Consider the following 144179-nt stretch of genomic DNA (forward strand, 5'->3'; position numbering starts at 1 on the left):
ACCAAAAGAGTGAATCAATCAGACATCAAATCGTTTGGTGACTATTATGACTTTTTTTAAAATTTGTTTGATCCAGTAACTGAAAAATTCAAAGATTTCTTTCAATTTTATCCCTTTTGGAAAATGAAATAACAAAAAAATCAGCATCTAAGTAGTTAAAATTGAAATCATAAATTTTATTTGTTTAACAATTAATTAATTATTTTTATTTAATATTATTAACTAAATATATGATATAAAAAAAATGTTACAACAATAACAACAACAACAATAACAACAAATCAAGTTTTAAGACCCACGCCAAGTTGCATGAATCTTTTCTTGTCAATTTACATAATCACGAGAAATTTTTTTTTCACAAATTTAGGACTATAAGACAAAAAATATTAATTATATTAAATTAAAAATTTTAATTTGCATAATTACTTCTTAATTTTATCATATATTTATATTCTTTAAGAGTAAGAGAATGTTGAAATTGAAAAACAGTACATTCAAATTTAACTATCATAATTCAACATTTTGATTTACTAATTAGTTTAAATTCAATTCAAACACGTTTAAGCCCAATTTAGATTCGAAGTTCAGCTCTTGGGGTGGGTGTTTTTGTTTGCATTTAGTAGGCTCCGAATGGAACTGTTGACTCCAAATTAGGAGGCCACGTTTGTTTCCATCTCGACACCTCTCATTCGGTCAGCAACAAAATTGTTGCTGGATGCATTTCTAAAGAGAGAGATTGCGCTCGTCCCTCTCCCTTCCCGCTCTTCCCGGCTCTAGCAAGAACGAGCTCCAAATCGAGGTTCTCTTTTTGCTGTCGCGCGCCATCCCAGCTTGGGTCCCTAATTCATTGCAAGCATGGATTGCTGGCGTGGCAATCGCAAATGGAATTTGGGATTTTAAAGTTAGGGCACCATTTGGAATGAAGACGATGAAATCCCAGTGAAAAGCTGCGGCTTCTGTTCTTTAAGGTATTATACCTTTAGTTGATATTTCTGAAGGGAAATTGAAGGATTTGCACAGAAGATTCGCTGATTTGTCATTGTTAGTCAACTACCCGATAATAGGTGAGCTTTATTTCACTTCCCTGCTTCAATTTTGCTCAAACTCGTCAAATTTGTCATCAATTTCAAAGAACATTGACGAACAAAACTGAACAATTGAAGTTCTTTAGAATTTTATTTCCCTTTGTTGAATTAGGTGTTTTATTGTAGATCTGGAGTTGGACTATTCCTGTCCAGAACTTGGTGCTTTTCTGTTCATTGTGTGAATAATTTACTTGATTTTGAGCTGAAATTTGTGTTCAGCTTGAGAATGAAGATGACGCTACCACATCCATGACCTAAGAGTTGATGAATTTAATTGTTGTTTGTGTTCAGATTTGTTTTTTTGTTGAACTTTTTCTTCAACTTGAAGAATGCAAGTAATTTTTTAGTACGATTGGGTAATTTCATTTCCGTTTCTTTTTTTTTTTTTTAAAAATAATAAATTATATATATATTTAAAAATAAAAATTCAGATGTTTTGGATTTACCAAACAATTTTTGTTTTCCAGCATTTTGAGAAACATTACGTATTGCCAAACTATAAATGTTAAGGTGGATGAGTGGTATAACATTGAAAGATAAATTAAAGAACGAACATATACATAATAAACTAGGCATAGTACCAATTGAAGACAAGATAAGGGAGGGGCGGCTTAGATGGTTTGGGTATTTGAAATGTAGGCCTAGTAGTGTACCTGTGAGGAGGAGTGAGTTAACTAATTATTGTTTCCGGCATGAAAAGGAATAGAGATAGGTAGTAAGGATTTAATAGCTCTTAATTTAGTAGAGGAAAATGCTCTCAATCCGGTGAATTGGCAGAAAAGTATTCATTTAGCCGACTCCACCTAGTGGGACTTAAGGGTTCTTGTTATTGTATTCAACTCTAAATTAGTTCACAAAATTCAAAGACTAATTTAGTGTTTAGCACTTGATGCTTAATTTTTTCAAACGCCCCCTTAATTTTACTGCACAACTGTTAACAAAAGTTATGCTTCAAACTTATTTTTTATGTTAATTTTTTTTTTAGAAGTAAATTGGTTTGACTGACAATTCAACCGGTCCAACCAGAAAAATCGAAAACTGGATAGCCTTCTGGGCCTTTGCCTCGTAGTCTAGTCCGCTTTTAAAAACATTGATTCTAGTTTCTATATCTTCTCTGTCTTCTCTCTTTAACCTCGACTCAACAAAAATACTAGATCTAAGCTTATAGCCATAGTTGCTCCAATCCGGACTCCACCACCACCATCCATCACGAACTACCATTGACTTTAGTGCTTTGGCAATGCAACGAGTTGCCGTTGTAACTCACGACTATCCTATTTATCTTAAATCTAACCCTCCGCAACTGGTGGCTGCTACCCAAGTTGTGAGTTCCTCAACCATGGACCACCTTGGTTCACCTACACCACTAGGTACTCGATGGCTCCACCTCCCCTCCCGCCCACGGTGGTGTTGCTCTCACTATAGTTGTAAATAAGTTTAGGATGTTGCTTAGATTATATGATTCTTGGGAATTCCAATATGATTACACGCTCTGGTTGTGCTTCTTAGGGATTCTAGGGGTCTTAGGTTTTGAAAAGGGGAATTAGGTTGAAGATTTGAAATTAGGGGTTTCCTAGGGTTTTTAATTCTTAGGGTTTAGATGGGGTTCTAGCTTGGGATTTAGGGTTTGGTTGGATTTGTGCATCACTCCCTGGATAAGCATCCATGTTGGCCCTTCGTTTACTCTCAGGTGGTGCCATCTATTACCTTGGACTATTAAGAGATGCAGATGGTTAGTAGGGAGGTACACTCATATGAGGATTGTGGGGATGAGAGCTAGCCTGACTCTGTGGAATCTGAGTTCAACATGGTTACTGTTCGAGTCATGATTATTTGGTGATTGTCTCAATTTGGGCAAGAGCTGTTGTGCCATGAGACTTGTCCACTAAATTGGATCCATGAATGTTTCCATGTATTGGGAAGAGCAGGACTTAATGTAATCTCCTCGACTCTATTGCATGTTGGGTAGATAAGGCAAGGTGATTCTTTAAGCCTTGGGATTCCACTGCCCTCACCCTTTGTGATCCTTGTACTCACAAAAAGAAAGATATGAATATGGCATGAATGAGGAAATATACAGAGTCACTGTCACACTAAATTCATAATAATGTATGAAAAACTGCTCCATTTGGTTATTTTCTAGTAGCAGGAAATGAAAATAAAAAATAATGAAATGGTGTGTTCAACAAAACCTTCTCAATTTTGAGCTTAATAGTTAATACAACTATTCAGCTTAGTCTAGGTTATTTTTAATTTTTTTATAAAAACCAACAATAATAATAATAATAAGAATAATAATTAAACAAAAGATTCAAACTTTTCTTACCTTTTCGTTTACAAGAATGATGGAAATTTGGTACCCTTTTGTTTACAGGAATGATACAAATCTAGTTCTAACAACTCAGATAATTTTAGGCATTTATATGGGAAAAACATTATATAACTTTAAAAGAGAAAAAATTTGAAAACTATAAACCCTAGATATGAGATCTATCTCTCTTTCATCTCAATCTAAGATCTAAGACAAGAAATTCAAACTAAATGTAATACAATTTCAGACCAAGCAAGCCCATGAACATGTGATCACAATAAGTACATCAAAATCTGCTTCAATTCACGGAGCATGAAGCAATAAATTGTAGTGGAAACAACTAGACGTACCTTTGGCAATCCCGAAATGAGATTGGAAGCATGAGAGAGAGAGAGAGAGAGATTGGGGGGGGGGGGGAGGGAGGGAAGCTTGATGTTTTCAGAGATGAGAAGGGTACAAAATTGAGCTTCTGTACTCAATGTCTATTGAAAATCCAATCAAACAAGCCATAAGATGAGGCTTGCCATTTCTTCGAGATTTTATTGAAACATTTCTGCCTCCCTCTAAGTGTGATGAGATTGTTGGTTGAAGTCAGAGCAACAAGAGAAAGGGGTTCTCTTGTAAGATGAGCCTCGCAATTCGTTAGAAGGGGAGACTTGGCATAACGCCGACAACAGTAGAGTTCCTATCGTGTGACTTGCATGTCATGGGTTCAAGGTGTGGAAACAACCTTTGGCAAAAATGCAAGGTAAGGTTGCGTACTATAGACCCATTATGGTTTGACCCTTCGCCGGACCCCACATATGTTGGAGCTTTGTGTTCCGAGCTGCCTTTTAGCTTGGCAGTTCATTGCATTTCTAAAATAAGCCCCTCTTTGAGGGGATCATTTTGTAATTCCCTTCCAGTTCTTTAGGTGCGGATAGCATTCCCTAATCCACACATAATTTGAAGTGATTGTAAATTGATTTTCCTTATTCGTTTATCGGAGTTGAGATGATTCATTGTTTTGATGTCTATTTTGGCTTTTTAAAAAATACTATCGAATTCTCTTGTGGAGGAACAATTCCCAAATTTATTCTCTTGAGTTTTATTACACAAATTATGGTACTATCAAATAGTTTTATAGATTATTTTAATTAATGTTATGTTTCTTTATTAATTTGATATTATATACATAAAAAATCACTATAAAACTCCTCTTTTTGTGAAGTCTAAATTAATTTGATGTTAATTTGTTCTCGGTTTTAGTAAATGGTGAGTCTAAGTCTTGGTTTAAGGCTGCAAGAGGGATTGAGCAAGGTGACTCTCTTTCTCCGTTTTTGTTTGTTTTAGTGGCTGATTCTTTGAGTAGGATGGTCGATAGGGCAGTGGATAGAGGTTTACTGAAATACTTGGAAGTGGGGAGAGAGGGGGTCAAAGTTTCGCTCCTTCAGTTTGCTGATGATGCTATCTTTTTTTAGAGGATAATAAACTATCCTTTAAGAATTGTTTGGGTATCCTTCATGTTTTCGAGAAGGTTTTTGGGCATAAGGTTAATATGGGTAAGAGAGGTATCGCAGCTATCAATATGGTTGTTTTGAATGTTAGGGAGCTATTTGTGGAGATGGGATGTAGTGTTTTGGATTGGCTGCTGTCCTATCTTGGGGTTCATTTGGGGTGTAATCCTAAATCTTCTAGCTTTTGGGATTCTGTTGTGGAATGGGTTTCTAAGAGACTGGATGGGTGGGAAGGTACTCTTTTTTCTCTTGGTGGTAGAATTACTATTGTCCAAACCTTCTTTCTAGTATCATTTTATATTTTATTTCATTTTCTAAGATTCTGGTGGGGGTTGCTAATAAGATTGAGAAGATTATGAGGGATTTTTGTTGCCAGGGGTAGGGGCTAGTAGGGATCACCAAGTTTGTTTGGGAGTGGTGGGTAGGTCTAAATAGGAGGGTGGTTAAGATATTGGAAATCTGGTGTCTAAAAACACAGCCATTTTGGCTAAATGGCTTTGGCGGTTTCCTCTAAAGAATTCCTCTTTGTGGCATTTGGTTGTTAAAAGTATGGATTAGATGAGAATAGGTGGGATACTAATTTGAGATTTAGATGTTCTTGGGAGAGTCTGTGGAAAGCCATATCTTGGAGTTATCCCCTCTTCATTCGCCATATTAAATTCTTGGTGGGTAGAGGTAGTAAAATCCAGTTTTGGAAAGATCCATGGTTGGGGAATGTAGTTTGTCCACCTCTTTTCCACACCTTTTTGCCCAAGCTCAGGGAAAGATGAGTCATTTTTCTTCTTTTTGTTGTTGATCTAGGTGGCCCTTTACCTTCTTGGAATTTCCACTTTTGTAGATGGTTAAATGATAGGGAGATGGGAGCTATCCTCTTTGATAGTCCTATTGAATAATTTTCGTTTTTCTTTAGAGGATAGACAGTCTTGGTCTCTGAATCCTTTAGGGGTTTATGCATGCAACTGTTTTTGTGATTTTTTTTTATTAGGTCAAAATTTTCTTTTCCTTTCTATAGTTCCATTTGGAAGGCCAAAGTTCCCTTTTAAATTGAGGCTTTTATCTGGTTGGTTGCACTTGATAGAATTAGTACCAATAACTTGCTGCGGGTTAGGAGACCTTTGACGGCTATATCTCTAGACATTTGTGTTCTTTGCTTTAATTGTTCAGAATCATCATCGCATTTGTTCATTCATTGTGACTATTCTTGGAGTGTTTGGAATAAGTTATTTGGTATTTTAGGCGAATGTTGGGTGAGTTCTAAGACAATGGAGGATTTTTTGGCAGTGACTTTTGCTGGATTTGGCAGGAGAAAGGATAGGGCAGCGCTTTGGCAAAGTGCTTTGTTTGCAGTTTTTTGGGGGTTGTGAATGGAGCGTAATGTGCGCATTTTTCTAGTGAAGAAGTCAGCTCAGTTTCTGGTTTGGGAAAAGATACATTATTTGGCTTCTCTTTGGTCTCTAGGACAAGGGAATTTTAAGGGGGTAAGCTTTTTTAATATTCAGTGCGATTTGTGTTATGTGTTGGAGTGTTAGTTTGTGATGGTTTTTTTTTCTCCTTTTGTTTTTCAGTCCTTAGGTTGTTCCTTTGTTAAGAAGATGTCTTATTCTCCTAGCTGTATTTTCTTGTTCTATTAATGAATTCTTCATTTATTATCACAATATAATTTAAAATTTATTATTATTATTATTATTATTTGTAATTATAAGCTTATCTTAACTAGTTTAAGACACGTTACTGAGTAATATTAATTATTATTAAACTTTAATGTCAATTACAGCAAGTTTAAGATAATTTTCTTCATGATATTTTAGTTACTCAAATTTCATAATCTCATGTTTAAGTTGGATTATACTAATGCTTAACCTAAGACATGTTGTTAGCATTGCATTTTGCCTAGGCTTAACCTTGGACACTCTCGCTAATAGTTGGGATAGTTTGAAACCCTATTTACTCCCTCCCCTTATCTATTTTCTTCCATCTTGTGGCATTTTCACCATTTTTACCCATTTATGGCCGTTCAAGGTAATTTTAAATGGTTTGAGTCGTCCCAAGGCTCTTTGCATGAAATCAAGAAATCCCTATTCATTTAGTATTCTCTTCTTGATTTTTTTAGCTTCTCTGGGATATTTTTGAAAATTTTGGATATTTTTCTTAGGCCCAATTTGTGATTTTCTTTGATTAATTTTTTTTTTAAATGGTAATAATAATAATAATAATTTGGCACGAGTGCGCATGTGCCTATCTATGGTCATCCATATGCATTTGTGTGCTTACATGCCCTTGATAGCCCGAAACAGCATCATTTTGGCGCGCAAGTTTTTAATTAAAAAATGGTCTGGCAAATGGATGCACGCATTCATGCATTGGCAAGTGCATGCGCCTGGCAGCTCCCAGAATAATGTCATTCACCTGCCCCCCCTTCTCCCATCATCTAGACCCCATTTTGTGCTTCCTCCTCCCTTATCTCCTACTTCTGAAGATCACCATTTTGGCAAAGATGGGACTGCCTGAGGCTGGCTTCCTGCTGGCCATGGCTGCCCCCCTTGCCTGTTGCCTCCTTAGCCCCCATCTAAAGCTTCTTAGCCCATTGAACGAAGTTGGGGAGACCTTGAAGAAAAAGAGAAGACCGTGAGGGAACCCAAGATACCCCATTTGGATCACCCACTTTCTCTCTCACCCCTCCTTTTCTCAGCCTCTCCATGTCTTATCTTCAGCCACCTTCATCCACCACCATTCCAACCATGGCAGTTAGTCCTACTGCTGAACATTGAAGATGCATATAGGTTAATGAGGATCAAGGATCACTACATTGGTTCTCCTCCCGGAATCTTAAGTGATCATTCAAAGAAAGTGCTGAATATTGCCCTACTGCTCCGGTGGATGGAAGCTTCAAATGATGCTCCTTTCTTGCTCTATCTTTTGCCTGGCTACCTGTTTTCAACTTTTCAAGCTTCATGTTTTTTTCAACGAACTTTTCCAAGTTCCATAGCTAGCATAGTGACCTCAAGATGGACTTTCAGACATAGGAAAAAGCATAACTTTAGGTTGTGGTAAATGAAGATAAGGGAAACTTAGAAATCCCAATGAATACCCCTTTTCCTTTAGCATAATTATGAATTTTTGAACAAATTAAGTGTGATGAGATTTGGACCAAACTTGTTTTGAAAAAAGCTACCTGTGCAACCTGCATAGGATCATGTCCTTCCATGGTTAAGGGCTGACATCTTATTGAAACAATGTATTTTGAATTGCCTTTCTGTAATTGGATAATAATTTCATAATTTTTCCATTCATTTTCTTTTGTCATGGGCAAATTTTGCTCTTGTCTTGCCCATACATGTTTTTTTTTCACCTTTTCGTCTCTCTCTCTCTCTCTCTCTCTCATTTTTTACTTTCTTTCCTATATAACACGACTAGGGGGCCCATACTCAAGTAATATGGAGATTCAAGATTGCTGGAAAGAAATAGATTTTAGGGGAGGTTCATATGGTTAACAAGTGATACCTCAATGAATTGGATATATTCTACGAAAAATTGGTCAACCAATTGATGCCACCTACCATTGATCACAACCCAGAGACATGGCACAATCAAAGCTTGTTCTCCGTTGTAGCTTTAAGTTTAGAATTTGCTTTTTTTTTAGTGAGGGTCTCACTCTTCACATCAACATGCTTACCTTAATGTGGGGCGGTTCTTGTCAAAGTTTTGAAAAGAAATATATATTCAAGCTCAAATTGGGACACTGAGGGAAAATTATAAATCTTGTGGATAGCAGAATGAATGTTGTTCATCATCCCAAAGGTTGACTGCACATTTTGAAAAATACTTATCTCATTTGTCTCAAAAGTGGCATTGGAATGTGGACATTTGATGGGTGAGGATGAGGTCTAAAGGTAGATGATAGTACAGAAGTGGAAATGTGACTTTCATGCATGATTGCTATCAATTCTCATGATCTAAGTTAGAATACCACTTTACGTAAAAGCTTAAGCTATTAGGTTGTGGGCCAACAATGTATATCAAGCTTTAGCATTCCCCCACACGTGCAATACGACAACATGTGTGGAGATAAACACACAATAAATAACACCCATTATAGGGAATGTAATAATTTTTTAAACACCACACAATAAATGCGGACAAAAAGCTGGACCATGGATAGACCCTTGTTGGGGATTAATGGAGAAGAATTGGACAAGCGTTGTTGTGCTTAATTAATTAGTTTATTACATTTTTAGTTTTTAGTAGTAGGAATATGTGTTTTGGAGGTTAATTTGTAATGTTTGTATATTTAGGGATTCTTTTGTAATTTCATATATCTTTAGGGATATATGTGTAACGCCTTGTAATAGGATTCTTATAAACAGTGTGTGAAAGCCATGTAAAAGATGGTTTTTGATGAATTTGAATTGAAGTGAATGTGTGATTTATCCCGTTGTATCTCCTTCCTTTCTTCTTTCTTCTGTATTCTTCTTCCCCTCTCCTCTCCTCTTATCTCTCCCAAATTATGTGTTGGTTGTGATTCCAGGATGTTGTTCTGCATCATTTAGTATCGAAGTCCAGCCATGGTCACACCATTCTTCCATTTTCAGTCTCTCCCCCCCCCCCCCCATCTTCTTCTCTTCACTCTTCTTCTCCTCTTCTTTTCTTCTCTCTCTCTCTCTCTCCTGATCTTCTGATCTCTCTCCCTGCACTTTTTCTGTTTCTCTGTTCTTCCTCCTCCCTCTTTCCTTCTTCCCTTCTCCTTCTAATAATCTAATCTTTCTCTATTTCTGACCTCTCTGTTCCGTTCTCTAGCTCCTGCTATACATTGCTGCAGCCTCTTCTCTTCTCCCTTGATGTTTCTTCTTCTTCTCTTCTGAATCTCTACTTCTCTTAATTTCTTCTCTTTTAGTCTTCTCCCATCTTCTGTCTTCTTCTTTTTTTCTTCTTCATTCTATGCTTCTTCCTCAATTCTATCTCTTCTTCTCTGTCAGTCTGTCCTTAACTCTTCTTTCTATGCTTCTCCCAACTTCTATTTCTTTCTGTTTCTCAGTTATGAACCTTCTTTTGTGTCATTATCCTGCATCATCTTTCTTTTCCCCTCTTCATATTTTCTTCACTCTTATCTTTTTCTTAATTCTCTCTCTCTCTCTCTCTCTCTCTAGTTCTGGCTTTCTATCCCTGTAATACAACAATTTCCATGTTCCAGATTTTTGGGGGGAAAAAAAAACTGTTGACTTCCAGCCAAAATTACAGTTGTGCTACTTATATTTCGAACACCACTTTTCCGGAAGAATTCCACCACACTGCCCACACCAGAAAAAACAGAAACCACCAAAGGGCCTACTAGCAAAAGTTCATCACTGCCCAACCATGCGTTTGGTCCCATGCGCTGGACGAAGACTTCCCAGCCGTGGGTCTTCCAAAATCTCTGACTTCCTGTGTTTTTTTTTATTACACCGTCACTACATTGGACTTGGCACCCTCTGATCTATCTTCATGCAAAATGTCATCGCTGGGAAGTTGCTGCTGGCGCCTCACACCTCATGCGCTGGTGATGCGCATGTGGGAAACTTTTCTCCTATTGTGCAACTTCCCAAACCTTAAATATCTGCTTCCAGCCACTTTATTTTGATATTTAAAAAAAAAATGAAAATATCTGCTTCCTTCATAACCAACTTCAAGAGGAAGTTGGTTATTTAAGTTTGGTATACATTCTGAGGAATCCACCAGTGCTGTCAGCCTCAAATCCAGACCAAATTGATGCCATTTGTACAATACTTATTGCATCATCAAGCATTGGTTTTGGAAGAGTTCAAGTTCGTTGTTTTTTATTTGTGATCAAGGCCAAATATTTTCCAATTTGGAGGATTTGATGTAGGACAAGAAGACGGACCTTGGATAGACTCTTGTTGGGGATTAAAGGAGAAGAATTGGGCAAGGGTTGTTGTGTCTAATTAATTAGTTTATTAGTAGTAGGATTATTTGTATTTGGGGGTTGGTTTGTAATATTTGTGTAATTAGGGTTTCTTTTGTAATTTCATATATCTTTAGGGGTATGTGGTGATATCTTAATCTTGTAATAGGATTTCTTATAAATAGTGTGTGAAAGCCATGGAATTTGAATCAAAGCGAACGTATGACACCCCCCCCCCCCCCCCAAAAAAAAAAAAAATCTCCTTCCTTCTCTTCATTCTTTCTTCTTCTTCTTCTTCTTCTTCTTCCCCTTTCCTCTCCTTTTATCTTTCCCAAATTATGTGTTGGTTGTAATTCCAGGATATTGTTATGCATCACACCACTAACTTGTACACCCCCTACACGCCCATCCAATAAACAGTACTTGATTAGCAATTAATCACTTCTAGATATGATCATTCCAGACTCTTGACGCTTCCATTTTTATTTAATTTGCCAGATCTTAAAATATTGAAAAATCCAACCATTATGGAGGCCATTATCACCTTGAGAGACTTGAAAGGATGCCATTGCCTCACATTTGAGTCCCATCATTGGATTGATTCAACATTTTACAAATTCAAAAGAGATAATGTAGAAATCATGCAAACAACACTATAGATTATATAATATAATCATTGAAATAACTCAAACGTCATTGATCTAGACAAACTGCTCAGAGCAATGTAGGTGAGGCCTAAATACCTTGTCCTTGGTTCTCCATCACAAGGGAAACACACTTGCTTGCAGAAGATGATAAAAAAAAAAGATAGAAGATATGAAATGACATGTAATCCGCATAATACTCAAACAAGTCTAGAGGCTTAATCCTATTTAATTTTTCTTTTACTAAAACTTTTGAGCAAATTTTAATATAATGGTGGCAAGTCACCAAAAAAATGATCTTAAGCATGAGCACAGTGACAGTACAAAACTCTAGCATGACATGATAATAGGAACGAGTTAGCACAATAAGCCTTTTGGTTTCTTGGCATATTAATAAGCAAAACAATGTTTCATCCAGACTTCAGCATTTTTGGATTTCAGCTTAACATTGACCTAGGCATACTAACATGAAAGGATAACAAACACAATTATCAACATGATAACAATAAAGAAACATTTATTGGCATTTGTATAGTAGCATCAACAACAATAACAAAACAAATGAAATGGGCCACACACATTCCACGCACACCTTAGACACACACATGCGTGCATCTAATGCATCCATAGAGAACACTTAATGTGCTCATGTAAGCATTCAAAATTTCTTACTCATTGTGAGTCCATGCATGCACATGCACAAGCATACTCGCACAAACTTCATGCACCCATGCATGCATGCACACACACGTGTGTACTTTCCCACTCATCATGCACTCATGCATGCAAGCACACATTTTCCCATACACAAGCTCACATGGCTATGCATGCATGCACAAAATTGGCTGGAAAGATAATAATAATAATAATAATAATAATTAAAAAGGAGGGGAAGTTTACAGATTCCACCCTTCTTTTGATTCCCTCAAACAGGATTCTAATCAGCTGTTGAACTTGGCGTGCTTTGGGCTCTTAAAGAGATTGTTAGCTTAAAGAAATGAAGGGGTGAGTAAGATGGGATGAGGCTAATCTTGGAGAGAGTGAGGCAAACAAACTTGTAAGGCAGAGAATAACTGAATCAAAGACACCTTTTCATCATAATCACATTTTCCTTCATAATCATTCTCTGACTAGCAGAATATCAGTGCCAACACCAGAAGCGGGCTTTCAATAAACAAAAGGAGTTGCTTTTCATCTTATTACCTTTTCCCACCAGCTGAAATCAGCCGTACCATTCAGAATCTGTCTCAACTAGCAGAACCTAATTAAAAAAACAGATTTGCAAACCCTAAACAACAACCTAATTGTTTCCATTGTCTGTCATCTTCAGAACCTTTCCTTTTAACCCATTTCACTCTGGCAACCTTCGAACACCATCAATATCTTTCTCTACACCTAGAAAACCATCATCCTATTTGTTGAAATCCTTTTCTTGTCATTCTTCTACTTTTCAATAGGTATCACCATGTAGTCTTCAGTCAAGATAGACAGATAAGTGCTCTCATTTGAATGGATCCCTTTGATGTGAGCTCTTAGAATTATGGAGCAGGTTGGGAATAAGTTTTCTGGCTGTGTTCTGCTAGATAATGAGAGTCAGTGGACCCAAGAACAATTATCGGAATCTTGGACACAAAATACTGAATTTTCTTGGATGTAGAAAAATAATTTTACAGGAGGATCGTTGATTATTAGATTTGTGTCAAGTTATTTTGGCCGGATGATTGTTGTCGAGAAATTGTTATATTCTGGGGGTAAATTTTCTTTGAGAATTCCGGAGGGTAAGCAAGCATTAGGCTAGTGGATCTTTTGTAATTCATTGAAAGGGGATGAAGGTAAAAGTCAGCTGAGAAATGAAAAATCTTTGGGTTGATTGTGCAAAAAAATGTGGTTTCGTAGGCATAGAGCAGCGAGAAGTAAATAGTTTTATGTATAATGGGCCGCCTAATGAGCCTAGTTATACAGAGATGGTGAAGAAAGGAGCTGCACTAGATCGGATATGGGAAACTCCGATGGGTCTAGTCAGAATTTTCAGAAGGGCAAACCCATGAAAATGGAAAGAATAGAGTTGTGGGAGAGAGACCCTCAGGCATTAAATAGAATTACTCATTCATACTCTAAAGAAGTCTTTCCTACTACTATTATTGGAATGAAGCCTGGGCTGAAGATAGTGGAAGTGGTCAAGAAACTGAATGTTGCTTGATTTGGGCTTGGGGACATTGTTTTGAAGCCTACTTTTTTGGTAGACCCAAGAAATTTTAATTGAGTTGGATCAATGAGTCTAGCTTGGGTGGAAAAGGAAAATTCCATTTCAAACATACCTTTAGAAATGAATGGGGGATCTAACTCGACAGATGTACTAGTTAAGGAGGATATAGAAGTGGATCTGCTAATGTTCTCTAAGGGGGAGGAAGATCCTTTGAAGATGGAAAGGTGCGATCCTTTAACCAGTTTGGGAGAGCCACAGACAACGTTGGAAGGAAGGAATGAAAAATAGACACAATAGAAAGACGATTGTTCCCATTTGAAAATTGGTTCCCAGTATTCAATAGAAATTGAAAAGACTTAAGGGGAAGAGATTAGTGAAGATGAGGCGAACTCAAATTTAGAAAATGACCTAAGTAGCTTTGCGATTTTGACGACAATTTTCTAGTTGACTACCTGAGAAGTGAGTTAGATATGGAAGAAGAAGACATATGGGTAGAAACTTCAAGAGATCTTTTGTTCATATGAAAGAGAGGGAGAAACACTATGGAGTGAGATACCCTTACATGGAAGTTAGCATATGGGAGAAGAGAATTCGCTAATGTCCTTTGAGACTGGGCAAGGGTTAGAAGATTATGCTAAGCACAACTTAGATTAGAACACAGCTTTGTTTAAAGGGGGATCTTTGTCCCTCATTCTTGAGCCTATTACTAATAAGGTGGACATTATTGCTACTCTAGATATTGGGAAGGGTAAAGGATGAAGAGACAACTATTCCTTCGGATGATCTAAATTCGGAAGCTGAAAAAAAATATTCTTCCTCTTTCTATTGGGGGCAGTGCCTCTAATTTTGGTCTAGGGAATAGTGAGAGGGTCTATAAAGATCCAAACAAACATTTGGACGACACAGGTTTGAAATTAGTGAGTCCCACTAGAGTTGAGGTTAAGTTGGGAATGAGTCTTAACATGTATGAGTGGAAAAAAAAAGAAGCAAAAAGAATTTGGTTCCTTCCATCAATTATGGGGGCGGTTAGGGTACCGAGAAAGGGGGCAAATGTGTCAGGTTATGAAAATTATAAGTTGAAATGCTAGGGGCCTAGGGGATGTTAGGATTAGGAGCAGAAGTTTGGTTAGGGAGGTTTTGCTTAGGAATTCTCAAGATATTGTGTTAATCATGGTCTTAAATTTCCATGAAATTGTCGAAATTTTTGTCGAAATTTTCGATTTCCGTCACCCTCGAAATTGAAATGGTAGTCGATTTCCATCTTGCATATTTTCCATTGAAATCTCAACGAATCATCCGAAATTTATCGAAATCTCGAAATTTTAGCGAAACCTGTTGAAATATTAACTATACAATGAAATTTCCTCGAAATTCAAATGAAAAATTTAGGAGTGAAGTGAAATTATGTCTTACATTTTTTTATTTATTTTTATTGAATCAAAAGATTATTACAAGTGCTTTTGGAATTATATGAAAAGATAAACTTACAACAATATTTTATTTAACCATTCATGTCTAAATTATTATTATTTGTATAATAAATAATATTTAAATGATTTATGAATTTCATTTGTATTAACTAAATATGTTTAATGCACATTATCTTACAAATACTTTTGATACACATACAATATTACAACTTTTCCACCTCATACACAACATAGATGAATTTAACTTGTAATATATTAGTCCTAAAACTTACATTATTATGTCTATGAACCATTTCTAAAGTTTCACAAAGAATTCCTTGCTTTACTACTAATTTTTGTTATTTTTTCAAATCGAAATTGATATAAATTTCTGTACTTTTGGAGTTTTGAAATTTGAGTCGAAATCGAAATTTAAGACCTTGCTGTTAATCTAGGAGACTAAGCTTGGCTTAGTCGATGGGAAGGTTGTTAGAGGGATCTGGGAAGGACGTAGTAAGGATTGGGTTTATGTACAGTCTCGGGAGTCTGTGGGAAGCCTACTTGTGTTATGGGATACTCGTTCTATACTAGAATCGAATCAGTGGATAGTCTACTGGGATTTTGTTTCTTGCTCTATCCTGTTAGAAGTTAGAGACAAGGGTTAATGATGGGTTTCCTTTGAATATGGCCCTTCTAGACTTGCTCTTAGGGCTTTTTTTGGGATGAACTTTATTTTGTCTTTGGCTTTTGTTCGCTTAGGTATATTATAGGTGGTGATTTTAGTGCAGTGTGGTTCCTGAGAGAGAAGAAAGGGGGTGGAAGGGTTATTGATACTATTTAGATGTTTGATTTGGTTATTAGAAAATGTGGTTTGAGGGACCTTCCATTGGGCAATGTTAATTTTACTTGGTTAGTGGGGGGAGCTAGGGAGGTGGCTAGTTGAAATGACATGTTCTTGTGTACAAACGTATCGGAGGAGGTGTTACCCGCCTTCAATCATTTTCCCATCTTATTGGAATCTAGGAAGGTGCCTTGGGGTCTCAATCCTTTTAGGTTCAAAAATATGTGTTGGATCATGGCTCATTCCAGACTTCGGTACAGAATTCTTGGTTTGAGGTTGATTTATAAAGAAGTTGAAGAGGTTGAAAGAAAAATTGAAAGAATGGAATAAGGAGGTGTGTGGAGATATTAGGATTAAAAAGGCTAGCATTTTAGGTGAATAGGATGGGATAGATAGAAAGGAAGAAAGCATTACCTCTTTCAAGGGAGGGGGAGTTTAGTAGGGTTTCTTTGAAGAATGGGTTGGAAAATCTTGTTTTCAAGGAATTGAGAAGTTGGAAGCAGAAGATGAAGTTTAAATGGGTAAAAGTGATCATTTGTAATTCTAGATTTTTTTTATAGGATAGCCAGTGAAAAAATGAGAATGAATTTAATTAGGGAGTTGTAGGTGGATAGGCGGGGTGATTATCTCAAATACTACTAGGGTTGCCTCTGAGATCACTGTTCCTAGCACAAAATGTTTTTCAAGGAGGATGAGAGTAGATCGATGGTGGAAGGGTTGGAGCGGGATCCTTTATCTATTGACAAGATAGCTTGGTTAGAGAAACCTTTTAAGGAAGAGGAAGTTAGATATGCAGCTTTTGAAATGGAGAGGGATAAAGCTCATGTCGGATGGTTTTAATTTGGCTTTTTATCAAGATTGTTCATTGGCATGGTTTTAAATAGCAGTCGCGGGTAATGTTGTGTAACGATCGTGGGTGTCGTGGGATGCGGGAGACGTGGGTGTTACATAATAGGAAGTCTACGTTACGGTTGTGAATTTTTTTCACGCATGAATAACCATGCCAAAATTGAAAAATAAGCATCTAATCCATTAATACATGATTTTTAATGAATTTTGATTACTTTTATTCAACCTACAAATGCTTTTTAATAGGCATGCTTTTTATATTAATTTTAGTGAGCTGTTTACAAAGAAAAAGTCATTTTTTTATTTTTTTTATAGTTTGCATTATTTTAATGGGTAAAAAAATGTAGAAATGTAATTAAAATGAAGAATCAATTAAGTAGAGACATAAAATTACTAAAAATGAGTTTATACTCAACATACACATACATGAATTTTAAAAATGATTGGTATCAATAGTTGAATACATGAATACAATATTACAAATTTACAACATAGCACATGTCACCACCAAAAGGAATGACGTGGTGGGTCTTCATAATTTGCATTCCTATTCTAAGGTTGGGATTGGGAATTATCTCCCCACCCTTGTGGAAATAGATAGCTGACTATGGCCATGTTCATGTTATTTAGCTGAATCTACCCATGTTCATGCTATTTTGTTGTTACTCTTGAAAATTTGCTAGTGGTGAAAATCCAACTGATATAGGAGGTGCATAATTTCCTTCTTGACCATATCCTGAATAATGTCCATAAGTTGGGGCTAGGGCTTGCTTTGGGTAGTGTGTAGAAGAAGACTCACTAGACCCTCACCCAGTAGGATAAGGATGATTCGCATGATATGGATCATAGTGTTGAGGTGGTGGATATGCTGGATGATATTTGCTATCATGAGATCCATATGATTGTGAATCTAATCCAAAGTCTCCAAAACTACGAACCATGCCATATGAATCTTCAGCAGAATCACGATCTTGGTGTCGGTGACTTCCTCTAGTTTGTGCACCATGACTCCCACTAGGGCCACCACTAGTAGCTCTTCTCCTCCTGGGTTGCGAAGATTGGTACTCTGAAGGAATACCCAAGTCATAATTTTCGGGTATATCATGTAGTCCATAACGACTATAGGAGTATATGTATCTGCTACAAATGATGTCCTTGTGTCATACACAATCATATTTTGCATTGCCACCACCACCATCACTCCCAACCCCGGCACCAACACCAGCACCACTGTCGCCGTCATCATCACTTGGTGGGTTCAAACCAAGATTGTCATCACTTTGTGTACATTTATGACTTGAACTTGAATCATGCACATTTATTGGTGGTTGATCGTCTCCTTTTATAGTACCACCACCTTTTCATCTGACCAATTTGAGTTGTCATGACCATCGAGTAATGATGCCTCTCTCTCCTCTAATCATGGACTCAAAGGATCTTCTTCTTTGAAAATATAATCCAAATTGATAGGGTTGAAACTATCTTCTTCTTTGAAAATATAATCCAAATTGATAGGGTTGAAACTATCTTTGATTTCCTATTGGCTTCTTCTCATTGTATGTCTTAACTTTAACATCATGTTGTAATGCACGAAAATAAGTTTTTGTAGTCTTATGTACTTTAGTTTATTTCTTGTTTTCATATGGATGAGGCTAAAGGTGCTCCAATTATGCTCATAGTTTGAAGCTGATGTGGTCTACTGAGAATTTTGATTGCTATTCTTTGGAGCTTAGGAGTATGCGTGCCACAATGAATCCACAATTTGGATGCATGAATAATTGAAGAAAAAAACATAAAAAATAACAAAATAGATCCGTTCATCCATTATTTAGCTATATTTACTAGGATTTGTTGTTTCACTGCCCTTTGTGCCAACAAGGTTCCAAATGTCTCTTGCCTATTCCGATATAGCAATGGCTAAAAAAGGATGATTGTGAAGTATAATTAATTAATTAGATATATTAATATATATTATAAAAAGCATTACAAAATATTAAAATAATTCATTAATCAATAGAATCAATACTTACTTGATTAATAGCCCGAATTTGAGTATCTATATCAGGTACTAGCTTGGTTATCACTTTTTTAATGTCATTCATGACTTCTCTAGCAACTTCAAGGGAGGGTGGGGCACCATAAAGGAATTGAGGGTTCAAAAAATATCCTAAAATTAAATTTACAAACATTTTAATCAATAGTAGTGTTTTAATGCAACTATGCATAATTTGAAAGTTGAAATAATAAGAAATTGTGTTTTATTTACACTTACCAACTGCGTGCAAGTCTTAGTGCAAGCTTCACTGGCTATCAATTATTTTCAAATAATCTTTTTTGAATCGACAATCTTTCTGAATGGCCAATTTCACCCTATCAATTGCCTTGTCTATGAAACCCGTGCTTGGTTTTTCATCACCATCAACCAATTTAAGAATTTTCACTAAGGGTTTTTGTACTTTAATTATATTGGAGGCTTTTTGCCGAAACTTTTTTTCTAAGATAATCTTCTTCGTATCATATGTTGGGTCTGATTTTGCTATCCCAAACCTTGAGTTTTTCCAAACATTAGATGTGAGCATTTCCATCAATGCTTTTTTATGTCTAGCAGTGGTCTCCAAGGCAATAAAGTTTGTGGCAATGATGGTAGGCGAAGCAATTTTTTATTATCTATGGATTTCTTCATGATCACTGTCCATGTGTGGTTGTAAATAAAAGAGATTATTTTTGCATCTTTTAAGACCTTCTTTACATTACTTTTCTCACCAATATCTTCAAAAATAAGGTCTATGCAATGAGTTGCACATGCTATCTAGTAGAGATTGAACCTGCATTAATAATTTTCCTCTTGCCTTCATTGTAGTTTCATTATCAGTCATTACTTGGACAACATTTTCTTCTCCAATTTCTTTAGCCACCTCGTCCATTAATCTGAAATGAAATTATAGATTTAATAATTACTACTACTAAATTAAAAAATATACAAGTCTGTAATACTATTTGTATATACAATCAAAATTATAAAATTACCTGAAATAATATTCAGCTATTCAGCTCGGCATATCAGAGGTATCAACTGACTTATGAAACACGGTGTTTCTATTGCAGTAAACTAAAAAATTTATGATGTGTTTTCATGTTGGTCTTGACCAAACATTGCACATAATGATTACACCTCTCTCCTTCCACATGCTAGCAAAATAAGATATATAATCTTTCATTTCTCGATACTCTTATTCCAAATAAATTTTAGATACCTCATAAGGTGATGGACCCTTCACCCCCTTTCCAATCTCTACAGCAACATCAAGCATAGGCTGCTTAAATGGAGAGTCGACTACATTTGCTGGAATCCGATCATAAATTTGGAATTTTTCAACTATTTTTCCTAATTTACTTCTTAAACTTTTAAGTAGTTTTGTGTTTATTTTTGGTTGTTTTGTACTCTTGCTTTTTTCTAAAATAGGATCCATTGCCCTTAGTCTAGTTTCAAGGGTATTGGGATTGATCCATTGTTGTTCACTACCTCCAACTTCTCGAATACTATAAGATTGAACTCTACTGAAACCACTGGCACCACCACTACCAGAGCCACCTCTCGCTTCATAAATATTACTGCCTCCAATTGTTCTTTCTCGAAATCTCTGCCTCCCTTCCTAGTGTTCCTGTGACCGTATGCTTTTTTGTTGAACAAATATCATTCTTTCTTCTTCTGAGTCTTCTTTATCGCTCAAATTCTCAAAAATCTCCTCTAATTTAAGCTTCCACTTTTTCTTGCCTCTTTTGTTTCTCTTTTCTTTTCAATATATTGTTATAGATATTTCATCATTTGTTCTCTTACTCGCGTGGTTACATTTGAGCATCCAATCACTTGACCTTTTTTATGTGCCAAGTGTTGTTTTAAGCGTGTAATGCCTCCTTTAATTATCTTCCCACATAGCTTACACATAATAATATGTCTATTATCGTCCACCGAAGTACAAAAATGCCATCCGATGTCCTCACTAGGTAAGTTCTCATTTCCTTTCTCACGTGGCATCTTGATAGACTTGATTTGATGATCTTTACAAAAAAGACATTGAAAATACAAAGTTATAGTCCTTATAAAAAAATGAAAATAAAATATAATATAATTAGGAAGTACTAGATAGTCCTTCTAATTTTAAATATTTATTACATAAAATATAATCTTTGGTCAAAATAATAAGTAGTATAGTCTAGTAGACTAACAGTAGTGTGGACACAATAACTCACAGTAATTTTAACTACTTTTAAAATAAAGCAACTTATTAACTAAATGTTAATATTTTTTAAGTTGCTTAAATAAAATAATGCTCAATTATTCATAGCATTTATCACCTTGTTTAAATAAAATAATGACTAAATAAAATCGATAAATTTTAAAATACCTTATAATTATAATTATTTTTTACATAACATATAAAATATACCTTCTATAGCTTTGTAATTTTAATTATTTTTTACATAAAGGAGAGGCGGGACAAATTTAAAATTTAAAATATATGCTAGTATTAATTCAAAATCTTTGAATAATTAAAATTTTAAAATATTAGATATTTCATCTATTAATAAATTTAGAGTCATAAAATAAGAAAAAATGTTAATTATTTATATACAATATATTTATTTTAAGACTATTAAATTTATTTCTCAAATATTAGCAATTAGGAATTTAGAAGTTTAGGTATTTGTTCAGTCTAATTTAATTATTAAACTGCCCAAGTCCCAAATCCTATCTCTAAACCCAACATAATATAAAAATAACTACTCAATAACTAAAGCTAAACCTAATATAATATATAAATAAATGTGTTAAATACTAGTTTAAGACTTTAAGTAAACAACAGTCAACAAAACAAACGAGAAGAAAAAAAAAACATAGAGGAAGCATAGCATATCTGACTGAAGATTCAAGAATCAAGAGAGGGTGTGGTGGAGGAGTCTTGAAGAGTCCAACTCCAAGACTTGAAGACCTGAAGGGAGGTGGGGCTAGCGGCGACTCGCAGGGCTGCTCCAGGGCTGGCCTGCAACTGCCAAACAGGCTAGGACAGGGCTTCTGGCCTTCAACTTCTTGAGGGGGGAAGATCTTAGCCTCTGAACTCAAAGAAATTGGAGAAATTTTTTGGGGGGGGGGTGTTGGTGTGGGGGGGAGTGCTGGCCGACTGCAAACGAAGGGTTCCTTCTTATTCTTCAGCTTCAAACAGCAAATCAAAGGTAAAACTTCTTGATTTCAACCTTTGGAATGGTAGATCTGCCAAGGACGAGTGGTTGGGAGAGGGAGAAAGCAGGGAATTGTGAGAGAGTTGGGTGGATTGGAAAGAGAAAAGTCGAATTGAACTGTAGGCTGCCATAACAGTTTGTAACGGTGCGTAATGGATCATAACGGCCGTTACTGACCATTATGGCTGTGAATTCCCCCCACCTCCCAACCTCCCCCAATATATGTGCATAACGGTTTCGGCGTCCCAATTTTCCGTTACGTAACAGTTGTTCTGCTAAGTAACGGCCGTTATTTAAAACCATGATAATCACCAAAGTACTAGCTACTAGGTTTAAGTGGGGTGCTTGGCAAGACTATTTTTGCAGCCCAAAGTGCTTTGTTGGGGGGGTAGACAAATTTTGGATGCCATTTTAGTTTCGATGAATCTGTTTAGGACATTAGGAGGAGGAAGAAGGGGGGCTTCATCTTTAAGCTAGATTTTGAAAGGCTTATAAGAGAGTGAGTTGGAGCTTTCTGGATAAGATTTTATAAGGAAGGGGTTTGGAGAGAGATGGCGAAGATGGATGAAAGGCTGTATGTCTCACATGTTTTACTTGGTGATAGTAAATGGCGAACATAAATGTTGGTTTAGGGCCACGAAGGGGATTAGACAAGGGGATCCTCTTTACTCATCTGTTTTTTTTTTGTTTTGGTGGTGGATGTTTTGAGTAGGTTGGTTGATAGGGCGGTGGATAGAGGTTTCATGAAAGGTTTGGAAGTGGGGAGGAGGAGATTATGGTCTCACACCTTTAGTTTTTTGACGATACCATCTTTTTCTTGGAGGATCACATGCCTTCTTTTTTGAATATTTTGGGGCTTCCCCATATTTTTGAAAAGATTTCAGGGCATAAGATTAATATGGGGAAGAGTGGTATCGTGACAATTAACGTGCCTGCAGAGCGTGTTAGAGAGTTATCTTTTGAGATAGGGTGCTTTAAGTTGAAGTGGCCATTGTCCTATCTAGCGGTTTTTTTGTGTGGTAATCCCAAGGTCGGTCAGATTTTGGGAGCCGGTAGTTGAGAGAGTGTCCAAGCATCTAGATGGGTCAAAGGGAGCTCTTTTTTCCTTGGGAGGTAGGATTACTCTGAGGCTTGTCTTTCTAGTATTCTGCTGTATTTTCTTTCTATTTTTAAAATTCCAATGGGTGTTGTTAGTAAGATTGAGAGAATTATGATTTATGAGAGATTTCTTTAGTCAAGGGTAGGGGGTTTTAGGGACCATTTGGTTAGTTGGGAGGTAGTTTGTAGGTCTAGACAGGAGGGTGGTTTGGGTCTTGGAAATTTGGTGTCTAAAAACACAGCTCGCTTGGCCAAATGGCTTTGGCATTTCCCTTTAGAGGATTCTTTTTTGTGGCATAAATTTATTAAAAGTAAGTTTGGACTTGACAGGAATGGGTGGGATACCAATTTGGGTTCTAGATGTTCTTCGGAGAGTCCCTAGAAATCTATTTCTCATATTTATGTGCTCTTTATTCTTCATACTAAATTTGTGTTGGTTAAGTGGTGTAATATTTGTTTTTGGAAAGACCTTTGGTTGGGGAATATTGTCTTGTGCACCTCTTTACCTCACCTATTTCGATTGAGCTTAGTAAAAAATGATCCCAATTCCTTTTTCCTTGTTGATTTGGATGGTCCTTTACCTTCTTGGAATTTTCATTTTAGCAAATCCTTGAACAATTGGGAAACAAATGAGTTATCTTCTTTGCTGGTCCTGTTGAATAATTGTTGGGTATCCTCAGAATCTGATAGCTGATCTTGGCTGTTGGATCCTCGGGTCTATTCTTGCAAATTATTGGTTAGCACCGACTTTTCCTTCCCACTCTACAAAACTATTTGGAAGGCCAAAATACCCCCTAAAATCAAAGCTTTTATTTGGTTGGCTGTGCTTAGGATTAATACTAATAACTTGCTGCAGATTAGGAGGCCTTTAAAGGCTCTCTTTCCAAATATGTGCTTTGTTTTAACTGCTCAGAATCTGCACTGCATCTTTTCTTGCGTTGTAGTTTTGCATGGAAGATTTGAACATGCTATTTAGTTATTTTTGAGAACCGGGAAAGTTGGGCTTCTCCAGGGACAGTGGAGCAGTTTTTTGGCAATATCTTTTGTTGGGTTTGGTGGGAAGAAGGAAGCAAAAGCACTATAGATTAGTGCTTTATTTGCAGTATTTTGGGGTTTGTGGAAGGAATGAAACTCACATATATTTTCAGGGAAGAAATTAGCAATTTTGTTGGTGTGGGAGAAGATTAATTTTCTGACTTCTCTGTGTTGTGTGGGTAATGGTAATTTCAAGGGGATCTGCTATTCAGCGGGATTGACATTCTTTGTTGACTTCTTAAGCTGTGCTGTTTTTTACACTTTCTGGTTTTGTTATTTTATTTTCCCTGGGGTTTCCCAGACTTTGTTAAGGAGATGTCTCTTGCCTGATTGTACATTCTTATTCTATAGAGAGAGAGAGAGAGCAAAGGAAAAAAAAAACCTGGACTAGATTGCTGAGGTTGGGAAGGTGGTTGGAGCTGAGAGGTGGAGTGGCTTAGAAAAAGAGAGGTGAGAGAGAGAGTGGGTGACCCAAGTGGGGTGTCTTGAGTTCACTGATGGTCCTCTCTCTCTCTCTTCTACTTTTATTTTCTTTTATTTTAATTTTTTTTCAAGGTCTGTCTACAAGATGATGACAGAAAGGGGTGGCAGGCCGGTTTTGGGGACGGCTACCAAAAACCAGGGTTGATGGGATGAGGGGGGATGTGCAGGAAGGAGGAAGAAGTCTTTTTCCCCCCTTTCCTCCGAGCTTTTAAAATGAAGAAGTTGAATGACGCCATTTTTGGGGCTGCTAGGCTTGTGCGCTAGCCAATGCATGGGCGCGTGCATCCACATGCCTCATAATTTTTTTTTAATTAAAAATCACAGATTGAGCCTAAGAAAAATATTCAACAAATTTCTGAAATATTCCATAGAAGATTAAAAAATCAAGAAAAACCCTAAATAAATAAGGGATTTCTCAATTTTTTGCTCAAAGAGCCTTGACCTCCTTATGCCATTCAGGATCACGCTAAATGCCCATAAATGGGTAAAAATTGTGAGAATGCCACAAAATGGAAGAAAAGAGATGGCAAGAGGGAGCAACTAGGGTTTTGAATTTTCCTGATTTTCAGCGGACAAAATTCAGTGCTAACGTGCCTTAGGTTAAAAATTGGTATTATCCCAAGTAAAGGTGAGATTCTAAAAATTTAATTAAAATAAAATAAAGAAATTATCTTAAATGCAATTGAGATTAAAAGTTTAATAATAATTAATATTAGAAGTAACATATCTTAAATTAAATAAGCTTATAATTACAAAAAAAAAAAGTTTTAAATTATATTGGAGTGATTTTTAATGCAATCCATCGTTTTACATGTAATATTGAATTAATAAAGACACATAATATTAATAAAAATATTCTATAAAACTATTTGATAATACTGTAATTAGTACTGTGATAAAGCTCATGTGAATAAACTTGGGAACTGTTCCTCTGCATAAGAATTCGATAGTATTTTTTAAAAAGCCAAAACAGACATCAAACAATGAATCATCTCAATCTAGATAAAATGGATTTGGAATGGATTTGTAATTACTTCAAATTAAGTGTGGATTGGGGAATGTTATCTACACCAAAAAAAAAATGGAAAGGAATTATAAAATAAATCCCCTCAAAGGAGGAGTTATAAATGTTGTCCTTACAGTGTCCCAGCAGTTTCCCACCGTGTTCATAAAGTGTCAAATACTAACACAACCCTTCTAGGAATCTGGCACGTGTCAGATACTGACACTCAAGCCTTCTAAGTAGGAGTGGTGGTGCTTCCTAGCTGCTATCTGGTGCCTATACATTTTTTGAAAATTTTACTGCTGCACATGTTATTTTACCACACTTCTGAGCTTTCTTTGGTTTTTTTTTTATTTAATTATTTTCATTAACTAATGGGTTAAATGTCTCTGTCAATTTCAGTGAAGGGTATGATCTGGCCCAGTTTCAGTGCCTTGTGTATATAGTTGCTAGCTGCAGGGTCCAAGTGTAAACTGATCCCATTACTGGGTTACATATGGGGTGCATGAATCTGCTGTCTGGAGTCAATGCATTTGATGGAGGATCCAAGGAACACACTGGTAGCCCTTCCAGTGGTGCTATAGCATGTATGATCAATTCAGAAATTGGTGCAGTTTTGGCTGTGATGAGGAGAAATGTAAGATGGGGTATTCATTATATGGCAGATGATGGTCAGCTAGAGCATTCTCTTATCCAGTCGTTCAAGGACTTGCGGAAGCAAATATTTTTATTGCAACATCAGTGGCATACTATCAACCCAACCCTGTACCTGCAGCCATTTTTGGATGTGATTCAGTCTGATGAAACTGGTGCACCAATTACTGGTGTTGCGTTATCATCAGTTTACAAAATCTTAACCCTTGATATACTTGATCTGCATACTGTCAATGTGGAGGATGCTATGCACCTGATAGTTGATGCTGTGACTAGTTGTCGTTTTGAGGTGACAGATCCTGCTTCTGAAGAAGTGGTGCTAATGAAAATACTGCAAGTTCTTTTGGCTTGCATGAAGAGCAAGGCATCAGTTAAGTTGAGTGACCAGCTTGTATGTAACATAGTAAACACATGCTTTCGTATAGTTCATCAAGCAAGTTCCAAAGGTGAGTTGTTGCAGCGAATAGCACGCCACACAATGAATGAATTGGTTAGATGTATCTTCTCACACCTGCCTGACATTGACAGCACAGAACATGCACCAGCTAATGGAGGCAGGTCACATGTCAAGAAAGAGGTAATTTGTTTGTCTTAATTGTTTATAAGATTGATCTTTTGAATAAGATGGTTCCAGCACCATGATGAATTGATGCCAGGCTCTGTAATCAGTAGGTCACCTGCTGATATCGTCAAACTAAATTTTCTGTTCTGTTAGTGAGTGTCTCAAGTGAGTTTATGCTCAGAATGGAAACTCAAGTAATTGTAATCCTAGTAAGGGAAAATTTGTCTTCCCTAAAAACAAAAAGTAGGAAAAGTTTGTTTTAGATGTAAGAGGCATTGCATGCATTGGATATGTGTAGTATTCAAATTAGTATTTTATGGTTTGCTCATAATTAAATCTTGGATGAAGAGTTTGCATTCTTGAGTGGAATGACAATGCTGATGCAGTGCTCATTTTTTTTTTTTTTCCCCAGTTCTTGCATCCAGTTTATTTTCCTGTTTATTATATGAAATACATATTCCTTTTGCAGTTTGGTATGGTTGATGAGGCTCGCATGGTTGGGAGTGAACAACTGGAAAATGGTAATGTCAGTGTTGAGTATGATGGTCAACCAACTGTTGAATTTGCATCAAATGCTTCAACAGTTACATTAATGGGCAAGGCAGGTGAAAACAGAATTGAGGTTGACGAAGGGATTGAGTCTGCTCAAAATGGTAGGCATGTTATGATGGAACCCTATGGTATCCCATGCATGGTGGAGATATTTCACTTCTTATGTTCTTTGTTAAATGTCATTGAACACATTGAGATTGGTCCTAGATCAAATCCCATTGCATATGATGAAGACGTTCCCTTATTTGCACTGAGTTTAATTAATTCGGCCATTGAAGTGGCTGGGGCTTCTATTAGACAACACCCCAAATTATTAACTTTGATACAAAATGAACTGTTTCATAATCTGATGCAGTTTGGCTTTTCGATGAGTCCGTTAATTCTTTCAATGGTATGTAGCATTGTTCTGAATCTGTATCATCATCTGCGTACTGAGCTAAAGTTACAGCTTGAAGCTTTTGTTTCCTGTGTGCTTTTGAGGCTTGCACAAGCTAAGCACGGGGCTTCATACCAGCAGCAGGAAGTTGCCATGGAGGCTCTTGTTGACCTCTGCAGGCAGCAGACATTTACAGCTGAGATGTATGCCAACTTTGATTGTGACCTATCCCGCAGTAATGTGTTTGAAGACCTTGCTAGCTTATTGTCAAAAAGTGCATTTCCAGTGAATGTCCCTTTGTCTGCAATGCATATTCTTGCTCTTAATGGTGTGATTGCCATGATTCAGGGTATGGCTGAGCGAGCTGAGATGGTTGGCAATGAATTGCCTAATGCTGAACGTTCAATTGATGTTGAGGGATATAAGCCATTCTGGACAGAGAAATGTGAGAACTATAGCAACCCTAGTTATTGGATTCCATTTGTTCGCAAGATGAGATATATCAAGAGGAAACTAATGATTGGAGCTGATCACTTCAACCGAGATCCTAAGAAAGGTCTAGAATTTCTCCAAGGAATGAATTTATTGCCTGATAAACTTGACGCCCAGAGTGTAGCATGCTTTTTCAGGTACTCAATTGGGTTAGATAAGAATCTTGTTGGTGACTTCCTGGGAAATCATGATGAATTTTGCATTCAGGTGCTTCATGAATTTGCTGGCACTTTTGATTTTCGAGACATGAATTTGGATACTGCTTTGCGTATTTTCTTGGAAACTTTCCGTTTGCCTGGGGAATCACAGAAGATACAGAGGGCGCTGGAGGCATTTGCAGAGAGATACTATGAGCAATCACCACAGATTCTAATCAACAAAGATGCAGCCCTCTTGTTGTCATATTCTCTTATCTTGCTTAACACGGATCAACACAATGTACAAGTCAAGAAGAAGATGACTGAAGATGATTTTATTCGAAACAATCGGCATATAAATGGAGGTAGCGATCTTCCTCGGGAGTTCTTGTCAGAGCTTTACCATTCCATTTGTGAGAATGAAATCCGGATGGCTCCAGGCCAGGCTGCTGGTTTTCCAGGGATGACATCAAGCCACTGGATTGGTCTACTGCATCAATCCAGAAAAAGCACTCCATACATCACCTGTGATTGTGAATCTATACCACATCTTGACTATGATATGTTTTCTATTTTGTCAGGTCCTACAATTGCTGCAATTTCCGTGGTTTTTGATCATGCAGAGCATGATGATGTTTTACAAACATGTGTAGATGGCTTCTTGGCCATTGCAAAAATTTCGACGTGTTATCATCTTTATGATGTTTTGGATGATTTGGTTGTTTCTCTCTGCAAATTGACAACCCTGTTGAGTCCCTTATCTTTTGAAGATTCCCTTCTTGCCATAGGGGATGACACTAAGGCTATGATGGCAACCACCACAGTTTTCACCATAGCAAATAGGTATGGTGATTATATCCGTTCTGGCTGGAAAAACATACTGGATTGTGTCTTAAGCTTGCACAAGCTTGGGCTGCTTCCTGCTCGTCTGGCCAGTGATGCAGCTGATGGTTTGGAGCCCTCTCCTGACCTGGAGCTTAGCAGACCTGCTACAAGTTCCCTGTCATTATCTTGGAGACCATCTATGGCCACTCCTCGGAAATCATCGGGCTTAATGGGTCGATTCAGCCAGCTCTTATCATTTGACATGGAGGAGCCAAGTTCCCAACCAACTGAAGAACAACTTGCAGTCCATCAACGGACGCTTCAGACAATTCAAAGTTGCCATATTGATAGCATATTTACAGAAAGCAAGTTTTTGCAAGCAGATTCATTATTACAGCTTTCGCGAGCGCTCATATTGGCTGCAGGACAACCCAGAAAAGGGAATAACTCTCTGGAAGATGAAGATGTTGCCGTTTTTTGTCTGGAGCTGCTGATTGCAATCACAGTGAATAACCGAGACAGGATTATGCTTCTCTGGGAGGATGTTTATGAGCATGTCTCCAATATTGTTCAGTCAATCATAATGCCTTGCACTTTGGTGGAGAAGGCCGTGTTTGGACTTCTACATATATGCCAGCGATTGCTTCCCTATAAGGAAAATCTTACTGGTGAACTCCTCAAGTCACTGCAATTGATATTGAAACTTGATGCCCGGGTTGCTGATGCATATTGTGAGCACATTACGCAGGAAGTGTTGCGCCTGGTAAAAGCCAATGCAGCGCACATCCAATCCCATATGGGTTGGCGTGCAATTATCTCTCTGCTTTCTATTACAGCTCGACATCCTGAAGCATCGGAAGCGGGATTTGAGGCATTGGCATTTATCATGTCTGATGGAGCGTATCTGTTGCCAGAAAATTATGGTCTTTGCATGGATGCAGCAAGTGAGTTTGCTGAATCTTGGGTTGGGCATGTTGATCGATCTGTTTGTGCTATGGATCTTATGGCAGGTTCTATTGATTGCCTTGTAAGATGGTCTTGTGAGACCAAGGAAGCTGTGGGAGGAGAGGCTGCTGCAAAACTGTGTCAGGACATTGGGGAGATGTGGCTGAGGCTTGTGCAGGGACTGAAGAAGGTCTGTTTGGACCGGAGAGTAGAGGTGAGGAACCATGCTCTCCTAATGCTACAGAGATGCTTAATAGTAGGGGAGGGGATCCACCTTCAAAGTGATTTAATATTGCGGTGTTTTGATCTGGTAATCTTTACCCTACTTGATGATTTATTAGAAATTGTACGAGGGAACTCTCCGAAGGATTACCGAAACATGGAGGGAACTGTTGTCCTTGCGATGAAACTTTTGTCGAAGGTGTTCTTGCAGTTCCTACAGGATCTCTCGGAGCTGCCATCCTTTTGCAAACTATGGGTAGGAGTTCTTAACAGAATTGAGGAATGTACGAAGGCAAAATTTCGAGGCAGAAAGAGTGAGAAGATACATGAATTAGTCCCTGAGCTCCTCAAGAACACTTTGCTTGTAATGAAAACAAGTGGGGTTCTATCGAAGACTGATGCTATTGGTGGGGACAGTTTTTGGCAGTTGACATGGTTGCATGTGAAAAATATTGCTCCAACATTGCAGATGGAAATCTTCCCAGATCATGAGTCGGAGCAATTGCAGATGAACATAAAAACTGGGGGAAACCCCACTCCTGATGGTACCGGGATTGTTCCATCAGGTGAGACCACAGCCTGAAGATGGTTTCTGGATTGGAATGCCCTATAATATGTTAGGGAAATTTACATGGCTTACATCTTATGCTGCTAGTCTGCCCAGAGTCAGTAGTGCCAATTAGTCAAGGTATCTGAATTGGAGTTGCCTATTTGACTGTTGTGAACCTTTCCATGAACTCATGACAATCTGTTCTGGGCAGCCTCGCTTGGTGGAGTGTCCATTTTTTCCTCACGCTGCGAACTTGTGGAAAGCTGGCACTTCCGGTATAGTGCATTGAGTTCATATGGTCTAGTTACTACCAGGGGCTTGATTGAATCCCTCCTTGAATTTTGTACTGGCTTGTTGATCTGTGTATTAGAGCATGCAAATCGCAGCAATTTCCTCTGTATATAAGTTTTATACCGACATGATCCTAAGGTGCCTCGTTTCCCTTCTGGGGTTCTGAAGCAGTAATAGGGAAAGAGGCACTCAGTTGTTGCAAACTGCAAAGCCTACTTGATTCTAGTCCATTTTTCCTGGTAGTTTCAGGCCAATCACCCTTTCCAAAATACAGTATAAATTCTAATTGCAGCAAAAAGGGCAAATAATAGGGCCAGTTGGTACCACTTGTGCAAAGTTATAAAAATAAAAATTGAAAACAAAAATAGAAACTAAAAAATGAAAATCAGCAATTTGTATTAAAACAAAATTTAAAACTTGATAAGAGAAATGTTTATTTTTGCTTTTTTAAAAATATTAGTTAAAAGTACAAAATAATGCAAATTTAAAATATTATGTTTGTTATCATAATTGAACTTAATTATTATATTTTAAAATTCATTTTAGAATAACAATATTACTATATACGATTATTGAAAAATAGTAAAAATATTTCGTGGATGACTTTTTATTATTATTTTTTAAAATTTTAAAAATTTATGGGCATTTTTAATTTTAATTGTATTTTGAAATTCGTATGATCATATTAAGTTAAAAAGTGTATGAATAAAATGAATGATTTTATCTCAAAAAATGTAATTCTAGGTATTAAAATATTCAAACAAGAAGCCGGCAAACTTATAATCTAATATGCCAAGGATTTGATGTCAAGATTTGGAGAGATCTGTAAAGATTGCTTGTATTTGATTTAACTAGGAAAAAGTTTATATTAGAAGATACAGAACGATGATGTCACGAATTACAAAAATGCAGTAGAAGATATAAACCCAAGAAAAGAGAGGAGGTGGATGATAAGAAGGTTTTTTTAGGAGATCAAAATAAAGAGTCAAATGACCACCTTTTTAAGAGTTTTTTACGAAAATATTAAAAATAAAAAAATAAAAGCATAAATATAGAGAGATTGAGCAAAAAAATACTATAATGTACCCAATTAACTTTTTAAAAATAGATTTGAGTTTTTTTTTTTTTTTAAAAAAAGAGGAGCATGGGACGGCCAACTGGCAAGGCGTTAGTCAGCGCACGCTCCAAGGGGCCAAAGCAAGTAAAGGAGGGAAAGGAGAGGGTGGGAAATATTGAAGTCTGTCTGGGAGAAGGGAAGAAAAAAAAAAAAAAAACATGCAGAATGGGACGGCTGACTGGCATGCACTAGTTAGCCCACGATTTCTGAGGGGCCAAAGCGCAAAGGAAAGAGGAGAGAGCTTGCACACACAGTAAAGAAAAAAACGTCAGGAGAAAAAACCAAAAAAAAACTATAGAAGATGGGATGGAAGCATGCGCAATGTGTAAAAAAATGGTCAAATCGACTTTTTGGTGCTGCAAATAAATCCAACCAGCCACCCCCCACCCATGCATGCATGAGTGTGTGTGTAGGTAAAATTGAACCAAAACCGACTTTCCAAAAGTTGGTTTGGTCACACCCTCACCAAACTTTGCATGCCTCATCCCCTATTTATTCGTTCATCATTCCCCTACTATCACTCATCCTTTCTCTTCCTTCATTTCATTCTTCTTTCTTGATCCTCCAACCTCCTTTCACCACCTTCTAGTGTTACGTGAAGTTGTTGAAGATTTATTCTTAAAACTATTATCTTACTAGGGTCAATAACGATAGTGCTAGCTAATTCACGGTTTAACTAATTTTTAGTATTTACTTTTATTTTGTACATTAATTTCATTTCATATTGAGGTATTGAGGTATTAACTATGTAAAATAATTGTTTATGTAAATGAAAATATATTTTTTCCATATTATCGTGATTTACTCAGAATATTTATTATTGTGATGGAAATTTCTTTATGTTGTAGATAAACTCTATTTTTGAGAAATCATAATAACGTTAAATTCATCAGCTAATAAAGTTACGGTCTTATTATACATCGACGGTGAGATTATTCATGGATCAACCGGTATTGAGTACAACACAAGACCAACAAAGGCTATTCGAGTTTGAAGGAGGATGAAGCTAATAAGTTTTATACAAAAAATATATGAAGGATTATATATTGATCTAAATGAGTACATGTTAGAATTGACATCGAGATATCCGCAACGAGGGAGTGGTGGAAATTTTTTGTACATTGATGTCCTAATAAAAAATGATGCTGATGTCCTAATTGCGTTAAACTAATAGGGTTTTTGTCCGGATGTATATGTAGTTGAGATTTTTGTTAAACGCATTCCTCGGAGCAGCAATATGGGTGGAACTCCAACTGTGCAGGGGGAAGCATTTATCCATTCTCAACCATATAATGAATATGATATTGCTGAGATGAGCAAACTATTTGATCACCTTTCACAGGTGACAACGACTTTAGATTTGAATGACTCGGTACATTATTTCAGCTTCTTGTTAACAGAGCATCGACATAAGGAGGCTATTGTGCAAGGATTCAATGTGGGAAGTAATTATTATCACAAACCACAACCATCAATTGAGTATAGCCATGATCAAAGTTCAACTAGAGTTGTGTCTATATCAGATTTCCAAACGGTTCCATCTATTGTCATGAATGAGAGGGGGGCATACACGGTCCAACCAATGCAACCTGATATGGACTGTGACCATGAATTAGAGGGAAAAGAGGATTTTCAAAAGGATTTTGAAGAGGCAGATGCATGGGTAGATGAAGCCGGTGGACTGAATGATTATGGGGTTCAACATGAAGAAGTTGTGATGCCGCCTCAAAACACACCTTTCAATCATTGGAGGGTAAGCAACATGCCACCATTAGCGTACATCATCGATGTCAAAGCCGGTCATATCAGAACTGAATTTGAAAGTTCCCTTGAGGGCACTCGATGGGATGGTGTCTCGGAATTTAGGAAAGGTATGATTTTCGACACGAAGGATGACCTCATCCACTCAATGTGCGTCCACCATGCACAAACACACCACAAATTTAAGGTGGTGCAATCCACTCCAACAACGTGGTTGGTTAGGTGCAATGCAGACGAGATTTATGCTTGGTGGTTGTGTGCAACTCAACGTAGAAAGCATGAGCTCTTTGAAATTACACAATACAAAGGGCCACATACATGCATAAATAAGAGTCTATTGCAAGACCACCCATAACTGAAGTCTAACTTAGTTGCAAATGAAATCATAGAAGTTATTAAAGTGATGTTGGTGCTTCCATTGCAGCTTTGCAAGAACACCTGAGGTCAAAGTACCAATGCCATGCCTCGTATAGAAAGGTATGTCTCGGGAAGCAAGTGGTAGTTGCAAGGGTGTTTGGAGAATGGGATTTTCATATTAAATGCTTCCAAAGTGGATGCATGCTATGTGAGAAACAAATCTCGGTGCAAAGCTGAAGTGGCTGTGAACAAAAATCCCTGATGCTAACAACACTGCTAATTTGACATGTGTATTTTGGTTATTTGTATCATCAATTGAGGGATTTCGTCATTATCCTCTAGTTCTCTATGTCAACGAAACACACTTGTACAACAAATATAAAGGTAAATTATTAATTACAACGGCCCTTGATGCAAATCAACAAATATTTCCTATAGCGTTTGCAATCATTGAGGAGGAGAGTCACATTTGTGTAGATTCGAATAATGATCATTGAGGTCGTACCCTGTCTAAGCTGCACAAGGGATTTGCTACCTCGGCCCGAACTATCACAGTACATGGTCCGACAAGTGTCACTACATAATCTGAAAGTAGATCATGGGAGTGCGAACAAGCCAAACTCGTACTCCTGTGAGTCATATAGGTGGTAGATTAACATACACATCCACTGTGTACGACATCCACATAAACTGTTAACAAACAATTTATGTAAGAAAATTATTAAGAATAGTAAACGTTATATAACCACATTTAACGATTCCAATGAACAAAAAATTGTATAACCACATTTAACGATTCCAATGAACAAAAAATTGTATTAACTAGTCCTCACGCATCATATTAATGTCATATCCATATGACCGTAGAGTATGCTGAGGGATGTGCGTGACATGTAATGAAGCTTGCCATATGTAATATCTTATATTCATATAACATTACACTTAAATATTTTAAATTTATTTAAAGTAAAGCAGATACTAACCTGATCACAAGTGGGAATGAGCCATCGCCAACAACAGCAGGAAGATGTGACAAGCCAACTCTAATTGGAGCAAGAAAGGGCATGCCCAAACATATAGGAGGAATAGCGGACCTCCAACTAATTGTGCCCCCACACGACCAACTTGGCACATCTCTATATACAACCATACAAGTGCAGTGCTGCTCCAACTATACGCTCAGCAGAGGTACGAACATCAACGTCGCATAGTATTATGACTTTTTGACAAACAATAAGCCGCAAATGAGACGTAGTATGTACGCTCGAACGTACTGAAGTATGTCCTCCTTCGATGCTTTATTAGCAAGATCGGGTATTACCTTGTCCATCCATGACATAGACAAAGACAAGCCAATTCGTCCGCTCTAGCTGGTTTTTTTTGGGGGGGGGGGTTGCATCCAAGTAATCTATGGCACAACATCTCCTAGTCCTACTATGTAATGCCCGCAACAATGTCGCCATCAACAGATAATTCTGTAATGATAGCGACATCCTACAATGTTATCACCGCCTTGCCACAAGAAAAATGAAATGTGTGCGTCTCAGGCCTCTAACGCTCCAACAATGCGCTAATTAAGTGGTTGTCCAAGTGAATGTACCGAATCTAGTACAGTGGATAGAACCCTGCTTGTTGAATCCACAGAATACTTCTGGGATGAGCATACCACTTAGTTTCTAATGTGCGCACACACTGATGCCATTTAAAGGCATCAAAATAATCCTCCTCCCATGCCCTGTAGGAAGGATGTAGGGTCCCTAATGTCTATTCAGAATAATCAATTGGACCAAACTCCATGTCTAAATATTAAATATAATAAAAATCTAAAATGAATTGCAAACTATAATTTATGGATGTAATAGGGAGTGTGTAGGAGAAAGGGTTTTAGATGGAGTTTCATGCATGACGTTGCAGTATATATAAGGGGTTGGGGGGAGAGGGGAGCATGCAAGGCCGCGTGCAGGGGGGTGGGGGGCAGTTCTGCAGGGTAGCGCAGTGGGGGCCTTTGCCTTTGCCTTTAATACAAATTTTGTTTTGACATATTAGGAAATGTTGGAAAAATGACAATACTGCCATCTTCATTTGTTGGAAGTCCACGTGATATGTTCCGAAAATTCCAAGACGCAATGATTGTAGTTAAAAAATATGGAAAGCCACATTTGTTCATTACAATGACATGTAAACCAAAATGGCCAAAAATAAAAAAATGAACTTCTTCCTGGATGAGAAATGATTGACTAGATTTTCTATCAAGAATTTTTCAACCAAAATTTTAAGAATTGAAAAATGTTGTAATTAACAAGGGGGTGCTTGGAAAAGGTTACTGCATATGTCTATGTGATTGAGTTTCAGAAACTAGGTCTTCGAATTCCTCATGCTCATATGCCCATTAGAGTATGATCAGATTGTTAGGACTGAAATCCCTAACAAAGAGGAAGAACATGAATTGTATAAATGCGTGCATGAGCACATGATACATGAAAATCATAATATGAGATCACTAAGCATAAGAAATGGAAAGTGTAAAAGAGGTTATCCAAAACCATTTCATCTGAGACCTGTCAAGTTAATGACTCATACCCTGTTTACAAAAGGAAGGGTACTTTTGATCCAATTGAGCATTCAAACATATTTTTTGACAACAGTTGAGTAGTACTATATAATCCTTGGTTTTTATTAAAGTATGACTATCACATAAGTGTTGAGATTTGCAGTAATATAAAAAGGGTTAAGTATCTATACAAGTATGTCTCAAAGTAGGACAAACTACTAATTATGATGAGATACAACACTTTCTTGATGCAAGGTGGGTTTGTGCTCCCGAGGTATTTTGGAAAATTCTCATATTTCATTTATACCATATTTATCCTTTTATAGAGCAACTTCAAATTCATCTTCCTAATAGGAATCAAGTTTGCTATAATTGGCACCAGAGAATTTCATAAGTTGTATATAATTAAATAAATTAGAAGACAATGTTTATTGAATTTTTTGCAAGGAATTGTGTTGACATACGTGCAAGGTGTTAATTATATAGAGGATTCCCATAGCATTATTATTGGGATAATATACACAAACAATGGTGTCAAAAAAATTAAAAAAAAAAAGTCATTGGAAGGATATATACAATTTCATCAACTAAAGGGGAAATATTTTACCTTTGCCAACTACTAAATCAAGTAAGGGGCCCTACAAGTCATATAGGCCTATTAAATGTCTATGACACTTTTACAAAAGCAACTGAAGCAAAAGGCCAGTTTTGTTAGCCTTAGTGGCTACATGATCCTAATTATCGTATTTTGATAATAACAACCTATTAGTGGCTCTAAGTTAAACTAATCTTTGCATACCAAGTCATGACAGGTACAAGTGGTTATTAAGCAATAGTTGAGCAAAATGCATATGCATATTAGTTCATAGAGTATATAGGATATCACCAAATCATAAGTTTCATACTTATGAATTTTCAATGACAAAACAATGAGCTTTATGAAAATATCCTATACTCAACTTTGTTTCGAGACAAAGGTTAAACGGTCTAAATATCGTATATCTTGATATACTTGGTTCTGGTTGGGTTAAAACCATTATTATGCACCTAAAGATACAAGAAAATTAATTTTTTGAAGTAACAGGGCAAACCATCGATGGTTTGACCTAGGTGCATCGTTGGTTTCAAGCAGAAACAAAATTGGATTTTGGCCTAGAGGAAATTGTCCACAATTTGAAGGGAAACCGACCACGGTTTGGGGAATCTGTTGACAGTTTGTGTCAGGATTCAAAACCCAATGACTATAAATGGCTAGTTTTCAAAATATTAAATTGTTAAACTTATCCAACGACCATAAAGTGGCTAGAACTCAAGTTGGCCTATAAATTCAAGGCTATGCATTGACCTTAGTATTTTAAATCTAGTGAATTTCATTTACAAGAACTTTGCATTTTAGTTCATCATTCAAGTGCTCACTTTCTCTCTTGCTTTTTGATCTTGTATATGATTTATTACTTGAGAGATTAGTGTGAGGTTTTCATTGTACTAGATATCAGCTCATTCAACGAGCATTGTTTGCTGCTACATCTTTGTAAATCACCTTTAACTTGTAAGGGTTATTTGCGAACCAAGTGATAAGAGATTTTTTCCCGTGCAATAAGCTCTTTGTGAGCGTTTAGGGATTTGTTCCCTTGGAAAGACACTTTGCAAGCATGAAGGGATTTGTTCCCTTGTGGTGTAAAGGCTTCTCTGTCCTTGGAGGAGATTGTGATAGTGGATTAAGAATCATTGAGTGTGTCCCAAGGCGAGGACGTAGGCAAGGAGCTGAACCACGTTAATATCATTTGTTAAGTTTTTTCCCCTATACTCTTTAATTGACATATTGTGCATGATTTACATTATATATTTAGTGATATAATCATTTGTATCTTGCCAAAATTTTATATTTTATAGATAAAAACACAAATTCTCAAAAGAGTTTATTCACCCCCTCTAAACTAGACTCTAGGGCCAACAATTGGTATCAGATCAAGGCGTTTAATTTATCGGAGTAATTTCTAGAGTGGAAAAATCAATGGCGTACATGGTGGACACTTTGTTGATTTTTTGAGTCCGATCCCTAATTCGATGTTGACAAAACACATGTTTCTTATGTGTGTATTTAGCATATGAACAAATCCATTAATTTAACACACATAAGAAAACGGAGATGGAAGCTAGCAGGACTTAAAGCCTATACGATCAAGCGCATTCCATGAAGTCAGAAGAGCAAAAAGACGACGAAAACATTTATTTCTTATTGTAGTTGCATATATTTTTATCTTTGGTCTGTAATAATGCATGCATCAGCATGATATGATTTTTTGCTTAGACAAGACCATAGATTGCCCATAGGGAGTCATAGGACCGTAGAGTGACCTTAGGGATCGGTCGACCGACGTCGGATTTTTGGGGTTAATTCTCAATGACCATAGATTGACTTTAGGTCCTTAAATATCATATGAAAAGTCTCCTATAGCTTAGAAGTTATAATTATGTAAATAGGGGTGACTTTGAATAAAAATCTGACTTAAATGCACAATTTTAATATGCTCTATTGATTGAACCTGAACCTACATAGACTTTCAGTCGACAGAACCTTCCATGGTCAACTGTTGACTATTCAGTCGACCACTTTTAAAATGACCTTGTCATGCACGGTTGACCGAACTGGCACGTGGGTAATTCCCAATGCTCTGGTCGACCGAACTCTTAGTTGAAATTTGATTTGGTCGATCGAACGTCAAAATTTGGTCAATCGAACATGCCCTGGTTGACCAAACCTCGGAGGGTTCAAAATCGCCTTGATATGGTCGACTAGAACCTTAGTTCAAAAAAGCCACGGTTGACCGAACTTGTCGTCAATCGAACCTTTAATATGGTTGACCGAAACTCTCGGGTTGGAATTTTTCAAAAGCACTAAAACGTCATTAACTTTTAATTAAATTTTTTCAAAATACCGAGCATGTCCCCAACAGTCATAATTTTGGTAAAATCTATAAATATCCCCTCATTTGCTTTGATTAGTAATTTTGATTAATTCCAAATTCTCTCTAAACCCTTTGTTAATCAAAGTTCCCCCAAACCAATTTTTATTGATAAAATCATTTCTTTGGGGTATATTTTTATCAAATCTCTTCTACTCTCTTTTCGTTTATTTATTTCAAAATTTATTTTGAAGGAGTGCATATTTATTTTTGGGCATTTACATTTACTCTCATTTGTATCTTCATTTATTAAAATCATTTTTGAGAGTAGCCTTAATATTTCTTCTCGTTATATTTCTTGATAAACATTTTTGGGAGAAATTATTTATTACACAAATATTTTTCTTGAAGTTAAACTCAAGATTCTCCAAATACTTTTATTTGCAAAAATATTTGTTAGATAACATAATAATTATTTTATATCCATATATTTTGTTGTGCAAATATTATTTGATAAACACTCTTTCTCTACTGAGCATAACTCATATCATTAGAGAGTGCATTTTGAGCTTTACTGTGTACATCTCTGATTGTATTCAGAAGCACTTTGTCATGTATAAAAATTATTTTTATTATACCGGTTGGGTTCATCCCATTAATTGAACTGAGGAGTCTCAGCCCCATAAGTGAGTTCGGTTCGGTTCAACCTAGAAATTGAACTCGGAGTCTTAGTCCCGTAAGTGAGACAAGTTGGGCTCAGCCTTGTAATTGAGTTGGGGTTTACTTCGCCTCATAAGAAGAGGTTGTAACGGTTTTTGCTCCACCCGTTTAAGTGAGCAGGTTTAGTAGAATCCTTGGGGGGGGGGGTATGCCCAAGGCGGGGACATAAGTTGATTTGGCAAAACCTCGATAACAAATATTGTTTTGCTTTCTCTCTGTCTCATTTAATTACTGTACATTGATTTCCGCATGTGTATGATTGTTTATTCATATTTCTGATTATTTGCATGCACACCTTTATTTAAATGAGATATTCTACACATGTATATTCACACTTATAGCTTATACATTTTACATACACGACCATAATTAAAATGGGATATGATATGAGGTGAATCGGCGAAACGTTTAAATTAGCCAAAAAGTTTTAAAACCCAATTCACCCCCTTCTTGGGATCAAACCAATTCCAACACACTTCTTTTTCCTAAGGACAATTCGTGGACAGACTACCGAGATTCAACGACACCAATTATCCATCATAGAAGAATCATATGACCATCTTCATTCAATAATGCGATCATGATATGTTGGAGATTATCTCTAATGGATACTTCCCCTTTAAAAATAAAAATGACAAGGATGAAGACATTCCAAAGACTAGAATGGAACTATCAATGAGTGAAAAGAGGTTAGTATAACTCAATCTTAAAAAGAAAAAGTTTTCTTTACTGTGCTTTAAGTGATGATGAATATAATCGTATTTGCAGATGTGAAACCGCAAAAGAAATATGGGATAAGCTTGAAGTCACATATGAAGGTACATCTCAAGTTAAACAGTCTAAAATATATATGTTAGTTAAAGAATATGAGATGTTCAAAATGGAAGAAGGTGAATTAATCACATCCATGTTCACTCGATTCACACACATTATAAATGGTTTAAAAGAACTCGGTAGACTTTATTCAATGGAAGATAATGTACAAAAAGTTATTCGATCTTTATCGGAGTCATGACATACGAAATCAATAGCGATTGAAAAAAATATTTGACCAAAGTCTCACTTGATTAATTAATTGGATCACTTATGACCTATGAAATTAAGAAAAACACTACTTTGGATCTTGAGAAGCCTAAGAAGGAAATAGGTGTCGCCTTAAAATCATCTCTTTCTACTCACGAAGAAATTTTAGAAGAAGGTGAAGATAGTGAGGATGATAAAGCAGTACTCACAAGGAAGTTTAAGAAATTCTTAGTAAAAAAAACGGCAGCTTGGTAAGCAAACTGAAAGAGAAGAGTCAAGAAAAAAATGATAGCATTAAATGCTTCAATTGCAATAAGACTAGGCATAAGATGACGAATTGCCCTCAAAACAAGAATAAATGGAATTTTCGACAAGGAGATTATAAAGCCACGAATGCTACTACTTGGGACGAAATCGATCGACTCTCCACCGATGATGAAATAAAGGAAGAAGCATATTTTTTCTTCATAGCTGACGAACAAGAGGAGGTAAGTTCTGATGACGATTAATTTACTCCTACCTATGATGAATTAGAGATCACATTCGCTAAATTATTCGATGAATTAGTTGTGATCAAAAGAAGGAACAAAAATCTAGAGGAAAAATTGTCAAAATACAAACCAAAGGAACCATGTCTTTATTCCAATTTGAAAGAAGAAAACATCTCCCTTAAACATAAAAATGAGGACCTTGTTTCAAATGCTCAAAAAGACCATGAAATTTTTAAAGTGAAAGCAGAAAATTTGAAAGATCAAATTGAAAATATTCTTTTGAAAAAAAAAAATAAAAATTATGGAAAAACTATTTACAAATTCATAAGAGGAAAAGAAAACTTCAATGAACTCTTCGGAGTCCAAAGAAATAGTTATTACAAAAAGTGTTTGGGTTATGGTTCCTCTTATAATTCCCATGGTCATATTAACTTTTATGCCTCACCAAATAGGAAAAATAAGATAAATCACTTACACACAAACAAAATTTGTTTGTATTGTGAGAGAAAGGATCACATCTGTTACTCTTGCCCCTTTAGAGGTGCTAGAGGCAAAGAAAGGAAGCTGAAATGGGTAGTTGAGATGAAAAACCCATTGGGACCCAAAGAAGAATGGGTACAACAAAAATACCTAATTTTAGGACTATTACTTCCTTAGAACCTAGGATTAACTAAGTAATAGTAATTAGGAAAAGATAACCTTACCTAGGTAAAAAGGGCTACTAATAATTATGTGCAAAATCAAAGAAATTTACCACACTCTGTGGACAACCCTTAAGATGTTAAATACTAGTCTGCATAGGATAATTGCTTGATTACTTAGCTGAAGACTTTAAAAAATTAGTTAAAAAGTTATTCAAACATTAACGTCACACATGGTCATCTACTATTGAATAAAGTCTCAAAAAGAATTCTCTTTCATAAGAAGCTTTACCAAATCATGATCAATTTGGTAAAGAATCATCTATTCTTAGTATCATATTCTAGCTCAAATTGTGAGCATATTTTTAGTTTAGAGATACATTCCCATTAGTGGTTAATCGAGAGAGCATGTCTCCTATCACCAAGAGCATTATTCCTAAATGCTCACTACCCAATAGTAAGGACATACTTGTCATGCTTAATCCACAAGCATGAAACTATTATGCTTATTTGGAAAATGTCCACTTATGATTACTTTGGAATTAAATATTGAATTGGCAAATAGGTCTCAAGCTATATTCAAATTTGATAAGCATCCCCTTCCAAGGATTATATAACTCATCATTTGGATGCCAATATAGAAGCCATACCAAAGTAATTCAAGGAGAGGGTATCTTGACATATGACTTATCTGCCTCTGAATCTAGGTTTAACTTTAGTTGAATACAGGGTTGCTTTGAGAATCAAAAAATTGAATCTTATATTCATAGGATAAAAAGAGATTTTCTAGATTATTATACTCATTTATGCCCAACATTGAATAAATAGGCAATTCATCCTATCAAATATCTCAAGGCAATAATAGGTTCTCTAAATGAAAATTCATGATTGACTAAGAACCTATTCACCCAAACTCAACCATGAGCATCAATGTATTTGTGCAATGCGATTAGGTTTCGAGCATTCACCAATTTATGGTTAAGCCAAAAAGAGGAAAGTTCTTCTTATACTCTTATCTTTTAGTATCCTTTGTATATGAGTATCTATTTATACTTCACTTATAAGCTTTCAACTTTTGATCAATCAATTAGAGCTTTATATTATTGGAAAATTATTATTCATTATTCATGAGTATGGAATAAATCAAGAAGCCAATCTAGTCAAAACAGATGGTTTGGTTTTGCACCAAACCATCGACAGTTTAAGGGGAAACCATCAATGGAAATCAACCTGAACCCGCCGATGATTTTTGTCAAGGAAGCCACTTAAAAACACACACAGAATCATTTTTAAAACACACCAAACCCTAATCTCTTGTACCACTGTTTTCCCCTTCATCCAAAGTCTTCCAAAAACTCTCCAGTTTCCTCCAACAACACTGATATTATGGCTTCCAAGACCAAGAGAGGTGAAGGAAGTTCCTCAAGAAGGCAACAAAAGGAACCAATTCTGGATTCCACTCCTCCTCCATCTCAAATTCATAAAAAGATCGATAAAATTTTTTAAGGAATGGTCCAGACAATTTGTGTAACGACCCAAAAAATAATGATATTTTAAATAATAAAGAGAAAGGAAAATGGAATCAGTAACAGAAGGAGGCAGCCGACTTTGTCGACGACATTGCATTTAGGAGGTAAAATTTTCAAGAAATTTTCCTAGGCCTTATCGACAAATATAGGGGTTTCGTCAACGAGGGTTCTTCAAGACCTCATCGACGAGGTCCCGTCTTCATCGACGAGAAAATACTGAGAGGAGTTTTTGGGACAGACTAAAATTCGTCGACAAAGGAGGAAGTTCGTCGACAAAATTATTGAAGAACTCGTCGACGAGGTGACATGGCACATCGATGAATCCTGCAGTATAAATAGTGCTTAAACTCATTTGACACAAGATTTCAGCGCCACTCTTCTCTCTCTCTCTCTCTCTCTCTCTCTCTCTCTCTCTCTCTCTCCTACAGCCTCTCCCTCTTCTTTCTTCCATTTTGGCCCCGTCAGTTGCCGAATCGATGATCTGAGGCCACCACGACGCTCCTGGCGGAGTTCTCTCCAAGTCTACCAGAGCAGATCATTAGTGGAACGAAGTTGGGATTCATCCCAAATCTAGGGTAAGGTCTTTTATTCGGAATTTGAGTTTCCAGCAGTTGTAAGAAATGCAATAGACGTAGAAATAGTAATATTTTGTTCTAAGATTTATGGTTTTCAGAGTGTTGAGTGGAGAACCCTGCGGGTGTTGGACCCTTTATAGTAAGGGGTTTTTAGTAGGAACAGGTAAGGGAAATATGTTATGCTAGGTTATTTGAGTATGATTTCAGTATAAAGTTATAAATGTTCTACCAGAGTAATATTCATAGAGGAGATTTTTACAGTTTATTCAAGTATGATTAATATGTTTTAAAATTACTATGTGGCTTGAGAATATAGATATAGTACAGAAATATGTTTTATAGTATTTTCCTGTATTATATTTTACAGAATATATAGATAGTGGCTATTTTTATAGTAATTATAGAATACCATGATTATATAGTTGATATAGATACAGTTTACAGTACCATGACATATAGTTTTGCAGTTCATTACAGAAATACAGTTGATATAGATACAATTTTCTACAGCGTCATGGTTTATACAGTTACTACGGAATCATGGTAAAACAGATAGTTGTATATATAGATATGTATTATATAGTATCAGACCCTGTTGGACCATACAGTTTACAGAGTATGGTACCGTAGCTACAACAGTTTATAAAGTGCAACCACCTATTCAAATAATACATGGTATAAAGGTCGATCGCATAGAGCCCATGAGTGGACAGGCTCCCCATCAGATATGGGTTGAGGAGGGCTGATTAGACTATGGAGTATAGTGATTTATTCCTGGTTGGCCGGCCAGGGTAAATCCCGCCTACGAGCCGCATAACTCTATCATGAGGGGTTTAATCATGATACGCAGTTATCCACAGAGAAGTTTACAGTTAAACTATGTTTATACAGTTTTACGGAAACATAAAATATATATATATATATATGTATATTAGCAGTATTTTGAGTAGAAACCTAAAGTACAAAAATGTTAAGCAACAGGTAAAGGATGAGATTTATATTACTGGTATTGTACTTTACAAATTCGGTGATACATGACTATATAGTGATAGATTTTTACAGTATTGTAACTCATTTGCCACACACTAACAATAACATATTTCATCTTACTGAGCGTTGGCTCATCCCTATTACTTTAACATTTTTCAGGTGATCTAGGTAGGCGAGCAGATCAGGCTCGCGGTTAGAGGGGCTTCAGTACTACCCTGTTAGTAGAGAGTGAGTATTTGTTTAGGAGTATTTTTGTATAGCCCCAGCCAGTTGAGGATATTTCTAGGAAACAATTATATATGTATATTTTGAGAAACAATTTAGCACTCTGATATTGTATATAATTATATATGGTTATGTTTATTTGATTTCTACTTTTTGTTGCTTAGGTTGACAGATGGGTTTAATCCAATATGGTATCAGAGCATTTTAAATATTATAGTATAAAAAAACCCTCATTTAAATAGCAGGACGTTACAATTTGTGTCAAAGGAAGTCTACACACGAATCAAAAAGGATATGATCAAGAGGAATATTGTAAGTAGCGAAATCATATTGATAAGATTCCTTGAGGATAACTTTCCAGTGTTCATAGACAAATTTAGGGCTATAGGCTAGGAGCTACTAATGACTCATAATGACCTTGTTTATCCTGAGTTAGTTAAGGAATTCTATGCAAACTTAGTGCCTACTACTCCTAGGGAACCTGCACATTCCATGGTTAGGGGATACATCTGGATGCCGACACGTTCAATGCAGTCATAATGTGTAGAAGATACAACATAGCAAGTCTTCCTAGCAACGTTTGGCCCGTATACAGGGATTGGTTTAATCCCCACGAAGTGCTCCAACTGATAATGGGAAACCTAAACATACCGAAAGTAGCGAAACCCAAAGCCAAGGATCTTACTATCGAATTTAGGGTTTTGCACCACATGATTACCTATAATGTATCACCGAGACATGATGGACGTGATATGCTAATGCATGGAGACATCTTCGCCATGTACTGCATATGGCACAGGCACGAGATTGACCAGCCCTTCATTATTGTGCAACTTATGTAGGACAATCTGGGAAAGAAGAACGAGTGCCTGCCATTTTCCTAACTACTTACATGCATACTCTCCCACCACAATGTAGGATTCATAGGTGCCATGGTGGAATATCCAAAATCTAATGATGAATATTCCGAGTTCACCTTATAGAGAATAAATTTTGCATAGGATGAGAGATCCTTGCTATGGATGAAGCAAGGACAATAGGCATAGGGCCCAGTAGACGAAGTAGAGGAAGCTATGGAAGAAGAAGACCTAAGAGCGGGACAGTTTGGGGATTCAGATGAGGCAATGGGAGAACTTGATGCTGGTGGTCCGCCTAATGACTATATTAGGTAGTGTCTTGATATGATAGATGCACGCATTAGTTCTTTGGAACATGGGATTGCCACATGCCTCGAAAACTTAAAACATGGAGTCACTACTTGCTTTAACAACATAGAATCTAGTCTAAATAGAATGTTCGAGCATTTTAGGCTAAAAGACTAGTACCTCTCTTTTTGATGATGATCAAAGGGGGAGAAATATGTTGTGGTGTCAAATTTTTGGGTGTATAATTTTTGACCTGTTCGTGTATTAAAAACAAATCTATAATGTTGCTTAAACTATTATAAATGGAAGTTCAGAGTTTTTAAATGAAAGTTTAGTTTGTTTGTTGTTTTAATATAGAATGAACTTTCTAGTTAATGTATTGTGTGTTATAGCTCCAATGGATATGAAATGTCTAGTTGAATAATTTAATTGTTCCTTATATGCATATGGTAGGGGGGGGGGGGAATTTATCTTATTCAACAATATGCATAAATTAAGGGGAAGCTTAAAATTATATATTGTGAGAACACTAATGGTTTGCTATCATAAAAAAGGGAGAGATTTTTAGCCTTAGTGGCTATATGATCCTAATTATCGTATTTTGACAATAACAACTCATTAGTGGTTCTAAGTTAAACTAATATTTACATACAAACCATGATAGGTACAAGTGGCGAAATCATACAGATATAGGTTTAGATGCAAAGATCGAGTGGACACTCAATAGGCAAAGATCAAGAGGACACTCACTTAGAATATCTCAAGCACATTCGATGAAGCAAATGTAAAACCATATGTAATGGGGAGTGTTTGAGGTAGTATTTTTTGTAACTCTTATAGTACTTTTTCATGCAAGTTTATTGAGGAATATTTGAGCAAAATGCATATGCATATTAGTTCATAGAGTATATAGGATATCACCAAATCATAAGTTTCATACTTATGAGTTTTCAAAGACAAAACAATGATTTTTATGAAAATATCCTATACTCAACTTTGTTTAATATGGGACAAAGGTTAAACGATCTAAGTGTCATATATCTTGATATACTTGGTCTTGGTTGTGTTAAAATCATTATTATACACCTAAACAAGAAAATCAAGTTTTTGAAGTAACAGGGCAAACTAACGATGGTTTGACCTTGGTGCATTGACGATTTAAGGCAGAAACAACCATCCACGGTTTGAGGAAACCATCCTCGATTTGAGGAATTCGTCCATAGTTTGAGGAAACCATTCATGGTTTAGGGGAAACCGTCCCTGGTTTGGGGAATCCATCGATAGTTTGTGTTGGGATTCAAAACCCAATGGCTACAAACAACTAGTTTTCAAAATATTAGATTGTTAAACTTATCAAACGACCATAAAATGGCTAGAACTCAAGTTGGCCTATAAATTTCTTTTGTAGTGTAAAGGCTTCTCTATCCCTGAAGAAGATTGTGATAGTGGATTAAGAGTCCTCGAGTGTGTCTCAAGGCGTGGATGTAGGCAAGGGATTGAACCACGTTAATATTATTTGTTAAGTTTTTTTCCCCTATACTTATTAATTTACATCTTGTACATGATTTCAATTATATATTCTCTGATATAATCATTTGAATCTTGCCAAGATTTTATATTTTGTAAAGAAAAGTACAAATTCACAAAAGAGTCTATTTACCCCCCTCTAGACTCGACTCTAGGGCCAACAAGTTTATTAGAAAATGACAATAGTATTCGTCATTGTCTTATAAAAGCATCAAACATTAGACTGCCATTAGCTTTAAGAAGATTGTTTGCAATAATATTAGTCTTCTACAATCCGTCAGGGGTAAAAGATTTATGGAATAAGTTCAACACATATATGGTTGAAGACTATATATACATTGTCCAATAATATACTTAATGCCAACCATATTAATAAACTTTTACATAACCTAAATATTTTTTTATTACAACATGGTAAGCAGGTGGTTGATTATAATCTACCTATATTGGTGGATTCTTATAATGAAAATGCAGATACACCAAGAATTATAAAAGATGAACTTTTGATTCCAATTATAGATAAAAGATCTAATGGCATTTTCATTGTTGAATAATGATAAAAAAAAAAATTGCTTATGACACAATAATGAGAGTTGTACAACGTAAAAAATCAGTTATTTTCTTTGTTGATGGACCTGGCGATACCGGCAAAACATTCCTACACTGAACTTTGTTAGCAAGTTTGAGAAAAAAAAAAGGTCATATTGTTTAAAAAGGTCATATTGTTTTAGTCATAGCTCCATTTGGTATATCAACAATATTACTACTTGGAGGAAGGACAACATATTCAAGATTTAAAATACCTCTTAGTCTCGATGTATCCTTGACTTATTCAATGAGTAAGTAATCAAATTTAGCTGAGCTAATGAGACGTGCTTCACTTATTATTTAGGGTGAAGCACCAATGGCAAATCGACGTGCATTCGAATCTTTGATTTAACAATGAAGGATATTCCTCGTTATAAAGTGTAGGTAAAGTCATTATTTGAAGCAAAATATGCGATCAATTGAGGATCAATATTTTACAAAATTTTTAATGTGTGTTGGGGATGGAACCAAAGCTACAATTAGAGATGACATGATAAAGTACCAATTGAAATGGCTATACTATGGGAGGGATACAAATTATTAGACTCACTTATTAACAATGTATTTCCAAATTTACAAAACATAAGTGATGTATGATATATGATTGAAAGAGCTTTACTAAAAACTTTGAATGATAAAGTTGATCTCATTAATGAGAAGATAATTAGTCGAATCCCAGACCTTGAATACATTTTACATTCATATGATGAAGTAGAAGAAGATGCGTACCACCTATATCAACATGAATTCCTCAATTCAATCTCTTTTGGTAGTTTGCAACCACACACTTTTTGATTTAAGAAGGTTGTGCTTGTAATGTTGTTAAGAAACATAGATCCAAAATTTGGACTCCACAATTGTATAAGTTTAATATGTCGTGGTTGTTTTAATAATGTGGTTGACACAAAAATCTTAATTGGCGAATTTGTAGGAACTAGAGATTTTTTTTGCCCAAGATTCCTTGGAAAACCACAAAAAAAGTGTTCATCTTCTATTTTTCATGATGAGGAGATAGTTTCCAATACGTTTAAGTTTACTCTAACAATAGACAAATGTTGGAAATGGTATGATCCCAAGAGGGGGGAGAGTGAATTGGGTATTAAAAAATTTCTCCTAGGTTGAACTCAATTCGTAGCCAATATTTCACAACCTAGGGTCTGTCTAAGCATTCCCAATAAATCAAGTATGTAAATATTTAAGCCAAATAAGACATTCTCAGTAAATTACAATCACCACATCATATCCCATTTAATCTTCAAAGCATGTATGTGAAAATGATTAAGCCACGAAAGTAAACATACACGTAAGACGCATATCTTAATTAAATAAAGGGCATGTATGCAAAAGTAATGATAGCGATAAATGAACAAGCATACATGTGCAAAAATTATAGTGCGCGAATTTAAACGAGATAGAGAAAGAGAAACACACGATATTTATTATCGAAGTTCGGCCAAACCAGCCTATGTCCTCGCATTGGGCATACCCCCAAGGATTCCACTATCCCTGCTTACTTAAATGGGTTGAGCAAAAGTCGTTACAACCTTTCCTTACGGGGCAAGGTAAACCCCCGCTCAATTACAAGGTTGAGCTCAACTTGTCTCCCTTATGGGACGGATACTCCCCAGTTCAATTTACCGGGATAAACCCAATTAGTCTCACTTATGGGGTTGAGACTCTCCAGTTCAATTCTAGGTTGAGCCCAACTGATGCAATAAAAACATTTTTGTACATGATAAAATGTTTCTAAATACAAGCAAAGATGTACAATGTTTAAGTTCTAAATACACGTACTCTAATATGATATGAAATATGCTCAGTAAAGAAAGAGTGTTTTCTCAAAACAATATTTTCAATCTTTGAGAAATGATGTGTACGATGAAATACTCAAAGATATGACCTTAATAAAATTTTCTCCCAAAACTATATTTCAATATAGGAGAACCTTGGGTTTTGGTCTTAATGATATTTTTGTAAAAACTAAAATGTGTGATCTTTGATGTTGAGATAAATATGCAATACACACTACAAAGATTAAAATAAAATGAATATTTCTCCAACAAAGATTAGTAATAAAAAGTATTTGGAAAAAATTAGGATTTATGCTTAAAAGTTGTTTTTGCAATAAACGTAATCGAAATGAATGCCCAAATAAAACACTCTCTTAAAAATGTTTCAAAGAAAGAATCAAAGAAAGTTTGGAGAGTTTAAAAATTTAACCCCAAAATTGTGATACCCCATGAAAGAAAGGCTTAAAAAGGATTTGATGTTACTACCCATATCAATAAGGTGCACCTTTCTCTTCAGGAGTCTTCCCAAAAGAACTACACGGTTAAGCATGCTTGGCTGGGAGTAATCTTGGGATGGGTGACCTTCTGGGAAGTTTTCTTAGGAAGTGTGTGAGTGAGGACAAAACACACTGAAAAGGATACGTGTTGGTCTGTGGGGTCAATCATTAGTCCGATAAGGCCCACCCCTATTGTCTGGTCCAGGTGGAGGAGGAGAGACGTAGTGCTTCCTGGTAGACCTAGGTCGGGGCATGACAAAATGGTATTAGGGCAATTACCTAGCCGGAAGTGTGATGAGAATCACATCGCTGAGTTTGGAAATGTGGGTTCGTAACGAGGACATTGCGTTTTGTAAGTAGGGAAGAATGTGATGCCCCGTGGAAGAAAGGCTTAAGAAGGGTTTGATGTTACTACCCATATAAACAAGGTGCACATTTCTCTTTAGGAGCCTTCGTATAAGAACTTCATGGTTAAACGTGTTTGGCTTGGAGTAATCTTGGGATGGGTGACCTTCTAGGAAGTTTTCCCAAGAAGTGTGTGAGTGAGGACAAAACATACTGAAAAGGACACGTGTTGGTCTGTGGGGTCAGTTATTAGTTTGATAAAACCCGCCCTCTATTGTCTGATCCAGGTGGAGGAGGAGAGATGCAGTGCTCCCTAGTAGACCCAGATCAGGGTGTTACAAAAATGATTTTGCAATAAAAATATAAGTGGGGGGAACTTTGATTAGGAAAATAATTTGAGAGGTTTTTGAAACTAATTGAAGTTTCTAATTTTGGCAAATGAGGGGTATATATAGACTTTTTGAAAATATGACCGTTTGGGGACACACTTGGTATTTTTCAGATTGTTTAATAAGAAAATTAAGCTTAATTGAATAACCCAACCCAAGAGACTTGGTCGACCATATTAAAGGTTAGGTCGACCACTTTAACAAGTTCGGTCGACTGTGGCAATTTTGAACTGAAGATATGGTCGATCGTCTTAAGGCGATTTTGAACCCTTCGTGGGTTCGATCGACCAAGGTAAAAGATTGGTTGACCATCTTTGAGGTTCGGTCGACCAAGGTCAACTTGAACTACATGATTTGGTTGACCAAGTAGTTAGGGTGTTAGAGGTCAATGATTTGGTCAACCGGGGACGGTGCATTCAATTCAAAACGGTCAACCGACCAAAGTCAACATGTTGACTTCTGACCTGTTAGGTCGACCGAAGCATTTATAACGCAAATCAGTCGGCCGAACGAGGCTTAGTCAAACTTTTGACTTTCTGGCCGATTTGGTTGACAAAGCCAATATGTGCAGGGTGGGTTTGGTCGACCGAGGCTTCACAGCACATGCCTCACGTGGCAGGTTTGGTCGATCAAGTCATTTAGTACATAAGGGTTCGATCGACCGAGGCTCTTTAACTAAGCCAAAAATCCAATGTCTTTGTTTTTCCCCCGATTTTGACCCTAAAGTCATTTCAAAAATCCTTGTTTAATTTTAACCTTTTAGAAAAAAGATGTTTGGTGCTATTGTTGGATCCCCTATGGTCAGCCTAACGTCATTTTGAGCTTCCAAACATATCATGCATATGCATGCATTATTACTGACCAGATAATAAAAATTAAATGCATATACAACTTAAATTAAGTGTCTTCTTCTTTTGCTCTTTTGGTGTCGTGGAAGGCGCCTGAGTGTGTGATCTTTACGTTCCTTCTAGCTTCCATGTCCATTACCTCATGTGTGTGCTGAATCATAAACCTATTCAAAAACGCTAAATGCACACATGAGATACAAGTGTTTTGTCAGCATCAAAACAGAGATCAGATTCAAAAACTCAACAACAAAGTTCAAGGGCAAACTATTAAAAATATTGGGGTTTATATTCCACATCATGTCTTCAGCCATCGTTAGTTGCATGTAGCATTGTCACGAGGAATATCAATGCTGACTACTAAAATTTTGATTAACAAAGGCAACATAGATGCAAAGGAAGGAATTTGCACATGAAATATAGTGTATAAAGAAGTATGTTACCTTCTAACTAGGTGTATGTTTAATTTATTTTATTGCTTCAAACAATTGTATATACTGCAAAGCCTCCACTATTTGTTTAGAATTAAATTAGTTCAATATCTTATCAATTCTATGCAGGACAATACCTTAATAGAGTGTCTCACATCTTGAAGATATGTAAAGAATTAAAGGTAGTCAAAGTCCAACTATATGTTATCACCTACACCTTTTACATGTTTATTCCATATTTACATTTTAAACTCGATCATTCTTATCTTTTTAAATTTATTTTATCATTAGTCTATTTAGACTTCCCATGCAAGAGAGATACTGATTAAATGATATTACCATACCTCAACAAATAGTTCAAACAAAATAGGTAAGAAAAAAAAAATCTCAAAATACTTCAATAATGATTTAAACAAAAAATTCATATATCATACTACTTATGTTTACGATTGCTTCAGGTAAAATAATTTCAAATTTATAGTTTTGGATGAAGTTTCAGTATTAGAGCAGATAAAACACAACTTTGGAATATGGTTAAACAAGTTATTCTATCTCAACTAAATATGTCACGCCCCGAACTTGGAAAAGGGACCCAGGGGTGATCTTAGTAGTCTAACCTGTCCCTGCATCATACAAATAACAAATGACACAACATAATGAATGAGGGTCCGACCCCATGGGGTCCCCAGGCATGCTATACACATTCATATACAATCATATACACAGTGGAAAAGGTCTTTCTATACACATACAGTGCCATATCAAAGTCTATACAAAAATGGAGTCCAGGCTCCATGCATACAAAACGTACATTCGAGTGCCAAACATACCCCAAAATGACAACCCGCGAAACAAAAGTCCTAGCACTTACCCAAGCGCTACCCGCAGTACACCAGCCATTACGCTCCCTACACCAGGACGCTACTTCTGGTTACTCGAAGGACCTGTAAAAATGTACGTACAGTAGGGGTGAGACACATCTTAGTAAGGCAAACACAAGTTATATTAGTGTGTGGCATTCGAGTGTTATCATGACAGCAAATAAACACAGTTAATGCAATTCCAGTATTCTTACAATACAGTTCCAATACAGTGCATACACGCACACACATGCATACGCACACCCATGATCTACACGGTGTCGTCACACCCCTCGGCCCATAGCCAGTCCGTGATATCCGGCGTTGGCCCATAGCTAACCCACGACACACGGCGCCACCGACACATGGTTAGTCCCAGACTCCCATGGCATTGTACCGACGCTATCTGGTGGATCCACACCCTTCAGTGATCAACCGGTATAGGCTCATGCCCTCGGATATAGAGCCGAACACTCTTGCCAACATGGCAGACGATAAACACACACCCTCAGATATAGAGCCGGACACTCTTTCAGTATCTGGAACAATTCGGAACCCAGTTCCTATTGCATTTCAACATAACACATTCATGCATGCTCATATAACCAAACATACCACACCCATTTGGTAATTTGAAAACCATGTTTTCCAATCATATACATTTTAAAACAAAGTCAAGGCACAATCATCCCTAATACACAGTATAAATCACAATATACTAACAATTTTCAACAAAACCAAGGATGCAACCCAATGCCCCTTTTTTCCCAAAACTGTAACATGAAAAGCCCATAATTGTACCTGTCAGATTCCCCTAAATGAGTAACCAAACGAACACGGGACCGTAAACCACAGTTCTACCAAGTCCAATTTAAAAAATAACCAATATAAACTGTATTCCCTTACCTTTTCCTCGAAAGATCAATCCCAAACTCTACGACTCCTAAATAGCGAACTGAGTTCTCAAAATCTACAAAACATAATATAGAATATACTCACGACTCCGTCCTCTACCAAACTACAGGATCATAAAAGAAAATCTAGCCTTACCTCGATTATAAGTCGAATCTCAAAAATCTCTGAAACGGGATTCCGATCTGTAGGTTTTGTAGAGAATCCTTCCTTGATCCTCGTGGTAATGTCAGATCGTCGATTCCAGGGAAAAACGGCGAAGAAATCTAGAGAGAGAGAGAGAGAGAGAGAGTAGGATGAGTTCTAGAGAGAGAGGGAGAGGATATTTTGAGATTTTTTAATGGTTAAGCAATGAAACTGATATTTATAGCCCCTTTGACCCGGCTGCCCTCATCGACGAATGGCGTCCTTGTCGACGAGGCCTTATAGTCAGCTCGTTGACAAGACGGTGACCTCGTTGACGAGCCTAAGATCCCCTATTTCCAGGAATCTCTCGGCTTCTCTTCGTTGACGAGCCTCTGAATTTCGTCGACGAGAAAGACATGGACCTCATCAACGAACTCTGATTTCGTCAACGAAACCTGCTAAAATCCCAATTTTTACCCTTCTCTTAATTGTACAACCCACCTATCACGAATTAGGTTCTTACAACCATTCCTCTTTACAAAAATTTTGTCCTCGAAATTTGCCATTTCTCATTCACAAACTCAAACGTCCCCAAACACGTACATACTCTAGACAAAACCGGCGACTACCATAACGTAGCCCCGTCATATCATATACACTTTAGATAGAACCGGAGACTACCATAACGCACATTGTCATATCATATACACTCTAGATAGAATCAGCGACTACCAATAACGCAGCCCCGTCATATCATATACATACCCTCACTTATGGCGGAGGAATACCGTGGTTACATACATAAACTGTCTTAGGAGTTCACAATACATACATTCCCAACAACTAACCACCTATCCCAACCCAAAGCCAGATGACGTACACGTACTCAAAACAACTATGGATACTTCTAGCGTATTTCTGTTTCTAGTTCCCAAGAAGCTTCCTCAACCTCATGTTTTCGCCACAATACTTTCACTAATGGTATCTCTTTAATACGAAGCTTCTGAACTTTATGGTCCAGAACCTAAATAAGTATCTCTTTATACGCTAAAGTATCCCCAATTTCCAAATCATATAATTGATAACATGTGATGGATCCAACACGTATCTCCTTAACATGGACACATGAAACACATTGTGGACCCTCAAGAGTGCTAGGGGTAGTGCAATCCTGTAGGCTACCGGACCCACTCGCTCAAGAATCTAGAATGGTCCGATGTACTTCGGGCTCAACTTGCCTTTCCTCCCAAATCTCATCACCCCTTTCATCGGAGCGATACGCAGAAATATTTTACCCCCCACCTTGAACTCTAACTCATGGCGGCGAACATCTGCGTAACTCTTCTGCCAACTTTGAGCTGATTTAATCCTCTTCCGGATCAAACCCACTTTCTCAGACGTCTGTTGCACAAGTTTAGGTCCTAATACCTGACGTTCACCAACCTCCTCCCAACACAAAGGAGATCGACACCTTCGACCATACAAAGCCTTGAACAGTGCCATTCAATACTAGCCTGAAAGCTATTATTATAAGTGAACTCTACTAGTGACATAAATTGTATCCAGCTACCACCGAAATCCAATACACAAGTTCGCAACATATTTTCCAAGATCTGTATCGTTCTCTCCGACTGTCCATCAGTCTGGGGGTAGAACGCTGTACTGAAAGTAAACTTTTTCCCCAATGCGTCCTACAAGCTCGTCCAGAATCGAGAAGTAAACCTTAGGTCTCGATCTGATACAATGGACATCGGTACTCCGTGCATTCTCACAATCTCATGCACATACATATTTGCTAGCTTACTTAAAGGATAACTAACCTTCATCGGTATGAAATGAGCAGATTTTGTCAATCTATCCACGATCACCCAAATAACATTCTGTCCGTGAAGTACTGGCGGCAATCCGGTAATGAAATCCATGGAAATATGCTCCCATTTCCACACCGAAATAGGCAAAGGCTGTAACGGCCCTGCTGGCATCTGATGTTCAGCTTTCATCTGCTGACACGTCAGACACTACTTCACGAGCTGAGCAATCTACTTCACGAAACCGAAATACTAAACTAAATTTTCAAATGATTTGGTTTCGGTCCGATTCTTGATTTTTCGGTAAATTTTGTACACCCCTACTTCTTATATCACAGTTTTTCAAATCACAATTACAAGGTACTATTTTATTTAAAATAAATACACTAAATTACACAATAAAAATTGATATTCACGTATTAATATTAATTTGTTTGTATATTTTTTTTTATAGAGACATTGCAAAAATTAGTGGGAGACAATTATAAGAAGATTGAAAAATGTTCATGCTTGTGTTGTATAGTTGTTGAAAGCAAGACTTTTATTTATGATAACACATGTAAATATTAAAAATCTTTTAATTATTACTTATTACTGTATACTAGTAAATGTATATTTTTTTAGCGATTATTAATATGTAAATATTTTAAAATAATTTATTAATTGAATGATAATTTTTCACTTATAAAATTTAAATTTTATAAATATCATCTCATAACGAAGAACTTCTCAAAAGTCGCAGAGCACGCTGCGGCTAGTTTAGTTTGATGAAATGAAAGTTGATTTCAAAGGCAGGAATACAATTTCCCGTTCCGAGGGGAGGGTACCTGTGGAAAATTAATATTGTTCTCCCACTCCTCCCTCCCGCTCTTTCTCTCTGTAGTCTCTGCTGTTGAACTGTCATCATTAGAACCAGCCGCGTCGACCCAACTGCGCGAGGATTGTCGTTTCAGATGCACCTTTTCGTAAAAGGCATCAGATCAACTGTCGGTCTTCGGCACCCTTCCCGGCCATTCCCGTAACTTCCGGCGATTTGTACATTTCCCGATCATCCCAGGTCCTCCATTTCTTCGATTTTCATCCATGCCCGATCTGCTTGTGTGTGTGTGTGTTTTTTTTTTGTTTAAAAAAAAATAAATAACGAAACAGGTTTGAATATGCAGTGGAAATTGAATTATTTTAATTTTTGGCGAATAATTGGTCTGAATTGGTACAGACTGTGTAATCAGAGAAAGGATTTTGAGAGCTGTGAAGACAATGAGTGAGGTATTTGAAGGATATGAGCGCCAATACTGCGAGCTTTCGGCCAATCTTTCGAAGAAGTGCACGTCAGCTGGTTTTCTCGATGGAGGTGAACGACGAAACCTTACTCAATTTTTCTTCTTGTTTGGTTTTGTCTACCTATGATGTAAATGATCTGGAGTTCTTTTGAATAGGTGAGTAGGACGTAGATTAATCATAGTCGCTATTTAATTTTTGTGCTCTATAGAATTATGCTGCCACGTACAAAAAAATTAGTTAAATTTTTGGAAAAATTTGGATATGAATCTATTGTGTTGTTTGAGTTATAAGCACGTTGAGTTTTATCCATTTTACCTAAAAGGCCGTTAGATTGTGGGCCAATAATGTATATCAAGCTTTAACACTCCCTCTCGCACGTGTAGCCCAATAGCATGTGGAGAGATAAACATACGATAAATAGCACCCATGGTAGGGAACATAATAATTATTTTTAAAATACTGCAATAAATGCGGGCAACAAAATTAGAACCCAAGACCTTAACGTAACTAGTTCAGATACCATGTTAGATTATCACTTTACCTAAAAACTTAAGCTGTTAGGTTGTGGGCCAACAATGTATATCAACCTTTAACATGAAATACAAAAATACTCCATGTTGATTGACAGAAAGGATTTTGACACCATGACAAACCCCATAGTATCTGCCGTAGCATTGTACAATTTTCCCTCAATGGTGCCCTTTTTTTGGTTTTGCAATCTAAGCATTAGATCCAAGTTTTGTTTTCCAACAAAGAAAAATTGGGTTTGAAAGGAACATTAAGAACAACTCAACAACATGTCACTCTTTATATATCATATATGTAGGAGTGCTTTGAGTGTGCTATGTGGTCTTCTACCCTTAAAATTAAAAGAAAAGTTCTATAAGACTGTTATAAGACCAGCCATGCTTTATAGATCAAAATGATGGGCAACTAAGAAACAACATATTAAAAATGTAAAAGTTTGAAATATGAATACTAAAGTAGATGAGTGGTATAAATTTAAGGGAGAAATTAAGGAATGAATATATTTGTAATAAACTAGAAATAGCACTGGTAGAGATAAGATAAGGAAGGGGCAGTTTAGATGGTTTGGGCATGTAAAAATTAGACCAAAGAGTGCACCAATGAGGAGGAGTGAGCTAGTTGTTATTACTGGTATTAGAAGGGGTAGGGATACACCTAAATAACATAGAATGAGATAGTAAGGAAGGATTTAATAGCTCTTTAGTTGGTTGAGGAAAATGCCCTCGATTGTGTGAATTGTTGGAAAAAGGATTCATAAAGCTAATCCCACCTAGTGGGACTTAAGGCTTGTTGTTGTTGCTGCTTTGGTATTATATGCTCTAGTGAAATTATGAGCGGATTGTGGTCTGAATGGAATTGGGTTGAAGGGTTTTTTTTCCCCTTATTGTAGCTTAAAGACAATATTTCAAGATGGTTAGCATGGTGAACGTGTTCTTATATATGTTATGGAACTTGTCTTAAAGGTGCAAATTTTATAGTGTCAATTGTTTGGAAATTATTAGTCACATAATTATTGCCTCGTGGCATTGCTAGGATGTGAAATAGTTTGATTGAGTATCAATTTTAAACTCAGTTTTTGTGAAAAACAGTGTGGAATCTCAACTAGTCTCTTTCAGCTAGGCAAGCCTGTGCGGTCATCTGTCTATAAATGATAGACATATGTTTATTAAATTGCTAAAGCGGGCGATTCACTGATTCTTGGGCATGTTGAGCTTATTTAGAGCTTGGTGAAGTTTGTTTCTCATTGAATTCTAGCCAAGTTTGATATTGTGCCCCAAGCTCTAATGCAATGATGGTCATCACACATGTCAATAGATATTTGGTTTAAGTTATATAACCATTTCATGTCTCTCATATCTTTTTTATTTTATGATTTTCTATGAGACTATTTTCTATTTAAAAATGGGAATATAATGTTAGAACAACAATAATGTCTTAAAAGAAGAACGGAAATGACCTATATATATTCTAGATTACTCGAAATGGCAAATAAAAGCAAATATTCCTTGGTACAGTTTGCTTAAATGTACTCCCCATAGCAACCTTTGGTGTTTCCTTAAATGAATTAGCATGGCGAAGATTGAACACTTCACACCATGTGAAGGGCCATGTGGCACTAATTGCAGCACACAAGCTTAACTAGTTAGCTAAAAGTAAACATAGTTTCACCACATGAACAAGTTCACAAACATTGGATACAAATTAAGCGGAAGCAGTAAGTAGCAGGAAACTAAACATGAGTCATGCAAGAAACCATAAAGCAATGCAATTCATTTACCACACCTTCGTGGGTGACGTGTATTTAGCAAGGGAGACAAGTATGCTAAACACATTTACGATAGTTGGTTAATTTTATAAAATTGATGAACACTCAACTCCCTTAAAGAGCTTTTTGTGTGATTCTTATTCTAGCATTAGGAAACATCATTTTGACTGAAGAGTCATACTCAACCTTCTTACTAAGGCATTTCCCTACTAAGGAATATAACCTACAATAGTAATTACTCTATGTGCAACATACAAGTGGTTAGAGACCAGCATAAGGCCTTGAACAAACTTGACTCATTACATTCTCCTCCACTTAATGCGTTGAACAAACTTTATATCTATAATTTATGTTACCAGACATCCCCAGAGAACCAAAATGGGCTTTGGTAAAAAATGGTGTTTTCACTGCTAAATCTTTTTACAAGAAGCTGTCCTCGATGGGAACAAATTGCAACAACTCCCCTTGGATTGACATTTGGAGGATGGCAGCCCCTTCAAAGGTTGCCTTTTTTTTTTTTTTGGGAGTCCACACAAGGAAATATTTTATCCCTAGACAATTTGTAGAAATGATGGAAAAATTGGTGTTTTCCTTTTATGGCTGATGCAGAATCAATCAACCACATTCTTCTCCACTGCCCCAAGACAATGAACTTGAGGAATTTGGTTCTATCCTTCACTAGACAGTAGTGGGTTATGGAAAATTTACTTAAAGGGGAGATTTGGGCTTGCAAATGTACCAGAGCCACCAAGGAGAAGCAAAAGGCTTTGAACCTCATCTCTCTTGCCATATTTTGGTGTGCTTGGAAAGAAAGAAATAGGAGAGACTTCAAGATGCTACTCCACTTCATATTTGCAAAGAGTAGTGGATTGCTGTTGTTTCTAGCTAGCTTAGTGGGCAAATTGTTAATGATCATAATGTAATCCTTGATGTTTGCGACACTCTACAGGGTGGTTGATGTTTTGTACCATGGGATGGCTTCCTTCGATGCCTTGCTTATATAAATTTCTCTTTACTAATAAAAAAAACTTTATGTGGTTAACGTTGTCATAAACTTTGACAGTAAGTACTCGTCAGCTTTGTCTAGGTTGCTTTATTTCTTCATGAGGCCCTTCCACTTAACTAAGGATGTGCCTTTTTCTCCTTGATGATATGAACCCTTTATCTGCAAAGATTTTTTCAACTTCTGGCCTGAGTTGTAAGGTCTCTTGACTAACCCTGAGTTGTGACGACAATGAGTGGCTTGAAGCAGCTAATGAGAAACACAAGATGCACCGTGCACCTTTGTCTAAGTTGGAGGATTAACCTTGTAAGAGGCATTTTCAATTTTGGCAAAGATAGGAATTGATCCTTCATATTTGCAAAGTGGTTTCCTATCTCAACTTCATAGTGACTTGGTTTGTTTTGTATGGAGCTTCATAAGCACCAAGTCACCAACGCTGAAGTGCAACAGTCTTCTCCCTTGATCTGCCCACTTCTGGCTTGGGTGATCTTCACATACTACCTTCATTCTTTGGTGAAATACACTCTTAAACTTTTCCCTTTGTATCACTCATACAAAGTGTGAGCTAACAATGGTTGCTAGCTTGTAAGGAGCTTAAAAAGACTTTTGTTGGTTGTTGAGGTCTTCTGAGCGTTATAACATAACTGAACCACATTGAATAGTTGCACCCAACTATTATGATTGGTGGTGACGAAATGGTGCAAGTAATCCTTTAGTAACCTGTTAAATTTCTCTGTTTATCCATATGTTTGCGGATGATAGCTCAAAGAGATGTCAAGGTATGCGCTAAGGATTTTGCAAGGTTTTGTCCAGTAGTTTCTTGTGAATTTTGTCTCTATCACGGACAATGTCTAGGGGAACACCCTAATACTTGACTATGTGCTTAGAAAACAATTCTGTTGTCTGCACTAGTGCTTTGATGTTGGTATGGAAGTACCATACTTCAAAAATCTGTATATAGTCATAAGTTTAGACCCTACATCTTCACTTTGGGCAGGTTTGTAATGAATCTCCCACGGTTTCATCGACACTTGAAGAGGCTACAATAACCCTATAGTTTTCTTCTACTCGACCTTGTCTTATTGGCAAGTAAGATTGGTTTGGGTATACTTAACTTGTTCATAATGCATGTGTGACTACTAACACCTTTGCTTCAACAATGCCAAAGTCTAGTGCCATCTTGGGTGGTCTACTCATATAGTATCATGATGTTCCCACAACACCATCTTCCTAAAGTAGGAACAAAGAGTTGGTTCCCATGAGTCAACGGTAAGCCATCCTCTAAGCAGGACTAGTGTGCTTTATCCTTTTGCATCAACTTCATGAGGTTTTGGGCTACTAAATCTTTGACAAGCATTCTCTAGGCTCCCATGTTATCATGGTAGCCGTACTTACCATCAAGTGAGTTACCAATTGTAAAGCCACAAGCTTGGCATTCCTGCTTGGCGCATTTGCGACTTGGTTCATTAGCTTTGTCTCGTGCCCAAAGAATAAATCAAACTTTGCAAAAGAATTCTTGCCAACAAGCTTGCTTGGGGAAAAAATTAGGCACAAGAAATGGTTGTTAGTCAAGTTATTTGTTTTCACCATGAAATTAGACCCAAGCAGGTATTGGTGTCACACTTGAAGACAATAAATCACTACTAGCACCTCCTTCTCTCGAGATGTTTATTTTCACTCAACTTCACTAAGCTTGCAACTCTTGTATGCAACAACTGTAATAAAACTCCACTAAGGGCATCATGCATGTGCTTGTACCTTGAAGGGCTTCATGATGTTCGGAAGAGCAAGTACCAGTCATCATGACTTTCTTCAAGTTGTCAAAAGCTCTTTGACACTCATGTGTTCAATTCCACTCAGGACCCTTCTTCAACAATTTAGTTAACATGGCGGTCATTCAAGCCGTATTCTTTTAAGAGTCTAAGATTTTTGGTTATGCCTACCAAAAGCGTGTTGGTATTGAGTAGCTCAAGGCTTTCCCCATCTACTTCTAAGGAGAGTATTTCCAAAACTGTAAAACAACACTAATCCATCACTTGTCTCAATGCATCGTTTAGTGACCTTGAGCTAATAGTTCTTTGGATCGGTGTCATTTTTGTTGTGCTGCTATCAAATAGTTGCATGATGTCCCAACAAGCCTTAACTTAGAGGATAAGCAAGTTGACCCATAGGAGAGTGAGGATTGGATTGTAGATGCCAATATGCCATTGAATACTTGGAGATGATGAAATAGTTCATAACTGATTTTGATGACACACTCGTTGTGAGATGTGTTTTGCTAACTATTGGATATTGGTGAATGTAAGAGAACCACTATCTACCACACATTCATTAAATGTGGTGATAGCTCTTAGAAGTTGGTCATTGATGGTATAATAGTATGAATATTTTGTCTAGTGATGCTTTTGTTAGGTTTAATTTTAGAGAAAAGCCCCATTTTTTGGCTTTTAGGGTGACTTGGATTAATAAACTGCTTTATAGGTGAATGCAATGATTCTTACTCAGCCCTTCTCCATTTTTCTTTGCGATCTTGCCTATAGCGACAACCATGACTCAAGCATCCATCATTCCTTGCAACCCACCCTTTGTTTTGCATTGAAGCCAAACCCAAGGCAAATCTTAGCAAACTCACCCTTTTTTTTGCATAGAAACCAATCTTTTGAAACCCTCAATCATATCTTGTCCCACTTTTTAAACATTAACTTCTCCCAACCTAGTCTTTGACCTTTATAGGCCTGAGTGATGAGTCCATGGGTGCTGCACCAAATCACACGCTTTCAATCAACAAGAAATGATCGAATTTGAAGAGAAAGGAAACTCTTGATGCGTCATATAGAGATCCAGAGTACGTCACTTCTTCATGTCTTTCTCATAGGTGGAGCAACGATATGGCTAGTGAGATAGCTATGCCTACTTCTATTCTCTAAAGCACCGAATCCATGGGTGAAGTCTTATTGGGGCACAACCACTTTGTGATGCTCTAGTTAAAAGCAAATGCCTTTGATCGCTTCATTTGATTGGAGAAGATCATGAATAAGGGAGCAATTCAACTGTTCTGTATACAAGACGTAGAGGAGGCACTTGGTTGGAAGAAGTTCTAGGAGGCATCAAAGGGTACTAGAACAAGCAAGAGCTGCATTGTCTCAATTATGGCTCCTCGAATGAGGAAGGATCCTTCAAGCCTAATTCTTATTTGGTTGTCTTGAGACTTCGACCTCCATCCCACTAACAATGAAGTAATTCCAGTGAGATAAGCGTAATTCCAATTACAACAAGGGCATGACACACTTTTGTAGGGGGAATCGTTAAATGAGATAGATTTCGGGGTTTGGAAAATTTTCAAATTTAAATCTGACTTCTTTCCTAACTAGCTCAGGCCATGTAAATAACTTCAAGCTCATTGATGGAAAAGCCAAACAAAACTCGAACATTGGGCCTAAAATGAAGCCCAACATGAACTTAATCAGGGGACAACCCAGCTTGATGGTAGTCAAGGGAGACCTATGATAAAGCCTATTGGATCTATAAAGATGCATTGGCGAAGGGTAAGTTCAAGCCCAAAGTATTAGAGAACTTTCCTAGTACCCATGAAGAAGCCATGATATGCATAACTAGGTAGAGGCTCTCGGAGATGTATAAGGAAATTAGATTGAATTTGGATTCTAAGATCTAGACCTACAAAACAAGCGAAAGCAGATTCTTGAGTCAAAGGGAGAAGAGAATGAAGCAAGCCTTGATGAGGATGAAAGTGAGTCTTTCAGTTCTCAACTTGAAATTGAATGACTTTTAATTAATAACCTTAGGAGGAAAGGAAAGGCAAGGCATCAAAAGTAGGAATGGGTTCAAAACAAAAGAGGTACATGACTTCAGTTTCCAACATAAAAAGCAATAATGTCCTAAATGACACTGTCTCAAATGACACTAGGAATATATAAAACCTAAGGCAAACTTCATCAGATTCCTATTTCCACTTTGTAGAGTATCTTTATGATAATGGTTCCATAGTGCCTAATTCCTTCCCACTTTGCCATCAACGATACTTGGCAATGATATTCCAAAGGCACCATAGGTAAATAATGCTTCTTGTGCTGAAATACCTTGTTTTTGGAGTTCTAAAAAAATTTTGAGTTACATGTTCCATATGAAGTCGAGCAAAGAGGATTCTTTCAAAGCTGTGGACCTTTTAGACAATAAGAGGGAAAGCTAGGCGGTCTTGGACCTCTTAAACTGCGACCCAAGTACTTGAGGTTCCCTAGTAGTGCAAACTAAAATTTTTTTATCCTGAATATTAGAGGGTTAGGTGATAAGGTTAAGAGGAGAGTGGTTAAGGAATTACTAAACAAGGTCAACCCTGATATCTTGTTTATTCAAGAAATTGAACTAAGAGAAGTCAACACTCTTCTCCTTAGGAGCATTTGGGATTCTAGGAACAAAGATCGGGCAGCATTACCTTCTTCTAGGGCCTTGGAGGGTCAATTTGTGGCTTGGGACACAATGGTGGCCTCAATTATTGGTTGCCTTGAGGGCTTTTTATCTTTGTTGATATGTTTAGAAGTTAGAGGGGTTAGGGAATGGTGGTTTATGTCAGTTTATGAATTTTTTCATTGTTGGGAAACCTTTTCCTGGATGAGTTAGCTAATGTTTTCGGCCTTTGCAATCTACATTGGGTGGTGGGTAGTTCAATTTTATTTGAAGATCTTGTGATAAACTTGGGGGTTGAGGTTCTTTACGGGCATGGGGTTTGATTTTATTATTCTGGATTGTGGACTCAAGGATATCCCTTTAAGAAACAATGGCGGTTGTCAAGGGATAGACAGACTTCTTCTCGTATTAAAATATTTTTGTTCACAAACTAGTGGGAAGAAACCTTTCCACTTTTAGTATGAAAAACCCTGCCTAGACCATCTTTTGATCACCATCCTTGACTCCTTGAGTCCAACCCAATTCATTAGGGCCCACTCCTTTCTATTTTGAGAATATGTGGCTAACACATTCTTCCTTTCAAGAGTGTGTGGAACTTTGGTGGGGTAAGGCTTAGTTCTAGGCTTGAGAGGGTTTTAAATTGATGAAAAAAAATTGAAATAAGTAAAGGAGAAGGTGAAACGATGGAATATAAAAACCTTTGGGAATATTAAAAAGACAAAAACATTTTTTCGAAATTGTCATATTGGATAGACACATGGAGTGCAGAGAAGAGCTGCTTTGTGCAATGAGTTGGAGGTCATCATTTTGAGGCAGGACATAAGTTGACATTGGAACTTCGCCTATGATGCACTTATTGCCCTAATCTTTTCACACTCAGCCAATCCCAAGTCCGGGTAAAGGAGGAGGGTTGCATTAGGTAGCTGATAGCTAGCGTAAAACTTGTTAGATCACTATGATATGAATCCTAACCAAATATTCACTGGGGCATCCTCTGCGAGCGACATGTTGCCCTTATACCATCCGTGTGTAGCGAAAAGTGGGTGAGAGTGGGTTAGGTCGTTGCTTCGAAGCGACGTGACATGTCGGCACTTGGGTACACTGTCAAATATGCAAGGGTTCCCACATCATTTTGGACGTGGGTGGGTAAAGAAGTTAGTTCAAGAAACTAGGATTAGATTAGCAATTTGGAATATAGGGACACTTATGGGTAAAAGCATGGAAATTGTGGACACAATGATTAGAAGAAAAATTAGTATAATTGGCCTTCAAGAAACTAAGTGGGTGGGGGAGAAAGCTAGAGGAATTGATAAATCATGATTTAAACTTTGGTACATTGGAAAAGAAAAACATAAGATTAGGGTAGGAATTATTGTAGACAAAAACTTAAAAGATAGCGTTGTAGATGTAAATAGAGTAGGGGATAGAATTATAAAATCAATATTGTCTTAGGCTATGGTCTTAGGCCAAGAGATAATAAGTAATAAGTATCATTAGTGCTTATGAGAGGATACATGGAAGCTATGGATATGGAGACAAAAATGAGCTTGGGGAGATGATCTTAGACTTTGCTATGTCATATGATTTTATTACAATGAATACTTGCTTTAACAAAGAAGAACACTTAATAACCTTCAAAAGTGAACAAAATTAAAGTCAAATAGATTTTTCCCTAACTAGGAGGGTAGATCATTTATCATGCAAGGATTGTAAAGTTAAATCAGGAGAAAGCTTAACCACACAACATAGAATTTTAATGTTAGATATATGTATTTGTTGTGCAAATCAATGCGCAGCAGTAACAAACAATCTCACAATGCAGCACTTAACGGTGAAATATACAGAAAACACAATCATACATATTATAATGAAAGCAATAAAACAATGACACAAAGAATTCATAGTTCAGCAATGTCTACATCCACGGGAGCAAATGACAATGAAATTTTCACTATTTTGTGTCCAAAGACATGAACATTCCAAAGTTACAACATATAACATGTATATATAACCCTCTCGGAGGTTTTCCCCACGAAACCCAACCTATCCAACTTCCCAATTTCAAAATTCGAAAACCAAAGCTGAGTTAGCGAGCCAAACTATCGACGGTTTTAGACATACCATCGACAGTTTGCTGCTGCAAACCACAACTGCTGTTTTCTACCATGTTTTTTCATTGTACATGCGTTTCACTCAACATGTGAGCCACATATTACAATAGTATTAAAAAATGGAAGAGAAAGGATAAAATAAATCAGTTTAAGAAAACTAGATGGTGGAACCTAAAAGGAGAAAATATAATAAAATTTAAAGATAAAATGAACCAATATGGTAATGGGACTATAGAGGATGGTGTAGATACAAACACTCTTTGGAGTAGGATAGATAGCTCTATTAAAAAAAAATAGCAAAAGAGATTTATTCGCAAGATTAGAGTTAATGAAGTTAAGTTTGCACTGAAAAATATGTAAAATGGAAAAGCTATAGGATAACATCCCAATTGAAGTTTGGAAATGTTTAGGTGATAATGGAATTATATAATTAACTAATTTATTTAACACATATAAAAATTAAGAAATTGCCAGATGAATGGAGGAAAAATACTTTAATACCTATATACAAAAATAAAGGAGATATTCAAAATTATAATAACTATTGTGGAATTAAACTTATTAGTCATACGATGAAACTTTGGGAAATGGTAGTTGTACAAAGATTAAGGATAGAGATGAAGGTTTCAGAAAATCAATTTGGTTTAATGCTTGGAAGATCTACTACAGTGTACGAAAGCTTTATATATTTTAAGTACATTAATGGAAAATTTTAGGGAAAAGAAAAGGGATTTGCATATGGTATTTACTGATTTAGAGAAAGTGTATGATAGGGTACCTAGAGAATTTCTATGGTGAGTTTAGAAGAAAAAGGTGTATGTAGTAGATACACTGATATCATTAAGGATATGTACGATGGTGTATGACTAGTCTAAGGACTATAGGTGGAGAGACTAGAGAATTTCCAATCACAATAGGTGTACATCAAGGATCTGCTTTGAGCCCTTATCTTTTTGCTTTAGTGATGGATCAACTGACTAAGAGTATCTAAATTGAGGTTCCATGGTTTATGTTGTTTGCAGATGATATTGTATTGATTGATGAAACTAGGGATGGAGTGGAGGTTAAGTTAGAATTATGGAGAGAAGTTTTAGAATCTAGAGGCTTTTGGATAAACAAAAATAAGACAGAATACATGAAATGTAATTTCAATAATAGTAGGAGGAATATTGGAGACAAAGTTAAACTTGATGATATAGAAATAAATAGCACTTGTTGATTTCGATACCTTGGATCTATTATGCAAGTTGAAGGAGAAATTGAAGAGGATGCAATGCATAGAGTTAAAGTAGGCTGGGTAAAATAGAGAAATGCTTCAAGTGTGCTTTGTGATCGTAGAATACCCTTAAAGTTAAAAGGAAAGTTTTATAGGATGACTATAAGACCAACTATGCTATATGGATCAAAATGTTGGGCAACTAAGAAACAATATATCCAAAAAGTGAAATTTGCTGAGATGAGAATGCTTAGATATGAATGGTATAACATTAAAAGATAAATTAAAAAATGAACATATTCGCAATAAGTTAGGCATAGCTCTTGTAGAAGATAAGATAAGGGAGGAATGACTCAGATGGTTTGGGCACTTGCAATGCAGGTCACATAGCGCGTTGGTGAGGAAGAGTGAGTTAGTTGTTGTGAGGGGTAGGGGTAGACCTAAAATAACTTGGAATGAAATAGTGAGTATGGATTCATGACTTTGTCGAAAGAAATTATCCATGATCGCATAAATTGGCGGAAAAGGATTCATGTAGCCGACCCCATCTAGTGGGACTTGAGGCTTGGTTTTGTTGTTGTTGTACATGAGTTGACATTGGAAAATGAGATTAAAATGAGTCAAGGAGTGGGATGTCAATTCTGGTTTTCCTACAGTAGGTGGAATCCTAGGGAGCTGCTAACTTATTTAGGCAAGTAGGAAATCTTTAAGTGAGGGGTTTTGTGAGGCATAACCTTCATCCCTGTGTTGTGCCAATCCGTGGATAGATAATAAAGTCATTAATAAGGTTACAATCAAGCTAGTTTCTCATATCTAGACTTAAGGACATGTTTGATATGTCAGCTTTGGTACTTGAAGATAGATCTGCATAGTGGATATTACCAGATTAGATTTAAACGAGGGGTTGAGTGGAAAATAGCATTTTAAGACATAGGATGGTTTATTTAATTGGTTGGTCATGCCCTTTGGACTTTTTAACACACTTAGCATCTTTTTGAGGGTTATGACAACGTCTTGCACTATTCTTTGGGAAATTCCTAATGGCCTATTTAGATGATATTTTGGTTCATTGGACTGGGGAGGAGCATTTGGGCAATTTCTATCAGGTTTTTGTGGCTTTGAGGGAAGTTAATTTGTATGCTAACTTCAGGTGTGCAGATTTCTGCAGTCAGTTTTTTATTTTTATTTTTATTTTCTGCATTTTTATGGAAAGTTACAGTAGTTGATCTTGATGAGATCAGAGCTCGAACTATTTTTAGGGTTCATTGCTTTCATGGTTTTTCTGCTCTCTATAGGCGATTCGTAGAGGTTTTGGCAATATTATAGCACCCATCAATACAGAGAGTTTCATTGACCCCTTCAGCTACAAAGCTTTTGGAGAGATTATTAAAAAATGGCTAAAGCACATGTAGTTGGGCATTTAGAGAAGTCTTTTGAGGTTGCCTACGATGCCTTGGAGTAGGTATAGGTGGAGTTCCTGTGAAAGGGGATGCCCTATTGTATTTTTAGCGAGAAACTCTCAAAGGCTAAACTGAAATACTGCACATATTATAAAAAAAATTATGGGTGGAGTTCCTGTGAAAGGGGATGCCCTATTGTATTTTTAGCGAGAAACTCTCAAAGGCTAAACTGAAATACTGCACGTATTATAAAAAAAATTATGATGTGGTGAGATCCCTCCATCACAGGAGATTATTATTTTACTCCCTGATTTTTTGCAATATTTGAGATCACTGAAAAAATTGAGTGCTCTAAGCATACTAGTTGCGTGGAGCTCCTAAATAAGATAACTTTGTTTTCAAACATTATTTTGGTGTTGAGAATGAGGTAGTTGGTGGCCCAACTAAAGGCTATAGTCTTGTCATTTTTTTCATGTCATGAGTGCCGAGGTCATAAGGATTTGAGCTTGAAGGATAAGTATTATGCTTGTCCTAATTTTGGGTTCTTTTTTCATGAAGTGAGGGTAACTGTAAACAGTATGTAGATCTTTTGCATGAAGATTATCTATTCTAGGGCACTAGATTATGCAGTTTCCGTATTTTTTTTCAAGTATTCCTAGTTTGGGAACTGCATGGTGGTGGGTTAGCTGATCATCTCGTTAGTGATAAGACGATTGCCTAATTTGAGGATGGGTTCTATTGGCTTTTTTTTTTGAAAAAGCAATGTGGATAGGATGGTCTCCTGGTTCTGTACCAGCTGGGAGTGCAATAAGTTTATTTTGTTTTGGTTTTATCCAAAACCTGTAACCAAACTGAACTCTTTGGTTTTCGAAATCATGAACTACGACGGAAGAGAATTAAGTTATTTCATGTGGGTGGAGGGTATTTCTGTCCTTTAAGACTTTTATTTTTATTAATATAAAAGGGCAGACATGGAGCTGTATGTAACTCTCCAGAAACTGCCGCCTCATTCTTTTCTCTTGCTATGGAATCAGAGAATTAATCACCTCTAAATCTGATTTATAACTGCTGTTTCTTTAGGGGCCATTTGGTATCACTGTCAAAAATTGGAGAATTGGAAACCATAAACTAAAACTAAAAACTAAAAAGAGAAACTAAAAACCAGAAACTAGTAACCTGTTTGGTTAATACTTACAAAACTAAAATAAATTTAAAAATAATTTAAAAATTTTGTCTTTAAATCAAACCATGTTATAAAAATATGATTAAAATAATAAAATTGCAAAATAATACCCTTTAATATAATAAAAATAAAAATTATTATAATTATTTTACTTGATTGTTATACTTTCAGAATTTACTTTCCAATAAAAATTTTATTGGGTATGACAATTGAAAAATGGTAAAATATTTTTTAATTGGCTTTATTATTATTTTTTAAAATTTATGATATTTTTATTTCAATAATATTTAAATCCATATGATCATTTAATTTTAATGTTAATTTTAAAGTGTATAAAATGAATGATTAATAAAAAAAACTATTTTTGGATTAAAATTTCTGGCAACATGTTGCCAAAATAACTGAACCATAAAATCTGGTTTTCAATTTTTTCACACACAGCGGAAAACCAATAACAGAAACAAAACTAACATACACAAATCCGTTTTAATAATCTGTTTTTTCACTGTATAGAAACAGAAACAGAAACAGAAAACAGGAAACAACAACAATACCAAACAGACCCTTAGATACTCTGTTTTTCGTGTTTTCTGTCATCTTCCCTAATTGATTCTCAAATCAAATTTTCTGGTTGCTTTGAGAGTTACTTAGGGACCCTTTTTCATCGTGGTTTGGCTGTGCAGCAGCCTTGATAGGATGCTATCTGTTTGTTGTGGTTTGCTGATGTGAAGCAATTATGTTCTGTTTTGGGTATACTGCGTGTGCTGTTCTGGCTGGTGTTAGCTGGATGAAGCTGTTTTAATTTTGTGTTCATGTTTGCTTTTTTGTTCGCAATCTTGTCTCAGTTGCTGGTGGTTTTGATTGGTGTCCAATGATTTTGCACTTTCTTCTAATTACTGCCAGCAACAGTTCCTGCTGCTGCAATGCTACCATGTACTTATTAAGTGCTCATTGTGCTTGTGTGTGCTGCCTGATTCTACATAGTTTCTGTGTTATTCATTCCCGATACTGGTATGCGCTGATTGTAGTGTATAAGGGGTGGTTTTGATGGCCTCTACAAAGAGAGCTCAATTGATATTGTTAGCGTACAGATCACAACCATCAAATTGGTTGGATCTCCAATTACCTGTTGTGGTCTGAGGTGGCTTGCGTGTCTATTAATGCAAAAGGGAAGTCCAAGTATTTGTTGCATTCTCCTCTGTCTCTAGACTCTATGGATTATGAAGATTTGATGAAAGAGGATGATATATTGCTATGGTTGTGGAATAGCATGGAGCCATGAATTGCTGCAAACATGATGTTTCGTAGAACAGCCAAGGCTGTATGGGATGATCTTTGTGGAATCTTCTCTCAAGATAAAAATTAAACTTGTATTTTTGACCTGTATGAGAAGTTCCTCAAATATGACCAAGAAGGTAAGTCCATAAGTGAGTATTATAGCGCTTTGAAGTGTATGTGGGAGGAACTAACCATCTATCAACCAATTAGTTCTGACATTGAGATGATTAAGAAGCAAAGGGCAGATACTTTGGCTGCCAAGTTTTTGTCTATGTTGAGTTCTGATCTTCAATCCATCTGCTATTAGATTCTTGCCAATGAATCCATGCCATCCATAAATGAAGCACATGTTAGAATCCAATGAATCACCAAAGATTGCTCTCAATATGCTCCTCAAGTTTCTTCCCGTGATAGTTCCACCATGCTTAGCACTGCTCCAATTGTAGTAAGGGAAGTATTGGAGGACGAGGACGGGATTTGGAAGGCAGAGGTAGTGTATTTGACAAAGGAGCCCATCCTGGCAATTCTCGCATTTGCACACATTATGGCAAGTGAAACCATACTATTGATCGTTGTTGGGATCTCTGTAGGAAAACAACTTGGGCTTATAAGTCTATTGCTGAGGGTGACCCCGTCATTGAAAGTTCAAGTGCACCTAGCCACTCCACTAGGGAGTTGAGTACATCACCTACCATGTCCAGAGTAAAGTATAATAATCTAGTCTGCATGATTCAACAACTCCAAACTCATTCCTCTACATCTAATGCTATTGTGGCCCATTCAGGTATAACTGGGCTTCTTACCTCTTCATCCTCTTCACCTTGGGTTATTGATTTTGGTGCCTCCTAAAAAATGGCAAGTAGTCCTAATTTATTTCACTCCTTAAAACCTACTGCTTTACACTCTTAAGGTTATTCTTGCTGATGGTTCAGTTACACTAGTTTCTGGTGTGTAGTAATATCCTCTCTTTTCCTTCTATGCCTCTTTCCTCTGTCTTTTATGTGCCTAAATTTCCCTTGAACCTATTATCAATTGGTCAACTAACAAGATCTCATAACTATTTGTGGCCTTCTTTCCTCCTTATTGTATAATTTAGGATCTCCATGCAAAGAAGAGGATTGGTGGAGTGCTTGAGAAGGACGACTTGTATTATTTCAATGGTGGTGGTGGTGGTGGTGGTGGATGTAGTTCTTGTCATACTACTTCCTTAACTTCTACTCATGGTATTTCTTGGTCAGTGGTATGCTCCTTTAGGTCGTCCATCCCTTAAAAAGCTACAACAAGTTTTTCCTATGTTCAAGTATGTTTGTCCTTTTAATTCTACTATGTGTCATTTGGGAAGGCATGTTAGGACATCTTTTCCATCCAGAATTAAGTCTCGTAGTAAATCCTTGTTTTCTCTTATTCATTCAGATATTTAGGTTTCGTGTAAAGTTAATAATTTGATTGGTCATCAATATTTTGTGTCCTTTGTGGATGATATTTTCGCATATGACTTGGAGTTCTTTGTTAAAAGATAGGTTTGAATTTTTGAATGTATTTACTCAATTCTACCAAGAAATACAAACTCAATTTGGCATTGCTTTTCAAATTTTTTGATCTAATAATGCACTTGAATTTGTTCAAAATGAGCTTCAATCCTTTTGCTTGGCCAAAGGGATTATTCATCAAATATGATGTATACAAAAATAGGCATTTACTTGATATTGCATAGTCTCTCCTTCATATGCATGTTCCTAAAAACTTTTGATCTGATGCTCTTCTTATAGCTTGTTTTTTGCTCAATAGAGTGCCCTCCAGTGTTATTAAGGGACAAATACTCTCTCCATTATTTATCTAGAAACATCCATATTCTCTATAATGCCTCGTATCTTTGGTTGCACATGTTTTGTTCATGTTCCACATACTGGACTAGACAAGTTCTCTCCTCTTGTTGTTATATGTGTCTTTGTTGGGTACTCGAGAACTTAGAAAGTTTATAGATGTTATGATCCTCACACTCATAGGAAATATGTTAGTGCAAATGTCACTTTTTTTGAAGGGGCACCTTGTTTCTCTAGTGCAAGGTCCTCCTTGGATGAATCTATTCCGAATCCATTAACAATTTTCGATTCCCCCTCATGTGCTGATCCTTCTATTCCTTCTATTATCCCTCTCCAACAATCTTCTGCTCCTCTTCCAAATCCATTAGATATTGGCAAAGATAAACAAGTGAGGGTTTATGAATGACAAAAAGAAAGCATAGGCATCACTACCACCATGGAGCTGCCTTTTCTACGCATCACTATTTGGACCTCTAGTTTTAGAGATCCATCCAGTGTGACTTGGATTTGCGCATTGCTCCCTAGAAATGTACTCGAACATGTATGTGATCTTTAGTTACTAATCCTATTGCTCATTGTCTTACAATTCTTCACCTTCCTAGCCTTGTGTATTCTTTTTCCTTGTCTATTTCCTTTGCTTCTATTCCTTCCTTGCATGTTGAAGTGCTTGCCAATTGCCAACCTTGGTGGAAGAATGCAATGGATGTAGAAGTTGATGCTTTGACCACTTAAGGGACATGGGACTTGGGGGATCTGCCTCCTAGCAAGAAGTTGGTTAGGTACTTAGGTGCCATTGGATCTACTCTATTAAATATATTGTTGATGATTGTATTGAATGGATTAAGGTAGGGGTACACCTAAACATATAGTATTGATTATTTTGAGTCCTTGTTACTTAACTACATTTTGCTTGTGTTGGTCTCGGTGGTTGTTAATTTTGATTGGTCCTATATCAGTTGGATGTGAAGAATGCCTTTTTATATGGAGATTTGCAAGAATAGGTATACATGGAGCAGCCTCTTGGGTATGTTGCTCAGGTATATAGGATGGTATAGTATGTCCATAGACTTAAATTTCCACAAAATTGTCGAAATTTCCGATTTTTTTCACCCTCGAAATAGAAATGGTAGTCGATTTCTGTCTTGCATAATTTTTGCAAAATCTCAACGAATCATCTGAAATTTATTGAAATTTCGAAATTTTAGCGAAACTTGTCGAAAGTTTAACTATACGATGAATTTTGTCGAAATTCAAATGAGAGATTTATGAGTGAAGCGAAATTTCTCTTTTAGTTTATTTTATTTATTTTATCGAAACAAAAGATTATTACAAGTGCTTTTGATATTATATGAAAAAAATAAACTTACAGCAACATTTTATTTAACCATGCATGTCTAAATTATCATTATTTGTATAATAAATAATATTTAAATGATTTATGAATTTCATTTGTATTAACTGAATATGTTTAATGTACATTATCTTACAAATATGTTTGATACACATAACATTTTACAACTTTTCCACCTCATACAAAACATAGATGTAATTAATTTGTAATATATTAGTCTTTTAACTTATATTATTATGTTTGTTAACCATTTCTAAAGTTTTGCAAAGAATTCCATGATTTACTACTAATTTCTGCTATTTTTTCAAATCGAAATTGAAATCGACATCAAAATTGAAATTCCTGTACTTTTGGAGCTTCAAAATTTGAGTCGAAATCGAAATTTAAGACCTTGAGTATGTAGGTTGCATAATGCCATTTATAGTCTTAAGCAGTCTCCTCAAGTCTAGTTGGAAAATTTAGTGTGGTGGTCTTTACATTTGGTTTCTTCTAGCACTATTTTTTGATCATCCGACCTTTGTCAGCAAAACCGAGGTGGGTGTGGTAATTATAGTAATTTATGTTGATGACATCATCATCACTTGCAGTGACTTAAGTGGGATTGCGGATGTTAAGCATTGGCTTCAAGATAAATTTCAATTCAAGGACTTGGGTACTCTGCGTTACTTTCTTGTTATTGAGATTGTACAGTGTAGGAAAGTGTTGAGTCTATCTTAGTGAAAATATACCTTGGACTTGCTAAGGGAGATTGGTTAGTTTCAAGCTAAATCGATTTGTACTCCTATTTATCCTAACATGAAGTGGTCTTGGGATGTTGGACCGGAATTTGAAGATGAGTGTTGATATAGGCATTTGGTTGGTAAGTTGATCTACTTGATGGTCACTAGAACTGGCATATCTTTTTGCAGTAGGGGTGGTGAGTCAATTTATGAAAAATCCCAAACACCCACATTGGGATGTTGTTTGTAGGATTTTGCGGTATCTCAATGGCTCTGCCGGCAAGGGTTTGATATATAAATGTAATAAAAGTAGCGAGATCATGAGATACTCTAATGCAGATTGGGCTGGCTCCATTGATGATCGAAGGTTTACTACTGGATATTACCTGGCGTAGTAAGAAACAAACTACTGTAGCAAAATCTAGTGCTGAAGCAGAATACTGAGCTGTGGCTCATACTGTAAGTGAGCATATCTGGCTAAAATATTTTATTATAGAAATGGGGTTTCTGGTAACGAAACCAATGGATGTGTTCTGTGATAATCAAGCTGCCATTTATATCCCTACCAATTCAGGATTCCATGAGAGGACGAAGCACATTGAAGTTGATTGTCATTTTGTTAGAGATGCTATATTGAAGATGGTTGTGAGGACTCCTTTTGTGAAGTCTGCGGTTCAGTTATGCAATATTTTCACAAAGCCTTTATTTAGGCCTGCTGTGTTTAATGGTTGCAACAAGTTGGGGTTGGATGATATTTATACACCTCCATCTTGAGGGGGAGTGTTACAAGAGAGTAGGTTATTTCAGCAGTTAGATTGTGTGAGTGGGAGTGTTTTTGTCCTTAAGACTTTTATTTTTATTATTATATATGAGAAGGCAGACCTGGAGCTGTACGTAAGTCTCCAGAAACTGCCACCTTATTTTCTTCTTTTGCTTTCGTCTTCTTTTCTTCTAGTCTTCTCTTCTTTTCTTCTTCACTCCTCCATCTCTAACTTTGCAACACTGTACCGAAACTGATGGCTCAACAAATAAAAACCAATGGTTTTATACTCCATTCGGTTTTTACCTATTTTAAGAATTTTTTTATTAATATTAATAAATATTTTAACTCCAGAATGCAGTTTAGCATTAATAGGTTAGAGTAAATTGGCCATGGGCTTAAAGTCTAAGTCCATGAACAATCAGAACGCATTCTCCTCATGTCCACTGCAATTTATGTCGACTTGGGTGCCATGGGATTTTATAGGAGAAGAAGGCTTTCGCTTTCTTGTATCCAGTTGATGCGGGACAAGCAGGAGCAAACAATGCCGCAGCAAAGCAACATCAACATTGATAAGGAAAAAGGTGAGGGAACCTCCCTCTTCTATAAAAGCCCCACGTCTACTCCTATTGGGCAAGCTCTTCAAATCCAAAACTGAAACTGAAAATTGATATTAATTTTTTATTTAATCAAGAACTGAAACCAAAAGCTGAAGTCTCGAACTGAAGCAAAATGTAGAATGGTTCGGTTTCGGTCCCCTTTTTGGATTTAAGTAATTTTTGTACACCCCTAGTATCAGCTAGCTAAATCTGGGAAACATTTGTTATACACTAGCCTCTGAACTCTTCTTTTTCCTTGCCTTGCATGCCTTGGAGAGACTCGAGTACAAAATTTTGTTCTTGGGCTCCCTAAAATAGGCTAATAACATGATTCCATCTTTATTGTGGTTGAATGATACATTTCCTATGTAGTAAGACCCTTGATGCATCATGTGCAGCTAAATTGTTCTCTAGGGAGGTGGTTCTCAAACCATCTAGCTTGTCGAGTTCTGTAATGTTTGATAAAGAGTTAAGCTTGTCAGTGATTTTTGAAAGATATTTGGGAAGATGTGTGAGTTAGTTGATGTTCTTCTACTTGTCATTTCCAAAGTGATGGTTAACTGAGGTTGCTGTATGTAGTGGGAGAAAATGGTGTGCAATTGGGAGTCACTGAATCTGCGTAGAACAACTCTATAAATTGGTCCACAATAAGTATCCTTTTGTGCATATATTTAGTTACCATCCCCGAGCAACCCTGGTGCCCATAGTTCTAAGCGTGCAGTCTTTTAATCACTACTTCTATGAGTATCATGCTGAAGTTGTGCGTAAACTTGCCATGATTAATATGGAATATAAATCTGCTTCCATTCATAATAGGGCTAGAGAATTTAATGTGGGTAACAGTGTCATGGTTTGCATTCGACCTGAATGCTGCCCCTGAAATTCCTTTAAGAAACTCCATGCTCATGATGCAGAACAAGAGTTAGGGTTTACTGCAAGAGTATAGAGAGAGGGGAAGAAGAGAGGAAGAGGAGGAAGAAGAAGATATGAGAGAAGAGAAAACAACATGGCTGACTGTTACAAGAAAGCTGACTCTTACATGGCTTTCACACCCTATTTCTAAGAAAGACTAAATTACAAGAAATTGCAAACTCTAACCTTATGTTTGGAGAGGTGTTGAATTTAGAGTTATATTGGATTTGGATAAGATGTAATGTATTGTATTGAAATTTGTCCAAATCCACCCAAATCCAAATCCAAAGTCCGAAATCCATGCTCCCAAGCACCGCATCAAGATACAAGATCTTACAAATAAGCCTGACATTTGAATAAGTCTAAATACCAACTAAGCTAGCCACATTTGGATTAGGACCCAACAATCCTTTGACCCTATTCTTTAAAATAGGGTTCCAAATTGGGTCAAATTGACCCATCCAATTACCTGCTTCCCATTCTACATCACAGGCCAATTCTCCATCACTAGAAAACTTGGACTAATGCATTATTTGCATGATTTTCTTGATCATATCACATTAATTATATTTTCAATGTGGAGGATTTTGCACCCTGTTAAAGCACCTATGAGCCTACTGCCTTGTCTTCTAGTGCTTCTGCATGTTCTGCAGCCCCTTAGGCTCTTCTCATTTCTTAATTACAAGATAAAACTAAGGCTATCTTGGACAAAGTTTTAAATTCCAATTTTGTGTAAAATTTGGAGGCTTTGAAGTATGTTGATGGAAATTTTGCTGTTGATTTTGATTTTAAGAATGGAATTATTTAATGGGACCTTGGAAACTATTAATAAATATAATAATGGAATTGTATACAACATCAAAATTTAATAATTTATATCTTCAATTAATATAAATGAAATCCATAACTAAAAGCCCTCTTCAATTAATTTATATCTGCAAAACCTGCATCGAGAGAGAAAAGGGCTTCTTGCTGCTGCAAAGCCTGCAACATAGAGACAAATGAGAGCTTTTTGTTGCTGCGATGGTGGATGGATTTGAACACATGCAGAGAGAGAGAGAGAGAGAGAGAGAGAGAGAGAGAGAGAGGGACTGTTTTGAGTGCTGAGAATTTTATTTGAGTACAGCTGGTGTGGTGCATAGATGAGAGAGAGAGAGAGATGTTTGAATGACTGAGAGCTTTATTTGAGCACAGCTGGTAATTATTCCATCCTAAGTAAATAATCAAAACATACTGCGATTGGACATAGCGTATCGACTACGACCCAAATTAGTGGTTCATGTGTACCATATCCGAAATGGCGTACCAATTAAGCATACTCCTCAAGAATTGCATACCTCTAAGTAGCATGCCTGGTTCACTACCTGTACCACAACTTGAAATGCACCATGGTCAAGGTTGCTAATGCTCTGGCGCTACTAGAGTAGCCACTGCCTTTTAGGTTGGCTAATTGGCATCAATATTTTAGGCATGTATTTAGGAACTAGGGTCAACATATTAAACTTTGTTTTGTATTTTTTTTTTAATTATTTTAGGGGTTAATGTATGAATATCTAGGGCTACTGTGGTTGTGTGCACATATTATGGTTTATATATTTTTATTACCAATGTTTGTTGTAGTATTGGACCATAACAATGAGATCATGAACTCATATAAAAATTTTTTGGAGGAAAAAATGTTTGCTGGTAAAATTTCACTTTCAATAAAAGGCAGTGGTTTAGTCTTCTGTCTTCTCACAACTTCAGGCCTGGGCATTGTATTCTACTCATTTTCATTTCATGCTGAACTCCCATTTATTCTGGGCTCTGGCCCTCAGCATGGGAGGGGAGAAAACAGTCTTCTTGTGCAAAATTTGTTCCAGAGGAATCCTTTTTTTGGATATTTTTTAATATCCTCCCAATTACCTGTTTCAATGTAAAAGAAGAGATAAAAATAGTGTACTAAATGCATTATTATTTCTCTAGGATTCTTGTCAGTTCTCATGGATCGTGGGATGTGATCATTTTGCTCTAATTTAGTGTAGCTTGGCCTTGTTATTTTGGTGTATTGCACATGTATGCTTGTCTAATAGTCTACAGTACAAAATTTTCCCAATTTTTCTATAAAAAAAATAAATAAAAGAAAAAAAATTTGAATTTCTCCTTTATGAGTAAATAAATCAAACTGTCGTGCTACCTTTTTTCAGACTTCTCATATTTGTTGTCCTCTTCATTTGCAGTTGGGGTGTCGTGCAAGATAACAAATTTGATATCACACTTGTTTTTCATGTTGGTCACTCTGGCATATGATTCAAAATCTTGTATTAGTTGAGAGTTCTAGACTGAGAAATTTTAAAAGTACGATTGGGTAAAATTACCTAGAGGACCCGGACATGCTTGCACTCATATTTATTTATTAATTCATTGACAAGCTATACATTGATCATATTAGTTATTTATGTTGAATGTTCTCATATAGTCATATGAACAAATACCTAATGGGCATGATAATCTATTCTTGCTTCAAGCAGAAAGGTGTTTCGTTTGTGACACCTGCGGAACCTACAAAATGTAATTTGACTTACAAAAGTGCCCTCCTAATTAAAACATTCTCACAATATGATTAATTTTCAAAAATTGGATGAACTCTCTGTAAAGTTTCTCATTCTAGGAGACAAACTCTCTTTCTCTTTCTAGAAAAACATAATCTAAAGTCCATAGTTTGTGCTAGGTATTTGATAGGAATGGTGTATTCCCAAGGAGGGGGGGGGGGGGGGGGGTGAATTGGGTATTTAAAAATTTCTTCCTAGGTTGACTTCAGATCACAATCAGTATAGCACAACTTAAGGTCTTTCTAAGAGATAACCAATTCAAATATTAATATTTGGAAGTATTTCATGCATAACATTCACAATGAATTGAATTTAAACATACATATGCGGGAAAGATAAATAGTAAAGAGAAAGAGAGATACAACTTTTGTTATCGAGGTTCAGCCAATCCTGCCTACGTCCCCGCCTTGAGCCAGCAACCCAAGGATTCCACTAATGCTCACTTAACGGGTGGAGCGACACTGATTACAATCAGGTCAATTAGCACATTGCTGACCTCAACCTTTACAATCAGGTCAATTAGCGGGGCTGACCTCAACCTATACCTTACCAGGATGGTGCACCTAGCTTTCCTAATCGGGTCTAAGCAAATTCGGGACTTTCTTAATTGGGTCTAAGTCTATCCGGGACTCTTCACAGGGCGAGTCTCCCTCTTTAGGCCATGCCTGGAATACAAATATATTTAATAGAGTTTGCGTACAAACAAATGCTTTTAAACTAAGCAGGGATGTACAACATTAAAATCTAATATGCACTCTCATATGATTTTGAAATGAAGCTCATGTGGAGTATGGGTTTTCTCTCAAAATATTTTTCAAGTAAAACTTGAGAATTTGGAAAATAATTTTCTTTTCTAAAATGATTGACCTTTTCAAATTCAAATCAAAAAGGCTACCAAGCAAAAATGAATATATGCTTTAACCTTTTTTCAAGAAGCTTTTCAAGCCAATATATATTAATGAATATATGCTCAAAGCTCTTGAATAACCCAAAGAGTTTTTCCAAAAATATACTTCAAGATAAGTAGGAGAAACTAGGATTTCGCTATCAAAATGATTGACCTTTATAAAATAAAAGGAGAAGCCTCTCAAGCAAGTATATATTAAATTGATATATGCTCAAGGCTCCCTCTTGTATAACCCAAAGAAATTGTCCAGAAAATATATTTCAAGATAAGAGTAGGAGAATATTAGGGTTTTCTTTAAAATGATTGACCTTAGTAAAATTAATCCCAAGAAGGCATTCAAGCAAAATATATGAGCAAGAATATTAGCCCAAGCCTTCAAGACATTTTTCACAAGAAATTTCTCCAAAAAAATATTTTTCCAAATAAAAGAATATGGGAGAAATTTAATCTTTGAAAACATGAAAAATAGATAGGCCTTCAAGCAATATATATATAGAGAATGTTACATGCTCAAGCCTCTTCAAATATAACCCCAAAAATATTTTCTCCAAAAATGGTTTTCAAAAGAAGAGTATAGGAGAAATTTTAATCTTTGAAAATATATCACAAATGAAAGAAGAAGGCCATCAAGCAATATATATGTATATGATATATGCTCAAGCCTCTTCACATAAAACCCTTGAGAATATTTTCTCTCAAAATGATTTTTAAATAAAATAAGAGTAGGAGAAAAATGAGAATTTAAAGAACAAATGGGGTATAGAAGTGTGGGAGAATCAAAGAATGATAAACTAAATTAACAAAGGGATTCTCCAACATTTTTCAAGTGTTTTCGGGTTGTATTTATAGGAAAAAACTCCTTGTGACCGTTATATAGCCTTTGGGAGCTTAAAATATATTTTTATTTTGAAAACTAGCCATTTTTCAGCCATTGGGACGCTTTCCCAAGAAGGTCAGTCGACCAAGCTCAAGGTTCGGTCGACTGAGGCTTGAAATCCACGAGCTTCAGTCGACCGTAGTGAAGCTTCAGTCGACTGGCTCGAGTTTTCTGCGTGGACACTGTTCAGTGTTTTGGCCTTAACTTTTTCTATATAACTCCAAACTTGATGTTCTTGATATCAATAGAAATCTAAGAGAAAATCGCACAACTTTCATGTTGAACACATTTTATGTTAAGAAGTTTTGGCTTGAGAAAAATGCCCATCAATGAGACAGAAGAAACATGAAGGGAGTTTTTCTGTTATGGACACCTTTAAGTGTTTTAGCTATAACTTTTTTTGTGTAACTCTGACGTTCTTGGTATCAAACGAAAGCTAAGGGAAAATGACACAATTTTCATGTTGAACATAGTTTGAGATGAGATTGAATTGAGTGAGGAAAGTGCTCATTTATAACGTTTGGTTGACTGGCCGGTTGACCGACCCCTTTGAAAAATTTAGTTTTTGCCTTCTTTTAACTTTAAAACCATTTAAAAACCTTTGTATAAGTTAGACATTTTATGAAATGGGTTTTTCATGTTACTTGGAGGTCCTATGGTCAATCTAAGGTCAGGTAGAGTTTCAATTTAAATCATGTAAGATGCATGCACTTTCAACCCTAATTATTATTACAACTCAGAAAATAAATAAAGTCTTCGTGTTTTCTGCTCCTCAATGCTCCATGGAATATGCCGATTGGTGTTCTTCTTAGTGCTCTTTACGGCTTCCATTTTGCATTCATCACTTGTGCTTACAAAAATATAAACCTATTCACACTCAGTTACACAAGTGGGATACTGTGGTTTGTCATTATCAAAATAGGGATTGGACTCAAAAAGTCAACAGTATTACTTAATTAATGTGCATAAAAAGCAAATGAAGTTTTTTGTTATGGTACTTTTATTTTGTGCAAAATATTTCAGGAACATGAAAGATATAAATGTAACATTTGAATTTATCAGTGTATCAATGTTACAGGTGAATATGATTTTTTGATTTTACAACATTTCATTAATTTGCAGAGCAAAAGAAGCAGAAAATTTCTGAAATAAGATCCAGATTGGATGAAGCAGAAGCTTTGGTCTGTATTCAATTATTCTCATTGCTGATACTGTTCTATACTTGTCTTTTCTTTCTATTTTTTTAAAAGTTGATTGTGATGTTTGTCCATGTTCCTCCAGATTCGAAAAATGGACCTTGAGGCAAGAAGTTTGCAGCCAAATGTCAAGGCTGTGCTTCTTGCTAAATTAAGGGAATATAAATCTGATCTGAACAATTTGAAAAGCGAACTAAAAAGAATTTCATCAGCAAATCAGGCTGCTCGAGATGAGTTGTTGGAATCAGGAATGACAGATGCATTAACGGTATGTCTGGATCATGTAGCTTCCTCTTTGTCATGCACTCGTGGTTGCTGTCCTAGAGACCCATGATGATTAGATTTTTGTAGCTTCCTTTTGTCATGGTATGTGTTCTTAAGTGCCATGTTGATTCATTTGTTAGGAGAGACTTTGTGATTGATATTGTTAGCTATTAAAATAAATTAACCTCATACTCAAAATATTTATTTCATAAATATATTCTATGCTGTATGTATTATGTAGTCAGTTTTCTGTCCTTGTTTAGTGATGCGAAGTTAGTGGTAATCTTACTCATTGTCTCTGGGAATACTTTGAGAGAATTTTTCCAGAATAGTCACTGAGGGTAGCTGTGGACCTTCTAGTTCATGTTCATATAGGAATATTAGTCAAACAGAGAAAGGATACTGGGCGTAAAAGTTTGTGAATTCATGCAGAATTTTTCCATTTCGTTTCATAGTCTGTAACTTACCATTGTTTCACTCATTGTGGCGGTTTTATTGGCTAATTTTGAGATCCATCAATCAAGTCATTTTATGTTCTATTTGAGATGCCCTTCCGATTCAAATCAGTAAAAACAAGATTTTGATGCATATAATTGATGCAACAGGTATCAGCTGATCAAAGAGCGAAATTGTTAACGTCAACAGAGAGATTGAATCGCTCCAGTGACAGAGTTAAGGAAAGTCGAAGAACTATGCTGGAGACAGAAGACCTTGGCGTTTCGATTCTTCAAGATCTGCATCAACAGAGGCAATCTCTCTTACATGCACATGACACGGTATTCTTTCAGAGACTTCTGATTCAGTTTATGGTTTTCATGTGCTTTTGTTCTTTTAGTTCTTTGATTTGTTTTGGATGATTTGCACTTAGTTTGATCTTGAATTTTTCACTTCAGTTAACATTAGGCTCCATTTGGATTAGGGATTTTGTGACAAAAAAGAAAAAAAAGAGAAGGAAAATGATTTTCCATACATTTTTTCTCAAACAATATTAGAAATGATATACCAGAATGTGGGAACACATTGCTGGAATTCTTGGTTTGAGGCCAAGCAGGTTCAAATGACTCCTTGGGATTCCAGGGCCTTTATGGGTTGCTCTAACTGTTGTCATTGGTAGAAGTCCTATACTCTAGGTAGCCAGCTATTTTGTGGCCTTGCTCTCTCTCATCAAAAAAGAAAAAAAAGAAAAGATGAAAGGAAAATTCAGACATCAATATTTAGAGACCAAGAAAAAAGAAGAGGTTAGTGACATTGTAAAGTCTAAAGTTGTCATAATATTACTATTCCCAATTTGGAAGAATTCAATTCACTAGCCTATTTATTTAAATCTAGTGGGCGAATCCAAACAAGCAAGATTTGACCATGAATCTTATGATTCATGATTCAAATCGTACAATTGCAATTCGGTAAGAATTCACATCTGATCCCAATACATAAATCCAATTGGTTCCCTTCAAACGAACTATTTAAAAATTTAAAAATTCACTAATTTTAATGCAAAGGCCTCAAAAACCTTTCCCAAGGGCCTCTATAATAAAAAATAAACAATATAGTGCACCTGTGAGGAAGAGTGACTTAGTTACTGTGGGAGACAGTAGAAGGGGTAGGGGTAGACTGAAAATAACTTGGGAGGAGATAGTGAGTAAGGATTTAATATCCTTGAATCTATCAAAAGAAATGGTTCATGATTGCATAAATTGGCGGAAAAGGATTCATATAGCCAACCCCACCTAGTGGGACTAAGGCTTGGATTTGTCGTTATTGTTGTTGTATCGTTCTACTTTTATCTTTCTCTTTAATTGTTTTCAAAATTTTGTTTTCTGAAATTTCTGTAAAGAGTTTGACAATCCCGAAAAGTCTACATTTGTTTGATTCTCCTTTAGAATAGTTCATTTTGAAGTTAGAAATGTTTAGATATGGAGTTATTTTAATGATTTGAGATTTCAAAAGTGAACTAATTTTTCTTTTTCAACCTCCTAATAAATAGTATACTTTTTATTCCTATGTAGATGTATATGTATGCATACTAGGGAGATGTTCATTCAATTTTCATCAATATATTTCATTTTTAATGTGTATTGTTTATATATATATATATATTCATGTATTATATGACATATTTTCAAAAAATTGTGCCAGAACTACAATTTGATTCGATATTTAGTTCTTGATTGAGATAAAGTTTATGATTTTGATTCGCAATTCAAAATTTTGATTTTGAAACCTATGGTAAAATCAAAACTTGTTCACTGATTAACTATATATTTGTTCTTTCTTACTTTCCTTGATAATCAAACAAAGAAAAGTGACTTCCCTCACATTTTCCTTCTTTCCTTCCTCTTTACCTTCATGTTTTCCGAGTTTGGAAAGAAGTCCAAGTAGAACCCTTGTTTCTCCTTATGGTCTTGCCTTAAAGACATTAGGATGTAATGTCTTATATATAAACGATAATATCTTTGCATTTGTTCCTTATTGATGAAGTTGTGTCCAGCTTATAATGGCAAATACCTTGGATTTGGAACTCCTATTTGATCCTTGACCTCATATTTTTTAATAGCTGAGGGTTGGTATTAGTTTTGTGCTTTTGATTGAATGATTTCACAAATTTGTTCAAGTTTTCATCAAAATTTCCACTTTCTACTGTCCTTGAAATCAAAATGACAATCAATTTCTATTTAACAAAACTCCTTTAGAAAATTTCACAACTCACCTGACATCTATTGAAAGATTGAAATTTTATGAAATTTCTCAAAAAATTTATAATGGAACAACCTTGAAATTGAAATTTCTCTAAATAAATATATTTGAGGAGGTTAAAAATAAAATTATTACAAGGATAATAGGGATGATATCTTTAAGACTTGTAATTTTTAACTAATTCTTTTAGATAACAAAAAAAAAAGAAAATGCAATAATATCAAACAAAATTACAAGAAAAAAGCAATAAAACATCTTTTGATAAGGAAAACAAAATTACATCAAAGCTGCCTCCCAATCCCTTTGAATATTAGACAAAGAAAGATCCCCTGAACCCCAAGAGAATGAATTGAGGCCAAAAAAAAAAAAGTAACTTTCTCCCAAAGAAAATTTGAAGAAGTCTTTTGATCTTTGGAAATTCTAGCACATTCCTTTCAAGCCAAAATATCCACAAAATAGCATATTCTGCATAGTTTCAAAACTCTCTCTTCTATTCTTAATGAAACCCCTAAATTTCACCATTGGAAAATCATAAATGTTTTTACAGAGCCACCAAATCCTCATCATAACAAGAAAACAAATAGTTTCGTAGATACCTCAACTTCTGACATTGGCAACAACAACAACAACCAAAAACAAAGCCTTTAGTCCCACCAAGTGGGGTCAGCTACGTGAATCCCTTTCCACCAATTCACACACGATCATAGGTAATTTCCTCCGACAAGTTCATAGATATTAAATCCTTCCTTACTATCTCATTTAAAGTTATTTTAGGTTTACCCTTACCCCCTTATATTGCTTATCATAGTAATTAGTTCACTTTTCCTCATTAGCGCGCTATTTGGCCTACGTTGTAGATACTCAAACCATCTAAGTCGTCCCTCTCTTATCTTATATTGCACAAGAGCTACGCCTAACTTGTTATGAATATGTTCATTTCTTAATTTATCTTTTAATATTTAATACTCATCCACTTTAGCGTTCTCATTTCAACAATTTTTTACTTTTTGGATATGTTGCTTCTTAGTTTCCAAATATTTTGATCCATATAGTATAGCTGGTCTTACAGTCGTCCTATAGAACTTTTAATTTTGAGAGTATTTTATGATCACACAACACACTCAAAATACTTATTCTTTTTACCCAACTTGTTTTGCATTATATCTTCTTCAATTTCTCCAAATTGTATAATAGATCCAAAATATCAAAATCTACTAGTGTTATTGATTTCTTGACTGTCAAGTTTAACACTTTCTCCAATATTCCTCCTACTATGACTGAAATTACATTTAATATATTGACTTATTTCTACTTAGCCTAGAACCTCTAGATTCTAAAGTTTCTCTCCATAATTCTAATTTACATTCTACTCCACTCCTAGTTTCATCAATCAAGACTATCATCTATAGACAACATTTACCATGGAACCTTGTTTTTGATACTCATAGTAAGTTCATCCATAACTAGATAAAAAAGATAGGGGCTCAAAGCAAATCCATGATGTAAACTTATTGTGATTGGAAATTCCCTGGCCCCTTCACCTATAGTCCTAACACTAGTTATTACTCCATCATACAGTTTAGGGTTTAGAGTTTAGGATTTAGAGTTTTAGGGTTTAGGTACACCTACTGCATACACCATTTTTTTTTTTTTTCTAAAACCCACCATTGAACTTCCTTAGGAACCCTATCATACACTTTTTCTAAGCCAATAAAACCGTATATGCAAGTCCCTTTTCTTTTTCTTAAACTTCTTCATTAATCTTCTTAAAAGATAAATAGCTTTTGTAGTAGGTCTCTTAGGTATAAAACCAAATTATTTTTTTGAGACCTTCGTTTCTAATCTTAATCTTTGTTCAACTACCATTTCACAAAGTTTCATTGTATGACTCATGAGTCTAATTCCATGATAGTTATTACAATTTTGAATTATCCCCTTTGTTTTTGTATATAGGTATTAAAGTGTTTTTCCTCCATTCATTTGGCATTTTGTTAGTTTTTATAATTGTGTTAAATAAATTAGTTAACCATGTAATTTCAATTGAGATGTTATTTTGTTCTATAGCTTTTCCATTTTTCATCTTTGTTTTTTAATGCAAACATAACTTAATTAACGCTAACTTTACAAATAAATATTAAAATTTTTAGCCTTTTCCTCATTTGTCAATTCTAACTCCAAAGTTTAAGCCTTCTACTTCATTCTCATTGAATAACTTACTAAAGTAATTTTGCCGTCTTTCTTTTATGTCTTCTTCCTTAACTGAGACAATATCAACCTCAGTACAATATCTAAGTCCTTGCTCTTTCTTTCACTGCAATGAAGGAAAGATGACCATTAGTATCATTTGCCTCATGGCACAAGTTACAAACATCTAGACTAAGCGCTTTATAAGGCCTCCTTATATGTAACAAATCATTCATAGTAATCTTGTTGAGAATAAGAATTCAGATGAAAGCCTAGGTCTTAAAGGCCCTGTTTGGAACTTAGAAGGGAAGGAAAATATTAAGAAATTTACTTTTTCCTGTTTTGTTATGGCAACTGAGAAGGAAAATAAAAAAAATACCAAATTTGAACAAAATTTTGATTTTGCACATCATTAACATATAATGTTTCTTAATTTTGATCATATTATTACAAATTTTCATTTTTAATAGTATTTCATATAGTGAGAACATATAATGGAAAATGAATTTCCTTTTTATTTTCTTTTCTTTTTGCCGAAAAAAATCATTGATTCAAACAAACCTAAAAGGAACTTTTGCTTCTTTAGTTAGGAAGGCTTAGGGTTTGGATATTTTGCAATGAGTGAAAAGGGACTTTGACGAGAGAGACCTCAAAGAATCCCCAATCCAAAGTCTTGTGTAACAGCCTTGATTGAACGCCGATTAGGTTATTGCCTGTTTTGACCCACTGGCTTCTCATTTTTGTTCATAAAGGTGTCTCACATAGTTGGAGCTTGAACCAACCTTATAAGCACATGATCTTCCTTCTACACATTCGATGTAGGACTGTGACATGCTGTTCCATTTGGTCTTTGATGCCCTCGTCAAAGTGGGCCCACACCTTTGTGTAGGATCCACCAACATGATACTGTGATAGTACTCTTAGGGTCGCTTTGATACCAAATTTAAAGATGTCGGCCCAACTTCAATGAGGTATTGTCTCTTTTTGCCCACTAACCTAAAGTTTTGTCTTATAAATTACCTCGTATGGATGAAGCTTGAACCAACCTTATTAGTACGTGATCTCCCTAGTACATATCCAATGTTGGACCATGACACCTTATATCGCCCCCTTTGAAGAAAAAAAAAAAAAAAAAAAGCATCCAAGACACCCAAATGCATGTTGAACTCTATGGAATCTAAGCACCCTCTCATAGCGTTGAAGGAATTATGGGCCTAATGCAAGGCTGATTCTAGATTCAGCTCAGGGCTTTCTGGGAGATTGATTGATGGACTAAGCTAAACTTACAAGATTGAACCCAAAGAAGCGTACAAAATAAATTAGCAGATAGGAGGTTATGCTCATCTTCTCTTTTCATCGAGACTCCTAAAGAAATGGAAATCCCAAAGAAAGAGTCCCCTTCTAAAAAATAGGAAGCTGAAATTGGTGCATTATGAACGGAAAAAGGCCTAAACAAGTGTGACATCAACTACTTTAATGATGTCTCTCCAACCCAATTATCCTAAAAAAAAAAAAGCTACTTGTTTATTGACTTTTTGGTCTAAATTAGTTGTATTTGCATAAAAACAAATACCCGACTGATTTATGAATTTCATTTATATTTGTTGAAGACATCTAATATGGGTATCAATTTATAGTCATTGCACCTTATGTGCCATATCTTTACCTTTGATGCATTTTATTAACAATTTTTAGCTCTAAATCTTGCATTATTATGCCTATTAATAGTTTCTAAAGTTTCATTGAAAAGAATTCTATGCTTCATTGTTAATTCCCATCACTTGTTAAACTCAAAAGAAATCAAACATTGAAATTGCCATTGAAAATTTCAATATTTTTGAAATCATGAAATTATAACCAAACCCAAAATTCAAAATGTGTTTTCACCATATTGTAGAAATAGTGAGGTACTTGGTAGAATATTTATTCATTGGTTTGCCCTTTTTCTCACAGCTTCATGGAGTGGATGACAACATTAGCAGGAGTAAGAAAGTTTTGACCTCCATCTCAAGGAGGATGAGCAGGAACAAGTGGATTATTAGCTCTATTATTGCAGTTCTTGTTGTTGCTATAATATTGATCTTGTACTTCAAACTCTCCAAATAGCCAAGACACTCTCTTTGGTGTTTCTATTAACTGACACATGAAAACCTAGAACCATGTCTCCTCTTTGGTTGGTATTGTGGGTGCTTCCATGGGTCATGAGTGTGCTCTTTTCTGTTTTCCTTTTCTTTGTTTGGTTTTCGCCCTGCAGCTGTCTCAATTACTGGAAAGCCAACATTGAGATATTGATCTCCATCCTTCTAATTTGTTGTTTATCTTAATCGTATGGAATGAAATGATTTGGAAAATTGCAGATTTCTCATTTCCAGTCTGCACTTTTTTATTTTGATATTTTCCTGGAAACAGTATACTGAGGGTGTGCATGTATTTATAAGCAAATATCGAGTATTATATTTTGAAATAGAACTTTAAATTCTGTAGATCTGATATGTAATGCTGGTCATTTATGTCAAGAAATTTTGTGTAGTAGTGAAACTTATGTACATAGGGTTTTTGAGCAAAATGTTCTTCGAGGAAAAATTGTTGTTGGTATGCGGCAGCATTCACATTTGTTTATTCGGAGAGCTGGATCACACAAAACAATTACCATTAAGTGTACATGTGTCTCCTTTATCAATTAAACAAACATTTGATATTCTTCAATCATTTTTTACTCTGCATATTTAAATGAAAAAATCATCATTTAGAAGCTTCAATTAATAACAATTTCAAAATATGAATATATAAATAATTTAACAAATTTAATTTAATTTTAAAATTTTAAAGTGCCTCTAAACTCCTTGTCTTTTGGTTTATTTTATTCAAGGATCATATAGTATATTTGTATTGCGAACTCATCACTTGTTAATAAGAAAACAAAAATCCATTCCATATTTACACTGCTGCAATATTCAATTCGAATGCCAATAATTTTCCAAGTTATAATTTTTACACGATAGTTGAACTGAAAATAGGCACCATAAAAATCGCAAAAGAAAAAAACTGGGCGATAATATTCAATTCTAAAATGTATGCCAATAATTTTTCAAATTATAATTTTTACACCATAGTTGAATTGAAAATAGGCGCCATAAAAAATCGCAAAAGAAAAAAACTTGGCGATAATATTCAATTCTAAAATGTAAAATTTTAATTTTCATAACTTCCTCAAAGTTAGGGGAGGGGAGTGTCTTGGCTTCCGCTGAGGAAGTTCAAAACTCATGCTCTCGTCCCCACCCCCCTCCCCCTCCCGCAACTCCTGTCTGCGATCCTACAGTGCAAACTCAGCGCATGCAAGCAGCACTGAAAAAGTCCTGTAAAATCAGCACAACACCAAAGAATATGAACTCAACTCACAGAAAACAAAGTGATTTCCAAATAAACCATGGAATTTGCTTTACCAAGCTCTCTCCAATCTTGAAACTTTATTCCGCAAAATAGGTGTAACAGCAGGAATGCTTTGTTCATATTTGAAGAAATTGCCTGGATCCACCATGGACTTTACGCTCACCAATCTCTTGAAATTGCCCTTGAAATACTTAATCCCCCAAACGCTAGCCTCCTCATAGCTCGCATTCCCATTTCCATTGCTACCCAGATCGATATCTCTGTAATTTAGATACGAAGCCCTCGGTGATTTTGATACGTATGGTGTCATGTAATCGTAGAGCCTTCTGATCATGCTCAGACTGCGGTTTAATGCCTCATCACCTTCTTCTTTCCATGTTACTGAGTACTGGATTTTGTATATGTTCCCTGCTCTGTGAGGAAATGGAGTCTCCGACTCCGAAATCTCACTCATCCTTCCGCCGTATGGATTCAGCGTCAATGCTGGTTTCTGCAATTCTATCATCTTCTTCATTATTCCTTCCAGATCAGTCTTTGAAATTGGTTCTTGCACATAATCTGATTTCTTCTTCAGGAAACTCTGTGACTGAGGTATTCTGTCGAGCAAAACATCGGCGGATGTTCCGTTGTCGTAATTAGACCAATGGAGGACCGATTCAACCCAACTCATTTCAATGCAGTCTTCGCGCCGCAAACCGAGTTCGGGAAATCTCTCGCCCATAAGAGCGAAAAGCTTATTGCCATTTCCGAGAAATAGAGAGATGAACTTCGCTTTGATTGTTCTCTCCTTGTTTCTAGTAGCCGGTAAAACCACAACCCTGACGAAGAGATCTTCGTGCATCTTGTCGGCGACGTATTGCCATCGATGAACAATCTCGCTTGCACCTTCTTCCAGGGTTTTTTCAATTCTGAAAACAGTGACGGTTTCTGGAACGGGAACTAACTTTATCTTCCACGAAACAATTACACCAAAACTAGCACCGCCGCCTCCTCGAATTGCCCAGAAGAGCTCTTCCCCCATGGACTCTCTATTCAGAATCCTGCCATTAGCATCTACTATCTCGGCATCGACGACATTGTCCACCGACAGACCATATTTTCTCATCATGTTGCCGTACCCGCCACCGCTGAAGTGCCCTCCGACGCCAACCGTGGCGCAAACACCGGCGGGGAAGCCATGAGTCTTACTCTGCTCTGCAATTCTGTAATAAAGTTCGCCAAGAGTTGCCCCTGATTGAATCCACACGCTTTCATTTTCTATGTCAATGCTTATTGACCGGAGATTAAACATGTCGACGATGACGAAAGGGACGTCCGATACGTAGGAGAGGCCGTCGTAATCGTGGCCGCCGCTGCGAATTCTAATCTGCAAGCCGTGAGTCCTGCAGCACACAACAGAAGATTGGATGTGAGAGGGATGAGAAGGGGTTACGACGAACAGCGGCTTGGGGGTTGCTGATGACATGAATCTGAGGTTTCGGATATAGGCCTGCAAGACAGATGTGTATGAAGAATTGCTGGGGGCGTAGGTAACTGCCGAGACTGGTACTATGGAGGATTGAGAATGGTTGGAAAGGCATTGGAGGAAGCTGTCTTGGACTGGATCTGAAGTTGCCCATGAAAAGCACATCAGAGAAACTGAAATCCATAGAAATGAAGAAATTGCAGAGCATGAAATCCCCATGATGGTTACACTGTACACACATATCATGTGGATCTGGGGTGGGTTTTGGCCAAAATGATAATACGCTTCCTCCAATTCTTGATCAGTCCTTTGTTTGCTTGGGAAACGCTAAGTTGATTAATAAGATCTGGGCTCCAAGGGGTGTTAGCGTGTTAGGTAGATTCTTCTCTGAAGATGAGAAGAAAGGGCTGGGAAGAAACGGAACAGAGAACTACTGAGCAGTGTAGGAACTAGGAAGCTTCAATTTTTCAGTTTTATTTTTTAGGAATTTTTTATGGTATGCTTCACGCAGAAGACTTCTGCTTTCAAATTCATGGCATTAATTAAAGGCATCGCCAGGCGCGAGCAAGGCGACGGAGGAAGGAGCGTAGTAGAGTGCAGAGGACGCAGTCCAATCCTTCTTTCGATAGAGAAGACAACTTGTCAACTCTGCAATAATTTTATTTCTTCTCCCATATTTTCTTTACATTGTAAGAATACAGTTAAATAACAAAACTTGTAATCCTATTTTTTTTTTTGGGTACGTCCAGGGTGTCCACCTACCGTCAACGACGTCCGTTTTACGGTCCATCGCACCGGCCAGTGACTAATCCCACGCCCTGTAGCATGGCCCCATACACCACAGAGGGGTAAATTTCAGGCGCCCAGCCGCAGGATTCGAACCCTATTTTTGATAATACACATATCATAATATAGAATATGTTTCTATATTTATATCTACAACTATATTTTTTCTAAATTAATTTCTAATAACTTACTATAACATCACCCCTCCAATTGATGCATACAAGTATGCACAACTTGTTGAGTGAGTTGTGAAACTCTTTGCTTCGTTTTTTATAACGAATCTTATCTATAACCTAAAATTTAACATATTTAACATATATAATAACATAATTAATATAATAACATATATAACATATATCTACTAGTTTTAGTTATATATCCAAACAAGATATACAAATTTCTAATAGATTAAATGGATGAAATCTCAAAAAATTACACGATTCAATGTATTATGCACTAAATACATACATACATACATATATATATATATATATATATTGCTTTTGTGAGTATGTCTGCTAATTGGTTTTCGAACTTCATAAATGGAAATCAAATTCTTTTCACTTTCAGGTTTTCCTTAATAAAACATCGATCCACTTCCACATGTTTTGTATGATCATGTTGGATAGGGTCGTGAAATATTGTAATAACAGTTTTATTGTTACAAAAGAGATCCATTTTTGAAGTAGAGATGAAGCCTAGTTCAGTAAGTAGTCTCTTGATCAGTTCACAAAGCCCTTTTGCCATTCCACAAAATTCTGCTTTGGCACTTGAAAGTACTATCACTTCTGTTTCTTACTTTTCCATGTAACAAGATTCCTACCAACAAACATAAAATAACCTAAAGTAGATCTTCTGTCTTAAATGACTATTCTTTGAAAACATAAGTCCCTTCCTAAGCAAGGACTTCAAGTATCTTAGTATTCGGGTTACAACATCCATATATGATCTTCACTAGGATTATGCATGAATTGGCTAACTACACTTACAACATATGCAATGCATGGACGAGTCGGTAGAGAGGTATATAAGTTTGCCAACTAACCTTTGGTACCCCCGTTTATCCATTGGTACTTGGTCTGAGTATTCTCGAAGTCTGTGGTTTTGAACAATTGGAGTATTCACTGGTTTGCACTCCAACATTCCTACCTTAGTTAATACATCCAACACATACTTCCTTTGGGAAAGAAATATTCCTTGTATGTACTTGGAAACTTCAATTCCCAGAAAGTAGTTGAGTCACCCCAAGTTTTTCATCTCAAATTCAATGGCCAAATCCTTCTGTAGTCTGGGTATTTCTTCTTCGTCATCTCCTGTGATAATCATTGCATCCACATAGACTATCAACACGATTACCTTGCCCAATTTGTGCTTCCGGAATAGTGTATGGTCTGAGTTGTTTTGCTTGAACCCATATTTCCTCATTGCTAGACTAAACCGCCTAAACCACGCTCGAGGCTATTGTTTCAATCCATATAGTGCTTGTTGTAGTTTGCACACGACCTTGGTTTCAGTGGATGTCATGTAGCCTAGAGGAAGGTCCATGTACACTTCTTCTTAAAGGTCGCTATGTAGAAAGGCATTTTTTATATCAAATTGATGTAATGATTGTTGGCCTAATAAGGCGTAATCTCGTTTTGATGATAACAAATCAAGGTTACTTAATGTGTTTTTGAGTTAAGTTTCAGGACTCAAGTGTTTTATGAAGTCAAGTAATTTTACTTGAAGAAATATGTTGAAGCTTAAACTTAAAACTACAAGTCATGAGGAACATGAAGAATAGTGAAGAATTGATCAAAGCTCATATAGATATTGAAAGCTTTACAATATCAAGACTTAGGAACTTAGATAGTTTTATCTTGTTAAGTTTCATGTAAGTACTTCTATACTCAATATTGAAGTTGAAGCTCTTAGGATTCATCTATTTTAAAACATGGAAAATATTTTCATAAGGTCTAAAATATATTTTCCAAGTTACAAATTTAAGTTTTGGAATTAAGAATTTGAAAAACACTAAGTAGTTAGTGGTCAGGCGACTGATGACTTTGTATTAGGCGACTAATATGCTATTGACTTTGTTAATGAGAAGAACAAAACGGGATCAGGCAACTAAATCATCAGGGTCAGGCGACTGACCTGCTATTGACTGTTCTTATGCGCTATTTTAATTAAGCTCAGGCGACTGACCCTATGGATCAGATGACTGATGTCAATATTTTTAAACTTATAACAACATGTATTTTGTTTCTAAATTCGAATGTTTGGGTTTCCAAACTTGAAGCAAACTTGGGGAAAACAGTAACTAATGTTTCTACTCTATACACAAATTAGGATAACCAATATTCTCATACAATTCAAATTTATGATATTCTCTTGAAATATTTTTTGAAAGGCTGTTGAGAGTCTCTATTGAAATCCCTAAGCATATATTTTGATTAGTTCTTGTTTTATTTTCATTCTTTGATCAAAATACTTTAGATTGCACGTGAGCTTCAATTTGGTATTGATTTATTGAAGTGTATTGTGCTTTAACTGTTGGTAATAAAGAACAAATTCCTGAAACCTGTGAGAAACAAAATAGAAAGAAAAAAATAACGTCAAAGAAAATCAATCACACGCACAAGATAATATTTACACGGTTCGACAATTTTGCCTACGTCCATGGAGTTGCAGGGATTTCAATATTATCAGGAAGAAAACACAGAGTGCAGCGATACAATGCTCTCCTTCTCGCTCTCACGCGGATACAACCACGCCAACCCTAATCACCCGAAAGCAATCCCTTTTATATGTTGCGCCTAGGGTTCCGTTCCGAATGGGCTCCAAAATTTTTCCTGAGGGCGTTGCCCCCGGACCCCCACAAGTTCAACTTACAACCCAAGCCTTCACTCCATGGACTAAGCCTTAAGATAGAAATCTCTAATTAAATAGGGGTCAGGTCAACATCCAAATTAAAACACAACTAGGCTCCACAAAAGCCCAACATTAACGTGTACAAAATTCTGCTATGTTAAATAATATCTTCATTGTACAAACAAACTTGTATTGCTGGTTTTGTTATTGACAGTTTAGGTTGTTGAATCGTTGCCTAGCAAGAGGGTTGTTCTCTTTAGAGAGGGATCTCCACCTTAAATGGAGAGAGGGGTGCTTCACCTAATTAATGAAGTGAGTAAAGGAAATCCTTACAGTGTGTTGCTTGAGGCAAAGATGTAGGTTGTTGGCCGAACCTTGTAAAAAATCTTGTGTTTGCTCTTCTTCCCTTACTTTTAATTCTTACAAGTTATAATCTGCGTGTATGATATGAAATTAATTGAGAACTTGTTGAATATTGGTTTTTGGTTATGATTGAATCAAGTTACCATATTGTATGCTAGTTTGTTTTGTTGGATTAAAAAATCATATAAGAATCAATATCTGAATTCAGGTGTGAAATAGCTGACGTAAATTTATTGTGATTGAATGCTTGATTGAAGCATAACTATCAAAGTTGCTCAATATATACTACTGAATTTGTGGCTTGAGGAAATTGTTGAATATTTGTTGAAAATCATATTTTGTTATTTATTTAACTGAATTAATTGAAGTTTGGATTTGGTTTGTAATTTTAGCTTTCATATTCATATCTAGGATTGTCGATTGGTATAGTATGGTCGCTGATTAGTTTATTGTGATTGTTTGGCTGTGGTGATTTAAATTAAAATGGTTAAGATAAACTGAAATTCCGCTAAGAAATTTTTAATTACCCAATACACCCCTCTCTTGGGAATACATTTTTAATTTCAATTGGTATCAGAGCGCTAGGTTGTAGTAAATCTTAACTAGTAGCTACACAAAGATCTCTATGGCAAACATAGGTGTATCTCCTTTTGGTGAAGGTCAATCTTCGTCTAGACCTCTTGTTTTCTGTGGAGTGAAATATACCTTTTGGAAACAACGCATGAGGATATTTTTGCAAACCATGGACTGGAAAGTCTAAAATGTAATTACCCAAGGCGATTATGTGCCTTCCATGACCGTAGGTAACAAAGTAGTTCCCACTGATGAAGTTGAACTAATTGAAACTGACATGAAACAGTTGTAAATTAACTCTAGTGCAATGAATGCGTTATATTGTGCACTATATGCTAATGATTTCAATAGGATTATGGGATGCAAATCTTCTAAGAAAATTTGGGACAAGTTAGAAGTCACCTATGAGGCAACCGTAGAGGTTAGGGATAGTAGGATTGACATGCTCACTAGTGAGTATGAGGCTTTTAGGATGAACCTTGAGGAGTCTATTACTAGTATGTATACTAGGTTCACCCATATAATTAAATCACTTAATGCACTAGGAAAGAAATACACTACATACGAGATGATTAGGAAAATCCTATGAAGACTTCCTCCCATTTGGGAACATAAAGCCACTACCATAACTGAAGACAGAAACTTGAAGAATACTTCCCTAGATGAACTTGTTGACTTTTTGAGTCCAATCCCTAGTTTTGATAATGACAAATCGCAAGTTTCTTATGTGTATCCAGTGTTTGAACATGTAACATTTCAAAACACACACATAAAGAGACTAAAAATGGAAGCCAGAAGAAACTCGAAGAACATGTACATCAGCTAGCGTATTCCAAGGAAGTCACAAGAGTAAAGAAGATTGAAGACATTTAAATTTCATTTGTATTGCATTTAGTTTTTCTATTTGGTTTGTAATATTTGCATCTGCATGCATGATATGAATAAAGCTTAAACAAGACTGTAGAACTGACCATAGGGATCCAAATGACCTTAAGGCCCCAGTTGATCGACGCCAAATTTTTGGGGTTAACTCTCAAAGACCATAAATTGACTTTAGGACCCCAAAAATATCACATGAAAAGTTCCTCATAACTTAAAACTTATACTTATATGAACAGGGGTGACTTCTGATAAAGAATAGGATCGAAACTGCGCATTAGACAGTGCTTCGATTGACCAAACTTTCACAGTGTAAATCACTCGGTCGACCAAAATATACGGAGGTCAACAATTTGACTTCGGACGGTCGACCGAACTTTTATGTATAGGGACCTTCGGTCGACCGAACCTCCCAGGGTCAACATATTGACCCCTCGTTCGATCGACCAAAAATATATGGGCAACACCCTGGTCAACCGAACTCCCACGTGGGAGATTCCAACCGCCTGGTCGACCAAACATCATAGTTCAAAATGACTTGATCGACCGAACCGTGCGGATTTTGAAAATCACCTTTCAAACCCTCAAAATGGTCGACCATCTTCTTACTTCATTTTCTTCATGGTCTACCGAACTGTGTCACTCAGTCAGCCGAACCTTAAGTTCAGTCAACCGGTGCTCTCGGGTTGGCTAGAATTACCGAGGTTAAAAACACTGTTAAAATTTATTAACCTCACTTAAACTTTTTGCAAAAATGCCTAATATGTCCCTAACTGTCAGATTTTCTAAAGAATCAATATATACCCCCTCATAACTCAAAATTAGTAAGATGATTAGTTAGAAAATTCTCTCAAATTTTTATATCATATTTTCATCTTCCTAAGCTTATTTTTCATCATCTCTTTGTTATTTATTCGAAAAATAATTTTCAAGAGAGTATTCTTTATCTTAGACATTATATCTCTTAGAAATCATATTGCTTATAATCTCATATCTCATTCTTTTTGAAATCATTATCTTGAGAGTAAATTCAAAGTTTTTCTCCATATATTTCATTGATAAATATCATTGGAGAAAATGTATAGCTAGCTTGTGGATCTCTGCACATATATTGCAAAGATTTCCAAAAGCTAATTGTGCTTCATTACGAAAATTATTTTTAACTATAACCTTAGCTTCCCTTGAGTTAGAATATTTGAATATCATTGTTGGGAAGATTTTTAAGGGTTCAAGATCCTTGAACATATTTATTGCATGCTTTGTTTTAGATCAAAATCATATATCATTATTTTTGGCAAAGATCATTTGAAGGGAAAAACCCTAGGTTCTCCTACACTTTTTATTGAAATATAGTTTTTGGAAAAAAAATTTATTAGGGTTAATCTTTGACGTGCACTTATCATAAATATCTTTATTAAAAGATTAATTTGAGAAAATCACCATACTCACACTGAGCTTATTTTCATATCATATGTGAGTGCATTATTTGGTTGAGCATATTGGTGCAAATTTGCTTAGAGTAAGAAACACTTTACTTGTACGCAATTTATATAAGATTTGTTGTATTCCAGGCGTGGGCCTAAAGAGGGAGACTAGTCTTGTTGAATAGTCCCATATTGGCTTAGATCCAGTTAGGAAAGTTAGGTGCACCATCTTGGTAAGGTGTAGGTTGAGGTTAGCCCTGTTAATTGACCTAGTTGTAACAGATGCTGATCCACCCAGTGAGTGAGCATTAGTAAAATCCTTGTATTGGTGAGCCAAGGCGGGGACGTAGGCACAGTTGGCCAAACCACCCGATAACATATCCTGTGTCGGCTCTCTCTTTCCCTATACTCTTTATATTTCTGCAATTTAATTTATGCACATGTATGTTTATATTTGAATAGTTATATGAATGTTGTGCATGCTTTAAATACTGTGAATGATTTGAAAATACTGAGTTTGCTACATCTGTTTTATATATTTGTTTAGTATCATTCTGTTGGGGTATTGGTATGTGTCTAGACAGACCTTAGGTTATGTAATACTGTTGTTAGATTAGTTGAACCTAGGAGAGAAACTTTAAATACCTAATTCACCCTCTCTTGGGAATACACCAAAGCTAACAAAACTTATAAAATCACTTCTCACGTATGAGATGATAATAAACGAAAGACCTACTGAAATTAGTGAACAAAAGAAATCAATAGCTATTAAAGTTTCAAAGGAAAAATCAAGTGAGGAAGAGGACAATGATTTGGATGATGATGATTTAGCCTTATTCACTAGACGTTTAGGCAAATTCTTCAAAAAGAATAAAAGATTTGCTAAAAAAATTCAGAGGATCTAAAACGGACAAAGGTGAAACAAGCAAGAAAGAAACAAAGAATGAACCCCCAACTTACTATAATTGTAAAAAGGTAGGACATAAAAAGTCTGATTGTCCATAGCTCAAGAAAGATGCTAAGAAAAAGAAAGTAATGAAAGCAATGACTTGGGATGACTCCAGCTCAAGTAGCTTAGAAAGCAAATCAAGTGATCAAGAAATAGTCAACTTGTGCTTCATGGTGAGAGAAGACGAGAAAACTCTTATTCAAACTCACCTATAGAATCAAGTGATGAATCTTGTAATGACTCATATGAGAGCATGCCTTTGTATAATGAAATTCAAGTTGAATTATTCTCACTGCATAAGAGGTTCATAAAAGTGTCCAAAAGAAACATTACACTAAAAGGACAAAATGAAATATTAATGAACCAACTAGAGTCATGTAATTCGGCTGAAAAAGAAAAGGACCTAGTTATTGATGAACTTGAAAATAAAATAAACCAGATGGCTAAAGAACTAGTAAAGCTGCAAGCTAATTGTAAAGGAATAGAAGATTCAGTAATACTGTGTCTTGAAGGGTATGAAAAACATGTAAGCTGAACTTCTGTAGGTTTTGTGTTTTTGGGAAACAAAGCAGGGTGCAATTCAAATAAGCTATACATAAAATGGAAGGTATTATTGATTACATACATTCTTATGTTTGGGGGCTAATGAGAGTAGCATCACAAAGAGGCCATGTTTGTTTTGTGAGTTTTGTTGACGATGACTCACAGAAGGTTTGGGTACAGTTCATGTGGCACAAGTAAGATATGTTTACTAGGTTTAAGTTGTGGAAAACTAAAGTGGAAAACCAGATCAGGAGGAGAATTTATGGGATCGAGTATGATTCTAGGTTCATGGCGTTTTATGCGAATTGGGGCATTAGGAGACATTTCACTGTTCGCTAGACACCTCAGAAAAATGGTGTGGCTGAGAAGATGAACCAAACTCTAGCTAAGAGAGCTTGGTGTCTCAGGCTTAATGCAGGGCTAACAAAGAACTTCTGGGCAGAGGTAGTTAGTATAGCTTGTTTTTTGGTAAACTGATCGCCAAGGGCATCATTACAGGGGAAAGTGGCAGAGGAGGTGTGGATGGGAAATGCGGTAGACTACTTCAGATTGAAGGTATTCAGTTATCTAGCTTATATTCACATGTCTAGTAAGGAGAGATTAAAACTTGATGCAAAGTCTATACACTACATCTTTTTGGGGTGTTAGAAAAGTGTGAAGGAGTTCAAGCTATGGGATCTAATGGCAAACAAGGTGGTGACTAGTAGAGATGTAGTTTTCGATGAGAAAGTTATGGTGAAGCGCACTCAAATAGATGATAATGAGAAACAAGAGCCAGGAAACTAGAGTAGAGATGAACATGTTATGCAGGTGGAGTTAGAAACTCAGGGCAATGACAATGATCTTGGTCCCCCGATTGTAGGGAGTTCTAGCTTGGGAAACCAACAAGTTGATAGTGTTCCTATACGGAGATCCAGATGCGCTATCATACGACCGCCCAGGTATGGATTTGATGATTTGGTATCTTATGATTTCATTACCAATTGTAAGGATCTGACTACTTTTCAAGAGGCAGTGCACGACTAGGAGAAAAGTAGGTGGATGGGTGCTATGATTGAGAAAATGGAATCGTTGCATAAGAATCAGAGTTGGGATTTTATGGAGCTTCCAGATAAGAAGAGGGCGATAGGTTGTAAATGGGTATATAGGAAGAAGGAAGCAATCTCAGAAAAGGAAGGAGAGAAATTCAAGGCACGGTTAGTGGCAAAGGGGTACTCACAAAAGAAGGGAGTAGATTATGATGAGATCTTCTCACTTGTGGTCTGACACACTTCCATCAGGGTAGTGTTGGGATTAGTAGCTCATTATGACCTACATTTGGAACAAATGGATGTGAAGACGGTATTTCTCCATAGTGACTTGGAGGAGCAGATCTATATGGTACAACCAGAGGGATTTAGCCAACCCGGGTAAAAGCACTTAGTTTTTAAATTGAAGAAGTCTTTATATGGGCTAAAATAGTCTCAAAGGCAATGGTACAAACAATTTGATTCCTATATGATCGAGATAGGCTGCAGGAGGTGTGAGAATGATTTCTGCGTGTATGTGAAGAAGCTTGATAATGGTTCTCTCATTTTCTTATTGGTGTATTTTGATGACATGTTAATAGCTACGAAGGACTTAACTGACGTAAATCAGTTAAAGATTCTGTTGCATAAAGAGTTTGACATGAAGGATCTTGGCACTGCCAAGAAGATACTTGGGATGGAGATTCGCCAGGACAGAATTGCAGGAAGGTTGTGGTTATCTCAGGGCAGTTATGTGGAGAAGGTGTTGGAAAGGTTTAGCATGACTGATGCTAAACTAGTATGTACACCTCTAATGAATCACTTTAAATTGTCTACCGCTAAATGCCCAAGGACGGATGATGAAATCCGAGACATGTCAAAGGTCCCCTACGCTAGTGCTGTGGGGAGTTTAATGTATGCCATGGTGTGTTCAAGACCAACTTAGTGATTATGTGTCAAAGTTGCGTATTAGGTGTTTAAAATCATGAATTAAATATTACAAATTCACTTAAATGCTTAATTATGTCCAATATTTCAATATTGAGCTCAATTTATAATATTTGAATTTTTTATCCTATACTTGCCTTAAATTTATAAGTTTTTGTATTTAATTATTTCAAAGTATTTTGGGAATTAAAGAAGTGAAGCGGGTCATGCAAAACGAAGTTAATTGGGCGATTATGGACAGTTTCGACTTTGCTTCATAATCTGGGCATAATTCTCTCATCCAAACTCCGATTGAGATGATTCAAGACGCTATGAAACGCCAAGAAAAAAGCTCTACAACTTTCATTTTTTTTTTTTTTTGACAGATACTCACTATGTCAAGGTCGAAATTGGGTTTGAATTTGCTACACCTACTATACCAACCATGCATGTCGGTCGTGAAGATCTTGGGCTAGGAGTCTGTGCACAGGAAATTAGAAGGTGGCTAGCACGCAAGGCTTAAATTCATGCATGGGCTACGCATAATAAGGCCCATGCACTGGAGTAAGAAGGAGGCATGCAGCTAGGAGCTTTGGGGAATAAAATAGGGCTTCTTTTGGAAAAGGAGGGCAACCTTTAGGGTAATAAAATAGGGGTTTTTTGGGGAGTCGTGTGCAAGGTTTGAAAGGAAAAGAAGAAGGGACAGCAGCGGAATTCGACCATCTCCACCTCTCTCTCTCTCTCTCTCCCCCCCCCCCCCTCTTTCTTTGTTTATTTATTTACTTTAGTGTTACTTTAATATTTTTGTTTGAGTTCATTTTTATTTAGAATTTGTTTGAGTTTAGTTTATTTTGTTTAAGCTCTTGTTGGATTTAATTTTATTTAAGTTAATGTTGGATTAGAAATTTCATGGTTGACTGTTTATTTAATGAATGTTTCTTTTATGCTTTACTTTAATGTTATTTTAATATCTTGTTGGAACTTATTATTAGTTTGAGTTTATTTTTATTTATGTCATTGTTGAGTTGAGTTTATTTTGTTTAAATATTTTGTTGGATTTATTTTGTCTTGTATTTCAATTCCTAGGATTCAGATTCAAGTTTTTTTTTTTTTATTTCTTGCAATTTCCATTTCAATTCCCTATCATTTAATTTTTGTCATTTTATGTTCTTAATTTATGTATCGTGTTGTTTTAATTTTTGTGTTTAGTAAATGATTTTTATTTTCTCCTTGTTGTTTTAACGTGAGTTTGAAATTAATCTACATTTTTTGCGAATATGATCTCGCCTTTTGGGCAAATTATTGCGCGACAGAACTCTTATACTTGGGATAACCTTTGCGCTGCTCATTTTAGAGTGAGTCAAGCTTTTGGCACCGTTTTCGAGGAATGTCAGATTTAGTTTCAAACCAGTAGTTTATGGAAGAGAGTTTTGAAGAGACTATGGCTGCACCTGCACCTGCACCACGCACTCTTAAAGCAGATTTTTTGCAGCCTACACGAACCACTACACCATCATGCATTGCTTTCCCTAAGGATGCACCTAAGTTTACGATTAAGCATGGGATGTTGTCAGTGATACCTCAGTTCCACGGGATGGATTCTGAGAGTCTTTACCAGCACTTGACAAACTTTGAGTTGGCTTGCACTACCTTTATTACTAGAGCTGACACCGATGAGTTTATTAAATTTTGTTTATTTCATTTATCTTTAAAGGATAAAGTGAAGATTTGGTTTAATTTTTTGAGGCCTAATTCTATCTCTAGTTAGACTGATATGGAACGTGAATTCTTACATAATTTTTTTCCTTTTCAAAGAACCCAATTTCTGCAAGAGCAAATCAGTCAATTTATGTAGAAAGGTGACGAGACTTTCCAAACTTATTGGAATAGGTTTAAGGATCTGATAAACATCTATTCACATCATGGGTTTGAGTCTTTGAGGCTAGTAAATTATTTTTACATAGCTCTCACTCCTAAATGCAAATAGTTTGTTCAAACCATGTGTAACGGGAAATTCTTTAGGAAGGAACCAGATTAAACACTCTCACTTTTTGATTACCTAGCTAAAAGTGCCCAACAATGAAATACACGAACTGATCAGACACCATTGGCAACACAGCCTCTCAGAGCAATTGGTGGTGGAGGTGAATATGAAATCAAAGCGAAAATTGATGTCCAAGCCTATATTGCTGCTTTGACTAGGAGGATAGAGGTTATGGAATTAGAGAAAGAGAGTGTGTCTAATTAGATACAATTATTAAATTGGATTAACAGAGCACCAAATCAGCCTTTCTTTAACACTTATAATCCGGGATAGAGGAGTCATCTGAATTTTTCATTGAGAAATGATTAGCTTGGTCAATTCTCTTCGCATTTTTAGCAACCTCCCCAGTCCTATGCACCACCTTCTCAGCTAACATATCATCAGGCCGCTCCTTAGCATCAGTATTAGCCATATCATATTTCTCAGATCTATTCTTTAGTAGCACCCGCTCCATCAAATAAGTCTCTTGATGATAGCATGACACAGATGGCTAATACACTTCAGCAATTTATGTAGAGTCAGGCCACAACCAATACGCAGAATTCTCAAGCCATCGACGAGATTAGGACCAATTTGACTAAGCTGAACACAACATTGAGTGCATTAGAGAAAGGTGAATCCCCATCTCAAGCCCAGCTAAATATTCAAGTGCAAGTTGCAGGCATGGAACCATCATCCTCTACTAGAGTAAATGTTAGGGATTGCAATGTTGAAAAAAATCTTTGTAGTGGTAAGGTGATTGGTACACCAGATAGATAGGCTAACCAGAATGGTGAGAATTCAAATTTCAAGGAACCAGTTAAAAATTCTAATGTTGATATTTCTGAAGAACCTTAGGTAACTGCTCTGACACCTTTGCCTCAAAGACCAGTTCTTAAAGAAGTGAATTTCTTGGAGAACTTCCTGAATAAAGATCCTTTCTTGTTAAAACAAGAAATTCAATCTACGCATGTTTTGTCTGATACTTTGGAGAGCATTGATTTATTTGAAGATGATTTTAACAAAGCATATTCATTGTGGTGACTCAAATTTGAAGACTTATCAATTCAATTCATAAACCTGCCCTCACCAAATGAAATTCCTCCCGAGCGTCCTCCAGACATATTGTAATGTTTTTCTTTCCTTTACTTCATTTTGTTTCATTTTATTTTATTTTTAGTTTATTTTCAGGTACATTTTCCCTTAACTTTAGTTTTTTTTCCCCCTTACTTCTCTACCTAGGTACTCCTCCACTTCCCTCAATATCTGTAATGACCTCAAAAAAAAAATATTTATATGAGATTAGTGTAATAATAATAATATAATAATAATAATAATAATAAAATTAATTAATTAGATTTAATTAGCTAATTAAATAAACAAATATAATGAATAGTATTGGTATGGAAAAGAAAAAAAAAACTTACTGGAATATATATATATATATATATATATATATTATTAATATATGGTTATGTTTGAGATTGCATTAAATGCAATCTATAAGGATTTCAATTGAAATCCATTTTCTTCTGGAATCCCCCCCCTCTAGATTTCTCTCTACGCCTCTCTTAGGATCTCTCTGGGCTCAATTCTCTGTCTCTCTCTCTGTCTCTCTCCTCACGCTCTCCTTCTCTCTCTCTCTCTCTCTCTCTCCTCAATTTTTTAGCGAGTACTCGGCCGATTGGAGAACGGAAAATACCATTGGACTCCATTCTTCGCCACCGACATTTTTATCGGAACGGATTTGTCGTAGGAGCGAAGCAGACATATCTCCTGGGGTAAGCTAAATTCTCACTCTTACCTCAATTTCTCATAAATCTTAAGCCTAATTGACGACCGGACACCACCATGAGAATCTAAGGATAATTCTCTACAAGTCTAGCAGAGCGGATTTCTCGTGGGGCCGTTGTAGGCATAACCTCAAAATTAGGATAAAGAGGTTATTAAGGGGCTAATTAATATTTAATTAATATAGATTTAGAAATGCTAGAATATTGAGCATTTTGAGGTTGAATTTGAGTTATTGAATTCAGGGCTCGGGTAAGCGCTGCGAGTGTAATTTTGGGACCCTGTAGGCATAGTTCAGAAAACCAGGTAAGGGTGTTAAATATTGGTTTAAATGTTAATTTGGAGTATATGGAGCCTAAGGAAGGTTATATGGGTATTATTTTGGGAAATGAGTTAATTAATCTGGGAAAAACGCGAATTGCAGGATTTGAGTTTCGGGCCCTGGGGGGGTAGGATCTAGGTTTTAACGAGACTCTCAGTAAGTTAGGTAAGGGGAATAAATTATTATAGTCGATTTGAGAAATACTGATTGGGTTGTTATGTGAAAATGATATTATGATATTCTACTTGAAATTTATTATGATATGAGTATCAGATGAAATTTGTGTGGCATATGATTTTTACTGAAATATGTTTAAAACTAGATGAAATGACTTACCCTGAGAATTATGAGATTATGAAATGTGTATTGAAATATATGTTTTTGAAATGTAGTATTTATATGTGTATAGAAACAATTTCTATGAAAATGAGAATGTGTGAATTACTGATGTGAGTATTTTGAGAAATATGGAAACACGTGAATTATGACATATGCTAGTATGTGAATGAAATGAGCATTGATATGAGAAATTGAAATGTGAATACTGAATGGTGAATATGAAATTATAAAAAGGGAAATGGGAATATTGAAATGCGAAAATTCTGCAATATAAATATTGAAAGGTGGGAATTGAAATATGAACATTGAAATGTGAATATTGAAATAAGTATATTGAAATGTGAACATGGAAAAATAAATACTGAGTTGAGAATGAGAAAATGAGAATATTGCAATGTGAAAAATGCAATATGGAAATTGAAATGTGATGATTGAATTGAGAATACTGATTGCAAATTCTAGGAAATGTGAACATTGTAAAGTGCGAAAACTGCAATGAGATCATTAAAATGTGATTGATGAGATGCCAATACCGCATAATGATTGCGGCTAGGTGGTATTCCTCTCCTACTGATGCTGCTAGGGAGGCATGCTCAATATAGAGATTGTGTGTGTGAAGTTCCTACTGATGTCGTTGGGGAGGTATGTTCAGTATGGAGATTATGTGTGTGAAGTTCCTACTGATGCCGTTAGGGACGTATGCTTAGTATGAAAATTGTGTTGTGAAGTTCCTATTGATGCCGTCGGGGAGGTATGCTCAATATGGAAATCGTGAATGTGTTGAGAACTGAAATTATATGATCTGTTGTATTATGTAAAGTACATCAATGTGGATTTATGCATACATAGATATGTAATGAGTTAGAATGTGAAATGAATATGAGGAATGAAAAAGTGCGTGTTTTATAACATAAATAACTGAATCCAAGTAAAACTCTCTGCTTGAGGGCTTACTGAGTAAGGCAAGTGCCCTGATGAGTATCAGCTGTAACTGAACTCGAGTTAATTTGGTAAGATTACAAACGATATTAGAGCAGAGGGGAGCTGCATGTATGGGCGTGCAATCTCCCCTATCCTCAGAGACTTCGCTAGTAAATATGGATTGTATATGAATGAACTTGAGAAATGGTTTTAAAGCTTATAAAATCTTGTGTTTTATATCTATATGATTATGAGCGCACACACACACACACACACACACACACACACACACACATATATATATATATATCAATGTATTTTCTCATATGAATTGATGATTTGAAAAGTAAAATGTGTTAAAACTGAACTCATATTGCCACAAGCTGTAAATAATTTATTCCGTCTTACTGAGATGTGTCTCATCCAAATTATTTAAACTTTTTAGGGAACAGAGACAGACCAGGTGATAGAGTTCCGTGGTAGTAAGGAGTTGAGACCCTATTATACAGGGTGAGTTTTTGAGTAGGGAGGTGCGGTTACCCTAGGGTTGAATTGTTTTTGGGTATGAGATAGAGATGTGTATATATATATGGATATTGATACTCTAGTATTGTATTCTGGATGGTATGTATATTATGTCTTCCGTTGTTCAGTTAATATAAATAAAATGTCTATTTATTTGGTACCCAATGCGGGTCGGGTTGTGGGAATGGTATCAGAGTTATTGACGTGGCCAATGTGTAATGATTTATTTATTATTGAATGGAAAAAAAATGGCATGGAAAATCGGGGCTTCATAGTATCATTCTTTTGCTTCTTTCGCAACGTTGCTGAACGTGAACTTTGGGATGACTCAAAAATGATAATGAAGTGAGGTGTGTGGATTTTGAAAATATGATTTTCATGGAAAACAAAGTGCAATGGAGTCACCACTAAACTTTTGAAGTGCGGTTAGAACACTTGATTGCTACCCCGTTAGGGGTAGAATCGGTTTGCGTTAGCAGAGTCAGGCTCGAGAGTTCGGTTATGCGAGGGGAAGGTATTAGCACCCCCCTACATGCTCGTTCTTATGAACGGTACCTAATTAATAAAAAAATATTCAAAAATAAATCTAATAAGCCTTCTTATTTTACTCCCTAAAAAGTGTGAAGAAAATGTACAAAATAAAATACCACATAGATATTCCCTTAGAATTGAGGCATATCATGCTTCGAAGAGCTCATGCCTTTAAATCATTAGGATGGAAAATCGAGAAAATAGTTTACGAAAATACACTACCGGGGTTTTGAAATCTTTATAGAATTTTTTAAGTGAAAAACAATATCCTTGGAGGTTTGAAATTTATTTGGAAATGAAAAATGAGTTTCTCAACTCAAAAATATTTTTTTTGTATTTTTTTGAGATTTTTCTAAATTTTTACAACAATTTTTCTTATATTTTTCCCCAAAACTTTGAAATAACAAAAAGGTCATTAAGCAAAAACAATGAAAATCAAGTTAAGAACATTTTTAGAATTTTTTTTTTCCTGAATTTTTTGTATTTTTCGTGATTTTTATAAAAAAAAAGTTTATGAATTTAAAATAAGTTAGTTGAATATTTAAAAATAAAAAAAAAAATCAGTAAAAACCGGTTCGGTGGGGTAAAACCGGTCAAACGTTAATCGGTTTGGAGGAAGACTAGTTTAAGGCTGGTCAAGGCCAGTGCCACATGTCAGCCTGCGAATGGAGGAATCATACGGGTGAGGATCTGGCCACATGGTTCAATCCTGGGCATTCATGGAGGAGGGAGATCCAACGGTCAAGATGTGGCCGTCACAAGCTTTAATGGCACTAGACAAGGTGGCCACGTGTCACCATGCGTGCAGGAGGGGTGCGGGATTCGAAGGGGTGTCTGGCACGGCTTGATCGCAGCTGTTGATGGAGATCAGAAATCCGACGATGCTGATGAGAAGCTTTAGGATCGTTGACGTGGCCGAATCTAGACCATGTGGAGTCATTCAGATCGAACGGTAGACTATCATGCACCCAAGTCAATGACGTGGCGTCATCTGGAGCGTTCCCGAGAAACGAGATCCAATGGCAGATGAGCGGTCACGTGAGGGGTGATGAGCGCATAGGGGACAAGCCCACCATGTGTCGCCTGGCGAGCAAAGATTCATAATGAAGGGGGGAGCTGTTAGCATTTAATGCTCCTGACAAGGGTGATCTGGGCTGTTGACAAGCTATGGAGATTGGACAGTGGTTATTGAGCATGTCAGAGCTGCTAACGAGGGCAAATCGTGGTCATCCAAGCTGATCCAGATCAAATGACGACGGTTAAATGCGTCAGAGATGCTAATATCCATGAAATCGTGGCCATCCAGGCCAACCTAGATCGAACGGTCAAGATGTGACCATGTGGTTTTTCAATCGGAAGGGCGGAGGCATGCCACGTGGTCGAATCTCATGGCTTCGAGGCTCAAGATACTTAAGCCCATTTTTTTTCTTCTGTTTCATTTTTCATTCTCCTCGCAGATTCTCTCTCTCTCTCTCTCTCTCTCTCTCTCTCTCTCTCTCTCTCTCTCTCTCTCTTCTGTGAACCAAAAACCCTCGCTTCTTCTCTGCGAATTCAATCCAGATGCCCTAGGTCCCTCATTTTCAAATCTCCCTCTCCTTCTGAATCAGAACCCTAAATGCTTTCTCATCTACGTTCAAACGAACTGGGGCTCCAAGTTTGGGTAGTCCCCTTTTCTCTCAAGCTCTTTTAGTCGGATCTAAGCAACAAGGAGGCCTTTGGTGGAACCAACACCAGCGGCGAGCACCCCGGGGAAGTCTTAGAGGCAAATCAGCATGGTGCTTGGGGCAATCTTTTTAGGATCTAACCATGCACTCAGATAAGTTTATTTATTTATTTATTTATTTATTTTTTGTTTTGTTTTGTTTTCTTTCCAATTTTCTCCCTTTCCTTTTTGATCGTTGATTGATTGTTGTGCGATCTTATGGGAGTGTGTGAAACTTTGATGGTGTGAATGTTGGCTTGTGATGATCGGGTATTGGGTGTTTTGATGCTGTAAGTGAGGGGTTGGGGGTCTTTGGTTAGTGTTTTAGGCAGAGGGAAGAATACGAGCTAAACTCGTCTCACCTTGAGTGAGTGAGCAACGGTTGAATCACATGAGTCAACCCAGCAGGGTCGTGTGAACTCGGTTAAGCCTGATTCAGACTCAGGACACGGGCTAGGCTTAGGCATGTGTGGGTTTAGATTAGTGTGAGCTCCAACTCTATTCTTTTAAAAAAATGGGTTGGTTTAAAAAAGGAATGGGCTGGATTAAAGAGAGGTTGGGCCTTGTTGTTTTCAAAAATGGGATTTGGATCAAGTTTTAAAAATGTGATGGCCAGGTTAAATTAAAAATGGGCAGGCCCGGTTACATTTTTTGTAAAACAAGGCCTGGGTTGTTTTTAAAACAAGCCTGGTTAAAAAAAAATTGAAGACGAGCCGACCTAGTTAAGTTTTAAAATAAAGCTTGAATCATTTTTGAAAATGAGCTGGCCTATTTAAGTCTTAAAATAAGGCCCGATTTAGGTTTTAAAAATGGGCTATGGGTTTTATTCCAAATGGGGCTCCTGGTTGGGGTTTTAGATTGGACTGGCCTGGTTATTTACTGGTTTGGGTGGTTCGAAAACTAATTCGGACATAGGTCTAGGGCTCGAGTCTAAACTATAGAATGATTCAGGGAATTAAAACCTGAGTTCGGGTTTGGGTCATAGCCCCAGGTTCGGGTTTGACAATTCTAAATTCAAGCTCAGGTTTAGCACCCTGGGTCTCATCATTGCTGAGTCAAGGTTCAAGTTCACTTGAGAACCTGGAACCAGATATCACACATGCACCTACACTTACCCCCCATAATTACTACTAATATGCCCATAATAAATCACACTAATAAGGGCAGGTCAACGCCTGTCTCGCACTTTCTCCGAGTCTGACATTCTGACGAGTGATTAGCTCTGACCTAATAAAGAGGAGGAGAGATTCACACCAACGCTCGTAATAACCGAGTAATAAGCGCACGCACTTATGGCTGGAGAGCGATTCACGCCCTCGTGCAATAAATCCGAGCCAACCGGCGGTTAATTCAAGCCCCTATAAGAAGGGATTTGGAGTACAGGCAAAGGTAAGTGACAAAACACTACTCTATTGTTGCATTTAGCCTCCCTAAAAGCCTTTCTCTTACTTAGGCATCGGAGAGATCACCCGGAGTACACCCCGGGTCCTCCAAGCCTTTCTTCTCTTCCTCTTTTAGGTCAACGAGAGTCGAAGGAGCATCCCAACTACTTTTTTTTACCCCGCAACAATTGGCGCCGTCTGTGGGAAGTCACTTTTAGGAGGCGATATTATCTTACTCTCGACTTTCAACATTCCAGCAATGCCGACCTCACGCAATTCTACCTCCTTCCCTGATACAAAAGTATCATCCCAATCCATCCAATCCACCTCCGCAGAATCATCGGGTGTCAGTAGGGAGGAGTTCCTCGCTTTCTAGAAAGAAATGAGGGACATGCTCAACCAACTCTTACAATAGAAGATTCAAGAAGAGCACATCCTTCCCCAACCGCAAGAGAATCCCAGCGCAGACAAGCAAGCTAACGAACCAGTGGAGAAAGAAGAGAAAACTCACCTCAATAAGAAGGTAGAAGATGCAAATAGCGTGGACGTCAACCAACAAAGATCCACTGAGCTTGAGGAAAGAATAAAGAAGATAGATTACATAGAGAAGATGATGAAGAAGGGCAGAACCAGGCCCTACTATGGGGAAGCATCCCTAAGGTCCTCAGAGCCTCCATTCAACAAAGACATCATGGAAGATCTATTGCCCAGTAGATTCAAGATGCCCGCCTTTGAAAGATACGAAGGTTTGTCTGACCCCATTGATCACCTGGACAATTTCAAAATGTTGATGCAGTTGCAAGGGGCTCCTGACGCCATTATGTGTAGAGCTTTTGCTACCACCCCAAAGGGTACTGCCAGAGACTGGTATCGAACTCTTCGACCAGGATCTGTCAGTTCCTTCCAAGAGATGGAGCAAATGTTCACCGGCCACTTCCTTAGTAGCCGGAGAGTTGCTAAAACAACAGGCCATCTAATGAGTATGGTGCAAGTGGAGCGGGAAACTCTAAAGAACTTCATGCACCGGTTCAACACAGCAACCCTAGAAATCCGCAACTTAGATATGGGGGTAGCTTTGGCTACCTTGACAACGGCTCTCCAACTCGGAAGCTTCTTATACTCCCTAGGTAAAAAACCGCCAGTGGACATGGGGGAATTAATGATCCCAGCAGAGAAGTACATAAACTTGGAGAAGATGATGGATACGAGAGGAAATCGCATAGAGCGGAAAAGGGGAAACAATAACAGAGAATCTGGAGACACCTATAAATCTGTAAAAAGGCATGAAACTAGTGCGCTGCAAATAGGTCAAAAGATGAGAGGACAACACGACAAGTTCTCCACCTACACACCCCTAAATGTACCGCGCTCAGAGTTATTGATGCAGATCAAAAAGAAGGACTATGTCTCGTGGCCTGAACCTATGCGAACGCCTCTACATAAGCAGAACATGTCCAAGTTCTGCGCATTCCATATTGATCACGGCCACGATACAAAAGAATGCATTCAGTTGAAGAAAGAAATCGAGGTCCTAATAAGAAGGGGACATCTATCAAAGTTTATCAAGAAAGAGAATCCAGAAAGGGAACCACTCGAGCAAAGAAGGCATGGCGTAAAAGAGAAGGACGAGAAGGTCATTGGGGAAATTGCGGTGATCTTCAGAGGATCCGCCAGTGGAGGAGATAGCGGGAGTGCAAGCAAAAGATATGCTAAACAGGTGCTGATGATGGAGAAGGGGGAAACCAGTAGCAAACGAAACAAGAGAGATGACGTCATAACCTTTGACAGCGGAGACGAAGAAGGAGTGCAGCAACCGCATGATGACGCACTAGTGCTCTCCCTACTCGTGGCCAATTACATGGTCAGACGCATACTGATAGACAACAGGAGCTCGGCCAACATCATGTTCTGGTCGGTCTTGGTCGGGATGAAGATCGGCAAGGAACGACTGAAGCCCGTCTTGACCCCCTTGGTAGGATTTGGAGGAAACACCGTTCACTCCTTGAGAACAATCACGTTACCGGTAACAATAGGGACGACCCCGCAGCAGGTAACGACGTTGGTAGAATTCCTGGTGGTTGACTGACCTTCGGTATATAATGTCATCTTGGGTCGCCCATTCCTTAACGCAGTTTGGGAAGTAACGTCAACATACCACCTCAAAATTAAGTTCCCTACACCACAAGGGATAGGATCTGCCAAGGGAGATCAGGCTGCTGCTCGGAGTTGCTATGTAATGGCCTTGAAAGGGAAGATGGAGGCTAAAGAAGCTCTAACGGTGGAAGATCTAGAAGTCAGAGGAGAGTATCCCCAGATCAGTACATTACACGAGGATGTCAAGCACATACCACTGCAAGGCCACTAGGAGAGAAGTATACAGATCGGGAATCACTTGCCCGACACCTTGAAAGCAGAGCTGATTGAACTCTTGGACAAATTCGCTGATTTTTTCGCATGGTTGGTCGCTGACATGCCTGACATCGACCCTGCTGTGATCGAGCACAGGTTGCAGAACAACCCCAGCCACCGACCTATGAAACAGAAAAAAAAAAGAGCTTCGCGATGGAACGAATCAAAATAATCGATGAAGAGGTGACGAAACTGTTGCAGGCCAACTTCATTCGAGAAGTAGACTACCCGGAGTGGCTGAGCAATGTGGTCCTGGTAAGGAAGCCCAATGGAAAATGGCGCACCTGGTAAGGAAGCCCAATAAAAAATGCGGGGGCCACATATCAGAGGTTGGTGAACAAGATTCTTAAAGACCAGCTCGGAAAAACAATGGAAGCGTACGTGGACGATATGTTGGTGAAAAGTATGGAAGCGGGGCAACATTGTAAAGATTTGAGGGAAACGTTCGAGCTCCTTCGCCAGTACCACATGAAGTTGAACCCCTCGAAGTGTGTATTCGGCGTTTCTGCAGGGAAATTCCTGGGCTTTATGGTGACTCATAGAGGTATAGAAGCAAATCCGGATAAAATACGAGCACTGTTGGAAATGGAAGCTCCAAGGACTAAAAAGGAGACACAAGTTCTGATAGGGAGGATAGCCTCCCTCAGCAGGTTCATCTCCTGCTCAGGAGACAAAGGCTTACCTTTCTTTAGAGCACTACGGAAGAAGGGAGGATTCGAATGGGGGGAGGAGCAGGACAAAGCCTTTGAGTAGCTTAAGCAATACCTCGGATCCCCTCCTCTCTTGATAAAAGCAAAGAATGGGGCAGACCTCTATCTATACATAGCTTCCACGGATAATGCCGTCAGCTCGGTTTTGGTCCGGGAAGAAAGCAGGAAGCATTAGCCTATATATTACACAAGTAAGGTGTTAAGTGGTGCCGAAAAGAACTATTGTATGGTGGAAAAAGCCGCTTTCTCCATCATCTGTGTGGCACGGAAATTAAGACCCTATTTTCAAGCCCACAGGGTTGTCGTGTTAACAAACCTGTCCATGAGACAAATTCTACAGCGACCGGAGAGTTCGGGAAGGATGACGAGGTGGTCGATAGAATTAAGTGAGTTTGACATACAATATCAACCGAGGCCCGCAGTCAAAGCTCAGGTACTCGCGGATTTTACAGCAGAAAGGCTCCCCGAGTCATCCACCAAGTTGAATGAATGGACACTGCATGTTGATGGGTCCTCTAATGCTGCTGGAGAGGGAGCCGGATTCATCCTTTCTGACCCAAAGGGCAATGAAACTCTCTTCACATTAAAGTTGGAGTTCGTAGCAACCAACAACGAGGCGGAGTACGAAGCTTTGTTAGCAGGCCTGCGTTTGGCGGAAGCATTAGGGGTGGCACAGATCAAAGTATTGAGTGATTCCCAGCTGGTGGTAGAGCAGCTTAAAGGAGAATTCGAGGCTAGGGATCCAAGAATGAAGAAATATCTCTTCAAAGCAAGAGAATACATAGAGGCATTCGTTCTGTTCAACATAGAACACGTACCGAGGGTAGAGAACAAAAAGGTGGACGCACTCACGAAGTTAGCTTCGGCAACCAGTTCGGAATGGAAAGACTGTAACGTCCCTCAATTTCTTAATATAAAATATCACATAATAAATAAAATGGTCAACCCGAACCCGTGGGTAGCGGGGACACCTATCATACACAACGAAAAACCTAGCAGCAGTACACATAAAATCTCAAACATCCAGTCATAAAATATAATACCAGAGCATTCTATACATCCTCACATACATCCAAATATCTCTAGGGTCAAACACAAAATAACTCTGACTCTATTACAAAATCTTACCCTTCTCACAGGGTAATCTCACTAGCTCAACGGCGGCCCTGACTCGCCAGTCTCTCAGGAGCTCCTAAAAAATTAATTACGTTTGGGGATGAGACACTTCTCAGTAAGGGAAAATAAACTAAATACAGCTGTGTGGCAACATAAATATTTAATGCATTTGTACGTATACAGTACATTTCATAATTCTATAAACATAATCATATCGTACTGGGTAAACATATATTTTCATATCTGTTAATAAATCATATCATACATAAAATCATCTGTTATAACTGTAGTACTGAAAACAAACCCAGGATGACTAGCTAGCTGGTGTCATGTATTACCCCCCATGACGGGTTGTGCAGCCCGAAGGCGGGACCCGACAATGGCTGGCCGACCACTGCCGAATCAAATATGTCTGTAAGTACGATGAGCCCGCCACACCCTGGTCCGGACTGCCAGGTGGACGTCCACACTCTACTGAAAGCCACATCGACTATCCATCTCCCATCCCCTCGTGGGACGGTAGCACTAATAAGGCCTCGTACCAAAATGAACCCATAGCCACGGTACCGAGCTCTTGGTCTGAACTAAACTAACATCCTGGTTGTGAAAACATATAATATATGATCACACGTAACATCATTACGGCCTCGTGCCGAAAACATAGATTCGGCCTTGCGCCAAAATCATACATATGGCCTTGTGCCAAAATCGTACTAAATATGGCCTCGCGCCAATAATATAAATACGGCCTCGTGCCGATAACATAAATACATGGCCTCGCGCCAATAACATAAATACGGCCTCGTGCCGATAACATAAATATATGGCCTCGCGCCAAAATTGTTTCAGGTATATATATATACAGAAAATACATCATTTATTACATAATTGTCAAAACCATCACAACATAACTCATATTTTCATAATACCTGAAATCATGCTTGGTTCGTAAAATCTTTCACATCATAATACATTTCACATAAAATAATATTCATGCCCCACATATGCTGTTAAAAGTCATACTTCATATTCTAAAATCGTGAATTCCTTACATCTCATACATATATATACATTTTAATCATCATAGCAGTATTTTTCCAATCGTACATTTCATTTGTAATACACAATATAACATATGCTTTTCTGAAAATAAATTTACTCATAATTAATAATAATTTGTATGGAAAATTACTGCTTTAATTTATTCCCTTACCTGACTATTGAGAAATTCCTTAGGACCCAAATCCTACGTCCTTAGCGCCCGAAATTCAACTCCTGAAATTTATATTTTTTTTCCCAGATTAATTAATCTATTTCTCCAAAATAATACTCATCTAGCCTTCCTTAGGCTCCATATACCTCAAATTAATATTTAAACTATTATTTAATATCCCTACTTAATTTTCCAAATTTTTACCTGCGGGTCCCAAAATTACACCCGCGGCGCTCACCCGAGCCCTAAATTTCAGAAATCCTACTTCAGTCTCAGATGCTTAATATTTTAGCATTTCTAAATTAATTCTAATTAATTAAAAATAAGCCCCTTAATAATCGCCGCACCCCAAATTTGGGGTTTTGGCCCGATACCCCCACGAGAATTCCGTCCCACTAGACTTGTAGAGAATCATCCCTAGATTCTCGTGGTGGTGTCCGTTCTTCAATTGAGCTTATATTTTGCAAGAAATTAAAGAAAAGGAAAAAATGGCTTACCCCAGGGAATATGCTTACGCCGCTCCTACCACCGATCCGCTCCGATAGAAATGACGGCAGCGGCGAATGGAGTCCAGTGGTATCTTTGGATTTTCGATCGGGCGAAAATCCGTCATGTAATCGAGGAGAGGGAGAGAGAACGTGAGGAGAGAGAGAGAGAGAGAGAGAGAGAGAGAGAGAGAGAGAGAGAGAGAGAGATTGCAGAGAAAAGAAAAGAACAGAAAAGAAAATAAAAAGAATAAAAAAAAAGGTGGGGGGGGGGGTGGCTGCAGAGAAGAAACCAAGTTTTTTATAAAAAAAAAATTTCATCCTCAAGCTTCTTTGAAGCTTCAGGATGTTAGGTTTATAATAATAATAATAATAATAATAATAATAATAATAATAATAATAATAATAATAATAATATTTAATTAATATTAATAATAATATATTTTATTAATAAAATAAAAATAAATTTTAATTAAATTTTTTTTTTCTTTTAAATGTAATTAATTAATTAATTAATTATTTATTTATTTTATTAATTTATTTTTTTTTTTGGAAATCAATCCACTAATTATTTTATATCTCTATTTTTGGGGTTTTTACAAAGACACTATCTATCTTGAACGCATAGGGAAACCCTCATACGAGGAGGACAGAATTAACTCAGTAGCGTCCGAGTTTAGTAAGGGCGATTGGAGAGCGTCTTTATTCCTATACCTCCAGGACAGATCCTTACTAGAAGACAATAAGGAGGCTCAAAAGGTGAGGAGGAAAGCTGCAAGATATACGTTGATGGGCCGGGAGCTCTACAGGCGATCCTGGACATTGCCCTACCTTCGATGTTTAAGCAACGAGGAAGGGGAGTACATACTACGGGAAATCTACGAAGGAGTATGCGGAAACCACCTTGCCAGTAGGGCTCTAGCTCACAAGGCTATGCGATAGGGATTTTACGGGCCCACAATGAAGAAGGACGCTGTCGAGCTCGTCAAAAGATGCGACAGATGTCAAAGGTGCGCAGTGGTACCACGTGCACCCTCTAGTCTACTCTCCCCTCTAACCAGTCCCTGCCTTTTTGCGCAGTGGGGGATAGACATCCTCGGACCTCTTCCACAGACGATTGGCCAGAAAAAATTCTTGTTGGTAGCAATAGATTATTTCACTAAGTGGGTAGAGGTTGAACCTCTAGCCACCATAATAGAGCGGAACATTACACGCTTCGTGTGGACCTCATTGGTTTGCTGTTATGGCATCCCCTGGGCGATAGTTACAGACCATGGGAAGCAGTTCGACAACGAGCGCTTCAAAAAGTTCTGTTTGGACCTATCTATTAAGCTTCTCTTCGCGTCAGTGGTGGACCCCAGAGCAATGGACAAGTAGAGAATATGAATCGGATGATTCTGCATGGACTGAGGACGCGACTCGAATGCATGCAAGGTAGATGGACAAAGGAACTCCCTTCCCTTATATGGGCATACCACACCACCAAGAGAGCAGCAATAGGGGAAACCCCTTTCATGCTTGTCTTCGGCGCAGAAGCAGTCATCCTAGCAGAGGTGGGTATACCCTCTTGGCGAAGGCAATATTTTAACGACCAGATCAACAGTGAGGAGCTCAGATCAGAAATAGACCTACTGGAAGAGAGACAGGATCAGGCGAGTTTAAAAGTTGCAGCGTACCAGCAGAGGATAGCAAAGTACTATAACAACCGCGTCAAAGTACGGAATTTCCAGTTAGGAGACTTAGTCCTGAGGAAGAGGCGAAACAACCCGTCTGAGCCAGGGTTGCACAAGTTAAAGCCTAACTGGGAGGGCCCATACAAGGTCACAATGGAGATAAAACCTGGGACATACAAGTTGGAAGATGTAGGGGGGAAAGAAGTTAAGAACACATGGAATTCTGAAATGTTAAAGAAATACTATTCTTAAAAACCGCTTCTTGTAGCGCTGTAATAAAAATATCTATCACAAAAGTTGCACTACATCAATAAAGGTTGAAAAATTCAAAATACATGTTCGGTTCCTACAAACTAGTGCTTTGCTCCCCTCTCCAACTTCCTCCTCCTCCCCTTCTTCATCCTCCTCCAGATCCTCCGCGGACTCGGGGCTCTCGTCGCCATAACTATGAGAGCTTACACCATCAAGAGGAAGCTCAGGATGTTTGGTCCTTACTTGATCCCGACACCTCTTGAATCCAACTCAATAAGCTTTGGAGGTGTCGATAACAAATTGGTTGGAGTCTTTGTACTTTTTCACTACAGTTCGGGAAGCAAAAGCAGTAGCAGCAGCTTCTCTGGCAGGAAGTTCCTCCCTACGAAGGCGATCGACCTCTGCTTGCAGAGCCCGCTCGCGGACCTCGGCCTCGTGCAGTTCGTTCTGAGCAAGAACATATTTTTTCCAGGCATCGAGTGTCTGCCGATACATCTCCACAACCTTTTCCTCCTAGGCTAGAGCCATCGTTGCCAGCTATGGAAGAATACAAAGTTTGGAACAGTTAGCAAGACTATGCATAAGTCTAAAAGTATAAAGCTAGTTAAGTAGATACCTGGTACGAAGTATGGCGAATTTTCGCTGAGAGAGCGTCTGGAAGGGTACACTAGGCCTGCACAAAATCCTTAGCATGCACAGCTCGACGGAGAGCAGAGGCAGAACGGGTTGGCTTGTGAAAGATGGCTTCAATTTGAGCCTACGGGTTCGTAGGAGGAGCAGCATGGACCTCATCAGTGAGGGCGCCGGAATCACCTACTGCAGGTGCATCCCTTTGAGAGGATTCTCCTTCGATCTCCCTTCTCTTCTTCCTACTCCTACTCACCCTTTACTTTCTAGCTTCTCCCATGAGAGATTCATACCTGGTGAAGTCCATATCTGCAAGGAAAGAGAAAGGGAGTAAGAACATCAACTAATAAAGACAGCATCCGAACATACACATATACATAATCAGGGGGAAGAATGACTTGAGGAAACGGGGCTGATCTCCCACTGCACGAGGACACGCTCCTGGAGTAGCTCCTCATGAGGGATAATATTCTGTTCACCAAGGACACGAAGTTCTTTCGGGATGGTCTGCTCTTTGGGGGAAAGTTTGGGGAGGAGATGGCGCACCTGAACTACAAAGGAAAAAGGGGTGAAAGGAGAAAAGATGAGTTAGATGGATAACCTACTAGTAAGCCCTGCAAAAAAGGGGGGAAAAAGATAGACAACGTTACCATCAAGAGGAGAAGACCAGACAAAGGAGCCCGTGTAATTCAACTCTCTCGAGGCAAAGAAGTAACGAGTCTTCCAGTTATGGATGGAAGAACTGCCTGGTGAGAAAAGTTTATAACTTGGTAGAGAGTTGAAATAATATAGCTCCTTCTCCGCAGAATGAGATCACATTTGGAAACAACTTCTGAAAAGTGGGACGGTAGGCTGATGGCCCAAGCGGAGCAGGAGCACGACAAAATAGGTGAGCGAAAGATAAGAGTTTGGAACGAGTTGAGATGGTGCTATGCGATAAAAACGTAATACGCTAGAGACAAAAGAGGGAAAAGGGAGCCTAAGACCCAAATCTATATAATCGGTATAGAGGCAGAGCTCCTCAGATTTCTGGTCAAGAGCTGACTCGGAAGCAGATGGCAACCTAACAGTGATATTCGATGGTATGGCAAAAAAATAACGAACATTCTGCAGGTCGGAGGAGGTGAGCTCACAACGAGCGCTCCGAACTGTAGTAGGAACCCTTAAAGGCTGTGAGGAAGTCTCCATAGGGAAAACAAAGCCTGAAGGAAACAGTACCTATACCTAAGGATCAAATGAGCAAGCAACAGCAAAAACAAAGAAGAAAAGATGCCAAGACAGATCAAGACAGTAAATTTTCACACACAAACAGCTTGGCGACTTACGAGAAAAAGATCAAACATACAAAACTAACGCAAGAACAACGAAGAATATGAAGAACAACAAAACAAAAATTCTATAGAGAGGGAAAGCATACCTAGCATCAAATAGGGGACTTGTGGAATGAAGAAGAGTAGAGAAGAAAGCAGTCCTCTTGGAATGAAGACGAGTGTGGAATGAAAGAGTCCACTGGCCTTTATAAAGAGAGAAGGGCACGAATCCCTATGGCGGGAGTCTCAAGAATTTTCATTTACAAGAAGGATTGCGTCTCGAGGGAGGAAAAGGACACAGAAAGTCTCTGACAAATGCACAGACGCGGCTTCCCAAGGACAAATGTTATCTCGGAAACACCAAGTCGCCTCGGACACAACATTAGACGGATGACCATAAATAAGAGCTTTCCTCCAACCCACTTCCCAAGGTAGAACGCATTTAAAACCTGCTTCTATGTATCTCTCGCAGGACAGAAGCGTGCAACGTCGCCTCGGGAAAGTGAAACAGACGCGAAGGCCAAACTCACGAGCACGACTCGTGAGGCCAGAACAACCCAACAGATGAGCACGACTCATCAGGTGGATGACCCAAACTGACGAGCACGACTCGTGAGGCCAGAATAACCCAAGAGATAAGCACGACTCATCAGGCCGATGGCCCAAACTGACGAGCACGACTCGTGAGGCCAGAACAACCCAATAGATGAGCTCGACTCATTAGGTCGATGGCTCAAACTGATGAGCATGACTCGTGAGGCCAGAACAACCCAACAGATGAGCACGACTCATCAGACCGATGCTCAAACTGAAGAGCATGACTCGTAAGGCCAGACAAACCCAGCAGAGGAGCACGGCTCAATAGACGTAAAGGCCCAAATAACGAGCATGACTTGTAAGGCCAAACAGCCGAGTAGTTCGGATAGCTCAGCCAATTTTCCTCCATGGGACAGGTTGGACTAATTCCCTTAAAGAATCAATCAGTTTGACCTGAGTCTTTGAAGAGCTCGGAAGAAACAGCTCGGTACAAGCCTTTTTTCATAGAGCTTGGACAAAATAAGTCGGCCTGAGTGATTCTCCATAGAGCTCGAAAGAAACAGCTCGGCCTAAGCCTTTCTTCATAGAGCTCGGACAAAACAGCTCGGCCTGAGCGATTCTTCAAAGAGCTCGGGAGAAACAGCTCGGCACAAACAGCTCGGCCCAAGCCTTTCTTCATAGAACTCGAACAAAACAGCTCGGTGCAACAGCTCGGACAAAACAGCTCGGTGCAAACAGCTTGACATGAGTCTTTTTCCATAGAGCTCGAACAAAAACAGCTCAGTCCAAACAGCTCGGACAAAACAACTCGTCCAAACAGCTCGGACAAAACAACTCGGCACAAACAGCAAGGCACGAGTCTTTCTTCAAAGAGCTCGAAAAAAACAGCTCGGTCTAAACAGTTCGGACAAAACAACTAGCACAAACAGCTCGGCACGAGTCTTTCTTCAAAGATCTCGAACAAAACAACTCAATCCAAACAGCTCGGACAAAACAACTCGGTCCAAACAGCTCGGCGCAAACAACTCGACACGAGTCTTTTTCCAAAGAGCTTGAACAAAAACAGCTCGGTCCGAACAGCTCAAACAAAATAGCTCGGCACAAACAGCTTGGACAAAACAGATCGGACAAAACAGCTTGGCACAAACGGTTCAGCAAGAGCTGCTCAACTATTCCGCCAAAAAAAAAAAAAAAAGGAACACGATGGAGTGCTAAAACCTCTAAAGGGAAAGATGCAAACACAAACAATTCAAAATTCTATCCAGAAATTTGAAACTGAGGGCGGGACAACTGATATGCCCATAATAAATCACACTAATAAGGGCAGGTCAACACCTGTCTCGCACTTTCTACGGGTCTGACATTCTGACGAGTGATTAGCTCTGACCTAATAAAGAGGAGGAGAGATCCATGCCAACGCCCGTAATAACCGAGTAATAGGCACATGCACTTATGGCTGGAGAGCGATTCACGCCTTCGTGTAATAAATTTGAGCCAACCAGCGGTCAACTCAAGCCCCTATAAGAAGGGATTTGGAGTACAAGCAAAGGTAAGTGACAAAACACTACTTTACTGTTGCATTTAGCCTCCCTAAAAGCCTTCCTCTTACTTAGGCATCGGAGAGATCCCCCGGAGTACACCCCGTGTCCTCCAAGCCTTTCTTCTCTTCCTCTTTCAAGTCAACGAGAGTCGAAGGAGCATCCCAACTACTTTTTTTTACCCCGCAACAACTACAAAAATTGAAAATGGCCAAGGAGAGAGCTCTAGATTGTACCTGTCCTTTTTCTCCTTCTGTCTTCCCTCCTTCTCCTTTTGATGTTTGGCTATGTCTGCTCTAAGGTCTGGTCTGATTCTCAAGATTTGGTTCTTAGGTTCTCTGCTCTCTGTAATTCAGCATCTCTACTCCCACGCCTCTAAACCTCAGTGATTTAGAGCTTTCTTTCTGCTTTCCACACTGTATAGTGTGGAGTTTCTTTTTGCTCTCAAATTTAGCAGAACCTCTCTATGCTTTCTTCTCTCTCAATTCTAGTAGGGTGTTTTTGTGCTTTTTCTGTGTCCAGCTACAGTGCCGGAGTCTCGGGGCTCTTTTTTGGCGCTAGAATTCCTCTACTAACTGATTTTCCCACTAACAAACCTGTCAGGGAATAATTTTATTCTATTGTGAGTGTTTTATTTGGTGAATTTCTTCTAACAAACTGATTCCAATTCTTGTGCGTAGGTGAGTTTGAGGAGGTGACATAAACTTTTTCATATGGCAGTTGGAGATTGGAGAACTGGGAATTTCCTTTTTGTTTTATTGTATTTGTTTTTTTTTTTTTGTATTTATTTTCTCTTTACATGTATTGTGATGTACCCCCAGGTTTTCTTTCCTGCAACATATATTTGTACCAGTATTTCCATTTCCCTAAATCTCTTTAAGTATGTAATGTCATTTATTTTTTGTACCCTTCTGCTGTATACTCTCGCGTGTAAACGTGCACTTCGCCTTTGTTGTAATAAAATGTGACCTTATATACTCTTTATGGACCAATTTTGACCCAAAAACCAAAGTCCTACTTTGACCCACGAAAATCACAGTTAACATGACTTTATTACCCAAACAAAACCCCGACCAAAATCAAAGATTGGATTCAAAGGCTACAAATCTCAATTTAAAATTTAAACACTTCAATTTAAAGGACTCCATTTAAATCTAAAAACTCAATTCCAGAGGTTTGAATGACTCAATTCTAAGTTCCTAGACTCAAATGAAAAATTGAACTTTCAAAATGAGAGGACAAAATTCTAAAACTTAAAAAACTTGACTAAAAGTTTTGGAGACTTTAATTGTAACGACCCGAAGAATAATGATATTTAAATAATAAAGAGGAAGGAAAATGGAAATAGTAACAAAAGGAAGCAACTGACTTCGTTGACGAACGCGAAACTTCGTTGACAACATTGCATTTTGGAGGTGAAAATTTTCAAGAAATTTTTTAGGCCTTGTCGACGAACACAGGAGTTTCGTCGACGAGGTCCCGTCTTGTCGATGAGAAGATACCGAGAGAAGATTTTTGGGAAGTCTGAAACTCGTTGATGAGGATGCAGGTTCCTCGACAAACTTTCTATAGGACTTGTTGACGAGGTGACGTGGTTCGTCGATGAATCTCGCAGTATAAATAGTGCTTAAACTCAGATTTTATATAAAAATTTCAGCTGAAAAGCCCTCTTTCTCTCTCCTACGGTCCCTCACCCTTCTTTCTTCGATTTCGGCCCCATCAGTCACTGGATCGATGATCTGAGGTTACCATGATGCTCTTGGCGGAGTTCTCTTCAAGTCTGCTGGTTACAATTTATTTCAGTGTCATGGTTAATACAGTTATTTCAGAATCATGGTAAATCAGATAGTTGTATATAGAGATGTATTATAAAGTATCAGACCCTGTTGGATCATACAGTTACAGAGCACGGTACCGTAGCTACAGATATTCAGTTAAGAGTGCAACCACATATTTAGATAATACGTGGTAGTAGGTTGATCATGCCCAGACATGGATAGGCTCCCCATCAGATATGGGTTGAAGAGTGTCCGATCCGACTGAAGGAGTATAGTGATTTACCCTGGTCGGCTAGTTAGGGTAGATCCCGCCTACGAACCGCACAACCCTGTCATGAGGGGTTAAATCATGACATGCAGTTATTCATATGGAAGTTTTCAGTTATTATTATGTATATACAGACTTACAGAGACAGAAGTTATACTAATATGTATTAGAAGTATTTTGAGTAGAAACTTAAACTACAAATATGTTAAGCAACAGAGAAAAGGTGATGGTTTATATTACTGGTATTGTATTTTACAGATTTAGTGACACATGATTATGTAGTAATAGATTTTCACAGTATTGTAACTCATTGCCACACACTAGCAATAACATATTTCGTCTTACTGAGCATTGATCCATTACTTTAACATTGTTCAGATGATCCAAGTAGGCGAGCAGACCAGATTCGTAGATAGAGGGGCCTCAGTATTACCCTAACAGTAGAGTGAGTATTTTGAGAGTATTTTTGTATAACCCTAGACAGTTGAGGATATTTTGGGGAAATAGTCATATATGTAATATTTGTGAAATATTTAGACACTCTGGTATTATATATTTTCTGGATTGTGTTATATGAATTCTGCTTCCCGCTGTCTAGGCTGATGGTTTGGTTTAGTTTAGTTGGTATCAGAGCATTATGAATTTTATAGTATGTATGTATAAAAAAAAAAAACCAGTTAAATAGAAGGTCATTACATTAATTATGAGGACTCAATTTTGAAAACCTAATAAAAGAAACCTATTTTTGAAAAGAAAACTAATTTTGAAATTAAAAAAACTCGAAGAACCTTAGTTCAAAAGGACTTAATTTTTTTGAGTTTTTAAGACTTGAACCATAATACCTAGCCTAAGGGAAATTGATTCAATAACAGAGATTAATTTTGCAACTAAAAGAACCTAATTAATCAAAAAGGACTCGGTCTAACAACCTATTTTAAAACCTAAAAATCAAGACTCGAATAAAAAATTTACAAGACTCAATTTCAAACTAATTTTTTGACATTTTTAAGGTGCTTGACCAATTAGAATCAAAAGGACCTCAATTGGGGAATTAGGGTCTTGATTTTGATAGAGGGCTTATTCAGGGCTCAAAGTCAAGTTTTGTTGTGCCGGGTTTTCTTGGGGTGGCATGGTTAAAATTGGGATGTCTACAGCTACCCCTTTTTGTAGGCTTTGTTGCTCCAATGTAATAGTAGGAGCTCTCCTATGTTATTTGAAGCAACAAGTTTGTTAAGATAAAAGACACCTATTTTAACCAGGTCACACAACTATTTAGTGACTTTGCATTAATCAGGTATGCTTGCCTATCAGGGAGGGGAAAAGGGCGAGAATAGTGTGGAAGTTTTGCACAGTTCAATAGGAAATTAGAATTTCTTTTTTTTTTTAATAAAAAAGTTAAGAGTTAGCAGGTATCATAGAATCTATGAAAAATAGTTACTCCATTGGGGATGATCAATTTGGTGTAAAATCACATCGAGATGGGTAAAACTCGTACCGGGGGTGAACCTGAGTACCATAGTAAATGATGACTTGTACTAGGGGTGAGCCCGAGTACCATAGCATATAATGACTCGTATCGGGGTAAACCCGAGTACCATAGTAAATGATGACTTGTACTAGGGGTGAACCCAAGTACCATAGTAAATGATGACTCGTACCAGGGGTGAACCCGACTACCATAGCAAATGATGACTCGTACTGGGGTGAACCCGACATAGTAAATGATGACTTGTACTGGGGATGAATCCGAGTACCATAGTAAATGATGACTCGTATCGGGGGTGAACCTAAGTACCATAGTAAATGATGACTTGTACTGGGATGAACCCGAGTACCATAGTAAATGATGACTTATACCAGGGGTGAACCCGAGTACCATAGTAAATGATGACTCGTACCGCGATGAACTTGAGTACCATAGCAAATGATGACTCATACCTGGATGAACCCGAGTACCATAGTAAATGATGACTCGTACTGTGGGTGAACCTAAGTACCATAGTAAACGATGACTCGTACCAGGGGTGAACCCGAGTACCATAGCAAATAGGGAAAATTTCTAGAAAAAATCATTTGAATGTTGGAGACATATTTTGGGGTCCAAAAGCTCGTGCCTCGATCTCTAGGGTGGACTGAACACCTTTGGGGAAAGAATTGATTGGTCCTAAATACCATTGCCCCAGTTTCAAATTGGTCATTTTATGCCTGGGGTCAGCTGCCCCAGTTTCAAAGTGGTCATTTTATGCCTAGGGTCAGCTGCCCCAATTTCAAAGCATGTCATTATGTATCTGGGGTCAACTGCCCTAGTTTCAAAGCATGTCATTTGGTGCTTGGGGTCAATTGCCCAAGTTTCAAAGCATGTCATTCCGTGTCTAGGGTTAATTGCCCTAGTTTCAAAGGATGTCATTCTGTGTTTGGGGTTAACTGCCCTAGTTTCAAATATTAGCAAGACAAGAATGACTCAGTCTAGAGTGCCAAAGGATTATTCAAAAACCTATTCAACAGGACAGGCATGAATGAATGTTGCTCTACTGCTATATGTATGCATGTTGTTATTTGTGATGCTAGAATGCGGAGATATGTGCATGTTGAATGAGATAATGTGTATGTAGTGTATATTTACTTTTCTTATGCAATGCATGAAATACATGTTGATGCATGAACTTTCCTCTTCCAACGTGTCGGTAATTGACAATCCCAACCCTGATCTTGGCCATTTTTAAATTCCAATCCAATATAAGGGTCCCTGAATTGGTTCGTTGGCAATTCAATCTGCCATTTGCCCCAATTACATTTCATTGACCTTGGCCAAGCTTTCAAATTCTTCTCTGATGTGCAGGCATCGGAACTGGCTATTGTGAAACTCATCATGGAACTTGCTCTAGTTACATTTGCAAGTGCTCCTGGCCTTATTTTCAAATTCTAACCCTGATGTGAAGGTACCGGGACTGGCTACAATGAAGCTCAACCCGGAATTTGCGCTAGTTGCATGCATCTGTAACTGCTTTTGGCCATATTTTCAAATTTCACTTGAGTAAGCAAATCTCTGAATTGGCTCCTGGAAAATCAATGGGCTTTGTGGGATACTTCTTTGACTATCCAATCATCTTTTGGAGCTTTTGAAAGATGAAAGGGGTTCTAAGGGTGAGTGATGCATTTTGGACATCGATTTGCAGAATCAAAAGATTATATGCACAAAACAGATGTTTCGCCATGTTCATGCTATTTTGAAAGAAAAATTTTATACCAGTATTCGAAACTCATGTGACATTGATGTTAGTCTATCAGGCTAGATGACTGACTTTCCTCCTTTGTCGATTGAGCTAATTTTGTCAAAGGAAATACTTCCCCTTCTGTATTTTGTTGGGAAGCCAATACCGCTTTCTTGTTCTTTTTGTTATCCATAGTTTAATGAAGTTCTGCTCATGCTTCGATCTCTAGATGGTTTTTAAGACTCCGGATGAAATGTTGGCCTAAGGATGCGGGTTTTATAAAAGGAAGGAAACTAAGGCTCAAAGATCCCATCCCCGAATGACGTGTTCTGCCTCAGTTTGGGGGCTCAAAGTATTGACCGAACTTGTCCTTTTGAACGAGCTGCCTACGTACCCTTTCGAGATCAGGTCATTACGTAGTTCAAACTCAACATTGAGTCTGACAATTCATTTGAGATAACAATGCATACTAATCCGGTCAGGACTTTCATTTGGACTGTAGTGTAGGCTTAAAGATAAAGGTTAATGAAGAAAGAGGTGTGACAAGGCTCAAATTTGCTGATGTTATCAAAGGTAGTCATTGATCAAGGATCAAATGTAATGTATGCCCCCTATTTTTCTTTCTTTCTTTTTCTTTTTTTTTTCTTCTTTTTTCGCATCTTCTTCTTTCATTATCTTCTTATGGAGGAATCTTGGCTCTATTTTAGTTCGAACTCCATTTGGGACCAAATCTTTTTAAAATTGCCCCAGTATGGGGTGTGATCCTTTGATGAGTTAAATGAAGAATTGAATATTTTGAGCTCAATAGGGTTAGCAAAGGGGCTTTCATTTCTTGATTTGGGTAGCAGAAGAATGGCTTGCCATCATTTCGGAGAACCAATTGTTGTCTCATATAATTTGTCAGCCTCCTAAAATCCCAAACCTAGTTTAATTTTGAAAAAAAATGAATTTTTAGAAGAAATTGCTTGACATTCAGGCTCAAATGGTGTGTAATAAATCAGTATTTGGTTCTCCTTGTGGGAAAATTGGCCAGCCAAGGATGGTCATCCGTCATTTGATCGAAACAAAAGTGATGAGCAAGATAAACTTACGAAACAAAAAATTGCCATTTCATGTTCTTTGATGTGTGAATCCAAGGATGAGGAAAATTGTTTCATTTTTTATCCTCCCCTTATTGACTTGAATTTTTAAAAGTTAACATCATTTTCTGGCTCATGAATACTGGTATTGTTGTTTTCCCTATTCCCGCGTGAAACATGAGCAATCAAAATTTTGCGATTGAACTCATGATGCAAATGATATACGAAAATGCATAACTTTATTTCATTGATAGGAACAAAATTCTCTGTGACAAAAATGTCACAAGTTTACAAAGAGGAAACGAAAATGAAAATAAATAAGACAAAAGCACCATGTGAAGTGGACAAGATAGTCAAAATTCTGCCAATTTGTATTTCTACTCTGGTGGTAAAAAGGTAGTTCATTTAGTTGGAGATTGGAGAACTATGAATTTCCTTTGTGTTTTATTGTATTTGTTTTTTTTTTGGTATTTATTTTCTCTCTGCATGTATTGTGATGTACCCCTGAGTTTTCTTTCCAACATCATTTATTTATACCAGTATTTCCATTTCCCTATATCTCTTTAAGTATGTAATGTCATTTATTTTTTGTACCCTTCTGTCGTATACTCCCGCGTGTAAACGTGCATTTCACTTGCATGTGCTCCCTTTATTATAATAAAATGTGACCTCACATACTCTTTATGGACCAATTTTGACCCAAAAACCCAAGTCCTACTTTGACCCATGAAAACCACGGTTAACATGACTTTAATACCCAAAAAAAACCCCGGCCAAAATCAAAGATTGGATTCAAAGGCTACAAATCTCAATTTAAAATTTAAACACTTTGATTTAAAGGACTCCATTTAAATCTAAAAACTCAATTCCAGAGGTTTGAATGACTCAATTCTAAATTCTTAGACTCAAATGAAAAACTGGACTTTCAAAATGAGAGGACAAAATTTTAAAACTCAAAGAACTTGACTAAAAGTTTTTGAGACTTTAATTATGAGGACTCAATTTTGAAAACCTAATAAATAAAAAAAAACCTAATTTTGAAAAGAAAACTAATTTTGAAATTAAACAAAGTCGAAGAACCTTAGTTCAAAAGGACTTAATTTTTGGGTTTTTAAGACTTGAACCATAATACCTAGCCTAAGGGAAATTGGTTCAATAATAGAGATTAATTTTGCAACTAAAAGAACCTAATTAATCAAAAGGGACTCGATCTAACAACCTATTTTAAAACCTGAAAATCAAGACTCGGATAAAAAATTTACAAAACTCAATTTCAAACTAATTTTGACATTTGTAAGGGGCTTGACTACCTGGAATCAAAAGGACCTCAATTGGGCAATTAGGGTCTTGATTTTGATAGAGGGCCTATTCAGGACTCAAAGTCAAGTTTTGTTGTGTCGGGTTTTCTTAGGGTGGCATCGTTAACATTGGGGTGTCTATAGCTTCTCTTTTCAATCATTGAGGACAATGTTTCATTTTAGTTGGGGGGAAAGAATATGTGTGCGTAATTGTGTGTTACCATTTGATAGAATTTTAATGTGACATTTTCATGTGTTAGATAGTTTGACAATTTGGTCCACCTTGGGAAAGTGTTGGTATTGAGCTCAAGGCATGCTAAATTCCTTATTTGTGAACGTTACATGCTAAATTTTTTTTTCTTTTGAGGATATGGAATATGCAAGATGTAGTGCAAATCAGAATTTAAATCAAAAGAGAAACTTATCCATTTCACTTAGTTGCAACCAAGGGAAGGATGTTGAAAATTGTTCTAAAAAGCAACCAAGGGAAGGATGTTGAAAATTGTTCTAAACACACATAACACAGGTCAGAATACTTAGAAAGACTACCTTAGTTCGTTTTTGGTTGGTGTATACTTCAGTTGTTTGGAACTCTAATGAACCATATCCTAATGGTTTAGAGAAAAAGAAAAAAAAAATTGAAGCAAATGAAAATGAGAAACAAGCTAGGGATCAATTGCAAAAAGAAAAAAAAAATAAAAAAATGGAAACAATTATGTATTGGAAAATACTACTTATTACCGAGGTCCTAACAAAAATAAGAAAGTAGGTGCTTTCTAAAGTGCAATAGCATGAAAGCCACCATTGTACATTCATGTACTAGAAATGACTACCTATTATCGAGATCCTTCCTAAATAAGAAATAGGTACCTTTTAAAGTGTAATAGTGTGAAAGTCGCTACTACAATGGTTTTGAATTAGAGTACGATCGTGCGGTTGTCTCAGATTAACTGTTGTAAATGAAACTGTTAATGTCTATTGATAGCCAATCTTGGAATTCTAGCCTTATTTCCATTCATGTGAGCATTGTTACATTCCATTACCTTGGTTGGTTTACTAAATGGTGCATAAATTTCTTAGTTGACACTTAACTTGGATTAATTTTCTTCCTGTGTTCCTAAACTTAATAAGCATATTTCATGGCATGTGATTTTCAAAAATACTGGAATAATGGTTACTACTCCCGTGGTATGAATGTATTCACGTTATTTGCTAGAAATTAGAAAAACGTTAGTCGGGGGTGTGATTACGCGTCAAAGTTGCGTAATTAGGTGTTTAAAATCATGAATTAAAGATTACAATTTCACTTAAATGCCTAATTATGCCCAATATTTCAATATTGAGCTCAATTTATAATATTTAAATTTTTATCCTATACTTGCCTTAAATTTATGAGTTTTTATATTTAATTATTGTAAGGTATTTTGAGAATTAAAGAAGTGAAGCGGGTCATGCAAAATTATGTAAATAGAGGCGTTAAGTACAAAACGAAGCTAATTGGGTGATTATGGATAATTTCAACATTGTTTTGTAATATGGGCATAACTCTCTCATCCGAGTTTTGATTGATATGATTCAAAATGATATTGAACGCTAAGAAAAAGTTCTACAACTTTCATGTTTTGAGTTTTAAGAGATACTGACTGCATCAAGGTCGAAATTAGGCTTGAAGTTGTTTTACATGCTACACCAACCATGCATGTGGGTCATAAGGGTCTTGGGCTGGGGGTCCGTGCACAGGTAATTGGAAGGTGGCTAGCATGTGAGGCTTAAATTCACGCATGGGCCATGCATAATAAGGTCCATGCACCGGAGTAAGAAGGAAGCATGCAGCTAGGAGCTTTGGGGAATAAAATAGGGTTTCTTTGGGAAGAGGAGGGCAGCCCTTAAGGTAATAAAAGAGGGGTTTTTTGGGGAGCCATGCGCAAGGTTTGAAAGGAAAAGAAGAAGGGACAGCAGCTGGGGAAGGGGGAATTCAGCCATCTTCACCTCTCTCTCTCTCTCTCTCTCTCTTTCTTTTTTTATTTATTTACTTTAGTGTTACTTTAATATTTTTGTTTGAGTTCATCTTTATTTAACTTTTTTTGAGTTTAGTTTATTTTGTTTAAGCTCTTGTTGGATTTAATTTTATTTAAGTTAATGTTGGATGAGAAATTTCATGGTTGAATGTTTATTTAATGAATGTTTCTTTTATACTTTACTTTAATGTTATTTTAATATCTTGTTAGAACTTATTATTGGTTTGAGTTTATTTTTATTTATGCCATTGTTGAGTTTAGTTTATTTTGTTTAAGCATTTGTTTGAGTTTATTTTTATTTAAGTAATTATTGAGTTTAGCTTATTTTGTTTAAGATATTGTTGGATTTATTTTTTTAAGTTAAGTTAATGTAGATTTATTTTGTTCAAGCCATTGTTTGAATTTAGTTAATGTTGGATTTATTTTGTCTTGTATTTCAATTCCTAGGATTCAGATTCAAGTTTCTTGCTTTTTTTTTTTATTTCCTACAATTTCCATTTCAATTACCTTGTCATTTACTTTTTGTCATTTTATGTTCTTAATTTATGTATCGCGTTGTTTTAGTTTTGCTGCAAACTCTCAAAAACCCAAGAGTATGGATTTGAACTGTGTTCAGTAAATGATTTTTATTTTTTCCTTGTTGTTTTGACGTGAGTTTGAAATTAATCTACATTCCCTGAAGAGACAATCTAACCTTTTGGGCTAATTATTACATGACAAAATTCCTGTACTTGGGATAACTTTTTGCGCTACTCATTTTAGAGTGAGTCACTTAGCACATGCAGTCAGTATGGTGAGTAAGTTTCTCTCTAATCTGGGTAGACAATATTGGGAAGCCTTCAAATCGATTCTCAGATATTTACGAGGTATTTTTAATTATGACACCATGTTCGGCAAGAAATATAATAGTCTATCAATTGTGGGGTTTGTTGATGATTATTATACAGGGGATATGAATGACAAAAGGTCTACAACGGGTTATGTATTCACCTTTGTAGGAGGACCCATCTGTTGGAGGCCCATGGTATAATATCTAGTGGCATTGTTTACAATTGAGTTTGAATATATGACAGTTGCTGATGCTGCAAAGGAAGCCTTATGACTTTCAAGTTTAGACAAGGAGCTAGGGATACAGTAAGGTGAAGTTATGCTCTGTGTTGTGATAGTCAGCGTGTCATCTACTTGGCGAAGAATGAAGTGTACCATGCTAGAACCAAGCATATTGATGTAAAGTTCCACAGGGTCCGGGAATTGATTTCTTCAAGCGCTATAGCGGTTGCATTGTCAACGGGTTACAATTTCATACAAAGTCCGTTAAACTAAATAAAAGAACCCAAAATTATGGGGTTGCGGTGCTAGGCACAGAAGGAGATGAAGAAATTGACTACTTTCGTGTCTTGGATGACATTATAGAGCTTAACTATGGAGCCAATAGACTCGTCGTACCTGGTGGGACATTGGCAATAAAAAAGACTGGGATAAACATGGATGCCTACTTTACCAGTGTCAATTTTAATAAGACTTGGTATGAAAATGACTCTTTTGTGCTAGCGATATAGGCAGAACAAGTGTTTTACCTTAAAGACACCAAATTGAAGGGTAAATGGCATGTGGCCCAAAAGATTCCTCCCCGAAATTTGTGTGCTATTACAGAAGTTGTAGATGGGGAGAATAGTGCCAGTGAGGCTACATTTCAAGAAAATGAGTCATCTGTTAGTGCAGCAGCACAATTTTCTTTCAATGTTGTCGAAAAAGGAGTTGATCGTATACCATTGAATAGGGTTGGTGCCATGGTCTTCTGACATTACAATTGAACCTTTTGTAGACGTTCACTTCATTGGCGATGAGGAAACTGATGGGGAACATGAAACAGGGGTCGAGTACTGTAGTGAAGAGGAAGACACTTTAGAAAGTGAGGATGATACCGATATTAAGACGTATAGGGGGTAAGCATGTTATGTTTGTCACTATGTATCTAACATGTGTAAATAACTAAAAATATATTTATTATGCATCCATCTAATATTCGTACTTATTATATTTACTTGTCTAATATTTTGTAGACATGACGCTAGGAGGTCGACGTGGCTAACTTCCTTCCAGGCACTCGACTACATCGCATGAGGATGATCCAACGTCTTCAAGACCGGCGGAGCCCGTCGGTTCTGATGTGGTGGCACCATTGTCTAAGCCATCGACACCTTTGCCAAATATGGATACCTCAACTCAGGATGACACGCAGGGTGAGTTGCCCACCATGATCAGCAGCATTGGTAAGGTTTTATTTTATTTATTTCGATGTAAACTATTAATTTTTATTCACGTGTATGATTAAAATATTGTTCTTAATTTAAGTATTCTTTCAGCATCGACATTCACGGCCAAGTCAGACTGTGGTGTCGCGAATAACACATCGCTGAAGAAGCACCTGCAGAGGACGAGGCAATGTATTAGGATCAACATTCCTCTAGGCTTCACCACCCCGCGTGATGATTGGTGTCCAGCGTGAACATGCCGACAGTATGCTCCAGTCACCGCCTTTAACTGGCTACAAATGACTGAGGTGCAGCGCATGGTTCTTTACATGCGTATCTTGGTAGGTAATCCCAAACCTTTTTTTTTTTTTTATAACTTTTAATATACTATTCAAACAACTGTCTAATATTCTAAATGTATTACCTATGCAGTAGGAGTTCGATATGGACATTCTCCACGCGGACCATGTGAAGAGGGTGGTGGACATCCAACTTTACAATAAATTTAAGTCCTATAATGCGCGAACATTTTGTGTGATGGGAGATGAAGCAGAAACCCACCCATACGATAAGATATCCCAAGAGGATTGGGAGGTGGTGTGTCGCCATTTCCGCGACCCACACTATCAGGTAATGTGTTTGTATTATAATATCTACTTTAAGTTTTGTTGTGGCTAATAAGAAGTCTTGACATTTTTTTTGTAGGCTATATGTGTAAAAAATGCTGCGAACCGCAGTAAACTCCCTACGATGCATTGCGATGGATCGATTTTATTCGTAAATCATCGACGAGTAATTGCTATATATAACACTATCTAAAGATTACCTGAGTTAATATTAATGATGTTTTATATGATAATGTAGCATGATCCCATGACTAGCGCTGAGGAGCCGCTGTCAGATCTTTATCATAGAACGCACCAATGGCGATTGGGGGAGTGGTGCGACGGTGCGCAGAGCAAACATATAAGTCAAATTAAATATGTAGTTTATAATTTGATTCAAAACATCGAAGTTGTATTCTCATTTCTTATTTTTTTTTTTTATCATTTTTATGACTGAAAATAGGCATAAATGGTCGAGCTGAGAGATGCACCTATTGAAGAGGGGAGACAGCAAATGACGGATTACCAGATAACTGCTCAGGTTCTTGGGGAACGAGTGGGGGACTGAGTGAAAGGGCTTGGAAGTGGATACATCGCCCCCACAACATCGTCTTCGATGGGTGCAACTGTAACGCCTCGAACCCTTAAATCGAGGTCCAGCGTGTTATACCTGATAAAATCCCTAATAATCCATAATCTATAATCTCCATATAACATAATATCAAAGTTTACTAATTCTAACTACCAACCATAATAAATTAATCATCCACTAATACCAGTATGTTTCATAACTATCATTTCATAACTGACTTAAAACATAATGATATAAAACATAAAATATACATATCAGAATTAACATAAAAATATACCATTTTTCTTATATCTTCCAAAAATGTTATAAAATCTCAAGCTCTCAAAGATCGATCCTGAGAAATCCTGAAAAAAAATGAATTCATATTCAGGTGAGACACATCTCAGTAAGGGAAGAAACAATATATTAAATTCAGTGTGTGGCCATCATGAGATTATACATATCATTTTATAATATTTACAAATCATTAACATAATTTCCTGAAACCATTTTCTAATCCTAATCAAACACATACAAATGTTTAACCCACGAGATTACCCAAGGATAGGGGTGATTACCCGCCTATACAAGTAGCACCCCTCTACTCTGATACGTAGGTAACCCTAAGGTCACAATTAAAACATACCAGAGCACTCACTTTACTCAGTAAGCCCTCAAGTGTTAAATTAATCTCGTACTCACGCATTCAACAAAAGTTTACCGGCAAAGACCCCAGGGATAGGGAATCCTACCCGCCCATACAAGTAGGTTCCCTCTGCCCTAGTGCGTTATGCAGCTACTGTCACATATGAAACTACTAGTGCACTCGCCTTACTTAGCAAGCCCTCAGACGTAGAGTATGCCTCGCCTAATCGTAACATGTTCTACATATATAAATACTTCTAATATTATAATACATCATTCTTTCCATCATTATTCAATCATTCACATTTTTTCATGTTCATAACTTAACATTTCCTTGTGTTTCACTTTAAGTGACTCTTTCCCATTTGTATCATTCACATTTCACATTTCATTTCATTGCATAGTCATTTCTTGTTATTTCATTTCATAACATTTTCATTCCATTCCTTTGTACTACAGCTGCTCTTTAGCCGTCATTTGTTAGTCCACACAGAAATGCGATAAAATCTGCTAACACAGCTCCTTTTAGCTGTCATTAGTTAGTCCACATAGAAATGCGTTAGAATCTACTAACCCGGCTTTCAACTGTCGTACCTTTACATGGTTGCATTTAACATACACAGACAACATTATTCATATCATATTTTATTCTCATTACTTTACTTACTTAGCCTGCATCTCATACATTTAACATATACTTTGCACAGATTCTCATGTCACACAATTTAACAGTAAAATTCATACATATTTCTCATAAAATAAGCCAACCCACATTTAACATTTATAGACTCAAAATACACTTCATTTCTTATTTAATTCATCAGAAAATTTTTTTCACTTTCATTCGTTCACTTTCACATATACATAATTATATTGACAATTCTAGGCTTAGAAAACATAAATTTCATGGTTGACATTTTAATAATTCACACCAAAACATACATATAATATAACATAAATTATTGCCTTTAATTTCATAAAATCTGATTTAATATATAATTTTCCCTTACCTGATTTCTTGAACTACACCAACAAGGACTCCAAAAAATACATGCGGCGCTCACCCAGACCCTGAATCAAAAATTCCTAATTCTAATAAATTATTCCTGAATAAAATATTATTTAAATATTTCCTAGGGCCATAATTTCTAAATAAATAAATATACCCTTAAATTTAGTCAAATTAGCAAATTTCTCAAATCTCACTCTCGCTTTGGAGTAGGGTCTAGAAAACTTCAATTGAAAAATTACCTACGTCAAAATGACGATATCGACGACTAGGACCCGGTGGTGGTGCCTGATCGTCGATTTAATAACAGATTTAAAGAAAATTTGAGAAAATGGGAAAAAATTACCTTTCCCTAGGACCAGTCCCTAAGTCATTCCCATGACAAATTTGCTCCAATAGAAATATTGATGGCAGAGTTAGGAATCCAACGACACCTTCCGTTTCCTGTCGGTTGAGTATATGTTGAGAAATGAGAGGAGAGAGAGAGAGGCGGAGATGGAGAGGCGATGGAGACTGAGAGAGTTGCAGAGAGAGATTGAGAGAGAGAGACGTCTGAGTTTCATCTTTTTTTTTTTTTTTTAAACTTACTCACTTACATAACTTAACATATATATGTATATATATATATATATGTATATATATATATATATGTATATATATATATATGTATATATATATATATATGTATATATATATATATATATCTTTATTCCATTTTATTTATTTATTTATTTAATTGATTTAATAATGTTTAATTAATTAAATAATTAATAATTACTTTTAATTTTAAATTTTTAATTAATTAATTTTTTTAATAATTTTTTTCCCGGTTATTACAGTGATGGTTTGTGCTGAGGTAGAACGAGTGCGTCAAGAGGCTGACGCTCGGGCGGACGAGTTGGATCTGCGGGTACAAACGGTGGAGCTAGAGAACCAGGAGTTGAGACACATGGTGTCTAACGTCACATTGGAGAAATAGAGTTTGAAAGAAAAGGTGTACACCTTTGAAGCCATGCTCGCAGCTATGATAAACAAACAAGCGCAGTTAGAAGAAATGATGTGTCAATCTCGATCAGATGATGCAGGTGACTCCTCTCATTCGAAGATATGTCATTGTTCTATTCTTGTGCACTGAAAATTCAGCATCTATACCTCATAGAGTGGGAATTTTTAGATAATTCTGGAAAATATAAATGCTTGAACTGATAGGTAAATCCATCCAGAAGCATGTTTGAACTAATAGGTAAAAAAAGTTTATTTCATGATATATAGCATATTCTTGCTGCATATTAATTTCAAAGATTAACTTAATTTTGTATGCGTGTTGCTGCATATTCTCCTACACATTAATTAGGCATCTCACTATACATAAATATATTCATCATCACATAAAGATTTGGAATCACACTACACATAATTTATTTTTATAGTGTATGTGTGCATATATATATATATTTGTAGAAGCGGCCTTGAACTTTTAACTATTTTATGACAAGGAGCTTCAAACTTATACATGATATACATTGGTATGCTAGTACGTGTGTCCTTACAAATTAATATTAGAAAATTAAAAAAAAAATTCAATTTCAAATATGTTGTGTATGCTTAAAAAATGAATAAATTTTGTTGGTTTTCAAAACAGAGATGAAAATTATTTTGTATTTTTTGGGTAAATGAAGAAATGAATAATAGGTAAAAGTTACATCCTTTGTTAGATGGTAATATTTATATCCTTTGTTAGATTCTTAGTACTTCATCAGATGTAATAAATGAGTACATTGTAAACTCACTATTAGATACATCATTAGATGCATTTTCTCATTAGATATGCAAGTCTTACGAGCAATAATAAATTGTGTTTTAATGTTTTCCTGGTAATATTTTCTTGATGGATGGTATTATGTCATATGAATTGTATATTCAACTACTGGAATACATGTTTGTGTTGAACGTCAACTGCATGGCTGATGCAGTACATTGTGAATTGCATGCTGATAGTGGATTTAGGTTTTCGCATACTCAAACTCACTAGTATTTGCATAATGCGTATTATTGTGATTTGTTTGCTTGAATCTACCAAGTTTTAGTGTAAGGATTTTTTGAGAAATGTCAAATTTACCGATGGCATGCTACCGAAATTTCATTAAAGTTTTTCTAAAATAAAACCATGTACAAAGAAACGTATGTATGATCAGTTAAAACTTCAAGTCATTCTAACTTGCGCCTCTCACGTGTTGATATTCATAAGAAAAGAGGATATCTTAGGCTTATTATTGAAAATCTAAAACACTTGGCTAAGAACAACAATGTATAGAAATACAGTGAAAGGTTAAGAACTAAAGGCCATATAAGTGAAAGCCACTTATGAACATTAAAACCCATTAAAGAATCACAACTCGAAACCTCTTATATATTGAAAACTTTTGTAGTCAAACTCAAGTTAGCAAATTAAATCCTAAGGAC

General features: G+C 36.9%; 4 protein-coding genes across 7 annotated transcripts; 3 read left to right on the plus strand and 1 right to left on the minus strand.

Moving 5' to 3' along the window:
* The first annotated feature begins 595 nt into the window (after window positions 1-595).
* LOC131155924 (ARF guanine-nucleotide exchange factor GNOM-like) lies at window positions 596-31423 on the plus strand. 2 transcript variants are annotated; one of them, XM_058109384.1, is made up of 3 exons: window positions 596-1064; window positions 25997-26825; window positions 27280-31423. In XM_058109384.1, exons 2-3 carry the CDS (start codon window positions 26091-26093, stop codon window positions 30940-30942), a joined length of 4398 nt encoding a protein of 1465 aa, XP_057965367.1. In that variant the 5' UTR covers window positions 596-1064; window positions 25997-26090; the 3' UTR covers window positions 30943-31423. The 2 variants fall into 2 exon arrangements, with proteins under 2 accessions (XP_057965367.1, XP_057965370.1); XM_058109387.1 differs by lacking the exon at window positions 596-1064 and adding an exon at window positions 6246-6370.
* Window positions 31424-58062: 26639 nt separating this feature from the next.
* Window positions 58063-92764, plus strand: LOC131155938 (vesicle transport v-SNARE 11-like). Of its 2 annotated transcripts, none has more exons than XM_058109395.1 (6): window positions 58063-58406; window positions 58566-58700; window positions 85198-85256; window positions 85357-85539; window positions 86141-86311; window positions 92367-92764. In XM_058109395.1, exons 2-6 carry the CDS (start codon window positions 58607-58609, stop codon window positions 92517-92519), a joined length of 660 nt encoding a protein of 219 aa, XP_057965378.1. In that variant the 5' UTR covers window positions 58063-58406; window positions 58566-58606; the 3' UTR covers window positions 92520-92764. The 2 variants fall into 2 exon arrangements, with proteins under 2 accessions (XP_057965378.1, XP_057965382.1); XM_058109399.1 differs by having other exon boundaries at window positions 58064-58406; window positions 58579-58700.
* Window positions 92765-93366: 602 nt separating this feature from the next.
* Window positions 93367-95991, minus strand: LOC131165073 (tetrahydroberberine oxidase-like). 2 transcript variants are annotated; one of them, XM_058122743.1, is made up of 2 exons: window positions 93857-95991; window positions 93367-93758 (listed from the first exon to the last, which is right to left on the minus strand). In XM_058122743.1, exons 1-2 carry the CDS (start codon window positions 95512-95514, stop codon window positions 93740-93742), a joined length of 1677 nt encoding a protein of 558 aa, XP_057978726.1. In that variant the 5' UTR covers window positions 95515-95991; the 3' UTR covers window positions 93367-93739. The 2 variants fall into 2 exon arrangements, with proteins under 2 accessions (XP_057978726.1, XP_057978723.1); XM_058122740.1 differs by having other exon boundaries at window positions 93367-93769.
* Window positions 95992-115718: 19727 nt separating this feature from the next.
* Window positions 115719-117190, plus strand: LOC131147891 (uncharacterized). The gene is made up of 2 exons (XM_058097534.1): window positions 115719-116381; window positions 116975-117190. The coding sequence occupies exons 1-2, from the start codon at window positions 115719-115721 to the stop codon at window positions 117188-117190; spliced, it is 879 nt and encodes a 292-aa protein (XP_057953517.1).
* The last annotated feature ends 26989 nt before the right edge of the window (window positions 117191-144179 follow it).

Source organism: Malania oleifera, chromosome 1 (assembly GCF_029873635.1).
Source record: "Malania oleifera isolate guangnan ecotype guangnan chromosome 1, ASM2987363v1, whole genome shotgun sequence".
In the NCBI taxonomy this organism is placed as follows: Eukaryota; Viridiplantae; Streptophyta; class Magnoliopsida; order Santalales; family Ximeniaceae; genus Malania; species Malania oleifera.

Coding starts and splice junctions, on each gene's coding strand:
- LOC131147891 (XM_058097534.1), top strand. CDS start 115,719: ATGATGAAGAAGGGCAGAACCAGGCCCTACTATGGGGAAGCATCCCTA. Junction 116,382..116,974: donor CTGGAGACACCTATAAATCT/GTAAAAAGGCAT, acceptor TTACATGGTCAG/ACGCATACTGATAGACAACA.
- LOC131155924 (XM_058109384.1), top strand. CDS start 26,091: ATGGGGTGCATGAATCTGCTGTCTGGAGTCAATGCATTTGATGGAGGA. Junction 26,826..27,279: donor GGTCACATGTCAAGAAAGAG/GTAATTTGTTTG, acceptor TTCCTTTTGCAG/TTTGGTATGGTTGATGAGGC.
- LOC131155938 (XM_058109395.1), top strand. CDS start 58,607: ATGAGTGAGGTATTTGAAGGATATGAGCGCCAATACTGCGAGCTTTCG. Junction 85,257..85,356: donor TGGATGAAGCAGAAGCTTTG/GTCTGTATTCAA, acceptor ATGTTCCTCCAG/ATTCGAAAAATGGACCTTGA. Junction 85,540..86,140: donor GAATGACAGATGCATTAACG/GTATGTCTGGAT, acceptor TTGATGCAACAG/GTATCAGCTGATCAAAGAGC.
- LOC131165073 (XM_058122740.1), bottom strand. CDS start 95,514: ATGATATGTGTGTACAGTGTAACCATCATGGGGATTTCATGCTCTGCA. Junction 93,770..93,856: donor TCAAGATTGGAGAGAGCTTG/GTAAAGCAAATT, acceptor CTGATTTTACAG/GACTTTTTCAGTGCTGCTTG.